Source organism: Mytilus californianus, unplaced genomic scaffold (genome assembly GCF_021869535.1).
Source record: "Mytilus californianus isolate M0D057914Y unplaced genomic scaffold, xbMytCali1.0.p SCAF_7, whole genome shotgun sequence".
In the NCBI taxonomy this organism is placed as follows: Eukaryota; Metazoa; Mollusca; class Bivalvia; order Mytilida; family Mytilidae; genus Mytilus; species Mytilus californianus.
In genome coordinates, this window is record NW_026262723.1 from 99,548,082 (window position 1) to 99,669,376 (window position 121,295).

At 32.3% G+C, this 121,295-nt stretch overlaps 2 protein-coding genes across 2 annotated transcripts; both read left to right on the forward strand.

Moving 5' to 3' along the window:
- Window positions 1-46,943: 46,943 nt before the first annotated feature.
- Window positions 46,944-62,325, forward strand: LOC127709582 (ankyrin repeat and SOCS box protein 13-like; the record flags this gene model as incomplete). Its single annotated transcript, XM_052215184.1, has 7 exons — window positions 46,944-47,009; window positions 49,320-49,517; window positions 51,040-51,190; window positions 52,215-52,349; window positions 54,559-54,753; window positions 58,971-59,094; window positions 59,509-62,325. Coding segments are annotated over 7 exons (873 nt in total), but the record flags the coding sequence as incomplete, so codon positions are not given.
- An 8,069-nt stretch (window positions 62,326-70,394) lies between these two features.
- On the forward strand, window positions 70,395-118,546 carry LOC127707405 (E3 ubiquitin-protein ligase SMURF2-like). The gene is made up of 18 exons (XM_052211890.1): window positions 70,395-70,538; window positions 73,273-73,311; window positions 74,888-74,996; window positions 86,801-86,934; window positions 91,819-91,993; window positions 96,696-96,779; window positions 98,750-98,958; window positions 99,828-99,912; window positions 100,508-100,684; window positions 101,444-101,603; window positions 105,236-105,339; window positions 106,824-106,938; window positions 108,393-108,571; window positions 109,828-109,965; window positions 110,711-110,831; window positions 111,816-112,017; window positions 112,259-112,343; window positions 113,441-118,546. Exons 1-18 carry the CDS (start codon window positions 70,481-70,483, stop codon window positions 113,538-113,540), a joined length of 2,274 nt encoding a protein of 757 aa, XP_052067850.1. The 5' UTR covers window positions 70,395-70,480; the 3' UTR covers window positions 113,541-118,546.
- The last annotated feature ends 2,749 nt before the right edge of the window (window positions 118,547-121,295 follow it).

Genomic DNA, 121,295 nt, shown 5'->3' on the forward strand with positions numbered 1-121,295 from the left:
TGGTGAAAGTGTTTTTTAGTTATTGTCCAAAAACTGAAAATCCCCCTTTTTTAATAAATAAAACTCCAGAACTCGGAAACGTAAAATCTAAAATTAAAAAAAATCGAAAGGGAGCTCACGTCAATAGATATAAACAATTCACCGAAGTTCAATGCGAATTGGTGAAAGTGTTTTTGAGTTATTGTCCGACATGTTGACGACGGACGGACGGACGGACAGACAACGGTATACCATAATACGTCCCGTAAACGGGCGTATAAAAATGTGGAAGGGTTAACCTGTTAACGAGCTCTGAAATCCCCCCTTTTCAAAGATCAGTGACAAATTCAATACAGAATGGTCCTCAATCATATCGATTAAATCCTGCGAGAGTATCATCTATGCATTAAGAAATATAAATATCAATGAATTACTTTAACTGCTGACTAAGTACTCGTGAACTTATTCTGTGGGTCAGATTATTACTAGCTCAATCGCGAAGAAACATTTATACTTTCGTCCGAATTGATATAACCCTTCAAATTGTCAAATTGGAAAGCTAAAAAGTATATTTTTTAATCAAAACACCTTCACATCGTTTTAAAGACCTTAAATGATATCTATTTGTTTTCAATTATTTCTTCAACTTTAGGCCTTTAATATACACTGCATTTGTAACAAACATTATTTGATGGTTTCGGATTGAAAATGAAACTTAGGAATCATAGAAGCGTGAAAAGTATTCTCAAAATAAACATCTATCATTTAAAACAACCTAGTTATAGCACTGTCGGTAATACTTATTAAATTCACAACAGTTCATTGTCATAATTTTATTTTTGGAACATTAATAAAATTAACAGATATAATAACATAAATATGAGAACAGAGTATTTCCGACGAATCCATGGAAGACTTAATAAATTAATTTTCATAACTGAACATAACCACACTGTCAATTAAGTTCACTTTTGTAATTTTAATCCTTGAATAAAAATGCAAATGAACAGAAGCCGGTGGCCACCTGGTATAATTAGGGATTTTAGTAGCAGTGGATTTCCCTACTTACACTTTCTATAGTCACTTTGCTCTTGGCGGTAGCATCATTGAAACCCGCTGAAGCATTAGAATTGAAACTTCTCAGGTACTTTCATCCTAGTAAATCCTTTAGGGCTCCAATGTAACTTTGTGCCATCTGAAGTGTTTCATACTTTGAAAGTTTTTGGTCGTCACCAATTGATGGGATTACGGAACGCAGATGATCGAATGCAACGTTCAAACTCTCCATCCTTCGTCTTTCTCTAGCATTTGCTGCCAGTCTTCGTTTCTTTAAAATGTCTTTAGTTGGTAAAGCACTATTCCTCCTCCTATGTGAATATTTTTGATTACTTCTTTGCATTTTATAATCGTCTGAATTTGAGGTTAATTCATTCAACTGGTTTTCGTCTGGCGGAAAAATAAAACGAGTTCTATCCATTAACTGTGAACTGAGAGGTGTTTCTGGGGTGGTGAGCGGAGTGGCATCACTGTCACTTGGAAGATAGGTGGACGGTGAACTGTCAAACTCATCATTCTGACAACAACCTTGCGGAAGAGGTTTTAAAGTGTCCAGTGTAAATGTATTAAGTACATTACTATTTTGAAGTCGTCCTGTTCCTGAAATCGCACTCGAAGAAACTGGTCCAGGAATCACACATCCAAAAGAGGAACAAAAGGTATCCATCATTAATTTACGAAGCCAAAGTTCGTTTTTTGTTTAACAATTTGAAATTGTTTATTTTCACTCAGTTAAATAAAATAACTGTATAAAGTAGACACGAAAGGAAAATTATAAATAGATATTTTTAAAATCCATTTTCTTAATGTGCATGAACAAAGTCAATTATATTACATTACTCAATATCGAAATGACGAAAATATCCGATCAAGTAATATTTTATTTAATGCCATATGGAACATGGAACTATATACTCATCTGCATCTTAAATATCACACCTGACATACCTGTATTTTTACCTGTCACGGAGTGGTTACAACCAATCAGAAAATCGAATAGAAACGAATGTATCATTTATTTTTCACGCTTCTATGAATTGATGCAGGACACACCCACCAAAATAAATTGTATTCAGGCTGGTTGCAATTAAAGTTTCGATTTTTTTTCTCTCTCAACAAAACAAAATTCAATTGAAATTCCATTGGTTCATTGTGATAACTTTTTTTTGAAAGTATTGTATTATTGAAATCCGTAAACAAAAAATAATTTGCTTTGTAAAAATTATATTTAAATCTTTCAATTGTCGTTCAGGGGGCATAACAGTTCGCGTGTACATATTAACATATTTATATAAACATTTGCTCGATAACACAAATCATATTATCAGTAAATGAAAGTGCTCTTAAAAAAGAACAACCGGAGCGTGTTTTTTTAATTCTGAAGGGACAATATCGTTGAATTCTAAATGTTAACAGGACTTGTCTTTTCATTTTGGATATCTAGCAGAAAAGATTGATTCGACAAATGATAAAAAAAAATACTAGTAGTTTATAAAGATTGTGGTTTTCCGCCGCATTTATTGAAACCTCTCTTCCAATCATTTATCTGTATCCCTCTATTCCCTTTGTTCACGAAGTGCCTTTACATGACCCTTTCACCCTATTACTAGTTTTCAACAAGCGTCACTTTTTAATATCAGACTTTTCAAATTAAAAAAAAAATCAATTGACCAATTAAAACAACCCGGAAGTATTTTAATCAAAATATTTATTTGAATTATTAAAACGACCCGGAAGTATTATTGCGCTCGTTAGATAGAAATCTAATGAAACCAAAAGTGAAAGTTGGAGAAAAGAAAAGAATGATGGAAAAAAAAACGTGCAAACAATATTTAAAATAATAAAGAATTATGAAAGAAACTCTTTTTTTTGTAAATTTTTTTTAAATAACTTTATTACATATCCGCTGTTTTAACAATTTACTCGGATAACAGCGTTAGTCCGAGTATCCCTGTTATTAGTTACCGAATTTCCAGGGAAAAGGCTCAGTAAAAAGTAATCAAATATTATAAGTAATAACATATCCATTCTTTAACATACAGTGTATAAAAAATGTATAGAATTCCATGGTATAAATCACGTGTTTGCGGAACATCAATTTGCTTTCCGAAATTGAGTTCATTTTCCCATATTTATGATGAAAGAAACTACGAAAAATATTTGTTAAAATTAAGTTATTGGGAAAGAATTAAAAGCGATTACTTGTCTTTGTCACGGTGCTTAAAAAACGTGAAATAGATTTTTGGGGCATTTGTCGATGATCATAAAAATAGGTTACGTTTCATTTAATGTTCGCGTAAAGTCATGTCGTAACCTCCTTAAAGCGTGGAAGGACACTTGTGTACCGAAATGTGATTTTAAAACAGCAAGGCAACCAGAAGTTATAATTGATATGTGTTAGTCTAACAGTTTAGCTAGCCATAAAACCAGGTTTAACCCACCATTTTCTTCGGAAAATGCCTGTACCAAGTCAGGAATATGGCAGTTGTTTTTCACTTGTTCCGTTGGTTGATAACGTTTGATTTTGTTAGTCTTTATGGACTTCCCTTTTATGAATTTACCTTGGAATTCGGTATTTTTTGTTATACTGGTCATGTTCGCAATTTTCTTTTTTGAACCCTCGAGATAAAAAAAAATCGACTCTATGAAAACAACGTGTTGTCTGGTAAGTTTTCTACGAAAAAGATTTGTTGTTCGATCGTATGAACAAATTTTAAAGCATATACTCTTTTGTACTCCATGATTAAAAGAAGAGTCAATGAGATAGCAACCCAACGACGCTAATACCGGTACCGGCTATCGGTAAGGCAGATGCAATTGTTAATACAGATTCGAAGAATGTTTTTTTTTTTCGGAATGACTTTTGGAAAGGATACATGTCTATTCTATTTTCCCGTGGTTATAGCAGATGTGGAAACAGGATTTTGAAAAGGGGGTGCAAATTTGGCAACGTTTAGAAAGGGACGTGTAAAAAGTCTATTCATTAACCATATATGTAGCTCCATAAGGGTGATAGGGCCCCTCCTAAATCCACCTCTGTACAGTACTTCTGTGATAACTATTTCATGTTTCATGTTCTACTTATACAACAGTCCATGTGTTTTCAAGAGATAAGGAACAAAAATATCAAGGAATCAATTTAATCGTTTATTCCGTCTCGTTTTAAAGGAAAATCTATTTCAAATATGGACCTATTCAAGTACACTTTCTAGGGTTTGCTTGACTTTAAGGCTTCAGAGATTTTTGGATTGTAAAGGTTGTTGGGACTTTTTGTGAACATAAAAAGGTAGCACAACATGGGCAAACTAGTGAGTAATCTAAGTTTAAAATGTTGTAACGAAAATCTCTGTAATAAATATAAAATAAGGAGATGCGGTATAATTGCCAATGAGACAACTATCAACCAAAGTTCAAATAAAGTGGATGGAAGCAACCGTACGGCCTTCAACAATGAAATAATAAAGTCTGTTGATTTTCTGTAAAAATCTTGGATTGAAATACACAGGCACTTGTCTCAAAAAATAATTTACCTATATACTTGAATATATAATAGCCACAAAATCCTCATTATCCATTAAGTGCAAAGAAATAATAAATATTAATGCTGTGAACGATGTTTCCTTCGGTATATGTACACAATGGCAAATCTTTTTTCGTTCAATAGCTCTACTTTTTTGATATTATTGCACTTTGAAGATTTTACAATAACACACGACAGTAGGGGTCATAAAACTTAAGTCACTAGTCAAATTGAAACGGACCTTGTCCCGATATATCATTTAATGCGAAAATATGGAGAATATCGAGCATGCATGCAGAAAAATCGAGACGACCTGTTCTTACAATAATAGTAAAATCTTTTATTTCTGTATTTTTTTTTCATAAATATAACTTTAAAATCGTTAGTATCATATACACACGGACTATATGATATTGCACGAAGTGGTAAAATATTTAGCTTAAAGGACCAACTCTTGGAAAAACAATTTAAATTCAAGTCTTTGTGAATTATTTCTTTATAAACTTAAGAGGGCACGCGAATTGGATAATTATAGCAATTAAATTATTATTTTAAATATTAGCTGTGTCAACTGATAAACTTAGAGCTGATGAGTTAAACCCCTTTCAACTAATGTTTATAGTTTGTTCTTATGTTGTACTGTTACACCACTGTCACGGATTATGGGGAGGGATGTCACGGATAAGGGGGAGGGATTGGCGCCAGCAAACTGTTTAACCCCTCCACATTCTGTATATGCCTGTCCCAAGTCAGGAGCCTGTAGTTCAGTGGTTGTCGTTGGTTAATGTCTGTCATTTGTTTTCCGGAAATGTTTTGTTATGACTTAGGCCGTTAGTTTTCTCAATTGAATTGTTTCATATTTTTCATGTCGGGGCCTTTTTATAGCCGACTATACGGTATTGTTGAAAGCCGCACGGTTGCCTATAATTGCTTACATCCATTTTATTTGAACTTTGGTGGATAGTTGTCTCATTGACATGCAATCATACCACATCTCCTTATTTTCATATCAGTAATTACTAATCATAAACATAGGTACTTGGGGACAGGACAATTTTTAACCCTCCCCCTTTTTTCCCCAAAATCCGTTATTTTTTTGTTTTCTATTTATTTCAATTGTTTTCGCGTTTTTCTGTATTATATGAATATAAATATACAAGAAATAACTTGTATTTGTTATTTACTCTTAATTCCAAGTTTACTATCATCAGCGGTCACTGATATATTATATCATACCATCGAACACTGTGGATTTGATAGTAAACATTAAATACAATTTATTTCTAGTATATTTATGTTCATATAATACAGAATAAACTGCTTCGCTGAGCGCAGCTGGATACGCACGCAGAGGTCCAACCCTGAACAGTTGGGTCAAAAATGGACACAATATTCAAGCTTGATACAGGTTTGAATTCGGATTGTAATTAAATATTTGACATTTATATATATAGGTTTCTGAAAAATGTAGTCAAAGAACTTGAAATTGGTTATATGAATTGCACTTATATTCAATTAAAGATTTCTTGCTGTTGTGCAATACTTAGTAAATCTGTTGTCAGACTATACACAAATGAAGTTCAATTTCTTCTCAATGTCATATTTGAAATTTATGAAAATCACTAGAAAGATTACATCAATAGCTATAAATAATTCACCAAAGTTTCATGAGAACTGCTGAAAGCATTTTTGAGTTATTGTCCAAAAACTGGAAAATCCCCCCTTTTTTTAATGAATAAAACCCCATAACTCAGAAATGTAAAATCTAGAATTTATAAACTTCTAAAGGGAGCTTACATCAACAGATATAAACAATTTACCAAAGTTTCATGAGAACTGCTGAAAGCATTTTTTAGTTATTGTCCGAAAACTGGAAAATCCCCCTTTTTTATGAATAAAACCTTGTAACTCGGAAACGTAAAATCTAAAATTTATAAAAATCGAAAGGGAGCTCATGTCAATAGATATAAAGAATTCACCAAAATTCCTTACAAGTTGGTGAAAGCATTCTTGAGTTATTGTCGGAAAACTGGAAAATCCCCCCTTTTTTAATGAATAAAACCCCAAAACTCGGAAACGGTAAATCTGAAATTTATAAAAAACGAAAGGGAGCTCACGTCAATAGATATAAACAATTCACCAAAGTTTCATGCATATTGGTTAAAGCTTTTTTGAGTTAATGTCCGACATGTTGACGACGGACGGACGGACGGACGGACGGACAACGGTATACCATAATACGTCCCGTAAACGGGCGTATAAAAACGCAAAAAAGAAAACAAACAAGAATGTGTCCATAGTACACGGATGCCCCACTAGCACTTTCATTTTCTATGTTCAGTGGACCGTGAAATTGGGGTCAAAACTCTAATTTGGCATTAATATTAGAAAAATCATATCATAGGGAACATGTGTACTAAGTTTCAAGTTTATTGGACTTTAACTTCATCAAAAACGACCATGACCAAAAAATTTAACCTGAAGCGGGACAGACGGACGGACGGACGGACGAACGGACGCTAAGACCGAAAAACATAATGCCCTAGGTGGGGCATAAAAATTAACGGATTTTGAGAAAAAAGCGGAGGGTTAAAAATGTCCTGTCCCCAAGTACCTAATTATAAAGTGCCAAGTGAAATTGCTTGTCATTGCAATTGTTATAGATTAAACCTGTTCTTTTCTCACACATATTTATCTTACCTCCTATAGATTTCTGGGGATATGATTGGTTAAAGGACTATAAGTGGTGACTACATATATTTGATATAGGGTGTCCTAAAAAAATAGGAGGTTAGTTACCATATGGGGTTAGTAAGGAGTTACTTCCCTTTCAAAAAAAAGAAATCTGAAAGGTTTCAACAGACGAAGAATGAACGATTACAATAAATTCACAAAACAAATTTAAAGCTAACAAGTTGTTATTGTTGGCATCTGTTTTTTGTATAGACAAATGGAAGTAGGTTCTTAATACTAAGTATTGAAGACTTGATCACTTTGATATGCCGCTAATCTAATTAATACCACATGTGAAGATAGTCGGTAAGATAAATTCGTGACACCGTGTGCTAGTGACCTAATACGATATATATGGGGTCAGTAAATTCCATTTGGGGATTCGAGCTTCGGTCTCACCCCATACGTATAGTCCAATTTGTTGGATTTGACGGAGTGAATCTAGTGCGTTTTTGTCTAGTACTGATTTCTTTATATTCTCAATCCAATTTGTCTTATTTAGGCACTTTGTGGTCAGCAGTGTTGTTTTGAACATTTTTTTTGTCGTATTTTCAACGATCTAGGAAAATAGTTGCTAGTGTGCGAGGAAGGTATAAGGTGTATGAAATATTAGCTTCATATTCTACAATTTTTACCAGAATTAGAAATAAGTGATTCGAAGGGGTTTGAGGTTCTTATTACTGGGGTATGGGATATGTTAAATTACTGGGGATATGGAATTTCGAATATGTTACTGGGGATATGAGATTTCGAATATGTTAGTGGGGACATGGAATTTCGAGTATGTTACTGGGGATATGGAATTTCGTATATGTTACTGGGGATATGGAATTTCGAATATGTAATGGGGATATTGGATTTCGAAATACATTTCGGTATATTTTCAATTATCAGTACAGGAATATATAAATTGGTAAAGGAGTAAACAAATATTGTTGCTATTATGTAGGCCATTGCTAGGAGAGGTTAGATTTAACGTCTATGGAAATCTTCAGTGACAGTCAAAATAGCCAGTCCACTTCTGTCGTGCCACTTTCAACCGCGTCCTAGGTTTGACTTACTTAACTTAGTCTTCTCAGTCCCTTGAGGAATACAAGACTGTCACAGTTATCTACCATTTCATGCTGTTTTGTATTAAACCGCGCCTTTCTCCAAGTGGTGCCATTTCTTCTGGTTCTTGGTTTAAAACAATACTTTATTCAATAAATAAAATCATGCTATTTGACAATACATTAAAAACAATAGGACCAAGAAACAAGCAACATTGCTTATTTCAAACTGTCTCCTTGCAGTTTAAAAACGGGAGAAAACAACTGGTGAATCAAATAAACTAAATGAAGTGCAAAAGGAACATATAAATGAAGATTTCATATTACGGTGTGACTGTGCCCTTTTAATTTTCAATATATATTTCTGCACCAATACAAAAAGATTACTGTTTTCTTCATCAGACAAAAAATCTGACCAAAAAAGCAAAATATTTACATCAATACGCTGCAGAAACCCAACAGGAGAATGTATTAGCACTTTGCGTATGTAATTATATCTAGGACACGTTGATAAAATCAAAGCACTGTAAGCGCTGTAGGCAGTTAACCAAAAACCAAGGCAAACGTAATTATGAAAACTGTGGCAATGTTGCCTCAATTTACTTTTAAGATTTGAAAGAACAAACATTAAACATTCGTATATTGTACATTTATGTTTATTAAATGAATTGATTATTAAGGCAAATTAATTAATATTTCATCAAGGTTTTCAAAAGCAACTCATATATCAATGTAAATGACCCCCATCTTCACCCCCAAGTGCATGATGTTACTCCATACCAAGTTTGGAATAAAATGACAGGTGATTATAAAACAGTTGGTCAAACATTCTCGGGCTTTACACTGCTTGAAAGATTTATATGTTTTCTTTAAAATGAGCCATAAATGAAAATTATTATAGGCCCAGAATTAATTTAATAAACAGTTAAAGTAATTCAATAATCTAGACTAATTTTTTGGATCAAATTTTTTTTATAATAAACAAGAAATAATTGTAACAGGATGCCGTTACGAAGTCTCCCAAACAAAGCCCCCATAATTCGTCATTCCCATGGTCTCCTGACATTGGGCAAAGTCCAGTTCATATTGGTTTGGTCTAGTAAAGTGATATGCATATGTGACACCAAGGAGATTGACCCTGTATGTCATTCAAATCTTTTTGAAATGATGAACAGGAATAAATATGGTTTAGGTGTGGGTATCTCGACTGTTTACAAGTTCTCAAACAGGAGGGGGTGGGGTGACCCCAGGGACTCCCCCTATATTTCATTTGATTTGTTATATTGTCCCATACATGAATACATATGGTTTAGGGTGGTGATCTCGACCATTTCCAAGTTCTCAAACAGGAGGGGGTGGGGTGACCCCAGGGACTCCCCCTATATTTCATTTGATTTGTTATATTGTCCCATACATGAATACATATGGTTTAGAGGTGGGGATCTCGACAATTTCCAAGTTCTCAAACAGGAGGGGGTGGGGTGACCCCAGGGACTCCCCAAATATTTCATTTGATTTGTTATATTGTCCCATACATGAATATATATGGTTTAGGGGTGGGGATCTTGGCTGTTTACAAGTTCTCAAACAAGAGGGGGTGGGGTGTCCCCATGGACTCCCCCTATATTTCATTTGATTTGTTTTATTGTCCCATACATGAATGTATATGGTTTAGGGGAAGGGATCTCAACCATTTCCAAGTTCTCAAACAGGAGGGGTTGGGGTGACCCCAGGGACTCCCCATATATTTCATTTGATTTGTTATATTGTCCCATACATGAATATATATGGTTTAGGGGTGGGGAACTCGACCGTTTACAAGTTCTCAAACAGGAGGGGGTGGGGTGACCCCAGGGACTCACTCTATATTTCATTTTTGATTTGTTTTATTGTCCCATACATGAATATATGTGGTTTAGGGGTGGGGATCTTGACCATTTCCAAGTTCTCAAACAGGAGAGGGTGGGACGACACTAGGGACTCCCCCAAATTATTTTCATTTGATTTCTTTAATTGTCCCATTCAAGTATATATATTGTTTAGGGGTGGGGATCGCGACGGTTTACAAAATAAAAGTACATTTTCAAATTAAAGGGGGTTGGGATGACCCCCAGGGACTCACCCTATATTTTGGTTGATTTTTTGTATTGTCCTGTTCTCATTACTGAAGACTGCATGTGTCTATCACCTACTGTTTTCGAGAAATAGTCATTTGAAAATTTAAAAAAATAAAATCCCATAGGGTTCTATAGTAAACCCCTCCCTTCTTCAGGCCCCTCCAAATACCCCTAAATAGACCCCAATGCACAAACAAAAGATAAATGGCTCCGCTAGACATGTTAGTCTAATATTTTATGAAACCCTAAGTAAATCTGACAAACGGTCAAAGTTGTCTTCTTAGACGGTTTGAGTGGATTCGGTCCGACTTGTCTCGGGGACGAGTTGTCCACATTACTTAAAACATCCCATCAACGTCGATTTCCACATCTGTTTTCATGACCTCGTTTCATTCATAAAATAACAACCTTATTTGGCAAGATAAGTTAGAAATTACCACCCACTTATATAACTTTATTTCCTCTATCATAGAGATTTGTTGTACATGAACAATATTCCTGCGCATTTTGCCATTTGGGAAATATAAAAGACTTGTAATTACCGATTTTCGGCGATGAAATATTTCATACAATTGTTCTTTGACATCGTAGCCAAAAGCACAGGGGATAATAAACTACGTACGGATTTCTATTGAGCACTACTTCCTATGTGCAACTTCAAAAGTTTTGGGTAGTTCGACGATCATTTAAGGTTTTTCTGGTCATATTTTTTGTATTCCAGAAATAAAAGTATTAAAAAAAGGTCCAATTAGTTATAAATAACATAATAGCCAGCTAGATAATAACAATGGCACGTATTTCAGCATTTATTGGGTAGAACACAAATCTAGGGTGCTCGCATAAGGCAGCTTAACTGCCTAAAAATAGCTTGTTTCTATAGCACTACAACGACAAATTGGCTAATCCACTAAATTACGTAAAATTAAATGGGAGTTTAATGAACTAGAGTTCATTTGCAAGCGTGCATGGATAATTTTTTAAATGCAGTTTCCAACATAATAATATCAGGGAATCTTCTTATTTTGTTTACAAATATGTTCCGATTTTTTCCGACTGGTTTTTCTCCTGTCGTTCTAATATGCATGTACTAGTCGCTGTATGATAATGAGCAATAAACAAACAGTTTCTTTCATTTTACATTTGAGACACAGACTCCGAAAGGACCCAAAGGGATGACTGAGGTACAGAAATATGGAACATCTCACGTTTCAGTAGTAAAACCCTTGGTGGGGCACATGTTTGGCTCTGCAGGGTGTTTAAATGCACAGTCACGCCCGGTCAGAATGGGGACGTTAAATCCGATACCTCGTGAACATAAAGTGTCACGCTCTCTGCACGTTAAAAATCATTACAACTCTCGGAGTGGTCCGCATTTTGTCTATTGTAAGGCTAAATGTATATCCCTATCCCTCATTTTCCAGTGGTTGTCCAAGTTTCCCGCCCTTTATCTCCAGGATCGACACCTACCTAGAAGGACATACTTATTGTATTTATTTTTACTTTGGCATCGTCCTGAACATGAAATATTTTCCCACTGGACGTTAAGCAAACAACAACCAATTTATCACTTTAAAAGAACTGTGAATTACATACAAAACCCCCTTCGAATAACAATGTTGGCGAGCAGAAATACTTTAATACTGGTAGCACTAAGGTGTTAGTTTTCTTTCTATATTTAAAACAATATGTGTCCAGTTTGTTAATTAACCTTGGCATTATTGAGTCCAATAATGTGTTGTACTGTTTTTCCAATTTTGTGTTATACATGTGCATACTTTATTTTCACAGATTTAACAATTCAACTCCGAGTTGTGTGTGGTGCCTCTCAACCAGACAATGGCCGTTTTAATGGCTTGATTTACTTGGATGTAACAAAGCAAAACTGTTCAACTCGTGGCGTCATTGAGTTATATTATGATTATTTCCTTAACTGTAAATTAAAACACGGAAGTATACTTAAGAACAAAAATAATTTATAGCACCTGCGCACTATTTGCATTTTGATAGAACAAAGTTTTACCGAAAAATTGCGATAAGTTTGACTTAATAAAACATAAAACAATTCTTGGTGTGTATTAAGTGTCACAAATAAACGAAACAAAAAAGTAGAGCAGCTGCGAAGTCGGGGACCACAGAAAAAAAGAAAGATTTTTTCGGTGTCTGCAGAGATTTATCTCACTCTTGAATGTTTTTTTATGTGTATATCAGGTGTATAAACATTTGCCTGTTTTCCCGATCGATTCAATAATCTCTTGAAGTATTTATGAGAGTATAAAATCTTAAATTTCAAAAATCACGAAAGGAGATTATGAATAATAAAATAGCCTTCAGTTTGAGACAAACATTTTATATTAATTTTTATACTTAAAAACTTAATATTCTTCCAGTGTTAAATTAAATTATTTTGTTTAATTCCAAGAATGCGTATCGATAAAGAACATGAACAAAGTAAGCTTTCATTAACACAATTTCACAACTTTGATTTTTTTAAATTATTGTATGGTAGTAATATAATATTCTAAGTCAATTACACAAGTTTAAAGTTTGGTTATTGTAAACCCAATTCTTTAAAAAATAGATGTTTTACTATTTCTATAAACATGAGGAGATGTGATATGATTACCAATGAGACAACTATCCACCAGAGTTAAAATTAAGTGGTAGAAAGAAATAATAGGCAATGGCCGTACGGCCTTCAACAATGAAAAAAACTTACCGTATAGTCGGCTATAAAAGGCCCGGACATGGCAATGTGAAAGAATTCAAACGAGAAAACTAACGGCCTAATTCATAACAAAACAATTTACGAAAAACAAATATGACAGACATGAACCAACGACAACCACTGAAGTCCAGGCTCCTGACTTGGGACAGGCACATACAGAATGTGGCAGGGTTAAACATGTTTGTGAGTACTCAACCCTCCCCTAACCTCGGACAGTGGTGTAACAGCACAGCATAAGAATAAACTGTAAAAATCAGTTGCAATTGGCTTTAAAAAATCGCATTTTGTTTTGATATAAATGAGGGCGTTAGTTTTCTCAATTGAATTGTTTCATATTTTTCATGTCGATTGTTTCACATTTTTCATGTCGCAGCCTTTTATATCCGACTATACGGTATGGGGTTTTCTCATTGTCGTAGACCGTTCACGGTGGCGTATAAATGATTATATCCACTTCATTTGAACTTAGGTGGATAGTTGTCTATGGATATTTAGTTATGTTTTAAGACAATATTCAAAGATCTTACTACAGTTTTAAATGATAACCTCTCAGAATAAGCCTTTTCAAAGGATCAATTAGTTACATGGATCGTATTTGAAACGGCCTGTAAACACCTCCGTAATAGTAAGAATGGGACTATTGCTTCGTATGTTATTCGTCGTTATTGTCATCCGTATGTTACAAAGTAATAATCTGTCTGCTACGTACATACATTACATATCAGTATTAAGTTCAGGAATATTTCAGTCATGTTCCAGGTATTTCTTCTTATTTTCCTAGTTTAGTTGAGTAAAGGCAGTTTTATATCTGTGTTTTCCAACATTTATGAGTTTTAAAGAGAGGCGAAAGATACCATAGGAAAAATCAAACTCAAAAGTCGAAAAAGACTGACAATGCCATGACAAAAAAGATTAAAATGCAAACAGCAGTATACAAAACACAACATAGAAACTTAAGGCTGTGCAACACGAACCCTACCAAAAATCGGGGTTGATCTCAGGTGCTCCGGAAGGGTAAGCATATCCTGCTACACATGTCACACTAGAGTAATTCACACGATCATATTTAAACAATTATCGCGATTGATTAATACAGTTGAATGAAAGTGGTAGGTTGAACAGAATGTACGGCGAGTCAAAGCTCCAACTAGGACAAGTCAATTGTAGTCCAAATAGATTATTCACCTTTGAGTAAACTTTCACGATTAAGGTACAGGTACAGTAAATGGGCTATGTCACAGATTTTGCATACAACTTTGGCTTGTTGAACTGGTTGAAAACCAGTCGAAAAAAATAATTCATTTATCTCTCTTGTTTTCTGAAAAATCTATGCACAGTTGTATAGAATGCACATAAAATCGGCGAAAATTTATTTTAAATTTTGATAGAATCATCAATATCCAATTACCAGTGCATAAATTTAACTTAAACATTGATATGTTATGTTATTGATACAGTTTTAATGAAGTAATATAATAATAGGGTCACCTATTTCGTTTTTACGGTAATACGTGTACATCTAATAAAGTGTTGTCGAGGTGAATAATTCCACAAAACGTCAAACTAAGCATAACTTCATCACGTTGTGACGTTTTTCATTACCCATGCAATAGGTTACATACAGATTAGTACAACAAGAACGAAATCTGTGAATATTTTAAATCGTTTAATAAAACAGAAATTTATGTATCAACAACACACCAATTGTCAAGAAAATTTTTCATATCCGATTTTGTTATCACATTTTTTGAATGCGAGACAAATCGTGTCCTTACAGTGATTTGTGACGTTTGTTGCTGACTTGTGATTTTAAAAGCTTTTGAAAAACGTACGACAGGAAAAGCTTCCAAACTTTAGTTACCTCAAGTATTAAAGTAGTGTATTCATTCAAATCAGACAATCATACACTTTTTATTTGATGTATGCAACTGTTTTTGTTTTAAGCATATTAATTTAATATTTGTTCATTGAATAATTGATTGTATTTCCGCCACAGCAGCACAATAAGGTAAAATATAAGGAAATATAATAAGTTCATAAAAATCACGTGTGGATTCCGTCAATCGACAAAAAATATTACAAACACAGTTATATTCACAAATACTTGTAATGAATGTTTTTGGTGTAAATATAATAAAAAACAATGCATCATCGGTAGAATTCAGTGGCGTAGCCGCTTGAAAATAAATTGTAAGCAGGGTATCTTTGGGGCGGCAGCCCCCCATAGAAGTTGAATAATATAGTAAAATTCTAATTGAAAAGAGACGTTTTATAAACTTATTTGTAAGCACATGCTTACAATGCTACACTGATGCTACGCCATTGGAATTTCCATACCGATGACGCAAACTACGAGTTGAAGCCTATGAAGATATAATGTCAAATCATACCCATATGGTCCGTATCAAATTAAATGGCCCGTAGATAATGATTGTCAAGCTATTTCATTTCACAATGTCGAAGAGAAATCTGTTGCATTCATTCACCTGAGACGTGGAAAGCGGTCGTAGGAGGTTAACCAATTTGGAAGATAAATGCTTGCATCGGACTGAAAAATTCAGTCATAATTACTTTTATGAACAAATTTATGCTTGAAAATAAATGCACAAGATATTTTTTAACCCGACCTTGTCTTCAACTTGGCGTCTGAGTTCCGTAGTTAAATATTCTTATCTAATTATGTACACCTGTATATAAATATTACCACGTGTGTTTGTTCGGAAATAATATACGTGTTGAATGTGTCCGGCGTAATAAAGAGGTATGGCCAATTTCAAAAAGTCTTCCAATCTTTATTAAAATTAAACACAGTATAAGAGTTTATGAATGTATTTTAAAGGTTTACTTACCTTATGGCGTATTTCTGAACACGGACCCAAATCCTAAATGCCTGAAGATGGTTACTGCAATTTTGTAGACATTGGCAAATTTTGATTAACTATCTAGTAAAACAAAAGTGCAAACGCTGAAATATCTCGCCTGCTTTACTGGCCATTGATTTTATGTTGAAAGTCTTAGAAATAAAGGTTTTACTACCAGTATCACCTAAACTTAACATTTTTTAAAGATCCATGACAATGAGGTCAAGGTCAGATAAATCCTGTCAGACAGACATGTACAACTTACAGTTATTCCATACACCACATATTGTTTACATACTGCTTATAGTATCTGAGAAACGGACCTATTCCGTATATAACTTTAATAACTTTAATAGAAAAACAAAGGATATGGGGTATGGAAGGGAATATCCGCCATAATTATACATTTCTCAATTTGTAAAATGCAATTTCGTAATTTGTAAAATGTAATTTCTTAATTTGTAACACGTATTTTTTTCCATCTGTTACATGAATTTCTACATTTCTTGATTTGTGAAATGTAATTTCTTTGTTTGAGTCACATTTTTGGAGAATGTGTCAGTGTAATTGTTACCGCTGCCAGCCAATGAAAATTTCGTTTCTCAAGAAAAACAAAAAGTAACACATCAACAAGTTACAAATCAAGAAATACGAAATGGTAAATATTGGGTACGAGTTGGCTAAGGTACGAGTTGACATGGATCCACAGCGACCTCGTGCGGAATATTGTGGAACTATTTCATTCTTGATTTGTAAAACTTCTTGACATGTAAAACTTCTTGATTTGTAACTTGTTGATTTGTTACTTGTAGAAACGGAACTTCTTATTGGCTGGCAGCGGTAAAAATTACACTGACACATTCTCCAAAAACGTGACACAAACAAAGAAATTACATTTCACAAATCAAGAAATGTAGAATTTCATGTAACGAACGAAGAAAATACGTTAACAATTTAAGAAATTGCATTTACACAGTAAGAAGTTACATTTCACAAATCAAGAAATGTCGAAATTCATGTAACGGATGGAAAAAATACTTGTTACAAATTAAGAAATTACATTTTACAAATTGATAAATTGCATGTTACAAATTTAAAAATTGCATTTTACAAATTAAGAAATGTATAATTATGGCGGATATTCCCTTCCATAATTGGGTATCCATCCATGACACTTTAACCTTGATCATTGATTCATGATGTCGAGGTCAGGTGAACCCTGTCTGACAGACCGTGATGTAGACAATGCAAGGAACATCATTCAAAATGTTCTATGTAAAAAAAATACCACAAAATGTCGAATCAATCGTAACGTCATCGCGTTGCAGGTCGTAAAACGTTATTTTTAGCGTTTTTTACTACCAAAATAGGTAGAGTAACAGATTGATTTTTGGACTAAAAAGAAGTCGGTGACCATATGACTATTTCATATCATTAAAACTGAAATGTATGTACCAACAACATATAGTTTTTTTTTTATATCTTTGTACTAGAAATTAGTGATTTGATGATTTTAAGACAAATTTTAGAAGATTTTTCGCCGATTTTATGTGCTTTCTACACAAATGTTCACCTATTTTGAAAGAATTCAACCAGTAATCAGATGATAAAAGAGATGAATACTTTATTTTCTCGATTTTCAGTTATAGTCCAACGAGCCAAAGTTGGATGCAAACTTTTACCAAAATCTGTGACATAACCTCGGACCACTGCTTTTTCATAATATCCATAAATGACATTGCGGAAACACGTAATTCTCTGATAAAACAGAAATCATGTTATTTTCGAATTTTGACATCCAAGAAATGAATTTTAGTGAAAAAAAAACATACCAGTAACTAATATCTATAAACACTTAAGGGTTACATTAAGCAATGGTGCTAAATGGAATGTTCATATTGATTATATTATTTCAAGTGTATCTAAAGATACAAATATGCTTAGGAAACTGAAATATAGACTTAGAAGAAAACATTTAGAAAAACTATATCTAGTTTTCATAAGACCATTATTTGAATATGCCAGTGAAGTTTGGAATGATATGGGGTTGGCTAATAATTATAAGCTGGATCAATGACAGCTTCAAGCTGCTCGAAAAGTAACTGGTCCTATTTTTACAAGCAACTTGGGTGGGAAACGTTGGCTGAAAGAAGAGAGAGAAGAAAAATTCAAATGTTTTATAATATTAAACAAAATAATGTTCAAGAATATTGAGTAATTTAATTCCACCAACAATCCAAAGTATGACTGTTTATATATCCACTACGCAATGGTAACGATATAATACTTCCATTCTGCAGTCTTGCATTAACTAATATGAATCATTTATACCATCAACTATACGTCTATGGAATAAACTTGATTCTTCAACCTGTGAATAGAAAAATTCAAAACGAAACTAGAAAACTTAAATCCCAATAGTAATAAATACATGTCGAAACAATATGAGTTTTGAAGTCGCAAATTCAATATTATTCTTGCCCAACTTCGATGTTCTGCTTCCTTCTTAAATGATGATCTGTATAGAGTTAATATTATTTCTGATCAATCTTGCCGCTTCGGTGTGTATCGCGAAGATTCGCATCATTTCTTTTTAAAACGTATATTATATTCAGAAAAACAAAGTTAGCTTTTAGAAAAGCTTAGCTGGTTCCCAAATAACTATCCATTAAACATAGCACTATTAACCCCAGATAGTTGTCTACTTACTCAGGAGCAAAATGAAAATATCTTTAAACATGTGTTTGAATTTATTAGATTCCTTATTGTTTAGATAGTAAAAAATGACCACACACATCGCCATCTAATATCACTTGTTTGATTGTTTGTTTGTTTGTTTGTTTGTTTGTTTGTTTGTCTGTCTGTTTTTTTATCGATTTATTACCTTGCTGTTATTTGTGGGGTTTTTTCTGTCCAATTTATACAATTTATACGGACTTCATTAACAGACGTTTGCTCCAAACACAAAAACTGTTCAAAGAGAGGTACGAGGAAGAACGACTGAAATCGACACTACATAAGTTTTACGGTCATCATCACGAATTGGTTGACCGATATGATATGTTGATGTCTCAGCTCACAGTGCTTAGTACATGAAATATCATTGATGCAGTCATTTTATGAAAACTGTTCATAGAATGTTATATTATTTCGAAATACATATTTTTTCTTCCTCGGTCACAGTCAGATTTGGTACATTTTTTGGAGGTTTTTGGTTTGGAATACTCTTCAACTTAGTTATTAGTTTGATCTTTGAACTGGTTTGATTTGAGCGACACTGTCGAGCCTTATGTAGACGAAAAGCGCGTCTGTCCTCAAAAGTTAAAGCTAGAACTAGGTTGGGTTTTCTCCGTAAAATATTCATTGTTTACCTTCGGAATATACAAATGAGCTGCGTCGGATAGAAATCGACCTTATGCAAGTGCACGTATACATGTACATGTATAAGACTTTGATGGATTTTGGAACATTGCAATATAAATTAAAAGATGAATTTTGGTCTGATTTGTAGGGTTTTTATATCAATTTTCAAACAGTAACACACTTTGCATATAGAGTGAGTTTTACTACTCGAAAGAAGGAACACCAGATATTCATTTGCATAAGGTCGATTTCTATCCGACGCAGCTCAAATATTAAAGTATTGTCAAACTTGTCAAATAACGGCCTGTACCAGTCTACGTTATAACAGGCTAAATTTTAGTTAAAAAAGAAAAAATAATTAACATTAACTGATGAAAATACATTTGCAGGGTGGTAGAGTGAGAAACTTTTGCTGCACCGAAAGAGAACATTGAATGACAAAATCTTACTTCACATAGCCTCAACAACAAAGCGACAACAACTCGACCAAAGAGCAGAAAACAGCTCAAGGCCACCAAAGAGTCTTCAACACAGCGAGAAAATCCCGCACCCGGAGGCGGACTTTAGCTGACCCCTACAAAAATGTATACTGAGTCAGAGAAAATAGAAGTCACACTAAACTCCGAAACCTATAAATGAACCAAAATAAAAAAAAAAACATACAAGACTAACAAAGGTCAGAGGTTCCTGACTTGAGACAGGCGCAAAAATGCGGCGGTAACATGTATTGTGAGATCTCAACCCTCCCCCTATACCTCTAGCCAATATAGAATAAACAAACACACAGCAATTCGCACAGTAAAACTCAGTTTTAAAGTCCGAGTCCGATGTCAGAAAAGGCAACGGAAGGAAACTAAGCAAAATGACAATGATCAGCATAAATTAACAAAGGACAACTAGCAGTTACTGACATGCCAGCTCCAGACCTCAATTAAACTGATTGAAAGATTATGTCTTCGTCATATGAAAATAAATCAAGCACAATCCCTCCCGTTAGGGTTTTAGTATCATACCATCATAAAATTTACGAGAAGAACATAACTCGTATCATGCCAACAACTGGTTTAGACAATGTTTTGACAAGTTTGTGATATCGAAAACCCTAGTGTAATAAATTTTCAGTAATACGGAGATTTCTTTCGTTGTTACATACACGAGCGAATCGAACAAGTTGAGATATATAAACACCAAAAGAGAGAACGTCACCATCTAAAAATGGATAATTAACAAATCATCTCTTTTATCGTATATTTTGGTATTAAGCTTCCCGTTAAATATATACATATCAAGATCCAGGAAAGGTTCATTGTTAGTATTAGCTTTTTAAAGTCAATTCAGCAGGATAAATCTCTTTAGTGTACATACTTAAGTGTTATTAAATTTTTGTATCAGATGTTGTTTCGATGGGTCTTTGCTTATTTTAGTCATAAATTGTAACTCGTAACAATACAGAAACAGGTCCGCAATAAGTGGTGCACATTTAGCCCCCATTGGATTTCCGATAACTTGACGATATACGGAATCTCAATAGCAAAAAAAAATGTTATCTAGTAAATATTCAAGTGCAGTTATCTACGGAAGCCCAGTTAGACCCTCCCAAAAATATATAATTGAATTCGAAATCACGAGTTTAAATCATTATCACGAATTAAAGAATTTTTTATAACAGGTTAAATTCGTGATAACGAATTTTCGTAATTAGTTATAACAGTTTTTGTAATTCAAAATTACGAATTAAATTCGTTATCACATTTTTTTTTGTAATTCGTGATAACGGATTAAAATCGTAATAACGAATTGCATAAATCGTATAACGGATTAAATTCGTTATCACGAGTTCGAAGAAATAGCTATCACATTTTTTTTGTAATTCATGATAATGGATTAAAATCGTAATAATGAATTTTATAAATCTTTATAAAAGATTAAATTCGTTATAACGAATTCGTAGAAATAGTTATCACGAATTGTACAATTTATTAAAACGATTTTGAACCGTTATCACGAATTACAAAAATCTGTGATAACGAATTTAATTAGTAATAACGAATTACAAAATTCCCTGTGATAACGAATTTAATTTGTGATATAAAATTCGTTATCACGATTGTAATCCGTTATCACGAATTACAAAAAAATGTTATAACGAATTTAATTCGTAATTAAGAATTACAAAAACTGTTATAACTAATTACGAAAACTGTTATAACTAATTACGAAAATTCGTTATCACGAATTTAATCTGTTATAAGGAATTCTTAAATTCGTGATTTTGAATTCAAATATATATTTTTGAAGGTCCTAACTGGGCTTCCGTAGTTATCGTATCAAAGCAGGTCCAATTGACTTTGTTTTTTTTGTTGTTGTTAATAAAAAAATGACCTAACAGAGTTTGAACATATATATTCGCATTCTGACTTTTTAAATTTGATTAGGTATGTGATTTTGTTTTATAATGAGATTATGAGGTGAAGTGGTATATAGGGTAGAAAAATCAAAACTTTAAACAGATTCGAAATCACCAATATGAGCATGCAATTTATAAAGAAATTCCAACGAATTTTTGACACTCAAAAAGTAATTAATTCCACTATTTTCAAAGGCCTTATTTTATTACCAAGTTTTTGATTATACAAAGTGAACTAGTAAGTATAATTGACAGTTTAGAAGTGGAACAACGGCTTGAAGACAAATAAATCTATATTTATATGGTGTTTTGTGCAGCTTCGGAAGCCAGTACATAGTTGGAATTTTCATGTTATTCGGTTCTGCTTGTAAAGAGGTAGCTAAAAGTTTATGTTTGTTACAGATGTCATTTTCCGAAAATGGAGTCAGTTGGAATGTTGGTGAATTCGTGATTTCCTTTTGCAGAACCTCAATATAAAATTTACATCAAACAATAAGGGAACGACCATTTAACTTCAAGGGGGGTTATGGTTTTTTCCTAAAAAAAAAATTCTGATCCCCAATTTGATAAAAAAAAAAACAATATTCTGATCAAGCAGATGACAAAAGTATTCTGAATCCAGATTTTCCCCATACCTTATAGTGTTAAATTTTGAAAAAAAATAATTTAATTGATATCGTCGAAAAACTAAATAAAAATGTTCGCGAAAAAAAAATCTGACTCATAAAAAAAACCATAACCCCCCCCCCCTTGAAGTTAAATAGTTGCTCCCTAATGATATTATTGACAGCCTTATCCGGTGAATGTTTAATTTTGTTTCACAATACAGTCATATTTGTTTGTATATTGACATTTCATTTTATTTTTGTAGTTAGGTTTTGAGTTTGTTATATGTATACAGTGGCCTAGATAGACAGCTTAAGTCATAAATAACTAATTCAAAATTTAACTGTCTGGAGTGCAGAAATGGCGCATCACACTCGATGCAGTAGTACAATCTATAGATCTAAATGCGATATGCCAATAATATCTACATTTAATGTCCTTTTTGGACATATAGCTCTTCAACTGTTTCGGTTCTTATACATTCTTGACTTTCAAATATTCGGCTTTAAGAGTTCCTGGTGAAGGTAAATGTTCGGACGCATGAAATATATCACGTGTTGTTTTCATTTTTTTTTTGTTAAAAGGGTAGTACAAATACGTTTTGCTTTGAATATTATGAAAATATGTGACACATCAATTTGCATATCGTTTCCGATATCATCCCTTGGCCGCTTTAGACCCTGAACTAACACCACAAGAGGTTAATATGCTGTGTAATAAACTGGATATAAGATGGCATTTGTATATTGAGAGAGAAAAGGGAGGGCCAAAACGTCTGAGCTGGTACGTGCGAACACGCTTTGCCACCTCTTTCAGGCGCGGATCCAACTATTTTCAAAAGTGGGATTCCAGCACATGCAAGTCATATAAAAAGAAGGGATTCCACCTTATGTCCCCAATACAAAAGCATTAGTTGTCAAAAAAAAGAGGGAGTTCCAACCCCGGAAAACCCCCTGTATCCGCCACTGCTTTTTCTCCGCTATATTTTAATTCGAATGATGACCTCTGGCAATGATGTGACAGATTCCAAGACCGCAAAACACACGTACATACAATGGTATTTATAATCAAACGTATCCTGTATACTAGTCAGAAAAATGGACTTTCACCCACTTACTCTGAATCTCTCTAATATATATTATGATTTTGATACTAGTATATGAACATGTATTTATATTTTGTCATTGAAGTATAAACTCAAAGGTTTACTAAGGTACAGATATATAATCATCTCTGACTTCTTTCATTCAGTAGTAAAACCCATGCTAAAGAAGGGCGTCCATTTGGTTTTGTGGGATGTACAAATTCGCAGCCACGTCCGTTTGGAAACCTTTGACTCGTGTAGGGAGAGTGTCATGCTCTCCGCGCGTTAACGAATCCTTGCAACAACTCTGAGAGGTCCGACGGTGGATTGTTGTCGCAATTCAACATACCTTTTTCTGTGGCATTTGAATTTTCCGCACTTATTCTCGTTGGTACCACTTTGTAGAGCCTACACATACATTTATTTTTTTAATTTCCATACGTCTAATATGTGTGAAATATTTCTCGTTGGACGTAAAGCACACAATAGTTAATTGATTATGCGGTAACGCTTTATGTCGACTTTTATTCAATTTGAACACTATATATTTAGTAATTACTAGTATGCAACTTTAACTTGAGTATATGAAATGTATTTGCTCTGAGTGAGTTAAAATTTATATATAGTTTCGTGTATATTTCTTTGTCAAATCGTGCAGTTTTATTTAAATCCTCTGAAAATGCACCATGGATGGGGTAAAATAAAGTGACAAGAGAGAGAATTAAGTTGAAAACATATGTTTGTCAGTTTGGGGAATTTATATTAAGATAACTTAAGAGATGTTTTAGACGGAAGCGTATTAGCGCCACACAACCTTTTTTTTATATTTCTTCCGATGTTTGCGTTAAGGGCATACGATACAGTTTTGATCCCACGGTGAGTTTTTCACAAAAATTTGCATACAAACTATTTTTGGTCAATTCAATTATGTAATAAAAAATATACCTGCATGTCCAATGAACTTTGTAACAGCTTTCCGTGTTTTGCCAATTATTATGAGATAAGACTTAAAAACCGCTTGTTCAATTATGTTAATCAACCCTATCGCAAATATGATTCTAACAGACTCTGGACAAACAATAACTGTGAGTCCATGAACCACCGGTTTAAGGTAGCAATGAACTGGAAACCACATCAATTACCAGAACTTTTAGACAAAATATACAATGTGATACAACTTCACCACACAGATTTAAGACGCAGTATAGTTGGAAACGGCAATTATGAACTTTTCGGAAATTTAAAAAAACTCAAAATACAACATTCCAAATGGCACAGTCTTTCTCAAATTGAAAAAGAAGTGCTTTACCGAAAGCTTGACAGTGACAAAAAAGTTAAGTGACAATATGTTAAGAGCAGCAAATGGTTTTGCAATACCAAAAGTTAAACGTCTCGCCAAGAAGCCTGGTCAACGTCACTGGCCAAGGACAGCTGCAGTGAGGACAAAACCGAAATTTTAAATGTTATTGTTAAATCATATGTATTTATTTATCATGTTTATTTAATCTTAATAAATCATAATTGGAAATATAAAGTTTTGACTTTTTTGTTATAATGCAAGTATTCTTACTTCACTTAAAAATATTATCATACGTATAAAGAAAACAAAGTGATGATATATGAGACCAAAAAAAAACAACAACACATTGCTATCCTATATAATTTTCGAAGTTTTGGTAATGCTTTACCCTTGAAAAATTACAACAATAAGATACCAAGAATAATAATGACGTTTTTATCAGTTATGTTACATTTTAACTATTTAAAAATTCAAATACATGAACTATCACTTAACCCGGATATAAAGTCGGTTCCAAACCGATACCGGTGAAAACTACAAATCGTACATTATTAAAATCGCAATTTTTATTGAAATTGTTTGTTTTTTTTTACATTTTTCTTCATGAATTATAATATTTTTATGTTTTGAAATGAATTTCAGGTCCTTTGTGCTCCTTTGTGCACAAAGGAGGTCCTTTGCGGTGTTTTTAGAGACCCTACTTTTAGAGATAAATGGGGTCGGATTTTTAGACATTTACCAGTACTCAAAATTTCGAGCTCTTGGACATTTCTATCCTTTGGATAGACATACATAACGTTTTTGTTTCAAAAGATAAACACAGGCGGATTTTTGTAAAAACATTTGGAAAATCTTCCTAACATTTATATCAAAATAAGGAGATGTGGTACGATTGCCAATGAGACAACTATCCACCAAAGTTCAAATGAAGTGGGTGTAAGCAATTATAGGCAACCGTACGGCATTCAACGATGAGAAAAACCGATACCGTATAGTCGGCTATAATAGGCCCCGACATGAAAATATGAAACAATTCAATAGAGAAAACTAACGGCCTAATTTATAACAAAACAATTTATACTGACGAAAAACAAATATGACAGACATGAACCAACGACAACCACTGAAGTCCAGGGTCCTGTCTTGGGACAGGTACATAAAGAATGTGACAGGATTAAACATGTTTGTTTCCAGATATGTCATACGTAAAATGTTATTTTTCGCGACATTAAACTGTGACATATCGGAGAGATGCATTTTTCGACTGATTTTAATCATTAGTTTGAAAACGAGTACATTGACCCCTCTTTTTTAAAATGACATTTGGTTTGAATATGTTTTTATGAAAAAAAATCCCGATGAAATTTTTTAAAATTAGATGAATTATACAGCAAATTATGTCGGTTTTTTTCTCCAAATTCATTAAACTTTGATAAAAATGAATAATTTCCAATGAATTGTTACACAAATTTAAAGCATACTTATGTAAAGAAGATTTTTCAAAGTTTTTACAAAAATCCGCTTGAGTTTATCTTTTGAAACAAAAAAGTTAGGTATGTCTATCCAATGGATAGAAACGGTCCAAGCAACAGCTATTTACAGTAAAGGTCTAAAATTCAGACCCCATTTATCTCTAAAAGTAGCAAACGAAGATATATTTTTATTTTATATTTAAATGGACTAGGTATAAAAAAAAATTTGTATGCAAATTTAAAAAAAAATCATCGAGGGATCAAAACTGTATCTTAACACAAATCTTTGCGAAATAACGCAAACCTTTTGATTTTTATTATCAACTAAGTTTTGTACTTTAAAAATAGTGTTTTGTAAATATTGGCATTTGCACGTTCGTCTGCCAGTAAAATTTGGTTGTGATGAAGTTGAGAGAATGACCTTGAACACAAGTCAAAGTCATTATCATAAATAAGGGAATACTTGTATCGCAATTATACACAAATTAAGAATGATTTTTGTATCAGAAAATTATATATCTAAATTTAACCTGAAAATAGATATGATATGAGCAATTTTCAATGGACATGATTTTGATAATTTCGAAAGTGTAAAAGTAGAGATGCTAAAAAAATAACTTTCATACAATTGTGGAACGATAATGTCAAATATACAAAATGATCTTTTGGCTTTAAAAGAAATATATAGAATGGACTTGAAAATTTTGAATTTTGATGTAAGAAAGCGTTTGTTGAAATCCCAGAGTATGATAAAGATTCTTTGACAAAAAGTTCTGAGGTTTTAAATTTCAGTCTATTAATGTAACTATTTAAGACGCCTGGGAAGCAATTTGAATGTAGAATACACTGAGTAATACTAATAATAAAAGATCTTTATCTTATTCATTTATTTTAAGACGTAAGCTTGTTTGGATCTAACCAATCTTACACAAGGCTCCTATGACATTAACAGGGTTTTTTGTTGGTTTTTTTTCTTCGGCACAACTTTAATTTACTCTTTTTTTTTGTGTAATATTCTCCTGATCATTATTATGCCATGCGTGTGTGCTAAACACTCCAGCATCTCACTTTGCAATAAGTGCAAAGAGTGATAAAATTAAGTGCATGCAGCCTCCTCCATTTATAACAGCTGCTTTCATTGTAACTTAAATAAGAAATAAGACAACACAAATGTGTGCGTTATAGCGCAACGGTTTGCGTTATCTCGCAAAGGCTTTCGTTATAACGCAACTAGATTTGCGGTTTTTCGCAAAGGTTTGCATTCTTACACGCAAACCTAGGAAGAAATATTAAAAAAATTGTGAGGTGCTAATATACGCTTCCGTAGTTATAGATAAGAATAATAATAAGAATATTTATTATTCCAATCAAGGGCCCTTGATAGGCAGCATGACATGTATGACATGTATACACACAAAACAATACATTGTGATTTGTAACAGAAAAACATTTTTTTTTACATATAAAATGAAATATTAAAAGTTTATATAGATGTTATCATGATAGAGCTACATATATTTCTTCATTTTATATAAAGCATGTACATTTAATTCCAGGCAGGACCAGAATCATAAACTCATTACAATAATCATCGTTATTACATATATTAATTTTCATTTCGTCTAACATCTAGACATTTAATGATATAGACCCCTTTATATTTTAAGACAGACAAATTTTCATTAGTAAATAACCAAACAAATTTTTGCCTCATTTGAGAGATATGTTATGCATGAATAATATAAATCCCTGTTTTGTCGAAGTTGGTGTCACGTTTTTACGGTAATTAACGTAGAGGAATTCAAATCGCGGCGATTGATGTTTAGTGCTTTACCGTTATATATTTTTCGAACTTTGCCACACACTGACTGTTAAAATATTTATCATGAATCGAGTTACATACGCTATATTTAAATATCAAACCAGAAAGAATATTTGATATTTTTGATGACAGGTGATCAACGTAATAAACATGACAGGTGACACACACAGTCACACTACTGTAGCCAGGCTTTCATATTAACTTAATTATTTATGAAAATCACCATACCGAATGAAATCTTAGTTTAAAAATTGTCCTTCAACAAGACTTGTCCAGTGTGGTGTTGATTCTCAAGAAGAAAGAAATACTGAAAAACGATAAAAAGGTTGAGGAAAAAAAACATCAAACCTAATGCATAAGGAACTTGTCAAAAATTGTCCTTCAACAAGACTTGTCCAGTGTGATGTTGATTCTCAAAAAGGAAGAAATACTGAAAAACGATAAAAAAGAATGAAAAAAAAAAGGAAACTGAAAGGAAATAAAATAAATCGTAAAAAATATATCAAACCGGCCTAATGCATAAGGAAAATGTATAAAACGATTATAATTTTTTGATGTAAATACAAAATTTACTTTTCCCATTCTCCAGCAAACTGCTTTACTCTTCAGTTTATTAATATTACTGACTATTAAGTTTAATGGTATGCTGTCTTTATCACTTCGAGAGTATGTTTCTTAATATACTTTTATTTTGTGTTTCAAAAATCCAAATAATATGGAGACCTAATTCTTGTGATTCTACCGTAACACATAGCTTTATCAGTTACTAAGGAAAACGCCTTTATATCCCACTGTGATAAAAAAAATCTTCATTGTCTGGCCACGTCGTTTTACAATTAATCATTTTTATAATCTATGCCGTTTCTTGAAACAAGCACTAAATTGCATTCTTTTTATTCTCGGAAAAAACTATTTATGGGAGCACAATTCAATATTGAAAAAATGCTACTTGTGTGATCCATACGGAAAATCTAATAATAATAAAACAGTAATAAAAAAGACATCAAATTTAATTTACTGATGCTAAATATTAAGAATTACACGATCATTCGAAAATAATCATAACATACAAATTATCAAATCATGCAAATTATGTCATTTTTTGATACTTTAAACTCTTACTGAAACTTTAACAAAAAGAAGTCAATGAATTTCATTTTAGTTACAATTTATAAAAATACCGCTAAATAAATATAGGTAAGAACACCTGGGTATGCAGATGTGAACTTTATAATATCTTTTTTTTTCTCCCTATACTTTTCTATTGAACGTCACGAATTCCGCAACTTGTAAGAAGATTAACAAGAAACGCTTCGTTTTTACACAATACACTGCGAATTCGCTATCAAATAGTCAAACGTTTTTGTTGTCATTTCCGTAAACTAAGCTGCCTCACGCCTCACGTCAACACTTTGCGCCCTTGGTCGCGTGTCTGATTTAACTAGTTCAATTGCCTATTTTGAAAAATCGTTGTTCATATAAAATGCGACTCTTTTTTTTAAGATAACCTGTATACGATGATCACGGGAACAATTTTTGGCATATAAGTGACATAGTCCTAACTTAGTACATGCAATTAAAGTCAATGAAAGTAGTGGAATAAACCAAGTTTTACAGCTAAAATCTTTTTCTTGTATGACAGTCATATTTTCAGTTCTATTTATGTCCCCAAATAGGCATTACAGTGTATTCTCATATTCAACCATGCATCTTTTTAAGTTCGCTAATTTCTTACAATAATCAAGTTATTTACCTTAAATTTGAAAAGTTCCCATTCGTCGATACCAATTTTTTGTTAGAATAAAAATGCTAAATATATGTTTTAGGCAAATTTAAAAGTCGAACAATTGATGAAAACACCGATGCCGTCTTCATCACCGGAAAATATTTTAAACTTTCTGAACTAAGTCAATAAAAGCCATCGTGGTAAACTCTTATGCTCACATCTAGAGGGTGTCCCCTTTATCTTATGCTCACATCTAAAGGGTTTCCCTTTTATGCTATGCTCATTTGCTATAGTGTATTCCCCCCTTTTTTATATTAAATTAAGTGCGTTTACACGGTACGATTTTCCATCCATTTTTCAATCCGATTTGATATTGTCGCCCATGTAAATCGTACAGCGTTCTGTTCACACGATACGATTTTCCATTCGATTTTGAACAGATTCGAACAGGTGATTTTGTTTGATAATTGAACAAATATCACGTCTGTTATACAAATAAAACGGGAATGCGTTTTGCGGGATTATATTTGTAGGACTCTAAAGTGCGATGGGGACGCTAAAACGCGATGGTCACGCTAAAGTGCGATGGCCTACGCTAAAGTGCGATGGTTTGATACGCTAAAGTGCGATGGTCTGTTCGATTCATTTGAACACGCTAAAGTGCATTTTCCGCAAAAGTACCGACTTTAGCAACGTTAAACAGCATTATGACGAGAAAGTTTGTCCAGATTAAGGATTTTTATTACACAAGAAAAGAAAGAAGAGAGAAACAAATGATCACAACCTGGAACTTTTTTTTTGTCGTAGCTGGAAGAGGTTAACTTAATTTGTAAAATAGTAGAAAGAAATTTAATCAAAACAGATTAGGTGCCAAAAAAGTCTTCTTTTTTACTTTCTAATTGAATATTTCTATTAAAAAATTACAATATGGTTTGTTATTTCTGTTAAATAATGAATATACGTCAACTAGACAGCAACCTAACAGACAGATGTGTATAGTATCAACATATGATTGCCAATAAGACAACTCTCTATCGAAGACCTAATGTCACTAATGTATGCAACTTTAGGTTATAGTATGTCCTTTAACGCGAATCATTCAATTTTGCTTACACCACATAGTATTCTATTAAGACCAAAGGGCCTCAAAACAACCAGTGTAAAACAATTCAAACAAGAAAAATAGTAACATGATTTAAATACAAAACAATAAACGAACATCAAATATGAAATATACAAACAAACGACTACCTCTAAATTCCGGATAAACTAACTACTGCAATGTAACCATAATACTTTTTGGACAACTATCGTACTTTAAATAAAAATAAGAAGATGTAGTATGAACTATCCATCCAACCCCAAATGTCGTTCATGTATACAACTAATAATCATACGGCCTTCAACGTAAAGCCATGGCCCATGCCGCATAACAAGCTATATAGGGTTAAACAGTGACCAGTGTAAAACAATTCAAATGAGAAAGACTACGGCTTGATGTATAAATAAAACAATTCTCGAAAAAGTAATAGGGACTCAGCAACAAACAAAAACCATTGCCTGAACCAAATTCCCGTTACACCATCGGACTTTAGCGTGTCATACCATCGCACTTTAGCGATGTTATCTGATCGCACTTGAAAAAAACAAATAACCATCGCACTTTAGCGTCTGACACCATCGCATTTTAGCGTAGACCATCGGACTTTAGCGTGACCATCGCACTTTAGAGTCCTACATATTTATTTTACATTTATTTGATATTTTGTTCAAATGTTAAATAAAATGATAATCTTCTGACATTGTGACGTTACGTTTACTGGAAGGACGTCACATGTATCATATGATTTGTGCCATTTTCGGAATGAATCTCAACAAACTGTATTTTACAAGGAAGGCTGAGAACAATTTTGTTACCAGACTGTTCCTTCGTATAATTTTAGAACTAAAAATCGTAGACCTCTTTACTAGTTAATCCTCTTAAATGTACAAAGAAATTGGACGTATTTCACATGTTCAACTGAGACACGCGCTTTAAAAGTGTGTAAATTGACCTGCTATTTAACAATATTTCCTGTTGTTGCTGATTTATAATTGTTTTACCATAATGAAAACCCATCTGATCTGATTATATCAGTTTAGGAAGTATTTAAATTTTATTTACTAGTAATCTTTTAAAGATCGTAAATTAATACGTTAAAAGTCATTTAAACCGCACGAACGAAGGATATGAACCATGATCCCATTTTAAAAGCCGCCAGTTCTTAAATAATCGATAATACGTAAAAATGAATAACATACATCCACAAAAGAACCGCTAAACAGACATCAACCAGATGTATTTCAGACTAAATGTTTCAAATGTAAATGAGAATTTTTCAAGTAAGAATATCATTTCGACACAATCCATAACAACTCTCTCCATCGCCAAATCGCCCCAGACCAAATCGAACCACTTTTTTACCAACTCATCCCACTCTTATTTACCAACTCGTCCCACTTATGAAAAAGGGTAAAATCCCGTTGAATTTAGTCCTGCCAACTCGCTCCACTTATGAAAATGAGTAAAATCTCGATGAATAAAGATAGGTCTGCAATCCCGCCCCACTTGTGAAAAAAGAATTAAATCGTACTGCATTAAGGACTAACAACTCGCCCCACTTATGAAAAGTAGTTTAATCCCGATGAATAAAGGGCTGCGATCCCACCCCACTTTTGAAAAAAGAATTAAATCGTTATATTTGAAATGTACACATTACCGACCTTTCATGACCTTCTTAGATAATTAATTTTATGCACTCAATGACCCCTATTGAACCAGACGAATTTCTTAAAAAAGCACGTCCGAAGAGAACCATAACTGCCAAGAAATTCGAAGAATACCAAGCAACAAATATTGTGGAAAAGCAAGTAAAGAATCACTCTAAGTGTTTTGACATCCGCCAAGCAAAACACCACAATATTCAAACTCATTCTTTGTATAGACAATGATCGCGTGGAATCAGCTAGACGACACTGTAGTGCGCGCATCAAGCGTAGAGAGTTTCAAATCTGCTGTCACGCCCCGTCAATAAATCGGCGGCGCTCTCTCAAACCGTTGTATTAAAGCCAGTATTGGTATCGACAACGTATTCATACAGACACAGATACATCGAAAAAATTACGGCAATAACATATAATTTTTAATGAAAATATAACACATCATCGTTCAGCAAACTGTTGGCTACTCGATTACTTTACTTAGCGACTAAAGAACGAACCTTTGACGATCAAATAATAAGAATCAATATTGTTTCTGGGACCTTAAATTAGAAAATGTTGAAATTTCTCTGGAGGTATCTGCTTGTAGGGCAGTCATGTTAGTGTTTTTGTCAGATGGCGAACGTGGTAATAGTGAATTAAACGAAAAACAGCACATTGACACACTTTTTACTACGCCCATGGCATATCAGCTGGACTAAAATAAAATGAATGTGCGATACTGTTTAGGAAAATGATTGCGACTTCAATTTCAGAAATTTCACACTAAGTAGAACCATGGAAGTAAAAATGTCAATATAATACTTTCATAGTAGAACTAAAAAAAGGTATCAATTATTATTTACCAATGGCATGACATTCTCCAATTTAACCCAAAAAAATCAAAGGTGTATAAATAACTTTATGTAAGTGTCATCTACCGTCCTTATATGTTGCATTCTTTTGGTACCAGAAAAGCAGTACAGGAAGTTCCAAGTTTTTTCCAAATTAATTATTTTGGCTCAAATTTGATGGTTTGCCACATAACGTCATAAGTACGGAAGCCGGTTAGTGTCAGGGGGATTTTTTTTTTATTTTAACTCGTTATAACGCCTTACCTAACTCGTTATAACTACTCAGTAACTCGTTATAACGACCGAGCTAACTCGTTAAGTGGTTAAAACGAATTAAAATTTAAATAACCGATAGCCTGTGACCCTTACCACCTTCCGTAGATAAGGGTTTAAACACTTGGGGATTTCATTAAATAAAAGCGACATTTTATGTAAGAATCCTGTATCAACTATCAAATTGGCGATAGAGACCCTGTATCAACCACCCTGACTAGGAAAATGGCAAAAGTAAAAATGGAGAAACCAATGAACGATTTTGTTTAAAAATACAACAATCCGGACAGGAACCAGGGAGACATTTTATTATCTCCAAATTTAATTTTGGATATTCGAAATCAAAACTAAAATTCTATGAACTTATTTTGAAATAATAGTTTAAAATACGGACACATTGAACACGGGGAATTTTATCCGATTAAAATAAACGTGTTTGCTAGTTCTACTAACATAATTAGAATTACGCATGATTACGCTCTAAATGACTTGATTGCATCATGCGAACATTTTCACTTCATAAGTGGTCTATCAGAAATAATGCATTTGATATTCGTATAAAAACTGACAAAGATGTGTATGCCGACTTCCTAACAATCTTAGGATGATAAATGGTTTTTATTTTGTGATGATTAAATTCAATTACCGTCAAAATTTGTAATAAAAATATCCTACTGGGCTTATTTTTTTAAATCATTAATCGTTCATAATAACAAACAAATAAATGAGGTAAAATAAGACATGTTTACTTTCATAGCTATTATCAAAGTTATATTTAACAATCTAAATATGGTTTGGTTCGAATTTACAAATAAACCAGGTATGAGAAACTTCAATGATTAAGTGTTGATAGAATGTGCCATTCAAACATGTCTTCATAAACTGTCCCTGTTCCTAGTTTTTTATTTCTTAGCTGTCATGCAGCGGAAGTGTGCTGCGAAGAATTTGAACAACGATTTTCAACATAACTGCGTTTTTTGCTTAACTTGTTAGTTTGAAAAGAATGCAATTTCTGCTCAAAATAAGTTTTTTCTTTCTCCTATTGTCTTTTATTTTATAACTTCTTTTTGTGCGAAAACTGTTATAGCTATACATTCATTCCGTATTGATAAGCAATCAAAAAAAAATATAGATTAATACACGTGTAACAAGTGGGCATTTGCGTTAGGTATATGCAAATTTAACACTGATTAAGTAAAATTAAATTGAAGAGGGTTATGGAGTCCGATGGTTTTCTTACACTTAGACGAGTTAAACCACTTTCAAAGAATTTATGTGGTTGTTTAATTTCTTTTATTTGCAAATTTTCCAGTATTTATACGGTAATTTTCGCATACCAAACAAATGATTTTTCTTTTTTTCTTTTGTAGTGATAAATCAAATACTAAAATCAGTGACACGCGCCTTCCAATTACTTGACAGCTTTGTTCTCGTGCCGTACTTTTCCTTTTGTGTCCATAAAGCTAGTTTTTATTTTCATGTTACAGTTTCAATTTTATTTCTGGTTTTATTGAATAATTTAAAACAAAACTGTTTCATCAAAAGATTTCCAGTCCTTCTACAATTGACTTTAAACATTTATAAGTTATCGTATAATTGTATTTTGATGTAAATTCTTTCTTAACCAAGTGGTTTTATGAACGGACATTTGTTACGCTATCATTACAGAAATTTGAAGATACCAATACGACGATCAAAGCCGCGAATAAAATAAGAAAAGAGAATACCATTGTCAATAGAATAAAAGACAAACAAAAATATTAAAAAATCAATACACTGCAAAACTACAAGATTTTGTAAAACACTAAATTAAAATATGTTCAGATGTAAGATTTTTCTTTGTAAGTTACCTTAATAAACTTTTAGCATTGAGTTTCGGATATAAATAATGGTGATTTTTTTAACTGACCGTTAATAATTTGACCAATCTTTAAAATTCCCAATAAGAATGTTTGATATCAATGTTTCAAAAATCCAATTCCAAAACATTGAGGAAAACGTCAACGAATCAGCTGAGTTGTTTTTCCTGTACTATTATCAGACAGGGATTGAGGGATGTATGTTGGTTCCCTCCGTATAATATTCAGTATGCCTTCTGTATATACATAGATATTGTTAACCTTGTGAAATAGGACAGAATCCAGTCTAGGAGTTCGAGGACTGTAACTCAGGTTAGTAGAATGGCCGTTCCAAGGAACAAGAAAAAGACCAATAGAAAATAACAAAACAAGTCAATAATAAGGACAAGCAAGTTTTTTGGGGAAAATCTTATACTTTTAGTGTCGATCTTGTACTTGTAGTGCCCGTTTATACCTGTATTGTCCATTATGTTCTTGTAGTGTCTATCTTGTACTTGTAATGCCCATCTTATACTAATAGTGTCCATTTTTTACTTGTAGTGCCCATCTAACACTTGTAATGCCCGTCTTACACTAAAAATGTTCATCTTGTAATTTTAGTGTCCATCATATACTTATAGTGTCTATTTTTTACTTGTAATGCCCATCTTACACTTGTAATGCCCATCTTACACTAACAGATTCCATTTTGTACTTGCAGTGTCCGTCTTGTACTTGTAGTGTCCATCTTGTTCTTGTAGTTTCCATCTTGTACTTGTAGAGTCCATCTTGTACTCGTGGTGCTTATCTTATACTAATAGTGTCCATTTTGTACCTGTAGGGCCCATCTTACACTTATAATGCCCATCTTACACTAATAGTGTCCATCTTATACTTATAGTGTCCAACATGTACTTGTAGTGTCCATCTTGTACTTGTAGTGCCCATCTTATACTTGTAGTGTCCGTCTTATACTGATAGTGTCCATTTTGTACTTGTAGTGCCCATCTTGTACTTGCAATGCCCTTCTTAAACTTGTTGTGTCCATTTTGTACTTGTAGTACCCATCTTATACTTGTATAGTGCCCATCTTATACTTGTAGTGTCCATCTTATACTTGAAGTGCCCATCTTATACTTGTAGTGTCCCTCTTGTTATAGTAGTGCCCGTATGGTACTTATAGTGCCCATCTTATGCTAGTAGTACCCCTCTTGTACTTGTAGTACCCATCTTGTTCTTCTAATGCTTAACTTATACTTGTAGTGTCCGTCTTATACTGATAGTGTCCATCTTGTACTTGTAGTGCCCATCTTATGCTAGTAGTACCCCTCTTGTACTTCTAATGCCCAACTTATAATTGTAGTGTCCGTCTTATACTGATAGTGTCCATTTTGTACTTGTAGTACCCATCTTATACTTGTATAGTGCCCATCTTATACTTTTAGTGTCCCTCTTATACTTGTAGTGCATTTCTTATACTTGTAGTGTCCCTCTTGTTATAGTAGTGCCCGTATGGTACTTATAGTGCCCATCTTTTGCTAGTAGTACCCCTCTTTTACTTGTAGTACCCATCTTGTTCTTCTAATGCCCATCTTGTACTTGTAGTGCTCATCTTGTACTTGTAGTGGCCGTTTTTACCTGTATTGTCCATTATGTTCTTGTAGTGTCTATCTTGTACTTGTAATGCCCATCTTATACTTATAGTGTCCATTTTTTACTTGTAGTGCCCATCTAACACTTGTAATGCCCGTCTTACACTAAAAATGTTCATCTTGTACTTTTAGTGTCCATCATATACTTATAGTGTCTATTTTTTACTTGTAATGCCCATCTTACACTTTTAATGCCCATCTTACACTAACAGATTCCGCCTTGTACTTGTAGTGCCCATCTTATACTTGTAGTACCCATCTTATACTTGTATAGTGCCCATCTTATACTTGTAGTGTCCCTCTTATACTTGTAGTGCATTTCTTATACTTGTAGTGTCCCTCTTGTTATAGTAATGCCCGTATGGTACTTATAGTGCCCTTCTTATGCTAGTATTACCCCTCTTGTACTTGTAGTACCGAGCTTGTTCTTCTAGTGCCCATCTTATACTTGTAGTGTACGTCTTATACTGATAGTGTCCATTTTGTTCTTGTAGTGCCCATCTTACAGTTGTGTGCCCATCTTACACTTGTAGTGTCCCTCTTATACTTGTGGTGTCCCTCTTATACTTGCAGTGCCGATCTTGTACTTGCATTGTCCATCTTATACTTGTTATGCCCATCTTGTACTCGTAGTGCTCATCTTGTACTTGTAGTGCCCGTTTATACCTGTATTGTCCATTATGTTCTTGTAGTGTCTATCTTGTAACTGTAATGCCCATCTTATACTTATAGTGTCCATTTTTTACTTGTAGTGCCCATCTAACACTTGTAATGCCCGTCTTACACTAAAAATGTTCATCTTGTACTTTTAGTGTCCATCATATACTTATAGTGTCTATTTTTTACTTGTAATGCCCATCTTACACTTTTAATGCCCATCTTACACTATCAGATTCCGTCTTGTACTTGTAGTGTCCATCTTGTTCTTGTAGTTTCCATCTTGTACTTGTAGTGTCCATCTTGTACTCGTGGTGCCTATCTTATACTAATAGTGTCCATTTTGTACCTGTAGGGCCCATCTTACACTTATAATGCCCATCTTACACTAATAGTGTCCATCTTATACTTATAGTGTCCAACATGTACTTGTAGTGTCCATCTTGTACTTGTAGTGCCCATCTTATACTTGTAGTGTCCGTCTTATACTGATAGTGTCCATTTTGTACTTGTAGTGCCCATCTTGTACTTGCAATGCCCTTCTTAAACTTGTTGTGTCCATTTTGTACTTGTAGTACCCATCTTATACTTGTATAGTGCCCATCTTATACTTGTAGTGTCCATGTTATACTTGAAGTGCCCATCTTATACTTGTAGTGTCCCTCTTGTTATAGTAGTGCCCGTATGGTACTTATAGTGCCCATCTTATGCTAGTAGTACCCCTCTTGTACTTGTAGTACCCATCTTGTTCTTCTAATGCTTAACTTATACTTGTAGTGTCCGTCTTATACTGATAGTGTCCATCTTGTACTTGTAGTGCCCATCTTATGCTAGTAGTACCCCTCTTATACTTCTAATGCCCAACTTATACTTGTAGTGTCCGTCTTATACTGATAGTGTCCATTTTGTACTTGTAGTACCCATCTTATACTTGTATAGTGCCCATCTTATACTTGTTGTGTCCATCTTATACTTGAAGTGCCCATCTTATACTTGTAGTGCCCCTCTTATACTTGTAGTGCCTATCTCTTACTTGTAGTGCCCCTCTTATACTTGTAGTGCATTTCGTATACTTGTAGTGTCCCTCTTGTTATAGTAGTGCCCGTATGGTACTAATAGTGCCCATCTTATGCTAGTAGTACCCCTCTTGTACTTGTAGTACCCATCTTGTTCTTCTAATGCCCATCTTATACTTGTAGTGTCCGTCTTATACTGATAGTGTCCATCTTGTACTTGTAGTGTCCATCTTGTACTTGTAGTGCCCGTCTTGTACTTGCAATGCCCTTCTTAAACTTAGTGTGCCCATTTTGTACTTGTAGTACCCATCTTATACTTGTATAGTGCCCATCTTATACTTGTAGTGTCCATCTTATACTTGAAGAGCCCATCTTATACTTGTAGTGCTCCTCTTATACTTGTAGTACCTATCTTATACTTGTAGTGTCCCTCTTATTATAGTAGTGCTCGTATGGTACTTATAGTGCCCTTCTTATGCTAGTATTACCCCTCTTGTACTTGTAGTACCCATCTTGTTCTTCTAGTGCCCATCTTATACTTGTAGTGTCCGTCTTATACGGATAGTGTCCATTTTGTACTTTTAGTGCCCATCTTACAGTTGTAATGCCCATCTTACACTTGTAGTGTCCCTCTTATACTTGTGGTGTCCCTCTTATAATTGCAGTGCCGATCTTGTACTTGTATATTGTCCATCTTATACTTGTTATGCCTATCTTGTACTTGTAGTGCTCATCTTGTACCTGTAGTGCCTATATAATGCTTATTTTGGCCGTCTTATACTTGTAGTATCCCTCTTGTACTTTGTAGTACCCATCTCATACTTGTAGTGCCCATCATATACTCGCAGTGTCCATTTTTTTCTTGTAGTGGCCCTCTTGTACTTGTAGTCCCTATCTTATTAAACGTTTGAAAATAAATTAAGAGGCTATCAAATGAAAGCATACTGGGCTTTACTTGCTTTTATTACAGTCATTGCTTAATGCAATCAATGGCCAATATTATTCCTGAATGGCAAATGTGAAAATCGTGAAAACCAATTATTGGCGTTCTCAACTTATCAAACGGAATCGGCATAAAAGTATAATTTGCTAATCAATCAAGGAATATGATTCTAGAACCCGGCTAAGCGGCTTAAATGAAAATCGACAATATCAAACTGGACTCCAATTTTCATCAACAGCAACATATCAAAACTTGAAAGCATTGGTAGAAAGATTCTCGAGTTATTGTACTGAATCGACACAAAGTGTCATTTCCAATCAAACAAGGACCATAACTCCTGAAGAGTGAGCAGCATCAAACTTTACCTCCATTTTGGGATATTAAAGTAACAATACATTAGAATTTGGAAAGCATTGGCCGAACTGTTCTGGCATTGTAACAACTGGAGCCGCCCGCCCGTCCATGCGCCATACCACCCCAAATAATTTGATAATCGTCGGTTTAAAGAATTTTTAAGTAGACGTTTTGAGTTTATGTGCAACTGCTGTTATATCACATATGGGTTTGATCCAAACAAAAAGGGTATGGTGTATTAACTCATGCAACAAAACCTCTACACTCACTAGACAAAAACAAAGCATAGTCACATTGCGGCCTTCAACACAGGGTAAGGGTTGAGATACCTAGGAGAAATAAAAAAAAAAGACGCAAGTTAAAAATAGAAGGAAAACATCATTGCATGAAAGAAAAAAAACGAACAAACAACGATCACAAAAAACTACAAAGAAAACTATAAGATAGAGCAACACAAACTCCGCCATAATATGGGGTGAACTTACTGGGTACAGATGCTCTAAAAAGGTCACGAGTTTGAGTTGAACTATTCGCTAATGTTGGTCATGATACATCTGTACATTTAAGAATAATATATCAACAAATTATTATCAATATCGAGAAAAGAAATCTTACGTTTGTTTATTCTTTTATTTGTGATATTAGACTGACAATAATATAATACCTTCACTTTTTAGTCTATTAATACTACAAAAAAATATTTACAGATTAATAATTTCAATTAAAACAAGAGGCTCTCAGGAGCCTGAATCGCTCACCTGTAATTTTTTGCTTAAATCTTTCATCAATGATTATTTTTGTTTTTTAATATATATTAATGAGTGGCTTTAAAATTCCATTGAAATGTTCTTTGTATCCGTCATATTTTCTTCAAAAACAAAGAAATACATCTACCCCTATGTTCCATTTTAGCCATAGTGGCTATGTTTCTTTACGTACAAGAAAATAAAATACAAAATTTATACTAGATACTCTGAAACTCATTCAGCCCAAGTTTGGCTGAAATTGATCAGCAGTTTCAAAAGAGAAGATTTTTTAGAGTAAGCAAACTAGATGAACAAATTGTGAAAAATTGTCTTTAAAGGGCAATAACTCCTTAAGGACACATTTGACAAATTTGGTCATATAAACTTATTTGTAGATCTTACTTTGCTGAACATTTTTTGCTGTTCACAGTTTATCTTTATCATTAATAATATTCAAGATAATAACCAAAAACTGCAAAATTCATTAAATTACCAATTTAGTGGCAGAAACCCAATGGACTGTTAGATTCATCTGAAAATTTCATGGCTGATAGAACTTGGCCTAATGAACATTTTAACTTCTCATCAGATTTGCTCTAATTGCTTAAGATATAAGCCAAAAACTGCCTTTTACCCCTATGTTCTATTTTTAGCCATGGCGGCCATGTTTTTTGACGAAACAGAAAATAAAACACATTCTTTATTCTAGATACCCTAAGGATCATTCAGCTTAAGTTTGGTTGGAATTGGTTCAGTAGTTTCAGAGGAGAAGATTTTTTAAGGTTAGAAAACATGATAAACAAATTGTGTAAAAGTGTCCTCAAAGGGCAATACTCCTTAAGGGGTCAATTGACAATTTTGGTCATATTGAACTTATTTGTAGATCTTACTTTGCTGAACATATTTGCTGTTTACAGTTTATCTTTATCATTAATACTATTCAAGATAATAACCAAAAACTGCAAAATTTCCTTAAAATTACCAATTTAGTGGCAGCAACCCAACAATGGGTTATTAAATTCATCTGAAAATTTCAGGGCAGATAGAACTTTACCTAATGAACACTTTAGCGCAGTCAGATTTGCTCTAACTGCTTTGGTTTTTGGGATATAACCCAAAAACTGCATTTTACCCCTATGTTCTAGTTTTAGCCATGGCGGCCATGTTTTTTGACGAAACAAAAAATAAAACACATTCTTTATTCTAGATACCCTAAGAATCATTCAGCTTAAGTTTGGCTGGAATTGGTTCAGTAGTTTCAGAGGAGAAGATGTTTGAAATAGTTTACACCAGACGGACGACGACGACGACGGACGCCAAGTGATGGATAAAGCTCACAGTTCCTTCGGAACGGTGAGCTAAAAATACCAAATGAAATAGAAAGACTTGCAGATAAAGGATATCATAATTATATTGATATTAAGTAAATCTACCAGACGTAGAGACATGATGACAAAATAATTTATTAGGTCTTCAAAAATGAGGAGCGATGAATACGACCAAGGTCACTTGTTGGCTTTCTTATTGCCGGATGACCCCCAAAAGTTTAAATAGTCACAATTATTTACTAGTAACTCTTGCGTATTTATTAAATGATTGAACTTTTTTTAACCAAGGATTTACAACGTTGAAACGTAACACGAAAATTGACACAGAATAAGAACAACAATCTTGTATGCTTGTGTGAAAACCAAGATGAATTGATTGCATTCTTCTTCTTCTTCCAAATACTACCCACATTCAACATGATGAATATTCTGGCAAGTTGTGCATGATTAAAAACTGATTAAGAACAAATTGTTGAGTTGATTTAGTTAGAGGTGTTGGTCACTTGAGGCTTGAATATCTCGAGAGACTTTGCTTTGGCGATATCTGAAGGCAGTTTGTTCCAATCCTTGACGGTGTTTACGAAGAAGGACCATTTCCTACAATCTTTGGTGGCTGGCTGTAATAGGTAAAACTTTGCAAAAAACTCGCATAACTACGTACCACGATGAGCAGGTATATGATGTCGATCAATTGACTCTTTTAATCATGGTCAGTTTCTCGATTCTAGACTCTTATGATTTTGTGTCAGTACTGAACTTGTATACTAATTTTCATTGATTTTAATCTTCTTCTTCTTCCGATTACGGGAAAGACTCCGGTGCCGGAGTGTGAAATATCCCGGAACTGTGGCGCTATGTACATGAAAATGGAGGTCGGAAATTATAATATAAAATAAAATGTTTTCCACAGTCCAATTACTATTAAAATAACATTAGTTGTAGCTTAATGTTAAACATATTCACATTATGTACAGTGACTTAAATACAATAGTTAGTTAGCCAGACAGGATCCTCCAAATGTTAAGGTGGAGATACCACCTTTGAAGGATTCTAGGGAGGGTGACATGCAAATTGCCTCCGGAAGATCATTCCAAGCTGCAATAGTGCTTGGGGAAAAAGAAGACTTATAATAGTCTTTACTTGAATATATATGCCGAAACTTATGTTGTCCTCTAGTACGCCTGTCCGATTGTGTCAGGACGTCATTAGTGACTTCAACCAACCCCCCATTAATCTTATAAATCAATTTCAAATAAATCAAATAATCTTGCTTTTGTTCTGCGGGATTGTAAGTTTTCCCATTTAAGATTGTTTATCATACGAGTGACAGCTCCTGGTGATCTATCATTGTAATCGTTAAACACTTATCTTGCTGCCTTACGCTGAGTCTGCTCAATTTGGTGAATTTGGTTTTGTTTGTAGGGATCCCGTACTGGTGAGGAGTACTCGACGGTCGTAAGCACAAGTGATGTGTACGTAAGGTTTTTAACCTGTGTACGTAAGGTTTTTAATCTTACGTGTACAGTTTTTCATGTTTCTTCGTAAAAATCCTAGAGTTTTATTTGCCTTTGAAGTTATATTATTAATATGGGGCCCCCAATCAAGATCGTTTCTTATTGTAACACCTAGGTACTTGCTGTCCTTGACAGAATAAAGTAAATAATTATGTAATTTATATTGAAATATTGAAATAAGTTAGGTTTTGACTTTTTAGAAATATTTATGACATAACATTTTTCAGGATTAAATTTTATCTGCCATTCAGGATCATTCAGATTCCCAGTTTTCAAGGTTTGATAGATCTTTTTGGAGTACTTGAGACTCATTAATATTATTTGATGTTTTATAAAGTAAACAGTCGTCAGCAAAAAGACGAACCTTACAGGAGACATGCTCAGGTAGGTCGTTTATAAATAACAAAAATAAAGTTGGGCCTAATACTGAGCCTTGAGGAACACCAGAATCAACAGCTAATTTGGAAGATTGAACACCGTTTAGCAAGACTTGCTGTAGCCTGTTTGACAAAAAATCTCTTATCCAAAGTATATTATTTTTCCTTATACCATGATAATCAAGTTTTGTTATAAATCATTCATGGGGGACCTTATCGAAAGCTTTAGAAAAATCTAACAGAATTGCATCAACTTGATTAACTTCTGCCATATATTTGGCTATATCCTGAATGCTTATGACAAGTTGAGCTTCACAAGAACGTTTACTTCTAAAGCCATGTTGGCAATAATTTAAAATATTATTCAAATCTAAATGTTTCCTGATGTTACAATTTAAAACATGTTCTAAGACATTACAGCAAATAGCCGTTAAAGAAACCGGTCTATAGTTAATTGCGTTATGCTTATCTCCCTTTTTAAGAATTGGCACAAAATTTGCCTGTTTCCACTCTTCTCGAATTTTTCCATCATTTATGGATTTTTGAAAAGAGAATTCAAGGAAGGGGATATCTATTAAGGAAAATTGCAGTGATATTATCAGGTCCACTAGCTTTATGGGGGTTTATTTTTTTAGAAGCTTAGTTATGCCATTAATATTAATGGTTATATCTGGCATGGTGGGGTAGGGGCTTTTTGGCTTATACGGCATTGAAGATTTATCTTCTTTGGTAAATGCACTTTTAAATTGCTCATTTAAAATATTTGATTGTGTTTGTGGGTCACTATAAAGTAATCCATCTTCAAAGGTGAGATTCCTGATGTTTCAGTCTTTTTCCCTTTTATATATTGCCAAAAGGATTTTGGTTTTTCATCAAGTTGTGGACTTATGACTTCTTCCATATATTAACTTTGAGCCTTCTTGATCTCTCTTTGTGTTGTTGCTTTAATCTTTTTGTATTTATCTTTGTGTGTTTGTTTCCCAGTTTTTTAGCTTTATTAAATGCTCGTCTTTTTTTTTTACATAAACTATCAATTTCTTTATTTGCCCAAGGGTTTGTATATTTAGATTTTGTCATTTTACTTGGTATATTTTCATTGATAATTTTTGCTGTACCATCTCTAAATTTAATCCACCACTGATCTATAGTAAGTTCTAATGTGGTCTGGCTTAGCAGATCAGATATAAATGATTTGGTAATGTTTTTAATTTTTTCTAAATCTACCTTTTTCCATAAGAATATTTTATGGGGGCATTGCGAGGCTCTTTAAGGCTTACAAATGGCATCAACCAAAACTATATTGTGATCCGATATACCCGGTAGGGATTTTATTTTAGTTATTAGAGTTGTTTGGTTGGTACAAAAGATGCCTAAAATATTATCTTCCCTGGTAGAAAAATCTACTAACTGACCCAAACCTAGATTGTTTAGGGTATCTAAAAAAACATTCGTTCATTTCCTTCGGGTGCATTTTGCCCTCTATTGTCATTGATGGCCAATTTATATCTGGAAGATTAAGGTCTCCGCTTATCCAGAAAGTTGAATTTTTAAACTTAAGTTTTAATTCATTTATTTCTAATTACATCTGTTTAAAATAATGTATATCAGATTTACTTGGTGGTCTATAAACTGAAACAATTGTCAAGGACTTTGTATCTGTCATATTTATTTGTGCTGCAATCAGCTCTACATTTTTGCTACAGTAAATTTGTTGGCATACGATACCCTTTTTAAAATAGCTATTAAAACTCCACCGCCTTATTTACATTCTCGGTATCTACGGAATACGTCCTCAAATAGTAGAGTAGGAAATATTTCAGAGGACATGAGATACTTGTTTAACCAAGTCTCATTTCCAATTATAATATCAGGTTTAGATGATGTTATTAAATTTTCTATTTGGGCCACTTTGTTTTTACAACTTCTTTGCCTATTTATTATTTTATTTATTTTTGTCGCTAGCGGCTACTGGTTTTGTCGGGATAGGACGTAGCTACTGGATTTCCAATATTATCTGTGTTATCATTAAGACTGACTGAAAAAGCTGAACTGTCAGTTTGGGATAAACATGAAAATGAGTTTGTTGTTAACACTGAATTTCCTGTTGGTAAAATGGACTGAAAAATTGTTCTGGAATGGTTGGGGGTATCACAATTTGGACATACCCAGAGGGCTGAAGTAGATAGAACATGGGTAGCCAGATTCGTCTCAGTTATTTGGTTTTGGATTGGTTTCAATCTGATTACTGAGCAATAATTTTATAAGTAAAGGCATATGTCTGGATCTATCAGAGCTTTTCAATGTTGGTCTTTTAAAGCTAGACACATGTAACTGGCAGTAGTATAATTGAGATGACACACTAATAGACAATTCTTTCTGTAAACAGAGTTCATTGTCCACATTTTCATACACATGTGGTTTTGAAAAAATTCCACAGTTCCGCAAGATGGCAAATACTGAAAAAAAATTGTAAACAAGATATTATGAAACATTTTGACAAAGTATCTCTTTCAAGTTTCAACATGAATTTTGTTTTGTGTGAAGAGCTGGTAAGTGACAACAGAAACATATTGTATTATATGTCTCTGGTGACACTCATATACTTGTTTAAACAATTTATAATGTAATATCCGTTAATCGAATATTCCAGAGAGACCGCAGATACCAAGAATTTAATGTCACGACGACAGCGTGCTGGGCGGTTTCGGAATACACTGGAATCCGCCTGTATTTAACGCTTCATTCAATGAACAAAGTGTGGTAGTTAGTAGAGAACCAGATTATTGAGCACTGTATTTGTGCGGAAATATCAAACCGTTGTTGACTTTGTTTATTCCAATACCTTTAAAATATCCGGTTACAGTGCAAAAACAAACAGAACAAACTTTTAAAAACGTAGTAAGTAAATATGTTATAGTCAAGGAAAATCAGTTTTTTTTTTCTTATTTCATTTATACGAGGCCGGTTTTACCTGAGGAAGGGGTCGAAGACAGCAAACCTTTAGAACAATTTACGATTTAAATGTGGTGCTGTTTTATTACTGTTTATAATTTTTGCATGCTGCATGCCTTGTTTTATTCGTTATTGCATATGTTTTTATATTCGATGAAAAGCTCATTAGATCTTATGTTGTAGTATGTTTGTCAATATGCCGAATCAAAGTTTTACTTACTTACTTATCCCGTTTTAATACAGATTTATGTATGTCTGTACAATGATTTGTAAAGTAAGATCTTACTATACAAATCCTTGGTCTGTATAAAGCAGTTTATTAATAATATATACTCAAATATCCAATTTACTATATAAACTTTACAAACTCAGTTTTTTATCAAAAATAGTACATGCTGTATGAATCCTCCTGTTTTACCCAATTATGGCCAAAGAAAGATAACTCAATTCAAAATGTTACCTGAATATGTTTCTCTGCTTGATAATCATGTTAATACAGCGATGTTTATTTTCAAGTTCTCAATGCAAAAATTAACGCTGTCTTTTATACACTCTGAAGTGTCCTAAGCACTTTTGATGAGATGCCAGTAGCTAACTATATGTACAAAAATATATTTGTGGATTTAATTGTAAATATACATGTATTATAATCAGAAGTGATTTATTGTACTCTTCAACATTGTCATGATTGTTAAGAGTTTGGTACAATGAGTTATATCTAAATTTTTAATTATAGTTAATACTGTAAATATTTTAACATTGTATTCTGTTTAAATAGATTATTTTGTTTCATGTCTATATATATATGGACCTTTTTGAGTCTGATCTAAAGATTATCTTATCTTATACTCAAGACAATAGTTTTCAAGATGCTGCTGAAAATTTGTGTTTTGATTTTGGATATTTGGGGTAAAAAGATAATCAAAAACTAACAGATTAGCAAATGTAATGCTTGTTTACAGGGTTCTTGAAAAGCAGGGTTTTATGAGTATTGCCAAATCCAGTGGGAAATACAGGGAAAAGCAAGGTTTTAATGGATTTTACTGGTTAAAATTGGGCAATACTGGGTTATATGAAAGACCAGTATGAATCTTTCAGACCATTCAGGGATCAATTCCAAATGCAATACATCAAAGATATATATATGAGAAATAATATTCGAATTTATAAGTTCGAATTTTTAAGACTCTTAATTTAAAGTGTATTAATTTGAGAAAGTGATGTTCCAGCAACTCTAAGACAAACAGAAAGACAAAGACAAATGTGAAAAATTTCTTGATAAGATTTATAGATAATGCTCCTAAAAATTTATTATATTGCCATACTGTCTAAATTGGTCAAACTGTTAACATGAAGCCAAAGAATGCAATTTGTTGTTTTTGATATGTATAACTATTTAGGGTAAACAATTACTCATGGATGGTTCATGCACTTAATTATGATGCAGTGATTTATTTTTCTCGTTATTTTGATTTTTTTTTTTACTAAATTCAAACTGTTATAACTGTCTGAACATAATCCTTATTTCCAAATTCACTATTTACTGTATATGTAAGCAGTAATTAACGATGCAAAAAATAATTATTTTGTTTGAATAATTAATTTTTGATATGATTACTTTCATATACTGCAAGAAAATGGTGCTTTTGTCTGAATGATTAAATCTTAATGAATATTACTGATATACATGTATATAGTCATCTTTAAGATAAATATGAAATTATAAAAGAAAATATTTCTGCCCTTAAATTTAGAAATGGTGTTTTGGACTTGTACATGTGTATGACTTTTTATCCTCTTACTTTTTTCCATGACATCAGTTTCTCTTCGGTTTATGAGTTTTCAATGTCCCCTTGGTATCTTCTGCTAAGAAATTTCTCATAGCAATACTCATTACCTACTATGCTAGATTGAAATTTTAGCTGTTGATACCTTTTTAATTTTAATAAAGCCCTCATGACTTTTTTAAAAGTGTTCTGCGTTTTTTTGTCCTATTATTTATTTCAGACAGCTGGGACTTTAATGTACAAAAATGTTGTTTTGCTATCCTAAGGGGAAAATTAAAAAAACATAAGTGGTAGAAAGACAGTCAACATAATTGCTAACAGAGACAGTTGTCAAAACTATGTGCTGAAAATAAAAGGTTATATGAAGAATGTTGATGCCACAGGAAGCAAATAGTGCTTTTTGTGGATGCAAGAGAGAAAAACTATCCTTAGTTGGTTGTATTACTAAATGATTTGATTTATTTTTCAGACAAAAATCCTGGATTCTCGTCATCAATACCCCCTGCATACTGCAGCCAGGGAAGGTAACATAGAAAGAGTTATTTCCCTTATACAACAAGACTTTAGTGTAAATCACAGTGACCCAGATTTGGTCAAACCATTACATGAGGCGTGTTTTCATGGAAGGTTTCAATGTGTCAAAATACTGTTAGAAAATGGTGCAGAGGTAATATACTCTGAATCTTTTGTGTTCCTTTTTAACTTTAAACATGTTGAAGCATATATGTACAGTATCTCATCCTTTGATGGATAGTTGTCACTGTGACAGTCATACTAGATACATCTCCCAGGTTTAATATATATATATTTTTTTTTTTTCAAACTATTAAACAATTGTGTACGAACTACAACAATACAATATAATTGGTGTTTGCAATTCTTTGTCTCAAGGCAGGAGCCTGTATATGTAGTTCAGTTGTTGTCATTGGTTGCCATCTGTTATTATTAATTTTAAACGCATGTTTACTGGATGTATTATGGTATACCGTTGGCCGTCCGTCTGTCTGGCCGTTGTCAATAAGTCGGACAATAACTCAAAAACGCTTTAACCAATTTGCATGAAACTTTGGTGAAGTGTGAATATCAATTGATGTGAGCTCCCTTTCGATTTTTATAAATTTCAAATTTTATGTTTCCGAGTTATGGGGTTTTATTCATTAAAAAAGGGGATTTTCTAGTTTTCGGATGATAACTCAAAAACACTTTAACCAATTTGCATAAAACTTTTGTGAATTGTTTATATCTATAGACATGAACTCCCTTTTGATTTTTATAAATTTTAGATTTTATGTTTCCAAGTTATGGGGTTTTATTCATTAAAAAAGGGGGATTTCCCAGTTTTTGGACAATAACTCAAAAATGCTTTGAGCAGTTTTCATGAAACTTTGTTGAATTATTTATATCTATTGACGTAAGCTCCCTTTCGATTTTCATAAATTTTAGATTTTTCGTTTCCAAGTTATGGGATTTTATTCATAAAAAGGGGGGATTTTCCAGTTTTCAGACAATACCTTAAAAGTGCTTTGAGCAGTTTTCTTGAAACTTTGGTGACTGGTTTATATCTATAAAAATAACCTCCCTTTCGTTTTTTTATAAATTTCTGATATGATATTGAGGAGTTATGGAACTTAATTCTTTGAAAAAGCGATGGGCATATCATGTGCTCATGGCGCAGCTCATTATTCATTTAATGTTATCTAGCTAAATCAGACTTTTAGTTACCTTTTTTAAATTACTGTGGATTCATTTATTTTCGTGGGTACCAATTTTCGTGGATTAAGGAAAACTTACATGTTCGTTGATATTTAATTTCGTGGTTTTGACGAAGTCTGCATACAAGCCTATGGAAAATTTGTTATTCGTTGAACATTTAATTTCGTGGTTCACCTGTACCAACGAAATCCACGAAAATTTATATCCAACGAATAATAATGAATCCACAGTATGCCACTTTCTGCTATTCAGGGTCAATATTTAACTTTCCATATGTATTGGATTAGCTCACCATTGACAAAAAATGATTGAAGGCCATATGCTGACCTATAATGGGTTAAATCTTTGTTCCGTGTTGAATAGTTGTCTAATTGTCAATAATGCCACATCTTCTTACTTTTATATGGAATTACATGTGTAATTTTCTGCTATTTTATCACTTTTTTAAAGCATATTGATTGTAATTATTTCCATAGGTAAATGCTAGAAATATAGATGGAGCCACACCACTATGTGATGCAGCATCCAGTGGTCATATAAACTGTGTAAAATTACTTATAGCTAATGGAGCTAGTGTAAATCCAGTATTATTATTGTCATCACCATTACATGAGGCAGCTCTTAGAGGTAATGTGTTCTAACACAATAATGTAGTTGAAAATAGCTTTAACTATTTTAACATCCACAAATAATATGTTAAAAAAAATTGTTTAATTAAACAATCTTTATTTTGAATAAAAAAGGATCCTGTTACATATGAATTTCTTTTGTAAATTAATTGCAATATAGACATGCAAGTTTCTTGAACATTTACTGTTGATAAAAAAATCCCTTTTGGTATTAATTTTATTGTCTAAGGCCATTGAAAATTGAATGTTGGTTTCCCCTAATAAAATAAAATATTAAAAGGTCAGCAGACAGGAAAACTTTTTCTTTTCTTTTCTTTTTTTTTCTCTCAAAAAATCAAAAGAGGGACATGCAGTTTTGCTCTACAGAGAATTCACTGACAGGAAATTCTTGAAAAAGAACTTGTTTGACATTATATCTCCACATATATTGTGATATAACCTATTTTAAACTTTAAGAATGACAAATGAAACTTTTTAAAGAAATAATCAGACAATCAAAGCGTCATTGATAATTGTCTTAAAAGAGTCTTGCTCTTTTTTTCATCTATTAAAAAAAGTATTGACACGGAGGGTAAAAACAGACCAAAAAGGGTTATGGGAAACCAACAATCTTTATTGCATGGCCTGACGTTGTTATTTTGAAGTACATTGTGTTTCCCAAAAATATAAATTGCTGAGATACAAGAATATGAAATTTGTACAACATTTTATTTATCTGCTTATCATGGCTTTATTTAGATGATTTTATGACTAACCATTTGTTATCAAACCTAATATACTTGACTTCCTTGTCACAACTTCCAGCATGTACATACAAAAGGAGTAGTTTGTTAAATATTCATTATTAATGTCCTTAGAACATTTTGTTGAAAAGCTGAAAGAAATTGCCAACATAGGGAGACTTAGGAAGAAGGTGTGCTGTTTTCCTAGTCTATTAATAAAATTCTTATCATCCCTAGACTACATGTGAAATTGATAAAAACATAGTAAATCATGAATAATCTTCACTTGCTATATTGCAGATCAGTGGGAATGTATGGAGATTTTATCAAAAGCTGGTGCAAATCTAAATGCCTCAGACTGTCATTATGGTACTGCATTGCATATTACAGCCAACCAGGGATTTATCAATAGTGCAGAAGTTTTACTCAGAGCAGGTTTATTGTTAAAATAGCTGAATTGATAAAAGATTCATTTCTTTCTTTAGTTTTTATTGTCTCGCCTGTGACAAAAGTCGCAGAATGCAAGACATAGGTATTACTTTCCGGCGGCGGCATAAACTGTTTGTATAAAGCTTTATATTTCAGAAGGTAGAAGACCTCAGTAGACCTGGATGCTTCATACCTTGTATGCAGATACCTTATGTTACTAAGTTTCCGTGTCATATGCCCATTGTCCTTGACCTCATTTTCATGGTTCAGTGACTACTTGAAAAAAAATTAGAGTTTATAACAGGATAACTATATTTGGTAAATGGGTTCCTTGCAATGTCTACATGTCTGTCAGACAGGGTTTACCTGACCTAAACCTCAATTCATGGATCAGTGATCAAGGTTAAAGTTATGTGATTAGGTCTGTTTCTCAGATACTACAAGCAGCAGGTCAACTATATGTGGTGTATGGAATGATTGTAAGGGGTACATGTACAAATGTAAGACTGGCTGGTTTCATCAGACCTTGACCTCATTTTCATGGTTCATTGGTCATTGTTAATTTTTGGTGTTTTGGTCTGTTTTTCAAGTACTGTAAGCAATAGGTCAACTACATTTGGTTTATGGAATGATTGTAAGGTGTACATGTTTGTCAGGCCAGTTTCATCTGACCTTGACCTCATTTTCATGGTTCATAGGTCAATGTTTAGTTTTTGTGTTTCGGTCTGTTTTTCAAATACTAATAGCAATGGGTCAACTATTATTGGTGTATAGAATGATTGTAAGGTGTACATGCCTGTCTAGCCAGTATCATCTGACCTTAACCTCATTTTAATGGTTCATTGGTCAATGTTTAGTTTTTGTGTTTTGGTCTGTTTTTCAATTACCTTAAACAATGGGTCAACTTTAATTGGTGTATGGAATGATTGTAAGGTGTACATGTCTGTGTGACAGTTTTTATCTGACCTTGACCTCATTGTCATGGATTTTTAAAAATGTTAAGTGTATGTGATACTTGTAGTCAAACTTTTATCTTTAAGACTTTACTCATAAAATCAATGGTCAGTAAAACAGGTGAGACATTTCAGCGTGTGCACTCTTGTGTTCACTCATTGTCAAATTTCTTTTTTAAATTCAAATTTAAAAATTTAAAAATCATTTGATTGTTGAAATATTTTCTCCCCCTTTTTCTGTGAATCATTTCTACCAACCTATACGGCCGACATGGCTAAAAATAGAACATAGGGGTAAAATGCAAGTTTTGTCTATTATCTTAAAATCTGCTATGAATAGAGAAAATCTGACTTTTGCAAAAATGTTCAGAATGATGAGATCTACATATTGTTGTATTACTTCAAAACTGTCAGACGACTTCTTATATGAGTTATTGCCCTTAAATGAAGAATTTTACTAATTTTTTTTATGTTTGCCTAATATCTGAAAAACTATAATAGAAAGGGAGAAACTTTATATACAAAGAATAATCAACAAGACAAGATCTACAAATATGTCCCCCCTAGGTCGAAACATTGAAAGATACGATGAGTTGTGATGTATGAGTGCTTTTCAAATCTGTCAGACTCCCACTTCCTTTTTTCCAGTACTTTGAATTATGAGTGGGGATATACCTAACACAACAACGTGTGACTTCTTGTTGAATTTTTATGCCCCACCTAGGGGCATTATGTTTTTTTGTCTGTGCGTCTTTTCGTCCGTCCGTCTGTCCCGCTTCAGGTTAAAGTTTTTGGTCAAGATAGTTTCTGATGAAGTTGGAGTCAAATCAACTTGAAACGTAGTGCACATGTTTCCTATGATGTGATCTTTCTAATTTTAATGCCAAATTAGAGTTTTGACCCAAATTTCACAGTCCACTGAACATAGAAAATGATAGTGCGAGTGGGGCATCCGTGTACTATGGACATATTCTTGTTTTTACAAAAGTTATCATGAAACTTTATATTCACATATTGTAATAAATCTTGCAGACTTAAGGAGTTTACACTCAATGTAAATCTTCCAGTACCAAAATAGAAAATAGACATTTTAACAAAAGGTAATATTGCAATATATTTTTAACAGAATGGGTTCAGAATTAAAATTCATATGCAGATGTTGAATTTGTTTACTGGTAGGCTATCTTTCAATAGAAATAAGTGGTTTGTTATATTATCTAGGTGCCAATGTTAATGAACAAGTGGTTTGTTATATTATCTAGGTGCCAATGTTAATGCTGTAAAAACTCATAGTACACCACTACATGAGGCAGCCATAAAACAAGACATAGATTCCTTAGGTTTGCTGTTGGAATATGGTGCTGATGTTTATGCTAGGAATAATAAAGGTCTACATGCAATTGATCTTATTTCAAGTTCAACAAATCCATCAAAAGAACTGTTGTTATACTGGATGAGTGAGTCAAAGTAAAAAATAGTACATTTTTTTTCATCAAATATAATTGGTGTCATAAACATATGTTTGTCTATTGCAAATGATTGGTTTTAACATTTTTCCCATATTTTAAAACGAATGTAATTAAAAATCAAGATCTAATTTTTTTATACGACCGCAAAAAATTTTGCAGTCGTATATTGGTATCACGTCGTTGTCATCCGAAGACATTTGGTTTCCGGACAATAACTTTAGTATTAGTAAATAGAAATCTATGAAATTTAATCATAAGGTTTATAACCACAAAAGGAAGGTTGGAATTGATTTTGGGGGTTATGGTCCCAACAGTTTAGGAATAAGGGGCCAAAAAGGGGCCCAAATAAGCATTTTTCTAGTTTCATGACAATAACTTGTGGAACAGTGTATGGATCTATCTGAAATTATACCACAAGTTTCCATACCACAAAGGGATGGTTAGGATTGGCTTTGGGGGGTTATGGCTCAAACCGTTTAGGAATTAGGGGCAAAAAAGTGAGAAAAAACAAGGGTGTCTTGGTTAATGGACAATTACTTGAGTACAAATTACAGTGTAAGGGAGGTAATTAAAACACAACTTTGAATTACCTCCCTTACACTGCTTTTAAATTATGTATAAAGAATTTTTGTAATGTCTTGAGGTGATTAGCTGTCAATTCATTTTTATACGACCGCAAAAAATTTTTGCGGTCGTATATTGGTATGACGTTGTCTTCATCTTCCGTAGACACATAGGTTTTCGCACAATAACTTTAGTTAAAGTGAATGGATCTCTATGAAATTTTACCACAAGGTTCAATACCACAAAAGGAAGGTTGGGATTGATTACGGGGGTTATGGTACCAACAGTTAAGAAATTAGGGGCCAAAAATAAGCATTATTGTAACTTCCAGACAATAACTTGTGTTTAAGTGTATGGATCTCTCTGAAATTATACCACAAGTTTCCATACCACAAAGGGATGGTTAGGATTGGCTTTGGGGGGTTATGGTTCAAACCGTTCAGGAATTAGGGGCAAAAAATGGGGAAAAACAAGGGTTTCCTGGTTAATGGACAATTTAAAAGCAGTGTAAGGGAGGTAATCCAAAAACAAAATTGTACAATGTTGTACAATGTTGGAATACCTCCCTTACACTGCTTTTAAATTATCTATTTAAGACTTTTATGATGTATTTAAATGGGTAATGATGGTTGCAAACTCCATTGGTAATTTGAATTGAGATTTTTTTTGGAAAAAGGGGGGGGGAGGTAAAAAAGAAATTTGGGGGGGGGGGGGGGGGGAGGGGCAATTTTTTCTCATTTCAGATTTCAGAAATTAAACAAAATTTCTTCACAAATTTTTTTTTTTTTGCAAAAAAAAGGTGGAGGGATCTTCTTTTTTTTTTTGCGGGGGGGGGGGGGGGGGGGGGGTCAATACGCAACAGCATAGTGTATTGCACAAAAGCAAAAAAAAAAGGGTTAATTTTTATTTTTTATTTTTTTTTGGGGGGGGGGGCAATTCGCACAGGCACAGTGTATTGCACAAAAGCAAAAAATTGAATATAAATTCAAATCATATAACCAATTCTAAGTTCTTTGACTACAGTTATTCTGTGTCAGAAACCTATTATGTGTCAAATATTTAATTACAATCCGAATTCAGACCCGTATCAAGCGCGAATATTGTGTCTATTTTTGCCCCAACTGTTCAGGGTTAGACCTCTGTATCCAACTGTGCTCGGCGAAGCAATTTATTAGAAGTTACTATTTTAATAATTTTAAAAATGCTGATTAAGGTAAATTAATTTTTAGCTATGATTATGTATGTCATTTTCTATTTTAAGACTTTTATGATGTATTTAAATGGGTTATTATGGTTGCAAACTCCATTGGACATTTGAATTGAAATTATGACCATGACTGAGGGAAAGAAATTTTTTTTGGAAAAAGGGAGGGGAGGAGGTTAAAAAAAAATGGGGGGGGTAAACAAAAATTGGTGGTGGGGGGGGACAATATTTTCTCCTCCAGATTTCAGAAATCAAAAAAAAGGGGGGGGGGGGTCAATTCCCAACAGCATAGTGTATTGCACAAAAGTGAAAAATTGAATATAAATTCAAATCATTTAACCAATTCTAAGTTTTTTGACTACAGTTATTCTGTGTCAGAAACCTATTATGTGTCAAATATTGAATTACAACCCAAATTCAGACCTGTATCAAGCGCAAATATTGTGTCCATTTTTGCCCCAACTGTTCAGGATTGGACCTCTGCGGTCGTATCCAGCTGCGCTTGGCGAAGCAATTTATTTCAAAATAAAGGACACATATATATATGGCTTGGCAAAAATAAACAAAAATGTTCGTTAAACCTCCGAGAGATATCATCTGAAAAAAAGAAAAGATATATGATGTAAGGATGCAACCAAGGCTTCCAAAACGGTCATATATTCCGAACATTTGTATTATGTCCGGTAAAAGTCAGGCTGGACAAAGCATTAAACGGTCATCTACTTTTTAGTTTTCAAGGTTTTCTTAAGAGATGGTCATTTTAACATAATTCGTGATCTTTTTGACCCAATCTTTTGCCTTTAACAACCACACATTTCCGGTCATAAAAGTGACATGATCATTAAGTACTATCAAAACAATACCTACTTTAATACCTTCTCATTTTAATCAAGGCTAATTAGTTGTCGAACAGCTGAAATTTACCTGTTCAGGTGACAGGTAAACTATTTTGAACCGGACATTGATCGGTCTATTCAAAGTTATTTTCTTAAATTTCAGCGGTTTGCATCTAATTAATTTAGTCAAAAAGCTTTAAATTATCAGAAATACGTCTACAAATATGATTTGATGAAAAAATTATCATCATGCAACTTTTCCACCAAAAGTAGGTCAATGACCTATATTTCATGTTTCCTTGATTTAGATTGAATTTTGTGTCCAACGTTCATTTCTCAGATATTTCTCAGACATTCTGTTACCTACAATCATATAATTGTGTTAAAGGATGCATCCAGGGGAATATTACATCATTCTACCAAATGTTTCATTGATTAAGTTTAAGATTTATGGCGCCAATTGGAAGACTTACAATTCTCTCATTTGATGCTAATCATTCACAGTAACATAGTTATACATAGTTGTTTTGATGCTTGATAGGTTCCTATTGAACCCTATGGGAAATTATACTTTATCTTCTCCTTTGAAAATAATTTTCTATCTTGAAATAAACATGGTTTATAAATGTATGAAAGGTCTTCTGTCAATTGCCTTTTTCCATAAAGGGAGATGAAAAATGGCTGTCTGAAGGGAAAAAGCAATTATTGATTTTCATTGTTTTCAAATTTAACAGCTTTTTTTCAGAAACCATTGAATCCATAATGATACCAATAACTTTTACTGTTTCCATGCAGTCAGCATGTATAAATGTTGTTTTACTGTTTCCATGCAGTCAGCATGTATAAATGTTGTTTTACTGTTTCCATGCAGTCAGCATGTGTAAATGTTGTTTTACTGTTTCCATGCAGTCAGCATGTGTAAATGTTGTTTACTGTTTCCATGCAGTCAGCATGTGTAAATGTTGTTTTACTGTTTCCATGCAGTCAGCATGTGTAAATGTTGTTTTACTGTTTCCATGCAGTCAGCATGTGTAAATGTTGTTTTACTGTTTCCATGCAGTCAGCATGTATAAATGTTGTTTTACTGTTTCCATGCAGTCAGCATGTATAAATGTTGTTTTACTGTTTCCATGCAGTCAGCATGTGTAAATGTTGTTTTACTGTTTCCATGCAGTCAGCATGTATAAATGTTGTTTTACTGTTTCCATGCAGTCAGCATGTATAAATGTTGTTTACTGTTTCCATGCAGTCAGCATGTATAAATGTTGTTTTAAATGCATGAGGAAAATTTCATTAATGATACTACAAAAATTATTTATATTTTGAAAATCATATATCGAGAGATTTTAGCATGTGTATAATTTTTTACATGTTTGTGGTAGTCTATAAAATTTACCCTACACAAACATTTCATTTAAATTTATTTTACATGGTTATGAAAAGAAAAAATGTGACTATTTCATAGCACCTCTGATGTTAAAAATGACCTGATATATAGAATAAGTGGATCTGCTATGTATATTAATGAAATCATTGTACTACATGTATCTGTCAACTTTTACCCACACTTATTATTTAGGTTTTCATATTATTTTTTGCAGATACAGTTCCCAAATTGACGTATTTAACTCGACAAGTCATAAGAAGACAGCTGGGGCAAGCAGGACTAATGAATGTTGATCAATTGATGTTACCAAAATTACTTAAAAATTATATAGAGCATAGGTAATACCTCAGACTTTACTTATGATGTATTGTGAATAGCTATGCTATATCATTGTTAACTATACAAGCATTCCCAGAAAAGATTTATGGAATCCACACTTTAGAGAAATTGTATGTTTGCTAAGAGTACATTTAAAAAAAAAGTCACAGGTTTCACTTCACAGAGATGGTCCATAGATATTCATATGATTGTTTAAATTCTGTATACATCTAGTTATACAATAAAAAGTAATTTTGTTTTCAAAATATGCGAAACAAAGAAATCAGAGGGTTTTTAATACAAAAAAAAAGAGGTGGAATAAAATTATTGTGCTAAATACATGTATTTGCACTTTTCATATCAACTCAATTTTTTTTAATAGTTGTAATTAGCTCTCGATGATTAGTAATTCATTTTCAAATAATTTATTTCAGATAATTGTTTAAAAAGGAGAGAATTAAATGACACAACACATCAACATTTGAATCACTCATTTCTAAATGCATATTCCTAGTGAGAGCAATACATGTACATACATCACTCCAGGGAAATTGTGAGAAATCAACTGCCATGCAATTGTCTATGTGATCTCATCAAGCGATAACTCTGATCTGTAGCAGGATAACATCAGTTTAAATTGGATAGCTGTATCAACACTACAGCAATTGGGAAAGTTCAGACAGGAACTATAAAGTTGGCATCAAATAGGAAAGGTGACAAAATATAAAATAAATCTAATTGGACTTGATTGTGGGTACAAACCAGGAAAAAAGTCTAAATATACCAGGTTTTTTAGTTTTTTTTGTGATGTTGATTAGGGATGTAATATTGATCCAATAACTTAAGGCCATTTTGGTACTAAGAAGATACTGTCAGTGGCGGATCCAGAGGGGGGCGTAGAGGGCGTACGCCCCCCCTTTTGCTTGCACTTTTTTTTTTTTTTTTTTTTGTAAAATGATTAATCAGACTAGACTTCGTGAACTTTGCCATTTGCCGCGTATTTAATTTTTATGCGACAATTCTTTACTTATAAAGATATTTTTCGCTCGTATTTACTGTAATATATTATTGATTATGTCAAAGTCATGTGATTCGCTACGGTGGAGTTGACCAGTACGTCGAAAAAACGTCACTAAGACATTTTGAAATTCAAATTACAGTAACACATTGCTTAAGCTGAGGATGACGCCTTCAAAGCAACAAAGTATTGAGCAAGAAGTTGAACGTATTGACTTCTATTTCACAATTCCACCCAGCAGAAAGTAATACTCTATTACACTCTCATGAAAAAAAAAAATCCACAGCAATATTATTTACCTACATGTTTAACCCCACACGCCCCAGCCCATTAATAACATTGCTGAATAGTGATCCCCAGTCAGTAAGCTCTAGATATAGATTTTAAGTCTAAGGTACGGACCATTTGATTTGAGGGGGCAGTCTGAGATATTTTAGAGAAAAAATTCTGACTCTGATTTTTGCCTTAAACAAAAATTCTGGCCGTATCTGGATTGAAAACAATAATCTTGTCCACTTTTTTGCTATGAGAAAAAAATATTTTCAACAGAATTATTTAGCATTAAAATGAACCTGATGAATAAAAAAACTGGTGTAATTTTTTTTTGAGGGGTTGCATGTGAATCCCATGTCTGTTTCGCCGAACTGATATACTGAATACTTTTTTCAATGCCCGACTGCAACCTGCCTGCTGGGTGTGGCCTATATGTCACCATGTGTCGACCGTCATTCACAACTTCATTGTCATTTCCGACTCATTCTTAGCCTTTGGTTGATTTGGAACCCCTCACTTCCCTTGTTGGGTGAAACAGAGACATATATACGTATATATGTCTCTGGGTGAAACATTTGGATAAACATTGCTTGTCTGTCTTTCTTCGTGTCGGTCGTATTGTAAATTTCATTGAAAAGCCGTATATCTTGTTTACAACAAGAAATCTGTGAGGTTATGCTAACTAACCATACAACAAACGAGAATTTTCCATGTCCATTTTTTACTGACAAATCCCACATCAAATATATTAATTAGTACATAGCTTTGGATCCATCCAATCATTTTATAATAGACAATTGATGGAGAGAATACGGCACCAAAAATGTCCAACCCCTACACTTTAACTATAAAATGCATTTTACACTTATTTTATGGTTTTTTAGCCAAAAAAGGTCCAAAAAATTTAATCGGCTACGCCCCCACTTTCCAAAATCCTGGATCCTCCCCTGCTGTGTACCAGTTTATGGTTATTTTTATTCAGCTGAATTTCAGATATGATCCTGATGGTTGTAATGATAGTTGTATGACAGCTATACACTAATACAAAGCACAATTTTGCCTATATTAGGTAACATGAAGACATGTCTTTACATTTGTGAACCATGAAGAAATGCTTACCATAGCTGAAGGAATTAAAGATTATGTTGACCAGTCAGAAAAATCTAATTGCTATTTTAATGAAACTTGATATAATGTATATAAAAATAATGAGATGTGGTATGATTGCAAATGAGACAACTATCTACAAGAGTTCCATTGAAATGGATGTAAGCAACTATAGGCAACTGTACGGCCTTCAACAATGAGTAAAACCCATACTGTATAATCAGCTATCAAAGGCCACAACATGAAAATGTCGAACAATTCAAACAAGAAAACTAACAGCCTAATATGTAACAAAACAATTTACAGAAAACAATTTTGACAGAGATGAACCAACGATAACTACTGTACAGGCTCCTGACTTGGAACTGGCACATAAAGAATGTGGTGGGGTTAAACAGGTTTGTGACTCTCATCCCTCCCCTATTATTTCTTAAAGAATCTTAAACTTTTTTTCATTTTTTGAAATGCATGAACATGCATTATAAGTATCAAGATGGTAAGGTTTTTAGTTTTTGTCAATTTTCCACAAATTTATAAGTAACTGTATAGTTTGAAGCAAAACTAACATGTTTCTTGAACTTTTTCTATTATTGAAATTCTGCAAAGAAAATTACCCAAAGTTTTGCCTACCTTCATGACAGCCCGTGGCCTTTGTGTATGAATTCTAGTCAAAAGTACAGTATTGTATGATACAATTATATTTATCATTTACTTGTTTTACTTTTATCAATGTTTTATTGTCTATAATATTTATATAATATATGGAGTTCATTATTTTTCTGAACTAATTTTTGTTAATAAACTGAGTTCTTTATGTTATTCCAGTGATCTAGAATAAAAAATACTGGTTTCATTTTGCCATTTGTTTATTTCACACCTTGAGTGTTGGAGGTTGTGGGTTCAATTCCCTGCTGGTTCAAACCACAGAATTTAGAATTAGCATTTGTTGGTTCTCCACTAATAAGGTCGGAAACACCTTCAGTTGGTTTTTTTCAGTGGTGTATGAATAATTTTGTTGGTTTTTTTTTATGTTGATTGCAGATAATAAATAGTACTTCACAAATTTTCTATATTTGAGTTGATGTAGATCTTGAAATGACTTATTGGCATTTAATTTTTGTCTATTGTTGAAGGTTGTACTTGGTCCTCAGGAGTTACTATCTCATTGATGTATACCCAACATCTTCTTTTATTTAGATTTCTACACTAAGTAGCATATTTTTAATGCTACTGATGAAAATGATTGTCCTGTCAAAAGACAATAGCTATAAACTGTTTTATATAATCTAAATGCCCCAAATGCATCTATTGGCTATGTCAGCCGAGATTGCAACAAACATAGTCACTCCCCTTTTTTCTCTTGTCCTATTCACACTGATTCCATAACAGTTTTTAATGACACCTCAGAAAGAACATGACCATAGCTGTACGACCTAAGAGTCTTACAAGACAATGACAATAGAACCAAGAGACTTACAAGAACATTAACAAAGTTGTACAAGACTAAAGACATACAAGAACATGGCCATAGGTGTGTAAACCAAGAGACTCACAAGAACATGACAATAGGTGTGTAAACCAAGAGACTTACAAGAACATGACCATAGGTGTACTTATCAAGAGACTTACAAGAACATGACCATAGATGTACAAGACTAGAGACTTACAAGAGCATGACCATAGATGTACAAGACTAGAGACTCACAAGAACAGGACAATAGGTGTACAAATCAAGAGACTTACAAGAACATGACCATAGATGTACAAGACTGGAGACTCACAAGAACATGACCATAGGTATTCAAACCAAGAGACTTACAAGAACATGACCATAGGTATTCAAACCAAGAGACTTACAAGAACATGACCATAGGTGTACACAGCAACAGCCTTACAAGAACATGACCATAGGTGTACACAGCAACAGACTTACAAGATCATGACTATAGGTGTTCAAACCAAGAGATTTACAAGAACTCTGCCATAGGTTTACAAGTTGGGAGACTTTCATCAGAGAACATTACCATAGATGTTTGACCAAAGAGACTTACAATAACGTAACCATAGGTGTACAAGCCAAGCGACAAGAACATGAATGTAGATGTACAAGCTAAGAGACTAACAAGAAAGTGACCATAGGTGTACAAGCCAAGAGACAAGAAGATAACAAAAATGGCAGACAGACAAATGCCCACAAAACATTTGAGTAATATCAGAATCTTCAGAATTACATATCTGTTTTGCTGTATGCATCATGAAGGAATGTTTGTAGTAATAGCACCTACATATTATTTATAGATGTACATATTGCATTACAATTTAGAATTTAGTAGGATCCAGAATCCTCCTAGTACAAATTGAAATTCCAATATCTACTAATAGAAATTGTTCATTGTTCAATGTAATGTTTTCGTGGTTAGGTCCATTACTCAGATCATATAAGCAATTGGTCGGGTTGCTGTCTCTTTGACACATTCCCCATTTCCATTCTCAATTTTATTAACTATATTTGGATTATGGAATGCATATGATTGCAAGGTGAACATGTCTGTCTGACAGAGTTCATCTAATCTTGACCTCAGTTTCGTGCTTCAAAAATCAGAGCAAGTCCGTTTCTCATATACTATAAGCGATAGGTTAACTATATGTTATGTAGCGTATGCAACGATTGCAAGATGTATTCTGACTGGCAGATTTGAAGAAGTAAAGCATTGAAGCATAGACTAAAACTATAGTGACCTTTAATGGTAGTAATAGTACTGGACGAAGTTGAAACAAACAATACAGCATTCATGTTTGTAATGTTTTTACTCATAGATTTGTATAACCAACAGTAAAACACACATCTATGTTTGACCAAATTAGTGTAATATTTGCAAATAGAATTTGGAGAAAATTGAACGTATTTAAGATCTAAAGGCCCAGTGTAAGTTGTTGTCAAGTTTCCGTCATTTGTCTTTGGTTTTCTTTACGTTGACAGCCTTTTCGAAACTACTGGCAAAAATTAACCCTTTTGGCAGTAATATTCCGTTGTTAGTCCTTGTTTGAATGTAATATTCTTTGGTTGGTCCTCACTTAAATTTAATTGTTATTTGCATCTTATCAAATCAATTTCATCATGTCTTCAAGGGTCAATAATGCTTATCCGTTAGGACCTTAATCTCTGGACTAACTTAAAACAAACTTTATAGAATTCATTTTTGTAATTTCTTTGACTTGCGAACAGTTTTCAAATGTTTTGATTGAATCATGGTCAATATTCTATTTCCCATTTCCTTCTTTTAAACTACTAAGCAAAATATTATGTACACACCGGCAGTCCTAGATACTGTATGCACAGTAGTGAATTGCTTTCTAGTAATATATACAGAACAGAGACGCATGCTTTGAATAGTTGTAAAAAAAACATAGAATTTAAATAAATTCAAAATTAGATCGAGAAGAACACTACTCTGAAACTTTAATAGGACATTGTAAGTGTCGTATACAAAAGATGAATAATTGTGCGTATCAGTTTGAAGTTTAGTTCAATTTTCTGAATGTCGAGTGGCAAATATTTCATGCATATTCATAACCATAACCAATTAAACACTTATTCAACTAAGTAGGTTTTTAAAACTAATTTGACCGAAAGGTTTGTCGGGAAACATCAACTACAAAACGAGGAAGTTGGGACACGATTACCAATTTGGTTCTAAGAAATTTAAGTTGGTTTGTACCGATAACATGAAACACTTTAACAATCCTTATTTCAACATCACTTTTCATTTTCATTTATAAATCGCATATAGCTTTTATTTGTCAAGGGTGCTATTGCCAACGAGAAAAGTCGATGTAGTTCACTACCTACAAGTAACTGTACAACCATCTTGCAATATCAATAACCAATCTACTGCATCGTAAGATAATGAATAGATTTTATTGGCAGATGATTTAGATTTCTTCCAATTAAAAAACATCTTTTTGTGATGATATTCCAGCCTTACCAAAAGTCCATATTAGACATAAAATGTGATTCACATTATAATTGTTTTGTTTTACAACCTTCCTCAGTCTATAGGATAATATTGTTACACCTATGCAAAAGCCTCCTTTTCTGATACAACCTTGTTACCATGGCAACTAAAGAAACACTCGTACAGTCATACTGTAAGCCATGGTGGTAAGATGTAGTCAGATACTATATGCCATGGTGGTAAGATGTAGTCAGATACAGTATGCCATGGTGAAAAGATATAGAGTCATATACTCCAGTGCCATGGTAATAGATGAATAGTCATATACCGTGTGCCATGGTAAAAAGATTTAGTCTGAGATACGGTGTACTATGGTGAAAAGATTACAGTCATACTCTAGTGCCATGGTAAAAAGATGAACAGTCGTATACCGTGTGCTAAAGTGAAAAGATGTAGTCAGATACCGTGTGCTTTGGTGTAAAGATGAACAGTCGTATACTCTAGTGCCATGGTAAACAGATAAACAGTCATATACCGTGTGCCATGGTGAAAAGTTGAACAGGCATTTACTCTTAAGTGCCCTGATAAAATAATATCATATACCGTGAATAGATATAAGAAGATGTGGTATGAGTGCCAATGAGACAACTCTCCATCCAAGTCAAAATTTATAAAAGTAAACCATTATAGGTCACAGTACGGTCTTCAACACGGAGCCTTGGCTCACACCGAACAGTAAGCTATAAAGGGCCCCAAAAATTACTAGTGTAAAACCATTCAAACGGGAAAACCAACGGTCTAATCAATATAAAAAACGAGAAACGAGAAACACTTATGAACCACATCAACAAACGACAACTACTGAACATCAGATTCCTGACTTAGGACAGGTGCAAACAAATGCGTGAGCATGGTAAAAAGATTTAGTCAGATACCTTGTGCAATGGTGAAGGATTACAGTCAGATACCATGTTCAATGGTGAAAAGATGTACAGAAATATACCGTGTACCATGATGAAAAGATGTGTCTATGGGAGTTAAAAGAAAAAGGACAAATGCACTTAACTTTGACTGTTATGGATCTGGCTGAATATAAGCACTTTCGTGAAATTGGGTTTATATGTAAAAGTATTGTTTGACCTTCATCATACGTTTTTTAGTTTTACACTTGAATTCAAATTTAGGATAGCAATTAAGTGGCCTTCAATCATAAAATTTGTTGTAAGAGTGCATTCAAGAGAGTATTACAATCATCATACTGTTATCTGACTTATTGAAGACGTGTTTGTACTTTCATATTTATATATTCGAATAGGTAATTTGCTATTCCACCCGGAGTCTGTTTACTTAAAAAGTTCGCGCACTATTCGACCAGTCTGTCTCAATTATCAATTTTTAAGAATTATTAAAGCGTGTGACATTTTTTTCTTAACCTGAAACACATATTTTGTTCTCTCTGCTTGGATGTACTTTGAAAATAATGTAGAAAAATCTATACCAAAAGCACTCAAAACGATATGAAAAAAATGCCGTAACTCCGCTTTTTATCTGGTTATTTTCAGGATCATATTTTCAATGCTGGAATATCTTATTTATATAGTTCAATTTAACTGATTACTGCATCAGGTATTGATAGTCCCAATCTAATTAGAATATAGATCTCTGATTTCGTTACGCTCATAAGTGAGCTCCGACAAGTAAGCGAGTTACGATCTGAATTTCAATCGGATACTGACAGGTCTTTCCTTTTTGATGGAGAGCTACATAACACCGTATTGTACATCATACAGCGGTAAAGCTACTCGAAGCTACGAAATTTCAGATGCGGGTTCAGGATTTGAAAAAAAAAGGGGGGGAGGGCTGGCCCCCAATCTAGATAAAGTTTGGAGTGGAACAGGTAAAAAGTCGGGATTAACTATAGATATAGTTCATAAGGGCGCCTCCCCAACCCCCCAAAAAATAAAATCGCCTCTGAATTATATTTGGGTTCGGGATATTGACAAACATTTCAAACATAAAGCATCCAAAATGCAAATAATTATTTTTACAACGATCGGTAACTACAAAAAACTTACACTAAAAGCACACGGAAAGAAAGTTTAGGAAAAAGATGAAAAGGGAGGGGGGCTGGCCTAAAGTTTGAAGTGGAACAGGTAAAAAGTCGGGATTAACTATAGATTTGGTTCATAAGGGCGCCCCCCCCCCCCCCCAAAAAAAAAAGGCACTGGCTACGGTTACATGGAAATGTAACAATAATAAAAATATTATTGTTACATTGGAGACTAATTGCCGGAGTACAGGGTTGGGTAAGGATCCGATTAATTACGAATGTAACAATAATAATTGTTTCTGCGGTTACATTGCGTAATTGTTATGATTAATGCACTTCCAAATGTACGGTAGCTATAAATATAGATTTATCAAACTTAAACCTTTTATAGTTTTTTCGCCAATAAGATTGAAATTACGATCACGAAATATCTGGACTGAAATTGAAAACTCTGATCCAAACATCAATTGCTTCCACAATTGACTTCTATTTTTAAGGTTTTTTCAGCTATGTTAAGTTGGATATTGAAATCGGAGGTGAACACAAAATCAGTAATGGACGGCAATGAAATCAAATTACCCGGTACAACCTCACATGCTTACAACAAAAATATTGGACAAAAATATAAACATCGCAAGAGTAAAAAAAATATTTTCTCCTGAAGCATGACAGACGTCGATAGTTTCTTTATCTTTCAAAAAGGGAAAGTGCAGAATAGAATTGAATAGTATGCAATCAGGGACTTTCTATGTTAGTATAGAAAGTCCCTAATGCAATACATACGTGCACATTGTTGCATCACTCGTTTGAGATGGCTGTTTAAATTGGTTTCTCAAAAATCCGACGAACTAAAACATACTCCCAAAAACAACATACTGGATTTGAAGAAACTGTCTGTCATTGTAAATTCTAAAAAAAAATGTATGCATTATTGTAAAATTCAAATAAAAGTCTTATTTTAAATAATATATATATATATTTCTAGTCCCAGCGTACATTCGGAAGTGCATTAATTAAACAATAACGCAATGTAACCGTAGAATCAATTATTATCGTTACATTCGTAATAAATCGGTTCCTTGCCCAACCCTGCATTCCGGCAATTAGTCTCCAATGTAACAATAATATTTTTATTATTGTTACTTTTCTATGTAACCGTAGCCAGTGCCAAAAAAAAAAAAATTAAAATCGCCTCTGAATTTCATTTTGGGTCGGGATATTGACAAACATTTCAAACATAAAGCTTCCAAAATGCAAATAATTATTTTTACAACGATCGGTAACTACAAATAACTTACACTAAAAGCACACGAAAAGAAAGTTTAGGAAAAAAATGAAAAAGGGGGGAGGAGGGGGCTGGCCTAAAGTTTGAAGTGGAACAGGTAAAAAGTCGGGATTAACTATAGATTTGGTTCATAAGGGCGCCTACCCCCCCCCCCCCCCAAAAAAAAATCGCCTCTGAATTTTATTTTGGGTCGGGATATTGACAAACATTTCAAACATAAAGCATCCAAAATGCAAATAATTATGTTTACAACGATCGGTAACTACAAAAAACTTACACTAAAAGCACACGAAAAGAAAGTTTAGGAAAAAGATGAAATTTTCAAATTTGAACTAAAATTTGCCCTTGCTACTATCTTTATTTGTTTGATCATGACTAAAAAAGTAAAATTGAGCAATTATGTGAGTAAAAGTTTATCTGTTACATAAGAATGCATACAGTATCCGGCAAAATAAATAGAAAAAGGACAAGGAAATAGATATAAAGAAATTAACTATAAGCCATGATAAGATACGATGGGATATTTATTTACAAGTTAGGTCCCCAGGTTGGGGAGTCATATACGTTTATAAAAATACGATCCTTTAAAAAAGCTTTCAATATGTTTCGTAAAACATTATTATGACAAACATGACTCATGTGACTAAAACATTTTATATATATATTAGTCCCAGAACAAACTGACTGATATAGATTATAAAAAGCATGTTAGGGTTGCTACTCCAGAGATGTGGAAATGTCCTCTCATTTTATCCTATTTTCAAATTTGTTATCATCATAACGTTTCTTTTTCCTGTAATTTATTTATATTTGCTGGAAAATGTATATATGAAATAAATATTGCCGGTTGTGAGCTGCAACAGACACTAAGCAGACGGTGCTCTACTAGATGGAGTATGGACTTGACAGCTGTCACAAACCTCCTCGTACTTGATGCAGATAATCAAGCATGAATGTAACAAAAGTTCTACGTCATTCACAGCAATTATACTTCATTAATAGGACTGGAGAATATTGTCTATCGTAAGTGTACTCAATATCAGTCACCAAACTTCTATGAAGTTAAGATAATTTACTGTGACACGCATTCCATGAAAATTATTGTAATAGAGCATAGACTAGGGGAGGCTTCAGGGTCCGTGGACACGGGAACGGTACTTGCAAACATTGAAAAAATACTGCCGAGCGTAGCGAGTCGATAAAAAAATGTCATAGTTGCAGCAAAAAACTCAGGGAGATTTTTTTCCCTATCATTTTTTGTGGGGGTGTATCCCGTAATTGTCCCATGAATCCGCCACTGTAGACATGTATAATTCATTTAACACCATTACATTATATCAAAAATTTTAAGTCACTTCGTTAAAACAGGGACTTTCTATACTAGTATAGAAAGTCAGTCCCTGGTTAAAAATATAAATATGTCATTTTATAAAACCAGATAAGTTGTCGATAAAAGAAGCATAATCTATGGCATGGTTTAATTTGGATTTGAATACACTTTATGATACAGTTGTTTTTGTTAAATACCGGACGCAAGACTTTCTAATTCCCCCCACAATAACCCCACTTATCTTTGGCGACAGTAATCCTTGTAAGGCCTCTTTGTCGCTACCGGAAGTTGTCAGTTTCAGACTCATTTGCATACAATATTTTGCTTTCTGTTTAATGAATGGGGATGAAAATGACAGAAAATATATCATGATCTCGATTTCTAGCAATGGCTAGTAACGGATCTAGGCGTCATGGAACATCTACTATGAAAATTCGTTTAACAGGTACACCTTATTACACAAATAACTCGCCCATAAGAACGAAACCAAACGGTATTTGTCGATGACCCATTGTACTCCAAAGAAAAATGGCTGCCTTGAGGAATCCAGTAGCAATTAATATCATCATTACAGCGGTATAGTAGAGTGTGCCAAATTTTTTTATAAAGAAATAAGTCCTTTATATATGTAAATATTGTTACATTATAATTTAACGGCGTGAATTGTTGAGACCACTCCTAAAAAAATGATGTACATTACCATCAGTATTGAAAACTATATATATATGACTAAAAAACCCCTTTCACTTTCTCTTTGAACACGAAGGATTAATGTGAACTGTTTTTCTGATAAGGAACTCATGGCTTTTGTTTGATACCCCATTTTGACATTGTTGTTCATGTTGTTAGCAATAAGTTTTTGGCAACTCTCTTTTGAAGATAATCATTGTCATTCACATGACAAAATGGATATGTTGTGTGTACATCATAGAGATAGCATCTAACTGACCAAATGTAGTGTTGAGAATCACTTATTTCCTTATGTAATACTTGTGTATGTCATATATAGTATTGAAGAATTACCCAATGCAGAGTATTGTTCACCTAAAAAGTTTTTATATATATTAAATGTATGTTCAAATTTGAAATGGACATACATTTTAATGGGTGTTTTAAGTGATGATTCCCTACATTTACAGGGAGGTGTCAAAAGGTTTATTTATTAAGATGTTTTTTTAAATGATCAATTAATGAAAATTATAGTCAATTTGTAAATTAACAAATTTCAATAAGTTAATGATTTTTTATTTATAAAATCGATAATCGGAATAACAAATGTTTACATTTTTTATTAGTTAATATAATAAAAGGGAGATGTACATGTAGTATGATTGCCCATGAGACAACTATATGTTCATATGTACATATACAGCCAAGTTAGGTTAATCCCCAAAATAAGTTTCTGGGAATATTTGATTTCCTGACAAATCTACATACAGTACATTTGAAAACCTATCCTTAAACTAATACCTTATGAATAAAAACTAATCCACAGTATATCATAATTAACTCCTGAAATATATTTATCTTCTTATTGATTTCACTGCTGTAATTGGCTAAAATACAGTACACTAAACAGATATGGTTTTTGTCTCGCATGAGAGGAAAGTCAAGGAAAGCAAGACATACAAATTGCTTTTCCGACAACGATAGTCGTAGTTGGCGTCAACAATTGTTAGGTTTTCTGCTTAAATTAGATTTGATTGGAACTAGTTGTGATATATCAATGATATTTTTTATAAAGTTGCATTACTATCAGTACATATCAGTTTGACGACTATTTTGAGGCCATGCCTCCTAGGTCATGGTCCAGTGACTTTCAATTGATTAACAATTTTCAATGTAAAATTTTCTGCTTAAGTTAGTTTGATAGGTACTACTTACAGTAGACAACAATATTTTCTATAAAGTTGTATTGTTGTGTGTACATCTCAGTTTGTCGACCATTTTAAGGCCCTGCCAACTAATTATTGGTCCAGTGACTTTGAATTAATTAGAAATGTTGCTGTCTGTTTTCTGAATTTATGCTGACAGAGGGGACATATCTCTGTCAACAGTTTATTCTACTTTATAGGGGAATGATGTTTTTTTTAATTCTAGGTTTGTTTCTTTATTTTATGGTACATTGTAATTTGACTTCCAGTACACTGAGTACAGTAATGTCCACGCTTTATTCCAGACATGTTTGACCAAACATATTATGTTTAAAAATACATGCCCTTTTCTATATTTATGCATCTCTGTTAACAACCTTATGATTTGTATATAGAGGAAGATACAATTTGACAGGAAATTTTTCAATTTTGGTACATACATGTAAGAGGAAATACTATCCTGAGGATTTTTCATGGGAATGTACCTAAATTATTTTTGTTTAAATTTGATTCTTTATAAGCTATTGCAATATCCTATTAATTTTGTCACTAGTCTTAATAAATGAGTGGTGACAAGACTTAGAAATGTAGAAGTGCTGTGGTCAGGGTCTGTGCTATCATTAATTGTTAAAACTTATTCTTTATAAGCTTTAGCAATATCCTATTAATTTTGTCTTGTCTTGACAAATGGGTTGAGAAAAGACTTAGAAGTGCTGTGGGTAGGGTCTGTGCTATCAACAATTGTTAAAGTTTGTGATTATTTTTTAGCAAGAGCGCTGTCAAATTTTTATAATAGTGGAATAGTGATTTAACTGAGTATACACAACTATACATATATAGAACTGATTATTTGTAAGCATTCATATAACCCGCCACATTTTTGCGCCTGTCCCAAGTCAGGAGCCTCTGGCCTTTGTTAGTCTTGTATGTTTTTTTAATTTAAGTTCATTTATATGTTTAGGAGTTTAGTATGACGTCCATTTTCACTGAACTAGTACACATTTTGTTTAGGGGCCAGCTGAAGTCCGCCTCCAGGTGCGGGATTTTCTCCTGGTGTTGAAGACCCATTGGTGGCCTTTGGCTGATTTTTACTCTTTGGTCGGGTTGTTGTCTCTTTAACACATTCCCCATTTCCATTCTCTATTTTATGTAGAAATTATGGGTGTTTTGGGTATTGGTATTTAAAATTTATTCTACACTGTACCATGTCAGGAGGAGTATGGACAGTGAGTGAAATAGTCTGTTGTACATTGTATAGATACGTGTACGCACATCATACAAGAACATGTTTTTTTTCTATTTCAGTTCTTTGTGCCAAGAACTTAGCCAAGAAAGATTTCTTCCGTAAGTATGCCAAATACTGTTTATCTACATTTAGCTGATTGGGTACAATAAGCAATTTGTCATTACATGTAAATTACTGTTGCAAATGTCAATGTTATGGAAAACAAAAGTGGAGTAACACAAAATAAAGCTGTTAGTTTTGGCCTTTCTACAGCACTCGTCATTTTTCGCTGTTAACGAAAGGATTTTCAAAATAAAAGTATTTCTTATCCAATTCGTCATCTAAATTTGTAAAAGTAAAAAAGATTTGTAAGAAATTTTATATGGCGACATGTCGTCACATTTTTCTTCTGAATTTTATGGACAGAATGAGAAATAATTCATATTTGGTCCGCATCTCAACACCAATGAGTTATATCGTGTATGCTCTTTAATCAGTCTGTCAGACACTACATCGTGTTTCTTTCGGTATTGGTAGTGATGGTATATGCTGATATATATTCAAATGCTAATGAAAGGGAACAATATTCCCAGTATTAGAGACGAAACAGTATGCTTACATTTTTATGTACCTAACAATACGATTTATTTTTATCATTCTACACATTTCTTGAATTCAAATACTGTAATCAACCTTTTAAAGTCTGCATTGGAATTTGTCCGCACCCCCCCTGTTTGCCATGAGAATTCAGGAAAAAAAATTTTGTAACTGCTTGAAAACGTTTTATGAAACTCTTATTTAAAATCATGTGTGATTGTTTATGGTATTTTCATGGAAAAACCTGTTTTCTATCATTGAAAATGCTTGTAAATGATTATAGAACACTCCACAAGTGTTAAAATAAGTCAAAATCACAAAAAAACAATTGGGAAAGTTGTGTTTCATATTTACTGGAAGTTTGTATAGCACATGGACATCGAAAATAATTATGGTGAGAGTGTGCATACTTCATAGTTACTACTAGAATACTACTTTAAAGCTTAAACAGTACCCTTCTTTAGTTAAATACTATTAAATATATCCAAAACAATGTTTGAAAGATCTTTAGCTAGAACAAAACGAATGCGTCAGTATGAAACACCAACACAGAACGAATAACCAATTACGTTTTGTAGTTTATACATCGTAATGCATAAGCTGGTTCCCAGCGGATTTATACTTTTTATGCTGATAAATACAAGCGGATTCCAGCTTCTATTATGCAATGCTATGAAAAGAAACGACTAATTTGTTTTGAAGCATTAAATTTTGATATTCATCAGTTAATATTGGATTTTGAATTAGAATTGCATATCAATATGGATTAGGTAAATTATTAGTTTTGAAAATTATAAGGGCACCCTCAACATTTTCAATAACAAACATGGCTGAACGTATACAAACCTCGCAAGATCGAGCTTTTCTCTTATTCCTTGCTTGTTACTCTATAATCTACACCCCTGCCTGGCAATATTAATTTTGGAGAAAAAAACTGCGGACTATACAAGCCTCAAGACAGTATGCAATAATGCATGTATGCCGCCAGAGCGTAAGGCTTGACAACTTAATTTAATTATGGCTGCATGTAAGTAACCTTAGAAATGTATTAAATCAAAGACTTTTCACAGCAAATAATGTATAAATTTATAATTTCAGGCCTACCTGATCCTTTTGCTAAAATTAGTGTGGATGGTTCCGGTCAGTGTCATTCTACTGATACCAGTAAAAATACTTTGGATCCAAAATGGAACCAGCATTATGACCTGTAAGTTGTACACAATGTATCAAGATTTTTACATATTTCCTGATTAACTAGTTTTAGTCTTGCATATATATATACTTATCACATTCTGTTCTTTTTTCATTAACTGTCATGGTGGTCTCCTGGAAGCAGGCTCACCTCGAGTTGGGGAGGTTGTGTGTTTGAACCCCAACCGGTTCAAAGCAAAGACTTAAAAATGGTATTTGCTGCTTCTTCGCTAAGCATCCAGCATATAGGAGTAAGAACAAAGACTGGTCAGTTTGAAATCAGAATAATGTATCCAGGTAGACAGACTGTTGCCTTGAGGACTAGCATGTTAAAAATTCAGCTGTTTAGTACAAAGCAGGATTATATTGATATCATGTTCTTGTCCTGAAGATGCATTTGATTTGCCATTGGACATTAAACCTCCATTCATTCATTTACATCCATCTATCATTTGTTCAAATACAATGTAAATAAGGCAAATATATATTGTGCTTGTTAGAAAATTTTATGAACTAACACTTCAAGGAAGAACAAGTCTGAAACACTCGAAACACTAGAATCTAAATATGTAAAATAAAGCAATTATAGCATTAACTCTAAATCAAAAATGGGAAATGAAATACAAGATGTGGTAAGGTATTAAACATTTTTTTCTCTTTGATTGTTTTTTCCTAAAAATTGAAAGATTAATCATCATTATAGCTTAAATGTAATCATCGAACTCAAGAATAAATATTCCAGTAATTAGATAACTTTTAAATTGTTAAGATAAGTTTTGTAATACAGCCTATTTCTATTGTCATTTTTGTTGTGAAGAACTGAAGATGAATACATGTAAATGTACATGTAAGATCCAAGGATCTGGAAATTTTTCACACAATTTCAGTAATTTTGAGAAAAGTTGGTGCCCTTTTTTCAAATGTCGAAAATCACACTAGATTTATAGCATTAACGAACTTGTATTGACTGTTTAATCACATTTACATCATGAATTGTCTTACCATTTTTCTAAAAACATTCAAGAACAGTTTAGGAAAGGCAACAGTTTAAAATTGAAATGATTTTAATGACTCAAAATGGTTAATTTCTCAGACGTCGCTAAAGTTTCTTTTGATTTTGAAAACGAAATTAAAACCGGAAGGTTTGCAACAATACTAAAGTACGAATAATTCTGGATTCATCTGGGATTCGTTTTGTTTATCAATATTTACAGGAAATCACCGGCGTTTTAATTTTAAAAGTGTTTGAAAATAACAATATCCAGCATGAAATCATTTTGCATTGTACGATTAAGTGTCTAATCTGCTGACGACAATTTCACACATGCGTATTACATAGTAAATAAAGCACATGTGTAACTCTAACTCGTGAAAAATTACTTTTTTCTACGTAAATTTAATTTAGTTTCAATTTTTAAATCAGAATTGATGATTGTCTTTGCTGAAAAGTAATTAAATAATGAATACAGTTTTCTTCGTATTTTAATTTCTTTATGATATTAGTTCTGAGCTTGTGATCCATGTCAGGTGTGAATTAAAAACACAGGTAAAAAGTGATTAGCGATCATTAGACAATATTTCCCGGAGGCATTAATATAGTAATTAGGAGGGCCCTCAGGATTATCATACTATACTGGAGTGACAATTTTATTACAGGAAAGGGATTATAAAACAAAAACAAGTGCAAAATGGCGATTAAGATCTCAATGAAATGACCTAAATTATTTCTTTAAAAAAAATAAAATTTGTCCTAAATCCCAATCTGCTGTTTAGGACAAATAGCTTTCAGTTTAGGTCATGACTGGCAATTATGACTGTTTCCGAACCCTTGGTAAGATCATAGAAAATAAAACATGATATTTGCTAACTTTATATTCTTATAAACGTTTTGCAATGCTGGGAACTTTTGTTTCATTAAAATTTGATGACAGTTGAGAACTTGCTGTAAACATCATTGGCAATCATACCACATCTTCTTTTTATATAAATAAATAGCTTTTGAGTTGTCTGAAACAAATATTGTTTGCAATAAAAGGTTATAACTACAATGTATATCTTAAGAGAAAATATCATCAGAACAATTGTATTTTTTGAAACACCAATTAGATAGCTAATTTCTCTAGCATGGAGTTGAAGGTTATGTAGAAAGTACTTCTAAGGTCTACTTCATAAGGAGAATATAAATATTCTAAACTTTTGTGCCTATGAATGACGATTGTTTTACACATTTTTGTGTTGCTATTATCTTGAAGATTTTGATATCCAGAGCGAAGTTTTAAAAAGCAAAAATTCTAATATCTTCTAAGCTTAATTTCACCATCAAAATCTCAATGTTGATTTTGAATTCAGTACATGTATTCCTTTAATCCTCAAATGGATCCTACAACACTAAGATGCTACGTAAAAGTTGTTAGTTTTTAGCTCCACTCTTTAATATTGGTAAGCTGAGAAAATATGATTGTGACCAAGATTGTCATATATCTGCACAGGGTTTGTTAATTCTGTGATGAAATGGTTTTCTCGCAAATGTAATATAATATTTAAATGTTTTTTTTATGCCCCCGCAGTAGCTGAGAGAGCTTTAAGTTTTACCCTTGTCTGTCTGTACGTACGTATGTCCATACGTATGTCCCATGGTTGGTTTCCGTTCTCTAACTTTAGTTTGCCTCAACCAAATGTTATGAAACTTATACCCAATGCTTATTACAAAACACAGATCAAGTTTGAATTTTGGTGGCATCACTTTAACCATTCTAGAGTTATGCCCCTTTACATTTTTCCTTCCCGTTCTCTAACTTAAGTTTGCCTCAACCAAATGTTATGAAACTTATACACAATGCTTATTACCACAAAATACAGATCAAGATTGAATTTTGATGGTGTCACTTTAACCGTTCTAGAGTTATGCCCCTATACACATTTTTTTTTCGTTTCTGTTCTCTAACTTTAGTTTGCCTCAACCAAATGTAATGAAACTTATACACAATGCTTATTATTACAAAATACAGATCAAGATTGAATTTTGGTGGTGTCACTTTAACCGTTCTAGAGTTATGCCCCTTTACAAACGGAAAAATTGCTGAATTTTTCGTTTCTGTTCTCTAACTTACAGTGTAAGTTTGCCTCAACCAAATTTTATAAAACTTATACACAATACTTATTACTACAAAACTCAGCTCAAGTACAAATTTTGGTAGCGTCACTTTTACTGTTCTTCAGTTATGTCCCTTTATAACTTAATATGATATGCAAGCGGGGGCAATACTGTGTCCTATGGACACATTCCTCATTTATTTAAATTACTAATTACTGAGTTCTGGGTATACAGTTCAAGAATAATTTAGCCATGATGAACTACATTTTATGCTTGAGAGATTACAGTGAATATTATTGTTATGGTTCATTTCACAAAATAGGGATGTAACAATTACATATAAAATACCTGACTTTACAATAATAGTAGCAGCACCAGAGTGATAAAAACAATCATACATGTATGTAACCCCACATAACAAAGTGACAATTGTGTCCTGATGATCAAATATAATTTTTTCTGACGTATTTAGTAAAAGTATATCAATGCAAGTGAAGTATACATGTTTACAGCCAGGATTTGTGTAACGTTAGACTAATTCTCAGCCATAAATATATATGTTCAAATTGAATGTCTTGATCATCTTTGGGCTTATTTTGGTTCTGTTCACAAAATACAAGATTTCATCTGAATATCTAATTGTATGAAAATATTGATATTAGCCATGGCTTGATGTCACTATTATCATGATATAGTAGTGACATCATGTTAAATATTAAGAAGATTCTTGCAAAAAATGATTTTAGGAACATTTTAAGACAGAGCTCAAGTGTTTTTCAATACCTGTTTGCTTGCAACAACAATGTAGATAATCACAATGTTAACTGTCAATGTTATGATTTTTTAGGGAGAGGGATGTGCTGTATATTATTTCTCAGTCTGAGAGAGTCAAATGTTGACTATTTTGTGTAATTTGTGTAATTTACTATACTTACTATAATTTCATGGCTTTAAATGGAAATGTTAAAAATAGAAATGGCTATGTTTAATTGAAGTTCATAGATTTAACATATATTTCTTCAAATTGGAGACATCATAAAACATATTTAATTTAAGGGCTTATATACATGTAACCCAAATCATTAATTCTTCTTTCAAATTTTCATATTTAGGTTATAGTAAGGAGGAACATCAGAATAAGATATGAAACTTGATGTCAAGGTTTATTTCTAAACTTTCTATATAGGATACACAGGAAATCATCAAATCTATTCAAGTGTAGGAAAGCTATGTTCAAACATATACATGTAAAGCATTGTAACCTCAAGTGTAGGAAAACTTATGTTCAAATATATACATGTAAAGCATTGTAAAGCTAGTGTAACATGATCAAAGGCAGTCAATTTGTTTGAAATTATTGTAACACATTTAAATGAGCTTAAATTTGTGTAAATACACAAGTGTTACATTATGAATTAAATGGTTTTAAGTGAAAGGACTGATGTTAAGCATTTTATTTTAATGTCTTATACATGTATGGAAAATAGTTCTGCTATGTGATTAATGAAACATTATAATAACATGAAGTTTATGATGTGTTTCAAATTAAGATATGAAGAGCTGACAGTTGGTTAGTGAGGTTACTTATTTATTATTAAAATTATAATTGTAATATTCATCAAAGAATGTGAAGGTTTGCTTGTGATATTTTTGTTCCAGATATTTATTGATTTTTAAATCAAAAGCAAACAGGTAATTTTGCAGTTTAATAATTGATTATTTTGAAATATTAAAAGCATTTTGATTTTTTATGTTAGAAAATTGTGGGAAAAAGCAGATGTACCATGCAATGGGTTCGTACAAATTTGTACACTGTAATTGACTTTTCTCCTGTTTTTAGCCTACTTGGTCCAAGTGAGCTTTTCTCATCACTTGGCCACTGTCATCATCTGTTAACTTTTACATCATCTTCTCCTCTGAAACTATTGGGCTAAATTTAACCAAACTTGGCTACAATCATCATTGGGGTATCTAATTTAAAAAATGTGTCAGATGACTTTGCCTGCTAACCAAGATGGCCGACCTGGCTAAAAATAGAACATAGTGGTAAAATGCAAGTTTTGCCTATTATTTTGAAAACTGCTGTAAATAGAGAAAATCTGACTTGGGCAAAAATGTTCAAAATGTTGAGGCTGAGCTATACCTATTGTCCATTTATATCAAAACGGTCAGACGTTATTGCCCTTAAATGACAAATATTTTGCCTTTTATCTCAAAAATTATAATAGATAAACAGATACTTTAAATGGCAAAAATGATCAGCAAGACAAGATCTATAAATAAGTCAACATAACCAAAATCGTCAGATGACTCCTTATTAGAGTTATTGTCCTTTAATGATGATTTTTACCAATTTTTATATGACCGCAAACAAAATTTTGTGGTCATATATTGGTATGACGTTGGCGGCGTCGCCGTCGTCCGAAGACACATTAGTTTTCGCACTCTAACTTTAGTTTAAGTGAATGGATCTCAATGAAATTTTACCATAAGGTTCAATACCACAAAAGGAAGGTGGGGATTGATTTTGGGGGTTTTTCCCTCAAAATTTTAGTAATGAGGGACCATAAAAGGGCAAAAAAAAACATGTAAAGGAATTAGGGGCCAAAAAGGGCCAAAAATAAGCATTTTTGTAACTTCCAGACATAACTTGTGTGTAAGTGTATGGATCTCTCCGACATTGTATCACAAGGTTCCATATCAGAAAGGGAATGCTGGGATTGATTATGGGGGTAATTGCCTCCAAATTTTAGGAATTAGGGGCCAAAAAGGGGCAAAAAACAGGCAGTTTTCTAGTTTCATGACAATAACTTGTGTGTAAGTGTATGGATCTTTATGAAATTGTACTACAAGGTTCCATATCACAAAGGGAATACTGGGATTGATTTTTGGGGTAATTTCCTCCAAATTTTAGGAATAAGGGGCCAAAAAGGGGCAAAAAACTAGCATTTTTCTAGTTTCATGACAATAACTTGTTTGTAAGTGTATGGATCTTTATGAAATTGTACTACAAGGTTCCATATCACTAAGGGAAAGCTGGGTTTGAGTTTGGGGGTAATTGCCCAAAAAGTTTAGGAATAAGGGGCCAAAAAGGGGCCAAAAATAAGCATTTTTCTAGTTTCCAGACAATAACTTGTGTTCAAGTGTATGGATCTCTCTGAAATTGTACTGCAAGGTACCATACCACAAAGGGAAGGCTGGGTTTGATTTTGGGGGTTTTTCCCTCAAAATTTTAGTAATGAGGGGCCATTAAAGGGCAAAAAAAACATGCATTTTTCTAGTTTCAGGACAATAACTTGTGTGTAAGTGTATGGATCTTTATGAAATTGTACTGCAAGGTTCCATATCACAAAGGGAAAGCTGGAATTGAGTTTGGGGGTAATTGCCCTAAACGTTTAGGAATTTGGGGCCAAAAAGGGGCCAAAAAACAAGCATTTTTCTAGTTTCCAGACAATAACTTGTGTTCAAGTGTACGAATCTCTCTGAAATTGTACTGCAAGGTACCATACCACAAAGGGAAAGCTGGGATTGAGTTTGGGGGTGATGAATCATAAGGGGGTTCAAAAAATTGGGGGGGGGGGGGGGGATTTTTTTTTCCTTTTTTTTTCTATAACATTTTCCATTTTAAATTGGTTATTTCTGATTTATATATAAAAGCAAATAATAATGATATGGTTTGAATAGGCATACATGTGAACCTCCCGACGGGAGTACAATAATCCCGTTTTTAGGGGTCTCCTCCTGACCTCCCGTTGAAGAGGAAAAAATCCCGTTGAAGAGGAAAAAATCCCGTGTATGAAATTTTTCATGAATGAAAAATTTCTGCCCAACATATCATCTCAGGCATCTGGTGTAACTGACATTACCTGAAGTTATATTTTACCTGTAAATCAATTAACATGCATAATTATATGGCTTCACTTGTCAGCTTGGGTGTCAAACATACTGGTAATCAACGATTTTTACCTCAGGCTAACAGCCGTTGTGTAACAAAAACTGGTTTTAAGTTACTTTCCTTTTAATAATGAAAATTTTTAAAAGAATATAAATAAAATATAAATTGAACAAATAATCATAAAAAGATGGTAATTGAATGATTTTAAATGTCTTAGGACAAATAAAAAAATAATAATTTGAAAATTATTTGAGGATTCTATACTTCCTTTCAAGGCTTAAATTGAAATTTATATAATAACTATGACCCTTATTTTACAGATAGAATGATTTTCTGAGTTTGCAAATAAAAACTATGGAGAAAAAAATAAAAAAAATAAAAACTATTTGCAAGAGAAAAAAAAAATAAAATAAAAACTTTTTGCAAATAGTTAAACAAATGTTCTGGTTGCAATGATTGTTTTATAGAATATGAAGTAAAAAAACAATGTTAGATTGAAAATGTAGAATATAAAGATGGAGAAACTTTATAAGTACAAGGGTACTATAAACATAATAAATTGGATGGAAAGTTGAAGAAAACACACTTTAAAAGACCATTTTTACAGCACACGGTTACATTTACAACAAAATTAATGTTGATTAAAAACCTCCTGATCTGAGTCCTAATCTCCCCTTTTATTTAACTTTAGTTTGCCTCAACCAAATGTTATAATACTTATACACAATGCTTATTACTACATAATACAGATTAAGTATGAAATTTGGTGGCGACACTTTTACCATTCTTGAGTTATGTCCCTTTATAAACATAAAAATTGCTGAATTTTTCGTTTCTGTTCTCTAACTTTAGTTTGTCTCAACCAAATGTTATAAAACTTATACACAACTGTTCTAGAGTTATGCGTGTTTACAAATAGAAAAATTGCTGAATTTTTAGTTTCTGTTCTCTACTTAAGTTAGCCCCAACCAAATGTTATGAGACTTACACACAATGCTTATTACCACAAAATTTTTGGGTAGCATCACTATTACCGTTCTTCAGTTATGTCCCTTTATAACTATATGATATGCAAGCGGGGGCATCATCTGTGTCCACATGTGGACACTATCCACATTTATTTTCTAATACTATATGCAATAGGTCAACTATAAATGGTGTATGGAAATATTTTATGATGTAAATGTCAGTCTCACAGGTTTTATTTGACCTTGACCTCATTTTCACGGTTCATTTCTCAGTGTTAAGTTTTTGTGTTTTTGTCTGTTTTTCTTCAACTATAAGCAATAGATCAACTATATTTGATGTATGGAAGGATTGTAAGGTGTATATGTCTGTCTGGCAGGTATCATCTGACCTTGACCTCATTTTCATGGTTCATTGGTCAATGTTAAGTTTTCATGGTTAAGTTTGTTTCTTAGATACTATAAGCAATAAGTCAACTATATTTAATGCCTAAATTGATTGTAAGGTGTACATGTCTGTCTGGCATGGTTCATTTGACCTTGACCTCATTTTCATGGTTCATTGGTCAATGTTAAGTTTTCTTGTTTAAGACTGTTTCTTAGAAACAATAAGCAATAGGTCAACTATGTTTGGTTTATTGAATGATTGTAAGGTGTACATGTATTTCTCGTTTGGTTTATCTGACCTTGACCTCATTTTCTTTGATCATGTTAAGTTTATGTGTTACTTGTAGTAAAGCTTTGTGTTTAGGACTATCAACATAAAATCAATGGTTAGTAAAGAAGGCGAGACATTTCAGCGTGTGCACTCTTGTTTATCTGGATTTGTGACACTTTATCAATTAAAAAGTTAAGGCCCTGGTGAATGAGAAAGTCAATCACGGGCAGGGACTGAGATATTTAGGAAATGACCTACATGTGAATTGTTATTGTTTTTTTTTCTCAAATTGTTTAGGGTAAGAAAAAATGTTGCTAATTAACAAGAAAAACATTTGTGAATGCAATACACATTGTTGTGTGGTAGTGCACAAAATCTTAAGGACATTGTAGGAAAATTGAAACTGGTTTCAAGTGCTTACTATAACAATCTGATTAAAATGCAGATCCTGTGACTAAGCTTTGCTTACCAGGATTTGACGCACTCATTTTTACTTTCTGCTCAGGTAATAATTTCATCAGTTAATGAAATTTCAACCTTCAAGACGTGTATTAATCTGACAAAACCAGAGGATCCCGAAAGTTCTTAAAACAGAAAGTAGAATGGAGCCTTGTAAGTGAAGCTTGAACACAAGATCTGTATTTTGATCAAATTGTTACTTTAAACCCTTAATATATGAATTTTACAAATAAATAAGATAGCCAAGAAGAGGAATATTTTTCTTTATAAAACAGGGCACTGACATGAGTTCGGGGAAAAAAAGATTTTATCTGAGCTATATGATTTTTAATTAGATGTACAATGGAAGAAAGGTAAAACAGAGTTGTTTTTCTTTGTCCAATAAACAATATATATATACATATATGATATAAGTATAATGAATTATCTACTTCCTGTTCATCTTAAAATTTAACTTCCAACAGCCTATAGATACATGTTTTATGATTTATTGTCCTATTTGTATTTTGTAATTGGTAAGAATACAAGGTTGCTATTTTAATTACTAAACCTGATTCCAAGTTTTGCTATTTGAAAGTTTTACTTGACAGTGAAGGCAAAATAATTTATAATTCTATTTTACACAGTTGAAATTTCATGCTAAGAAAGATAATTTTATTTTTTCATGTTGTTGTGATAATGACTTGATTGTCTAATTACATGTTTGAATTGCAGTTTTATATTCTTATGCAATCAGTGATACATGTATGTCTTTAGTGTATAGTTTTACATTGGCCATCTGTACATATGGCTGGTTTTGCTATGTTTTGCATTTACAGTTTAGTCAGTTTCTTAGAGAATTTATATGATGGGGATGACACGCTTTGGGGATTTGGTAAATAGGGAAGAAAAATATGAGATGTGGGAGAAAGCGAGTAAAAAAGTGGAATCTGGGAAATGGAAGGAAAAAAGTGGATGTGGGAAAAATGACAAAATAGGCGAGCCCCTCTTATATTGTTAACAAGAATTCTACATTTTTATGCCCCCGCCGTAGTAGAGGGGGCTTTAAGTTTACCCTTGTCCATCCGTACGTACATCCTAAAGTTGGTTTCCGTTCTCTAATTTTAGTTTGCCTCAACCAAATGTTATGAAACTTATACACAATGCTTATGACCTCAAAACACAGATCAAGTTTGAATTTTGGTGGTGTCACTTTTACTGTTCTAGAGTTATGCCCCTTTAAAAACGGAAAAATGGCTGAATTTTTCGTTTCCGTTCTCTAACTTAAGTTTGCCTCAACCAAATGTAATGAAACTTATACACAATACTTATTACCACAAAACTTAGATCAAGTACAAATTTGGGTAGTGTCACTTTTACCGTTTTTCAGTTATGTGTCTTTATAACTTTATATGATATGCAAGCGGGGGCATCATCTGTGTCCCATGGACACATTCCCCATTTATTTACACCTAAATTAGTATGGTAAATTGAGAGCCTTTCTGACAAAGATTTTGAGTTTACTAGAGGCAACTGTATTTTAGAGTTGGAAGTTTGATTTAAAAAGGGCTGTTGTTTGTCCTGAGTATTCAATATTCAGAGAAACACAATTACATGTATGATAACTTATATGTATAACACTAATTGAAAAGTTATTAATCAGTATAACATAGATTTGTTTATATGACAATAATTGGCTTTTTTATCTCTACAAGTTTGGGTGACATGTTCCCTTAGGATGATTTTATAGCAGTATTATATTGTAGATTTTATAATAAAGAAATTTTATTATTAACAAGTACACTCATCTTTTAACTAAAATGCATTTTAGTTTGGTCAGACACATTTGTTATTATATTTCCCAAGTAACGTGTATAAGTGAATTGTAAAAAAACAAGTACCCAGTAGGCATGTTCATTAACAAGGTATTCAAGAATGTGCAAAACATGTATTCTGTAATTTTTTATCCTCTAGAATTGACTCTCAATGTGTATCCCGTCATTGTAATACCTTGCTTACACAAATCTGCAGTGATATTCAACTACAAAACAGTTATAGGATATTAAATATTTAATGTTAAGTGACTTTTGCTTTGTTTTAATTTTGTTGTACACAACGTACCTGTATATTATAGATGAATATTATGTACAATTTTGAAACATTTTGGTTACATGATGTACTACATATCAAGCTTAAGTGACTCTTGATAAATTATGTATTTTTGTACGTACATGTACATACATTGTCCTGTACATTTTTTGTTTTTAAAGTCTGTGTATCTTTGTCGGCTAGAACCCCTAATATGTTGATATTACCCTGTATTTGTGTGCTTTAATGCACAAGTGTAGGGTTTTGAACATCACTCAAAAGATCACTGACCATGTGAGACCCTCATGGGTAGTCACAATCGTTTAAACACCCCTAGTAGTAGAATCAAAAGATCACCAGACGTGACCACACAAACAGGTTTAAAGGGCTGTCTTGGACTTTGCAGTGAGGTTGTCCATGTTGAAGGTCTAACTATGAATTTGAGATTGATAACAGTGCATGTAGGGATTTTGTGTCATGAATTTATTCTCTATATCTCTTATTCCTCTTTACATGATGAATCCTTTTTGTGCTATTTCAGGAGTAGATTTGTTATCCATTTTTGGAAATTTTGGATTAAAACCCTTCAATATGAAAGGAGATTAAATAAAGATATTTAGATTCACAAACTTCTTGAACAAGAAACTGAAATAATGAAAAATAATCTTCTCCATAATTACAGGTACATAGGATCAAAGGATTCTGTAACTATAAGTGTATGGAACCATAAGAAGATCCACAAGAAACCTGGTGCTGGATTTTTAGGATGTGTTCGTATTATGTCCAATGCAATACAACAGTTGAAAGATACTGGATGTAAGTAAAAAAGAACTATGTAGTGAACATTGAATACTTGTAAAGGTACTAAAGTACAAAGAATACAGGCTGTACAAACATCCAAATGGTCTCGCCTTTAACAAAGTCACAGAGGCGAGACTATAATGTGTTATTTCCAATGTCTGCATCAACGACGTCAACAATAGTTAAAGTTTGCTATTATGTCAGTTTAAGGGGCACCACAAATGGTAGGTTAATGATATTTGGTAGGTAAGTTGCACTACCGTTGGCACATCTATTTCCATAATAATTTGGCCCTGCACCTTCAGTGATGGTCCATTGACTCTTGCATTGTTTGCATGTAACTCATGTGAGACATATCTCATATATCAAAACAGTTTTACCAATTTATTTACCAAAAAGGTAATTTCAATGGATAATTTCTGTACAATGCGATTTAAATACAGATCTTGTGTCCAAGATTAAAAGAATCTGAAAATGCTCTTTTAATTTCTGCAAGGACTTTTCTGGATCATTTGGTTCTGTTGTAATTATACAAAGCTTAAAAAATTTGTAGTCAGAAATTTCATCGACATAGTTATTATTAAAACAGAAAGTAGTCAGGTCTTTGTAAGCAAACATGGACATGGAATACTGGTAATGTAGAATTTGAATAAAGTATGTCAGTTGAAGAATTCAAGACAGGTGATGTATAAGTTTATAGAATATCTAGGGTAACTTGCCCCAAATCTGATCTCTTAAGTAGGACATACCCCTTAAATTGGACATTTTCAATAAATGCATATTGTGATATTGACACATCTTACTTTTAGAAAAATATAAATTTGCTGAATTATACTTATACAATAAGATTACACTGTCATTTGTTTTTCTATTGGGCCTGTATCCAAGGGGTCTAGAATTATTTTCTTTAAGTGACGCATGATCAAGAAGTTGCATCCAGATTTTTAAAAAATTGACATATTTTACAGATAAATGGACTTAGTTTTTGGCAGTAAATATTATTACAATATTATACTGGCGTGAAATATCCCGGTCAATCCTGCAATTTGATTGATTAAATGATATTGGCTCATATTCCCTGTTAGTGCCCTATATCTCCTTTGCCTGCCATGGTAGCTAAGGAGATATAAAACACTGACAGGGAATAATTATAGAATAACTAATCGAAGAATTCAAATATAGAAAAATATTCAACGAGTGACCGAACAACACATTAATTCACAAAAGTGCGTAGCGCATGAGTTAAATATCGGTGTTCATTAGTGATTCATTTTATTACATTGACAACAAACTTTTTAATGGAATTTAAGTAGAAAATGTAAGGAACTATATCTTTTCTACGCATTCACAATTTGCTTTGATGCGACGTCATCAACAACATTTTGACAACAAATTTTGTTGTTTGACATCAGAGGAGTGAAATAACCAAGTTTATTTCACATGTGAAATTATCGGTTTTTATTATACGACTGCAAAAGTTAAAAAATTTTTGGTCGTATATTGGTATCACATCGTCGTTGTCGTCGTCAGCGTCATCCGAAGATGGGTGATTTCCGGATAATAACTTTAGTATAAGTAAATAGAAATCAATAAAATTTTAACACAAGGTTTATAACCACAAAAGAAAGGTTAGGATTGATTTTGGGGGTTTAGGTCCCAACAGTTTAGGAATTAGGGGCCAAAAAGGGGCACAAATAAGCATTTTTCTTGGTTTTCGCACAATAACATTAGTATAAGTAAATAGAAATCTAAGAAATTTAAACACAAGGTCTTTGACCACAAAAGGAAGGTTGGGATTGATTTTGGGAGTTTTGGTCCCAACAGTTTATGAATTAGGGGCCAAAAGGGTCCAAAATTAAACTTTGTTTGATTTCATCAAAAATTGAATTATTGCAGTTCTTTGATATGCTGAATCTAACCGTGTATTTAGATTCTTAATTTTTGGTCCCGTTTTCAAATTGGTCTACATTAAGGTCCAAAGGGTCCAAAATTAAACTTAGTTTGATTTTAACAAAAATTGAATTCTTGGGGTTCTTTGATATGCTGAATCTAAACATGTATTTAGATTTTTGATATTTGGGCCCCTTTATCAAATTGGTCCACATTGAGTTCTAAAGGGTCCAAAATTGAACTTTATTTGATTTCATCAAAAATTGAATTCTTGGGGTTCTTTGATATGCTGAATCTAACCATGTATGTAGATTTTGGATATTGGACCATAATAGGTGAATGTCCATTTTAAATTTTTTAAGTTCTTAGACCACATTCATTCTGTGTCAGAAACCTGTTTTGTGTCAACTATTTAATCTCAATCCAAATTCAGAGCTGTATCAAGCTTGAATGTTGTGTCCATACTTGCCCCGACTGTTCAGGGTTCGACCTCTGCGGTCGTATCAAGCTGCTCCCTGCAGAGCATCTGGTTTCACTGGGAAATCACGGTAATTCATTGCAACCAATGTAATAATAGCCCATATCTATGGTGGCAGGATGCAGTCATTTCGCCTATTCATGTTTTCGTGTTTTCTCCGTTGACTTTGCAAACACGAAATCGAGAAAGGGAAAACTTGAAATTGAGAAATATATTTTCCGTTTTCTTGTTTTCTCTTTCTTGATTTCTCTATTTCCTGATTTCTCTATCTTGATTTCTCAATTTCTCGATTTCGCGTGAAAGTGCAAGGAGAAAATGCGAAAACGCGAAATGGACGCTTCTGGCCACCATACATATCCCCTGTGAAGATCCTGAATAACATATACTGTCAGCAGCAATGCAAGGGAGACAAACCTGAACCCTTTATAGATTTTTAGCAAGCAGCTAGAACATGTGGAACTACATTTGAATATTGAAAAAAATATGTAACTGTAATACATTCTGAGAAATAGCAAATTAGATATCCAGAAAATTGAAGTACAAGTGTATAGGATGCATGTAAATATCGCAATTACATTGAATAATGATCAATTTAGAAAAATCTCAAATACCTGTCCAAGGAATAAAACAAAAAGATATGTTTTTGCCACAAAAATTTCCATTTTATTGATATAAAATTTTTAAGGGTTCACAGAATTCTTTTTTGCTATTTAAGTGGTTTACACGTTATATTTTAAAAAGAACATGCTGTAAAACGAATGTTTCAATGCACAACGTCACGCTTAATTAATATGTTTGACTTTTTGGCACTTTTTTTCATTTGGTGCATCAGATTCAACTATTTATATTTAAAGGAAGGATTCTGGTGACCCTATAAAATTGATATTGGTAAAACAGAACTTTTAGTAGCAATAACATATATATATATATAATATAATATTTTTTTGTACTTCAATTTTCAGGAAATTTATTTGCTCTATCTTGGAAAGTATTACCAGTTACATATATCATTTTTTATGCGACCGCAAAAAAATTTGCGGTCGTATACTGGTATCACGTCGTCGTCAGCTTAGGCCGAAGACATTTGGTTCCGGACAATAACTTTAGTAAATGTAAATAGAAATCTATGAAATTTAAACACAAGGTTTATAACCAGAAAAGGAAGGTTGGGATTGATTTTGGGGGTTATGGTCCTAACAGTCAATTCGCAACAGCATAGTGTATTGCACAAAAGCAAAAAATTAAATATAAATTCTTTGACTACAGTTATTCTGTGACAGAAACCTATTATGTGTCAAATATTTAATTACAATCCAAATTCAGACCTGTATCAAGCGCGAATATTGTGTCCATTTTTGCCCCAACTGTTCAGGGTTGGACCTCTGCGGTCGTATCCAGCTGCGCTCGGCGAAGCAATTTATTCTATTTTCATATGTTGTTCATTATGCTCTTGTTGCATGCAATTTTTTATAAAAATCTGCTCGACCATTTACGTACCTGCTCTCTCAAGTAGTTTTCACAGCATTCATTTCCTTAAATAAATAGAAATACCTATCTTCAGTTAGTGAATATATCTGATAAAAAAAACCCTGATAGATAAAATGTCAAGGAAAGCTTTATTATGTAAGTCATGGTTGGGGTGTGCTGTGTTCTTTGATCAGGGAAGCATTTGTAAATATTATTATGTAAACCATGTGTGTTATGACTTATATTCATATACTAGTAGATCAATTTATGCAACTGAAGGTCCTAAAAGGGGGAAAGTTCCCAACAGAAATTCTCTACAGTGAAACATTAAAATATTCTATTTAAAATTTAAATATGTTAATTTTATGACATTTTAACATATATTTTAGAAAATCAATTTCTTTGGGAGTACTTATTGCCCTTGAATAAAAAGGTCACCTTTATATTACTTTATGCATACAAAAGATTCACCAGACAGGGTTACAGCTTCTGCTGCTAATCCTGACAGATTAAGGGCACAAATTTGGCAAAGTTGTCAAAATATAAAGATTTTTATCGCTTGATCCAAATAATTTTTCTCCATCTAAAGATTAAGAAATTATATTGGTAATTTTAAAGCAGTATATACATACTGTACAATAGATATACTGACATAGCTTACTTTTGTGTTCTGTATCCCCTGACTACTTAATGGAATGGACCAGTTTGTACTTTGTTGTAGGTAAAATGGATTAAACAAGATGTTTGACAGGGGGAGTGTTTTAAACTTCATGTCATATACCATGTTGACATTAATGTGATATAAAGGACAAAAATATTCACATTCAATGAACTGCCACAGCTGAAAAAAAAACAACATGAAAAATAATATAAACATATAAGTGAAATATGGAATTTTTATAAAATAATTCTGGTGACATTTTTATGTACTTTGGATAAGTATTTTATTTGCAAATAACACTTCTACAAAACTAGAAATTGTATTATTTCAATGTCTGTGTGTGTTTCTATGCCTATTAGGAGTGCAAATCCAAATAATAGAAGACCAAGTATTTCTGTTACAGTTCAACGTTTGGACCTTCAGAGAAATAACAGTGATGATAATGACAATGTTCGTGGACAGATTGTCATTAGCTTGATTTCCAGGGACAGAGGTGGATCAGGCTCTGGTCCAGTCAATACTGATGCCTCAGGAATACCTCCATCAATTCCCAGTGATCCAAATGAATTACCAGATGGGTAAGTGTAGTAATATTGCACTTATTTAAAATGTTTGATATAGAATCATATCTAGCTTTGACATTTTCTGTTTCAAGAAGTCCATTTTCAGTATTATTATATTGATCTTTGGATTAAGGTTTCATTTGAATCTTTCCGTTCAGAACTAGAAATTGTCACTTGCTTTCCTGCCTTTCTCTAAATAGCTTATATCACTGCTTTGATTGCACTTTTTAAAATAATGTTGAGATATCCCCCATATGAACTATTTATGGGTAAAATGGTTTGGAATTCTAATTTTATGTGAATACAAGTTGTAAATAAGAATTTTGATGTAGGTAGCATGATGTCTTTTCAGTTATATGTAAGCTAAGGCCAAAAATAAAATTAGAATGTTAGATGTTGCCTACCTACCCACCTAAAAAGCTGCCTACTCGAAAATTTTTATGACATAAATTGTTTCAAATACCTACCCACCTTAAAAGCAGCCTACCCAAAAAATTTTATGACATAAATTGTTTAAAATTTTGTTTTTAAAGTTTTTTTCGTGCTCGAACGTTATTTTCTTGTCTAAAATATGTAACTTATGTTATTGGTAAAAAATTAAATTAAATCCCTACCAACCTACTCAACCCTACAAGGCATGGGTAGGCAACATCAAACAAAGAACTTGTTAAGGGTGGCCTAAGAAGACATAAAAAAAATCATTAGTTGTTAATGAATGCATTATTTGGTGTGTCTTTAAACTAGTTCATTAGGTTGTTACTTACAGCATATCTGTGTTTAAGTATTATTGTATTGTCCTTGAGTCCTAGACCTCATTATCTCAGATGAAATTGAAAAAAGTTCGTCATAATTAATATCATCTGTATTTATTTTCTTGCTTTGAAAAACCAAGGAGAGGGTTCAAAAATAGAGGTAAAGGTAAAAATTAGAATTTAAACAAAATTAATTGAAATAACTAGGAATTAAATTGATGTGGCCTTAGCAGAGCAGTTAATAGAATAAAAAAGAAAAAAAATTCAAGATTAAGATTGAATTTTTAATTGTGTTTATAATTAATTGGATGAAAAGTTTAATTACATGTAAAGCAGTAAAAGTCAATAGAAGTCCATAAAATTATTATCTTGTTCTGAATTTTGAATACAAATTATGATATTTTGTTGTAATATATCAAAGTAAACATAGTAACGCATTCCCAGTAACACTGTAAATTAAAACTACATATGTTGTTCATGCTAAAATGGAAAAGCTGTGACACCTCCCATTTGATAATCATCTAGAGATATTTGTCAAATTCAGATTTTAAATATAGATAAATATATTATTATACTGTTGGACTAGAAAAGTAGGATAGATTTAAGACCAGATAAAGTTTTTGCTGACAGTGAATTTATCAAACATATCCACCCTGCTGCAGGCAAAAACTTCAAAGACACATCATTTCTCATTACTTGTATTTGTTTTGTTTTAAGTAGTTCATGTGTAAATATTATTGATATTATCCCAGATTTATTTACGTCTTTGTAATACTAATGGGTAAGGGAGGGAAAGTTTGGAGTTTTACACCTACGACATGTCATGTTTGTTAGTACATAAAACAATTAGTTTTCCTACTTACGAGTCTTGTATTTGACATTTCATAACCCAAATCCAATTTGTATATTTCGTTTTAAAGGATAAGACAACACCTGTTAATAGAAAAAAATAATATTCCTGTGGTTTTTTTTTTTTAAAGGGAAATATATTGACACTTTCTGTTGCTTATTTATGAAATGAAAACAAGCTAATATGAAAGTTTTGCTGTTTTATAACCAATCTTGATCCTCATAACATGAATTTCGCCTGGCACTAAGCAGGAAAATTTTATGATAATACCTTTGGATAAATGGCCTGCATTTGACTGCATAGGTTTTCCATAAAGTAATATCAGTAACATTCTCCTAGGAGAATTCCTGTACTATCTATACATGAAATATTTGCCAATGGACACATGGCTGACAGCAGTCATGCAGTTTGACTCACAGGCAAACAATTTTGAGGAACATTTTTGACGTAGCAGGTTTCATAATAAATACTAGTAGTCAAAATGCTGGTTTGTTGACCACATTCACTGTCCTGAATGAAATAGCTGTAAATTAATCTGACAAAATAAATCTTCACTTCACCATGATCATACAACCATTTCATCTAATTGACATATAACTTTGCATCAGTCTCTGTCAAGAACTAACCTATGTTTTGTCATAGTCAGAGGCTATTGTGGTTGGTTTACAAGGTTTTTAACGTTATGCCTTGTATGATATTTTTATGTTCGTTCTAAAATGACCAGTGGTTAAGAGAGTTTTTTGGAAGATATTGACAAAACAAATTAGGGAGAGAAACACTTGTATATAATAGTAGTTATGAATTGATAGCTGTAGATACCTTTTGCCCAGTGGCATTGGAAGAAAGTTGCAGTGCATTTAAAGGGTATTCCAGAAATTTTCATCATTAAAATTAAGAGGAAATATTGATACTAGTTAGGCTGAAGTTACAAATGTACTTATACTACCTGCCATTAGTAACAGGTAAATCCTCAGATATTATCTTTGAGAGTTCCAAAATTAAAACCTTAATTAATTAGTTATAGTTATGAAAATGTTTGACAGAAAAAAATCCAAGTAAAAGAACATTAATTATAGGTCCGGGTAACCTGCTTTTGTTGTGATGGAATTTGTCTTCATGGAAATTGATATTCCTCATTTGCATGAAAATATGTATTTTGATGAGTACTGAATTGTATGGTTGGCGGGAACCATGAAATTCAAAACTGGTAACCCACATAATTTGATACTTTCATAGTATGATATTTATTTCTGTATGCTTCACAATCTTCCCAGAACAAATTGTTTCTCTCTCAGATTTATTGTTAAATGTACTGTAAATTCAGAAATTATTGCGAGGTTTTTATTAATGCGAATAATGCGACTGGGTGAGTATCGCTTAATAATAACTCGCATTCTGATAACTGAAATTAGACCTGTATGCACTTTTTTTTCTAAATCCCAATAATAAAACTCGCATTTTTGTCCATTCTTGAAAAATCGCAATAATAAATGCACACAATAATTTCTGGATTTACAGTAGTTGAATTATTGTGATGCAGAGAATTTAAGAACTGATCTTTGATGTAAAACACAAGAAAAATCTGCCAGCTAACTGTGCATGCTGATGGTACTACAATAGTTTAATTTTGATGAAGCAGACTTCTTAATACCATTTTAAACAAATTATATTCAGTAGATATGCATGCATGAAAATTTTCCAGATTTTCCAGGATTTCCTGATGTTGAAATTATTTGCCCTGATATGTTCCTTTACCTAATATTCAATTTTCCTCATTGCTTGATTTTGTTTTCTTCTGTGCTTTCACCGATGGATATGTGTGTTAACAGGTATATTTTACTACTGGTAGTATATAATCATGGGGAAATTCAATATGAATTACAAATATTAATTCAGATCTAACAAATAGCAAGAAACTTAAGATAAACACTATTATGATATCATAATTAAATATTCAAGATAACACGCCAATATTTTGAACTGTTGACAAAAGATTTCTTCATTTTAAGCAGATGTTAATATATTCTTTATAAGTTAAATATGAAGCTTCTCTTTGTTACATATAAAAAAACAGACACAGAATTTGTTCACTAGAGACTTGGTATAATTTTCAGTTGATATTATGTTATACTGATTCGCAGATGTCTTACACATTTAATTTGATATCTAACACATTCCTGCCAAAACAGCAGAAAAATTATTCATTTAAGTAATGACTATCTCTCTTAATGGTACACCCACACCTTAACATGAAAAAAAATGTGTCACATGAAGTTTATTTGGTCGCTGTAGCTAGACATATAAATGTTTACTGAATGTACCACCGCAGATTGTTTATTATCCAACAGTATAATGCACTTTATTGCAGCACTTAAAATTTAGCATAATTTGTATGCACGCAAACTAAATGTCAATCGGTCTTTATCAGGATTTAAATCTCTTCTGTAAAATGAAATTGATTCAATTTAAATATTACTCTATTAAATTTGAAGAAATTTCATCAAAATTGTCCTTTGATATTGTCCAATATTAATGTTGTCTACATTTTTTCCCTCAGTATCAGTGAAAGGTCCTGCAATCAGCTGTTTTTATTTGAGCAAAGTGAATTTGTGTCATTTTGTTATTACAGAGTTTGCATATGATCAAATATGAGAAATGATTTGGTTAACATGGGAAAAAAAACACAACAGTTTACACATCAAAATCTGAGGCTTAAAATAGGATATAGGGGTAAAATGCAAGTACCCCAGTTTTTGCCTATTATATTGAAAACTGTTACAGATAGAGAAAATCTTCAATGTAAGATCTCATCTGCATGTTGGACCAATTGTCTGACTGGGAGAATACAGATTTGTTTTTTAATTATTGTTACTTGGTGCAAGTAAAAAGTCCTACAAATCCAGCAGTAAGTTTACTAGAAATAGAAAGATGAAGTGAATTAATTCCAAGGATAATATAAATTATACAATAGTGATACAAAGTTTTGGTAGAGACGCCGATAGTTTTGGTATTTCCTTGACTTTTTTTTATAAGAAAGTTCTTACAAAAGAGATCATTGAGATACAATTTGGAAAACAATGTTTTTCTTTTCTTTTACCTTCTCTTTCTTTTGTAGATGGGAAGAGAGAAGAACTGCAAGTGGACGAGTACATTATGTCAATCACATAACACGATCCACACAATGGGAGCGACCAACAAGGTAAAGTACTATCCCGAGGTGTACATTGAAAGAGACTTATAATATGACTGTAAACCAAGTGACCAACTTTTAACCACTACATTTTTACATGTAGTCCTTTCTAGTTAACTTTGGGGTGATTTATTTTTGCGATTTTGTAATTGTATTGATACATTCCATACCCATTGGTATTGTTTTATGCTCAATTTTTTTTAAGTCTATGTCACATAAATAGATAGGTCCTGAATTTTTTTTTCGTGTGCAGTATTTTAAATGCAAATGTGTACTAAGATAATTTTTTTCTCATGTTTTACAGAATTTTACATGTAGGTCAAATAACTGGTTTGTACTTGAAAGTTTCACACAGATAAAAAAAAATTTACCACAAAATTTGTAAGTTAAGTGGATGAAGTATTTATGTCCAAAATTTGATCATAACCACAAACTTTAAACTTCTAACCAATGCTTCAAATACTGTTGAATTTTGAATAGGCTTGAAGATTATACAATAATAAATTAAGTATGATGTAAAGACATACAATGTTTCCCTTTTTCTTACTATTATTTAACTTACTTTCAGATAATTATACAGGGTCAAAGTTAAACAATTTTCTTTTTAAAAATACAAAATGAAGTCTATATTAAAATAGATGTAGTTCTTTAGGCATAAATTATTCTTGACAAATTGAATCAAGTATTTCTGCTTTTGAAATTTTTATCCCAAGTTTTATGATTTTTACCATAAAAAACATCAAAGTACATGAAAGAAATGTAATCAATGAGGTTTATTAGATGGGTTCATTTGAGTTCATCAGATATTTTATTCAACAGTAGGGGACAGCATAACTTCATCTATTCAACTGGTAAAAAGAATAATTGCAAGTCACTTTTCTTTGGAGTTTTGTACCAAATATGTAGACACGAGTTACTTGGTTTAAATGAACAAAGCGATTACTGAAACAATGAAACACTGTTTGATCTAGGTTTTAAATTCTATTTTTGGGATATATTTATTGAGTGATAAAAAACACTTTATTCATTCATTTAGCTCCAAATTTGAAATTATAGCCTTTTTAAATGATAGAAAAGTTCTAAAAGGAGGTCTAGACATGCAAATTTGAAATTGGTTGATTGAACAAATTAACAGATTCTATGTAATCTACATTCAGGTGCTTACATTATCAGTTCCAATATCTTGCACCTTTTAAGACCGAGGTTCAGGAACAATATCAGCTGATAATTTAGGATTGTTTGAAGTAAACAAACAATAATCGCGGGAACAAGTAGTTTTCACTTTCAAATTTATGTTACTTTTTAAAAAAAATATGGAATGGTGGAATTGAATTGTTCTTTTCTTAGAACAACTTACTGAATTTTACTTCATGTACATGTCTAACAGCAATTTTACTTAAGTTACATATTTAACCAGCTAACACCCTGGATCATATACATTTCTTATAAACAGCAAAACTATTGAAAAAAAGTCTTAACCTAAAATGTATTATGAAATCTGAATTGATTGGCTCTGCGGGTTATGCTCTTGAGAGTGATAACACAACTTCTTTTACCCGAACCTAAGTGTACTTTGCTGTATAGTTTGTACTTTTCAAATTGAAAAAAGCTATCTAGGAAAACAATGAATTGGAAACAAAAAAAAGTCTAGATTAGTGATCTGTTAATTTTCATGTGGTTTATTGGTTGTATAAATACTGGAACTCTACGTTTCAGCAGGATACAAAGTTTGTAATAATTTTCTTCTTTTCATTATTGCATTAAATTGTCCTGAGCACTGCAAATAACTTACTTAAAATTTTAACTTCATTATTTTTTTTAAATGAATCTTTGGGGAAAGTACTACAAATGTTTCAAAATTTAGATCATTATTTATTACAATATTTCAATGAACGGCTAGAATTGCAAAAAGATAATATAATTAGAAAGAAAATACTTTCACTATAAAGCATAATTAGTTAATAAATTTACTCTTTCAGACCTGCCTCAGAATGCATGAGAAATAGTATAATGGTGAACACATCACAACCTAGCCAATCCAGTTCAAACAGATTGTCAAATAATAACAATAGTAGTTCAAGTAATAATAATGAAGAACCACCGCTACCGAGACGACGGTCAACAAGACATAGAAATTACCTCAATCGGTCACAATTACATAACGCTGTGGCATTACCAGATGGATACGGTAAGTTTTCTATTTAAGATATTAATAAAGAAAGATGTAGTTGAAAAGGAACTGTCAGGGATTTCTCACCACTAAATTTAAAAATTATTGCTGAGTTTTTATTATTGTTGATATTGCGACTGGTTGAGTATCGCAATAATAAGATCTCTCATTTTGATATCTGATACATATATCTGTATGCAGATTTTGCTGAAATCGCAATAATTGATCTCACATTTTTTTTCCATTCTTCAAAAATTGCAATGATAAATACACACAATAGTTTCTGAATTTACAGTACAATAAAATTAGAAAAGCATTTAAGTTTTCGAAATTGTTGAGAATAGCAAAGGATTAGCTTTGTACAAATAATGTTTACTGAGGTGTCATTGACACTCCTAGTAGGCATGTAACTATGATATGTGAAAAGCTTGTTTGAAGCAGTTTGGAAGGCTTTATCTAAACTGCAGTCAATTTTAGTATACACCTCCCTGTTATATTGATAGATGAAAAAGTAAAGTAACAAAAGTACTGAACTCCAAGGAAAATTCAAAACAGAAATTCAAATGGCAAAATCAAAAGCTAAAACACATCAAAGGAATGGAAAACAACTGTCATATTCCTGACTTGGTATAGACAGATAGCCACATGTATTTACTAATTTAATATGTTAGTTTTCAACCATATACTACCAAGTATAGTGTATTTCAGGAAGTTAGAAACTATAAGGGAGAGACACATATATGTATATACCATCTTGGTTCATTTTGTACCAGTGGTAAGAAAAACGTTTACAGAAACCCTATTGTGTACACATTAATTGAGATCGAATGGTTATAGAATCTGAGTGTGATTTATTGTTGCTTATTTTTGTCCTGAATTTTTTTCAGAACAAAGAACGACACAGCAAGGTCAGGTGTACTTTTTACACACCAGAACAGGTGTTAGCACATGGCATGATCCCAGAGTTCCAAGGTTTGTTAATTAGATTGTCTTTTTATTAGATTGATGATGTGCTTCCTCAGAGTTGGTGAATGAGATGTGTGCTTATAGTACAAAATTGATTAGTGGGGACATTAACTAATATTTTTTTTGTATGTTCTCATCAAATTAATTATTTTCATAAAGTATATAATTACTGTTTTCTAAATATGGGAAGCTACATAGTTTTAGTTTTTGTTGTGAATAATAATTTTCCCCCTTGTATATCTAGTATTTTATTTACGTACCCATTTTAGGTCTTATAAAAATCTTTTCAAGATCTGATTGTAATGGTAATGTATGGTGTCTGAAGTTGTAATAACTTGTGTCCAATGCTATTGCTTGATTATTACAATAAGATATTGTTAAATTAAATCTGAATGACTTAAAAGAGAAGTTAAAGAGCAAAGGCGTATTTTCCAGGCAATCATAAAATCACAAATATACAACTAAAATATTTTTCATTCTTCTGAAGAAATTCAGTTATTTAGTCTAATTTGATCTTGTAGCTTGTCAGAATTCAGCTGTTTTACCTTGCAAATTTACTATTTAAGAATTTGACGATATTTTATTTTGCTATTGTTTTTAGGGATTTGTCAAATGACGAGATTCGTGAAGAAGACCTGGGTAGATTACCTTCTGGTTGGGAAGTAAGACATACAGGCAATGGGAGAGTTTATTTTGTTGACCATAATAGTAGAACCACTCAGTTTACAGATCCAAGGTTGTCTGCCAATATAAGGTTGTTACAGCATAGAGGCCAATCGTAAGTAATATAAAAGTTCACTTATTGGAAGAAAATGTTAAATTTTGGGAGTCCCTAATGTTTATTATATTTGTTACAGCCTTGAAAATTCATACGATTTTATTAGATATCCTTCAGTACATATAGCTTGACATAACCTTAATGAGGACTGTTTGGAAATTCAATTACACTATAGGAAAGCAATTTTTTTTAAATTTTGATTTGTATTGGTTTGATATTTTGTTATGACCCTGTTACTCAGAGGCCATGGTGGCTATATACAGTAATCAGAAAATAGACTTAAGGGAGATAACTGAAAGTAATTTTCAATAAAAAAATACAGCAATTTTGATGTGGTTTAATGAACAGTTTTGTTATGTAATTGAGAATTTAAAAATCTGTCAGTGTCCTCACTAGTGATTTTGTATGGTTAATCCTCGAATTTAATCAAAAGTACATAATATACAATGTTCCAACCAACAAATCTGCTGTACTCTGCTACTTATCAAATTTTTAGTACAATTGTTATAGGAATGTTAGAAAATGCATTTGATTGTTATTTCCATGATAAGCCAGAATTAAATGATTAAAATGCAAACAGTGGTAACAGATAAATTGAAAAATAGTTTCTAATGAAAAAACACATATTTATATTAATTTCCAAATTGCTTAGTAAAGTTTTTAACATTTGCTCATTTCAAAATATATCAAGTGAAAGAAAATCATATCATACTCTTTGAATACCATGTTTGAATATAGGTGTGATTTTTTTCTTTACAGTAGTTCCAATAGGTCGAAAGACAAAGAGAACGAATCACCAGTGCCTAAATATAAAAGGGACCTTGTCCAGAAAATGAAAATTTTACGACAAGAACTACAGAATTTGCAACCTCAGGGAGGACATTGTAGGATGGAAGTTTCGAGAGATGAAATATTTGAGGTAAGAAAAATATCTGTGGACTTTTTCACATACTGATATTAAGTGAATTTTTCAAATGGAAAGTCTGTGAGTTTTTGTCATAAGTCTACATTTTTACCTGTTTTGCTACAGATTTCTGAAAGTGATAATGTGGTTAAAATTCATTACATGTTGCTAAAGTTTTATTCGGCAGTTAACCACAATTATTAAGTGTTTTGATTTATAATTTACATACTTTTAAAACTTCTTTTGCTTTGACAATATCAAAACAAATTTGATATATACTAGTAGTTAATATCCAATGTCATGAGACTTTGGGCCCATTTTATGAACTACAATAGAGAATGAGACCAAATTGTCCTTAGGATTGTTGTATAGACCATTTATACTGTGGTTCGGGTTTACTAATGCATACAGTGAACATATTTTCCAGAGTTCTTGAAAAGTTGTGGTCAGAAAGTCCTGACCGCCAAAATTATGCAAAGGACTGACACAATTCTTTGTATATTACAATAGAAATAGTTATATATAGTGAAGACCAGCAGATTTTCTTCAAGGACCACAGGGGAAAAAAAGTTGGAGAACTCTGATTTTCGGTTAAGCCTATGGTTGATATTTATTTAGTAAAATCTTTGTCTTGACAACTGCTGCACCAGTTAAAACAAGAGGCTCCAGCTACCTTGATTCATATTGGCCCCAACAAATATAATTCTCATTGATTTGTTATATATTTGAGATTTTATGAAAAACATAAAAGTATCTTTTTACCAAGGTGTACTTCCTTGCCTGCATAAGTAATGAAAGGTTCTCATGATATTTTTTGCAAGTTTTGGTCCTTTGATTAGCATTTATAAATTATACTTTCATGATTGACTTTTGTTATTATAATATGAAAATATTTAATGCATATTCAAGACAAGAACAAATTAAACTTCAACAGTAAATCAGGTAGGTCTTTCAAAGATTGACAAATGGGATATTCCAATAAAATGAAAAAATATACCAGACTGCCAGTGAAGATTTATATCAAAATATTTACTACATGTATTTGGTTACTGCAGTGACACATTTTACCTTCTATATTATCTACTGTTTTGATATGCTGATATTTGGAATTGAATTATGTACAAAATTACCAGTTACAAACCCTATATCAGATTTATTCCTGTTGACCTAGTTTTGATTCAATATTACTGCCATTAGAACTTTATGAGATATTCAATACTTTAACTAATATAAAAAATCCTCCAAAATTGTTACGTTTTTTTTAATACAAAACTATATCTGCATATATAATTCAGTTAAGAAACTTTGTGTTGCAACTTACCATATAAAATCATTGACCTATTTTTTGGGTTGTGCTGGATTTAAGTAATTAGGTCAATCCAAATTTGTATTAAAATGACAAAAGATTCTACGTGTATTTTTTTTAAGAACCAAAAAACAATAAACAGATGTTTCTTTTGTGCCTAAATTCTTTAGAGAGAAAGCAGGTGAAGTGTAACCCTTCGTTTCACATTCTTAGATGTCTGTAAATAATTTTCTTTACACATGTACTGTTATTGAGAATAAATTGGTCTTTATTGTGACAATGTAATTATTTAGGATGACACTGTATTCCTACTTCTTGCACCAAACCTGTCATATAAAACATTTAGATGATTTAATGGATATTCACAATGTAGTAATAATTGAAAACACATGTCCTTATGATGAAATCCTGATCATAATTATGTTTCACTAATTACTGTTTATATAGAGTTAATAACAAGATAATGTTTGACAAGGATAAGTTATTTGAATGGATGTTACAAAATATTCTGGCAGGTGTTGAAATGTTTATTGTTATCTATTTCCATGTTTCTTAATGATGTTTTTGAGCCACCTGGATCTTCACAATTAGAATTATTGAAATTTAAAAGAAATTTTCTATATATTAAACTTTAACATGGAATGAATTTAAAAGGAATAATATGGATGTATTCAAATAAAGCTAATGTGTTCAGTGATATTTAATTTGAGATTAAGTGAATGCTCATTTGTCTGTAATTATAACATGAAAAAGTGTAGTGTTTGTAAAGCATGTGTAATACTCCTTGAAAAAAATCAAATCACAGCTGAAAGAAATATTATGTAATAATACAAAAATATTACACTTCATAAGCCATATGTTTTGTATAATTTGAGTGTGTTTGTTTTCTGGATTACTTAATTACATTGAACTGGCTGTGTTCCAGTAATGATATTACAATATTATCTGTAGTACTATAGTGTAATCGGAAGCTCTGCTCATCACAGACACTTTATAAGAAATGTCAGTAATTTTTCTTTTTTGTTGCCAGACATAATTAATAGTTTACAGGTTTCTATAGATCTGATGTGCTAATCCATCTTTTTGCACCATAAGTTATGCAGGTGTAATGATTTCCTCATCATTGACTGTCTAGACACTCACAAATGATGGAATACATACTCTATCCTTTTTCAATTTATCTATCAAGTCATCATAAATTAATTAACAGGAATTGAAAAACCTGTCAGGTTATAGACCTCTTTGATCTGTGCAAACTATCTGTTCAAACTTATCTATTTTTAGTTCGCCACACTAGCATAGTGAAGTTGAGGGGCATTATTGAAATACCTTCTGTTGTCCCCATGCATGTGCAAGTCTGCAGCCATTTCTCTGAACTAGTAACCATACAGCAAAATCGGCTAATGATCACATGAAAACATATTTCATGGTTAATTGACTTTGATAAAGTTTTTCATCCTACATGTATTTCTTCATTGCTCATATCGCAGACTCGCAATTGTATAACTTGGTGTAGGGTTGCAAAAAGTAGGTCACACTGACCTAGATTGTGTTTTCTTCCTTCCAAGTTCAGATCTTCGTTAGTAAATGATCTACAGTCATATGGCTTGATTTAAGGAATTGAATGCATTTTGTGTATAACAACTTAACCAAAAATTTTTGAAATGATCAAGCTAATTGGGGATGAGACAAACTTTTGATATCATGGAGTACTCTTTTTTTGGAAGATTTTGATATGATATTTGGCCATGACCCTTGAAAAGTAATTTGGTTGCATGTTGAGAATTAGAACTTTTGTTGATTATTTATTTATTACCCCACTCCCTATTTCCATGTCATCAACTAGGTAAGGTGAACCATAACTAAATTAATAGTTTTAACATAATGGTACCAAACAAAGTTGAGTTCAGTTTTGACAATTTTCCATGATTTTGCCCTTTGAATAATTGGAAAAAATAAACTTTTTGGTTTCCGTAGATTCAATTACAAAGTTACCCTCTAACAGGTGCCATGCAGCTTTGACAGGATTATTGATAAGTAAATATTACTCCTTAAATATTAACTAACACTGTAGCCATATTTGGATGCACAATCTTAACAATACATGGATGACTACTAAAAATTGAGGTTCAGTTGACTTCTCACTTGTGTCTTTCTTTGAGTGCATGGAAGCTAGATTCTATTCCAGAATGCCCATTGAAATTCATATCATAAATTTTATTTCAGCAACTGAATATATTAAAAATTTTAATTTCTGGATAATGAGACAATAGCTTCTGTGTTATGCATGAATGTAATAAATTTCGCAGAGAATATAAAAATATATTTTTCTCTTTTTCAGGATTCCTATAGACAAGTAATGAAATTACGTGCCAAGGATTTGCGGAAAAGATTAATGGTAAAATTCAAAGGAGAGGAAGGCTTAGATTATGGAGGTGTGGCAAGGTATAAATAATTTATAGACCAAAAGTAACAAAAGTCTTCAAATAAAGGTGTTTTACTTCCACATGCACACATACATCTAGCTACTAAGACCTGCCCCTATCAGTTCACATCATACACAATATGAAGTGTTAACATTTGATAGTTGACATTGCATGTGTGGTCTTCCAGAATAATTTAATTGGTTGCTTGTGTGTGCTTGTCATTGTCATATGATAACTTAATGAACAAAAATAACTTTATAATGTCAAAAGTATAAGTTTTTGTTTTGATTCAGTGTATTATGAATGACATGTATCATATAACAGTAACATAAACATCCATGGACTTATTTGTGGTGTTGTCATATCACATGACCCTGCACATTAGTACATATGTCATAATTACATAATAATATAGGTATTAGTTATTGTCTGCATTATTATATAATCTTAAAGTAAATCGGAGTTTGAAAACATGAAATGTTTTGCTCTGATGATTTAATACGTAACTTGATAATAATACTTGCTTTTTTAATAGGATTAAACTTAAAAAGGCCAGTTTGAAAATGTAAATTATATATTAGACACAAAAAAGTCAAAATACTAGTTAGTATACCTAAAAAAAGACTTGTTTCTTGCAGTATAATAAACAAAAAATCACATTCCCAGTAGGAATAAAAAATTGACATAGTGAGATGCACATTTATCTTAACCCAGTGTATTACGAAATTACAAAACTCAAAAGGGGTGTACTGGATTAACTCTTGACAGTCTGTCTGTGTGTCCATCTAACCCAAGAAATTGATGTTACATTTTCTTAGGAACTACAAATTCAAGCTTCCAGAGATTTGTTAACCAGCTCTATGTGACCATGCTATTCCATGTAATTTTCACAGTTATTGCTGATTAAATTTTTGTTTATTGAATACTTAGAGAAGGGGGGTATCAACAGTGAGCAAAAGGATAGTTTTTGACTGATTTACCATATGCAGTTTGAAAATTAAATCAGTGCTTGAAACCAAATATTATAATTTTAAAATCATCAGACATGGAAATGAAATAAAACTGATATAATACTAAAAAAATCCACAAAACCATCACATGTAGACATATACCTAGGGAGGATAACCTAAGAATTGATCTTTTCATCTTTTAACATATAAAAATGTCTGAACTGAACTCTAGTTGCAGGGTATAGAATGAAGATTCTTTTGTATATAAACATGTGTACTGAATACATCTGTTATCTGAATAACATTCTGACCTCTGAAGGTGTTCATTAAAGATAACTTTCACTGTTATTTACATACTATTAAAGAGATCTACATGAATTGGATTAATCGTATTTTTGTTACACAACTTTACCACATGAAATGATAATGTTGATATTTTATTTTAGGGAATTGTTATACTGTTACCACATGAACTGATAATGTTGATATTTTATTTTAGGGAATTGTTATACTGTTATCACATGAATTGACAATATCCATAATTTTATTTCAGGGAATGGTTATATCTTTTATCACATGAAATGCTGAATCCCTACTATGGTCTTTTCCAGTATGCCAGGGATGATATCTATACATTACAAATAAACCCTGATTCTGGGGTTAATCCAGTAAGTTATACATTACAAAAGAGGCAAAAGATACCAAAGGGACATTCAAACTCAGAAGTCAAAAATAAACTGACAACACCATGGCTAAAAAAGAAAAAAGACCAACAGACAAACAACAGTACACAAAACACAACATAGAAAACTAAAGACTGAGCAGCACAAACCCCACCAAAAACTTGGGTGATCTCAGGTTCTCTGGAAGGGTAAGCAGATCCTGCTCCACATGTGGTACCTGTTGTGTTGCTCATGTTAGTACAAACCCAGTAATAAGTCTAATTTGGCAGGTCACATTCGGGGAAAGGGGAACAGGATTGTAATTACGACAATTGGAACATGTACGCTATCATCTGTGAAACAGATCCTCTATCAAGGAAATCATGATAGGAAATACAAGCCCTAGAATATTGTATCAACTGGGAGATATATACTCTGTATGCAGGGCTGGAATGTTGCTACATAGAAATGGAAAGTTCACAATTAGGAAGCTGACATCATCCCTTTCACAAATAAACCCTTATTCTGGAGTTAATCCAGCAAGTTATACATTACAAATGAACCCTGATTCTAGGGTTAAGCCAGTAAGTTCATAGGCACAGTGTGTTTTAAAAAATAAGGATAAATACTTAAAAAAAGTGCAATCAGCAATGTAAAAAAATTCCCTTGGAGTGACAGTATTGCTTAATGTGCTTGTATCAGTAGGAATGCTGGTAAAATGATTCTTGTAAAAAAAGTTGAAGGTACCATGAAGAAAATATTCTGGAAAAAGATATTCTGGGAATTAGCACTTTGGCAAAATTATATGAAATACTTTCATTAAATATACTAATATACTATTAGAACAATGCTTTTATTGCACTGTTTATCATCAGTATCTCTGAAAGTTCTACATCAATAAATCAAAAACCAGGTACTTCAAACAAGAGGTTTCTGAGTGTGGGCATATGCTAGATTAGTTGAAGTTAGATATGCTACTTGCATGTGATTAGTGAACAAATTACGTAAAGATTGTTAAAGTGGACCTAAAAGCACTTACATTCACTACGATACAGTAAATACTTATTAACACACTAAGTATTGTTGTTCCCTCTGTGCAAAAAGGATTGGAGTGACAACAAAAGCTGCTTCAATAAAAAAGATTAGGTAACGTTTAATAGTGAAAGCATAAAAGGCACCCAGAAAATTCACTTTCAGAGTTTAGAAAAATGCATTTGTGTTTATTTTTGTGCAGAAAATCTTTTATATATAGGACCATTCATAGCAGCAATTAAAAAGTATAACCTTGGCACCTTTCATGTTTTGATGGAGTTACCTAAGCCATGACTTTGCATATAAGGAAGGTTCAATATGTAGTATAGCTATGAAAAAATCTCAATCAGGAACAATTTGAATAAAAAAATTTCATAATAGATGTATACCGTATGTCATGTAATAATTGAATTTTTATATTGTTTTAGGAACATTTGTCATACTTTCATTTCGTTGGTCGTATTATTGGCGTAGCCATATTTCATGGACATTATTTAGATGGAGGATTTACTATGCCTTTCTATAAACATCTGCTAGGTAAAACTGTTCAGTTAAATGATTTAGAAGATGTTGATCCTGAACTTCATAGAAGTCTAGTCTGGTTATTGTAAGTTTTGACTTTATTCTTTATATTTATTTAAAGTATTCTTACCTAATTAATAAAGCCTTGACTGGTTATTGAGGTTTTTGTCGAGCCTTCGACTTTTGTCGAAAAAGCGAGACATAGCGATCCTACATTCCGTCGTCGTCGGTGTCCACAAATATTCACTCTGTGGTTAAAGTTTTTGAAATTTTAATAACTTTCTTAAACTATCCTGGATTTCTACCAAACTTAGACAGAAGCTTGTTTATGATCATAAGATAATATTCAAAAGTAAATTTTGTAAAAAAAAAAAATTCCATTTTTTCCGTATTTTACTTATAAATGGACTTAGTTTTTCGGCCAGGAAACATTACATTCACTCTGTGGTTAAGGTTTTTGAAATTTTAATAACTTTCTTAAACTATCCTGGATTTCTACCAAACTTGGAAAGAAGCTTGTTTATGATCATAAGATAGTATCCAGAAGAAAATTTTGTAAAAAAAAAATTCCATTTTTTCTGTATTTTACTTATAAATGGACTTAGTTTTTCTGCCAGTTAACATTACATTCACTCTGTGGTTAAAGTTTTTAACAACTTTCTTAAACTATCCTGGATTTTTACCAAACTTGGACATAAGCTTGTTTATGATTAAAAACTAGTATCTAGAAGGAAATTTTGTTAAAATTTTGTTCCATTTTTTCCGTATTTTACTTATAAATGGACTTAGTTTTTCTTCCAGTTAATATGCAGTTTTTCTTCCAGTTAACATGCAGTTTAAGTTTTTAAAACATTTATTAGATTCATAAACTATCCTGTATTTTTACCAAACTTGGACAGAAGCTTCTTACAATCAAAAGATAGTATAGAGAGGAATATTTGTATTAATTTTTTTCCTCATTTTTGATGAGCCTGCGATTAACAGCAAAAGTAGGCGAGACACTTGGGTTCCGCTGAACCCTTACACATTTTTTAATCTAGAAATACAAAAGTTATTCTTATGTGTAGAAAAAATAGATTTGCATAACATCCTGAACAATTTTGATGTAGATTCTTGTAGTTTGTAGTGAAAAGATAACATAGAATTATTTATTTATTTTATTATTTTCTTTTTAACCATATGGAATCAAAAGATTTTTTCATAAAAGAGCTCGCAGGTCTACAGCACTTTTTTCTTTCGAAAGAAAGAACATTATTTAAAAAAAATTTAATAAGTTACCAGGGATTTTAATATGAATTTTTCACTTTTAGGATTAACTGATTTATTCTCCTCATATTTCAGAGAAAATGATATAGAATCAGTATTGGACCATACATTCTCAGTGGAACATAGTTCTTTTGGTCAGGTTACACAATATGAACTTAAACCGGGAGGCAATGATATCAAAGTGACAGAAGAAAACAAAAAAGAATATGTCCGGTATATTATAGATTTGATGATTTTACTATAGATTTAAAAATGTTTCTCCATTTAATATGTGAACTTTTCATTGATTGTTTTGTGTTTTATATTCAGTGGCAAATATTCCATGCATATTCAGGACAACTTGTTAAAGTAGATGTAGGTTAAACAGGAAAGAGATAGCAATGCTACTAATTAACATCATTGATAGTTACGATAGATTATTTTCAACAATGTCATAGTGAATGAATAATTAACAAGGGACATATTTTTACTGCAAAGATGATTCACTATTGCTTAAGATCAACTTGCATAATAAAATGCTAATGTTTAAAAGGAAAACTTTACAACAACAAATACTTTTGAGATTTACAAACCATCGCACATAATCCTTAGGATCGATTGATTGATTGGTGTTTAACGCCACTTTCAACACTATTGAGCTATTTCATGGTGGTCAGTTTTTATTGGTGGAGGAAGTCTGAGAGAACCACTGACCTTTGATAGGAAAACCATAATCCTTAGGAAGGTAAACAGTTAAATATGAAATTAAAAAAAATTAAAATGGCAATCGTTACTTTGACCCTCCTTTTTTCCTGGATTTCTAACAAATTTAGCATAGCTGTTCCTGTCATACATTTACATATTTACATATTCAATACATTCTCTTTGTTTTCAAGACCATACATGTGTTAAATAAACAGTTTACAATACACAAAATTGTTTGTTTACATTTCTCTTATCAATTAATTTTGTGCTGTAGGTTATATGTGCAGTGGAGATTCATGCGAGGGATTGAGGCACAGTTCTTAGCTCTACAAAAAGGTTTTAACGAGATCATTCCACAACATATGCTGAGACCTTTTGATGAGAGAGAATTAGAGGTATTTATTTAATTTATGTTGGTTCAGTAGTATTACTTATTTGTAAGTTAAAATTGGTTAGATAGGTTAAAGCAGTATGTACTTAAAGAGTTAAAAAGATAATATACAATTAAAAGGTTAATAATAAATTGAAGAAAGAAATTAAATGACTAGTTATACCAGTAAGCTTTTTGTACACACCTTGCTATCATAGTCAGTTGTAAATATCTATATATTTATATTATTGTTTTGGTTTTTATTGGTAGTTTCAGTGATCAAGATGGGGAAGTACTTATTACTTTTCAAGACTCACACTACTTCAGAATTATAGGGAGAAGTGACTTCTCTTTTTGAAATTTTGAAATAAATGCCTCCACTTAATTCAGTCTTATTTTGGTCAGTACAAAATGCATTACTCACAGAATGCTTGTTATTTTTTGTCTACACTATTTCGGTCGTCATCTACTATCATCTAACTATGTCGCAAAGGAAAGAAAAGAAATAACTATTATCAATTCAAATTCAATAAAGAAAGCTTTTCTGTTTATAGATATTCATTGTTTCTGAATAAAGAAAATCAGAATCATTTGATGTATACAACAATGAGAAAAAAAAATTACACTTGGTTTGCAAAAAATGTTGTTTCTTTGTAAGAATATAAGTCTACAATGTCATTTATATCACTTCTTTCCTCAGTAATTAATCATCTCCATTTTTGATTTCTTGACTTTTAAATAAAAAATTGCCATACATCAAAACTGGAAATTACTGACAAGAGCAACTGCTGAAAACCAGGGTGACATGGTATTGCTTTTGGCAGACTGGAAAAGTGAATTGACAGACACGAAAGCAACTTCTTTGCCCTAGTTGCCCATGGGAATGATCCCCGACTTTTATGTAATTAAATGCAAATGTAACAGTACTCAACTTAATTATATTATAAAGTACATTTAGTTGTTTTTGTTTAAATTGACAGTTTTAGTAATTATAAATATTTGATTGCAGTTGATGATAGGTGGTCTTGGTAAAATAGATTTAGATGATTGGAAACAGCACACAAGGTTAAAACACTGCAATCCAGATACAAATATTGTCAAGTGGTTCTGGAAGGCTTCTGATGGCTTCTCAGATGAAATGAGAGCCAGACTATTACAGTTTGTAACAGGCAGTTCAAGAGTACCATTACAAGGCTTCAAAGCTCTTCAAGGTTTGTTGCTGGAAAAATTATTTTCTTTGTGAGATTTAAACATACTTTCTGTCCAGAGGATAGCAATATCAGGTTAAAACTAAAAAAATATTTTGAAGTTCTTGTGGATACTTAGTGTAAGGGAGGTAATTCTAAGATTAACTACATTCTCAAGTGTTTAGAATTTCGAGATTGAATAACAATTTTTGCAATCAGCTTATGAATCCCATGCTTTTATATTAAATTTGATGTTATTTTGCAGGCTCAACAGGTGCTGCTGGCCCGAGACTATTTACAATACATTTAGTAGATACAAATACAGACAACTTGCCTAAAGCTCATACATGGTAGGTACAAACATGTAGTGTGGTTAAGTCATAGGTCAAAAATTATATAATAAATTTGCCAGGTGTTTGATAAAGGCATTAATGTTTCAATTTTTATTATATAACATTTTACAAAGGATATGGATATGTGAAGAAAAGCTTAATTTACAAAAAAAGTAATATAAACATGTTTTCTGATCATTGGGGACAAGTTTCATTAAAAGTTTATACAAAGTTAACATGGATTCCTACAAAGATTTTTTCTAAAGAATAATCATTATATTGTTAGAAGGTATTGATACACACTATGAAAAGGTGAACTGAAATAACAAGGAAATGAAAAAAGATATGGGGTAATTATTAAGAAAACAGCATCTTGGTTATACAAAGAAACCATAAAATATCATATTAATTGCAAACCAAAGCAGAATTTGTACTTGGAATGTTGGTATCATGTAACAGATTATAATTGTTCAGTCCATTACAATCTAATCCCATTAAGAGCCAAAGGATTTGTAAAAACCAATCAAATTTCAGAGTTAAAGATTGCACAAAGTTAAATTAAGAATCTAATTGCAAACATCTTAATAGAATTAATTAGGGCCCCGCCGAATGGCGGACGCCCTATAGTGATCAGTCTGTCCGTCCGTCCTTAACAAATTGTGTCCGCTCTATATCTGGAGAACCCTTATGATTTCAAATTTTATACTTGACATGTATATTAACCAACACCAGAGGGTGTGTCATAATGTATGAACAACTTCCTAGGTCAAAGGTCAAGGTAAAAAAATTTGGTTTTAGTTGACAACCCCATGTCCTATGGTAAAGATCGTGTCTGCTCTATATCTTGAGAACCGTTATGATTTCAAAGTTTATACTTGACATGTATATTAACCAATACCAGAGGGTGCGTCATAATTTATGTACAACTTCCTAGGTCAAAGGTCAAGGTCATAAACTTCGGTTTCAGTTGACAACCCCATGTCCAATGATAAAGATATAAATTTTTTACCACACATTATTCACAGCGGGGCCCACAGAGATGGCTCCCATCTCAATGATATCTAGTTTTCTAATACTACTGAGATTTCTGAATGTATTTGTTCTTTCTATTTCAGTTTCAATCGAATAGACATCCCTCCATATGAATCATATGAAAAATTGTTATCAAAATTGACTTGTGCTGTAGATGAGACATGTGGATTTGCTGTTGAGTGATTTGTATTGTGCATTTCGTTATGAGTGGAATTCAGATGGAAAAATTGTATGCTGTTGTGGAAGGATATAAATGATTAATTTAAAAGAAAAGACCAGAACAATTGCACGAAAGAGCAATTAGACCAGCACTATGGAATACCTATGTCATAAGAATCCTGAATGGAATTAAATTTTTTTTTGTTTATTAAGAAATCAATCATATGTACTGTTTATATTATTTGAGTAGATTTTTAGGTTACTCTGTATTTCTATTTTAAGTATTTTCTCCTTTTCATGTATAAAAATCCATTCTTTTATATGTTTAGTTGTCGAAAAGAAATTTTTAAAAGGATAATGAAATCATTGTTTTATAACGCAATTCATTGCATTCAGGTTTGTAAAATCAAAATATTTTGGAATGAATATGTATGATCAAAACCTGCATGTATTAATAGTGTCAAACATACTTATATATAGTCAAAAAATATTTTTCAGATTTTGCGAAATTGTTTGAAAATTTAAATCTCGTGATATGGTTTGGTCAACAATCTCTTCTTTGTTGCGAAGAAGGGGATGTGACAAGAGCCATTTTTTGGTCCATGAAATCACAGAAATAGGAAAAATTTTATCTTTGAAATTTTAAAAATCTTATTGATAAATGAATAGGGGGATAAAGTCTGGTAATTTTATTGCAAAAATGACATTTGAGATGTCATCTGACCAAAAAAATGGCAACTTTACACCTAGTTTTTAGTAAATTTAATATAACTGTTATATGTATTACTTGAGTTTTCTGCATGTGATCAGTCAATGAATTATACATAGAATTTGTGAAGTCATTCTACCAGCTTTTTAATTCACTGAGCAAAGCTTTCCCCAAAAGAATATTGACTCGCATCATTATCTTATTGTAAGACATCTTGTGGCAAAAATTTCTTATTTGGGCAAGGCTGTTGCTGATAACTGAATGTAAATGGGTAGATCTCAGAATGAAACAATTTTTGAAGTATTTGCAGATTTTCTATAAGGCCAAAAATAGAATTTAAATTGTTTGATGTTGACTACCTACCCACCTAAAAAGCAGCCTACCCAAAAAACTTATGACACAAAACATTTCAAATTTTTTAAAGTTTTTTTTCATGCTCTAAAGTTGTTTATTTGTCTAAAACATGTAACTTATGTTGTTGGCCAAAATAAAAAATTAAATCTCTACCTACCTACCCAACCCTACAAGGCATGGGTAGGCAACATTAAACAAAGAACTTGTAAAGGGTGGCCTAAGAAGACATAAATGCAAGAAGTTTTAAGGTCTAGAGCAAATAAAAAAAGTATAGTATTATACCTGTTAAATGTCAGTGTAATATTTAGGGAAGTTCAAAGGGCCTAAAAATTTGGCCTTATCATAATTTCACCTTTGAATCTCATCTTCAATTTATTGTTTTGGCACTGTGATGTTAAATGCAGTTGTTTTGATATATGTTGAGTATTGATATACTTACGACAAAAAAACAAACCAAAAAGTTACATAGAAAAAAAAATCTTAAAAAATGTGAATGATATGATGGTAATATGTTAAAGTTAAATGAAACTTGTTGAGCACAGAAAAAAAACCTTAAGAAAAATGCCAGTTTTATGATAAGGTACAAAAAATTAAAGCTGGAAAAGAGTTGACTCAAAAATTAATTATTTATATATTTTACATTGGACCAACAAGTTAAAATTTAAAGATTGAGTTATAAGAACTTTTTCATGAATTTGGACACCTTAAAATGAAATGATATCACTCCATACATTTGTTAACCTCGTTAATATCTCAAAGGTTATATAGTGTTAACGTGAATTATATGTACAATTCTTTTGTATGAACCTAGAATTGGTATCTGTTTATTATCATTATTTTTCCATAAACAAAGCATTGGCATTGTCCTCAGTTGAAATTTATTTTATCATTTTAGTTGTTTTAATGTCAGTTGCATGCTGTTATTAACCAGAACAAATTTTTGATTAATTATAAAAACTATAAATTTTAATACCTTAATTCTGGTTTTTTGGGGTTTGTATGTGTTTTACATCATTACTGGTATATAGCTGTAATGACACTTCTTACAAAAAAAAATTAAAATTGTAAATTTATTATTTAACCTTTTTAATTGTTCAACCCAATTCAGCAAGTCTGACTTTTTAGATTATTTAAGCAATATTATCATATTTGTTGTGAAATATATTTAAAACATTGATAGTAAATAACAGTAGGATATTTATGAATAGTTGGGTCTCACTATAGAGAGAGATGGTCTGCATGATGGATAGGCTATGTTTTAATGTGTATATGTGAAACTGAGGTGTGTATGTGTAGAGAGTGTGTGTATATGTGTATGATTATAATGTGATGTTTGTATAGATTTGTATAAAGTATGGGCATATTTATATTGACACAAACAAGTTTAACATATCATGATGTAAATAGAAGTAACATTATTTTCGTATCATATAATGGTCAGTTTTTTTTAAACTATGTAAATGATTTTCTATTGTGTGTTTTTCTAGACCAAACTCATGACGCTCTCCTTTGTTGATAATTCATTGCTCAAAATAAAAAGGCTTTGCCGTTATTCTAGATTTCGTTTGGTAAATAGATTTTGGAATGGTCAAGGAAGTCCTTAAGCACTGTTTTCAAGATTATTTCCATACTGTTAACTTTCTAATTTCTCTGTTGATCCTTAAATTAGAATATCTTTAAAAATTTGTTTAATAAATGCTGTCTATCAATACATAAATACTTTTATTTGCAGTTTTCAACTTATGTAACCCAGATATTAAGCAACCATAGAGTAACTTTATTTTCAAATTGTCACGGCTTAAAAAGAAATCCAGAAAATGTCATTTCTGTCATTTTGATGTTTCATGAAAATTATAGTTCTTGATATCTTTATAGCAGAAACTCTTGCAAGACTGAAAAAATATGATAGTCAGTTCCTCACTTCTAATCAGACTTGTGAAACTCTTTGTAAAATAATGATTACACTGTTGAGAAGGAGCTTAAACAAATGATCTAATTGATTATGTCTTCCCATCTAACACAAGATTTTGAATTCTCTTATTAACTTAGCTATCATTCTCTATGCACTTGACAGATTGTGCTAAGATAGTACCATTTATTCCTTTGTTAATGTTAAATTCTTATTTTATTTTTGACCAGAATGCACAAAGACCGATCAAATTGATTTAATTTGTGTTTACCAGCTGTGTCCTAATCATTAAAAGACAGAACAAATTACAATTCATAAGTAATGCAATCTGGCAATTTTAGTTTTCTTGATACTTATTTTAGAATATTGGATTATCAAAAGAATTAATATTTTTCATGCTAAACATTGCCAAACTTGGAAAAATTGAAAAAGCAACTGTCCAATGAGGATCACAAATTTTTTGCCATAATTATAAAGTCAAACAAAAGTGTTCTCAGATTAAATAATAAATTCATTACATATTAATCTGTCATTACACATTAGCTATCTTGTTGTAAATAAATAGTCTACAAAAGAACTTTTGAAAAACAGAAATGTTATCTCCCCTTTGTGATTTGTTTTCTGTGTCTACTGTGATCCCTGTTTTGTGCCTTTATATGTACAGATGATGTTGTTTCAAGATTAACTGGTTGTTGTGAATGTGTTAGTGCTAGCATTCAGCTTTTATTGTTTTTATCCTTGATATTAATACTCTTAATTTACCAATTTTATAAAAGAAGCAATTAGCAAATAAATGTATCAAGGTTTCAATGCGATTTTTAATCCTTTCAGTAGAAACTATTGTATTAAAAAAAAAGTTTTCTATATTAATCAATTTTATATGAATTTTATCATTTTAGTCATTTTACTATGCATTTAATTGAAGTAGTTTTATTTTTCATTATTCTTGAATAAATAAATAGCTAAGACAAAATTAATGTTTTTGGTCTTACATTTGTTTTTAAAATGGGATATTTTATATGTAGTGTTTTTTTTCAAATAAAATTATTGTTTTTTGAAGTTCACTAATAAGAGTAGATTTTTTCTCTCACTGTTCTGTTAAATCACATATGTTGTCAGTATTGGACTTTTACCAGTAGAAATTACAAAGTTTCAAAGTGACAAGAAGTTTTGTATATTGTGAAGCTTCTATAAAGTGGATGAACAAGGGCTACATGAAATCCATATGAAGTTTTTATGCAAATAAAGATATTTGTGACCAAAAAGTGAAGGTTAGACAAGTAATTTTACACAATCAGCTATTTGAATCAAAGAAGAAAGTATATTTATTTTGTATGCTTTCTTTTTATATTTGAAAAGGTGGGGATTTTAATTAAGAAAATGGCAGATTAAATATTTTTTAATTGTTCCAGCTTTTGCTAACAACAGTATTTTTCTCTTTTGCCATTTGATTTGGTCTTGGGCATAAGAAATTATCCTGGAGTTGAAGATATTTGTTATTTCCTATTTTTTATGGTTAATAAAATGTTTTCATTCAATTTTTATGTGTCACAAATTTTATAATTTATAACAGATAGTTGTTTTCTACTGGTTTACTCAGGTCTCATGTTACTGACTTTTATCATTGACTGTTGTAATTAATGTGTAATATTTATATGAAACGCACATTGAAACCCATACTAAGTTTATTACTATTAAAGAAAAAAAAATATTTATATAGACTATCAGCCTGTTTAAATTTTCAACAAAAAAACCCTTTTGAAGTGTTACATCCAAAAATAACTTCTAAAATTTCCAACAACATATATATAGGAGTTACTTGCCTGGTCAACTCTACAGAACTAATTATTTTCATAAAGTAAAAAATTAGCTCATGAAATGATCTGAAAAGGTAAAATATGTAAACAGTTTGTTATTGGTAGTATTTCATAATAATGTCATGACCTTATTTGACCTTGGTGCTACAATTCTCTGTTCATCCTTCTACTGACAGTGCTCATCATTTTAACACATTCATTGTACAGGTTAATCACAACAATAAAATATTAAAAATTCAAAGCATTGTTTTGTCTCTACCCATATCTTAACAAGATGCTAGAAAGATCACTCTTCTTGCAATCACCCAGAAAACCTTTTATCTTGAATGACGAACATAATCAGTTTAAGTTACATAGGAATGGATACAGGGTTTCTTATATGTTCTAAACAGTTCAGGCCTTAATTGGTTAAATTGGCCCAGATTGCAAAAAGAAGAGCATGATGTATGAATCTATCAGTTCTATCTATAGTTATGGACAAAGGGAGATAACTTCAATCAAAATATTACCACAATCTGTTTCTTTGCTTCATACAATGATATGTGTACATTGCAAAATGAAGGCAATCTGATAAATTTGCTTTCCTTAGGGATCAGTGTTAACCTTTTTTTTTCTCACTTCGATGAAGTTGAAAAAGCAAGACTTAGTGGTACTATTTCTAGCGGCGGCTTTAACAATGTATTAGTTTGTGATTAGGTCAATTTATGGGGAACCACTAGTGGTAGGTCCGAGATATTTGGTATGCAGTTGTATTAGCATTGGCACTTCTCATATCCATGGAAATTATTTAGCCCCTCACTCTAAGTCATGGTCTATTGACTTTGAAACTTTTGCTTAGTTTATATGTATTAGATTGTGATTAGGTCAGTTTATGGGAAACCACTTATGGTATGTCAATGGTATTTGGTATGCAGTTATATTAGCTTTAACACATCTCATTTCCATGGAGATTATTTGGCCCAGCCCCTCAGTCCTGGTCTATCAACCTAATGTTTTGATTAGTTGACATGACATTAAGTGGCAGAATAATCAGAAATTTTGGCGGCCACCCAACTGCAGAAGCAGAAGCATGAATTAGTTGGTGATTAGGTCGGTTTAAGGAGAACCATTAGAAGTAGGTCAATGATATTTGGTATGCAGATATATTAGCATTGGCATTTCTCATTTCCATGGAGGTTATTTGGCCATTCATCTTCAGTCATGGTTTATTGACCTCGAATGTTTAGCATAGTTTACATGTTTTAATATTTAACATTCGCATTTTACTATCAAAATTACAAATAGTAAGACATATCTCTGTGTCAACAGTTTATCTATTGTAGCTGCCATCTTTAAATATCAGATCTGCAGAAAAATCACACATTTTAAGTAGGACTTTTATGTTATTCATGCATAATATCAAAAATAAATTTCAAGAAGTTGTTTCCCAAAGGATTCAATATTAGACTTGTCATCTTGGATTTCAAATGAGCACCATAATCAATAATCATAAATTTTAGGATGGACCGTCTTAATATTACTCAATTCTGTGAAGCACTGTTTAAAGGTAAGCTGTAGTGGTGCTGTTGCATACATGTCTGAAGTTGAATTACCCTAAACAGCACACCATTTTTAGAGCTCTTGCCTAGCAGTAAAACCAATGTTGTAAGGTGGTAGATTTAGTTGTGCAGAATGTATATATATGCAGTCATGTCCATTTAGATGGGGATGTTCAATCCCACAACTTCTAATGGGTGAGTACACAGTCTCTGCTTGATAAAATTCCTTGCAATAACTCTTGGAAGCATATCCTCCTTTCCCAGTAGCAGTAAAAATTTCCAACTTTTTATGGCAGTTAACCCACTTTCTAAACCTACCTATTTATAGGTTTCATAAAGAGTGAGAATTGGATATCGCTTGATATCAACTCGAGTAATATAATTACTATATTATAACAATTGAAATGGCTTAACTCGATCAAAAAGACATATAAACAAAAACAAGTAAACATACATTGAACGAATAAATTTGATCTGTGACACAATATAAATACAATATTAATAAAAAAAGATGTAAAACAATGTCAGAAAGACAACTATAACCTGGGACAAAATGGTGTTAAATAAAATAACGTACACAGGTAAATATAAATATAATAATTTTGTTGTTAGGAGTACGGAAATATTTTTTACAAAATAAATAAATTTGTTGTTCACAGAACGAGTACAGAAGTGAAAATTATTGTGTTAAACCTATATCTCTATGGTGAACACTCTTATTGTGTCAAAGTTAAAAGTCTGCGAATCGTTGATCTAGTTGTTTGTACATGTACCTGTATGACGTCATATGTCCCTCTCCGGCGTTAAACTTCAACATCAGACATTTTAAAACTTTTTGTACGCTTCAGAATGTAATAAAATTTTACAAATAGAAGATTTCCAGGTGAAAAGTGTGAGTGTTTTGTATATTATTGAAGAAATCAGATATGTTGCCATGGACAAAATGTACATGGTCTTGACCTTTGAAAGTTATCAAATGACCTAACGAATAGCCAATGAAAATGTTGTAATATCGTCTCATGATGCTGGATAAGCCAATCAAATAAACACAGTTTTCGAATCACTTTTTCGTATCATACTCTGTGCAGTGTGATACAAGATATATCTCTTCATGCAAGAAAAAGATAACAGGCCACAGCCATAAGAGAAAGAATATTATTTTTAATTTGTTCTCCATTAAATATGCATATGAATTATTTGCCACTGGGCTCTAAGCAAACAACAACCAATCAATGTGATCTAAGATTAAGTCACCTGAGTAAAGCTGTTTCACCTCATCAACTATAATTTCAACAGCTAGCAAAAAATCTAGAAATGATAACCTGCAAAATATTTTAACAAATTGATGAGTGGCCTCTGTTGTAACAAAAACATGCTTCTAATTAGTGAGATTTTTTTAGCTTTCTTGTCCATTATGCCTAATCTTAACCACAAAATAACACTTTATAAATT

Coding starts and splice junctions, on each gene's coding strand:
- LOC127707405 (XM_052211890.1), top strand. CDS start 70,481: ATGGCTAGTAACGGATCTAGGCGTCATGGAACATCTACTATGAAAATT. Junction 86,935..91,818: donor ACAGTTGAAAGATACTGGAT/GTAAGTAAAAAA, acceptor TTTCTGTTACAG/TTCAACGTTTGGACCTTCAG. Junction 96,780..98,749: donor CAATGGGAGCGACCAACAAG/GTAAAGTACTAT, acceptor TTACTCTTTCAG/ACCTGCCTCAGAATGCATGA.